This window comes from Gobius niger (genome assembly GCF_951799975.1).
Source record: "Gobius niger genome assembly, chromosome: 17".
Classification (NCBI taxonomy): Eukaryota; Metazoa; Chordata; class Actinopteri; order Gobiiformes; family Gobiidae; genus Gobius; species Gobius niger.
The window spans coordinates 11,074,215-11,196,407 of NC_136868.1; the positions used below are offsets into that span (position 1 = coordinate 11,074,215).

Below are 122,193 nucleotides of genomic sequence, written 5' to 3' on the forward strand. Positions count from 1 at the left end.
CGTCCGACAGGAGATCGACGGCCGCGCTCTGATGCTGCTGAGGAGCGACATGATCATGAAGTACATGGGCCTGAAGCTCGGGCCTGCGCTCAAACTCTGTCACCACATCGAAAGGCTCAAACAGGGCAAACTGTGACCGGCCGCGGGACGTCCTGTCGGCTGTAGACCACTGAGCAATAACCCCCTTCCCCCCCTCCGCGCGCCCCGCTGTGGCCTAGTGCAGGAACAGTGACCCACGCCACAGACAGGGGGCGCCGCGTGTTACTCCAGACTCCGATACGAGCGCTTTCAATCCTTGTTACGACTTCCAGAGCGGACACATTACCTCACCCTCCATCAGTGGATACAAGTTGTTCCAAGTCTAAAAAAAAAAAGAGGCACGGTAAACTCTGATGAAATCCCAAAGGAAAATAATCCCGTAGTGTTTACATTGCAGAGCACATGTGCACACGTGGACACATTTTTTTACTGATCCCACGTTCGGATCCCCAAAGATGGAGAATGTTTCTTCTTATACAAGGCGTATTGTTAATGTTGAATTTCCAGTTGAAAAAGAAGGGTCATGTACTGAAAAACCGTGTCATTTTAAGCTCTTTCAGCAGATTTGAATGCTACATGTGCTTTTAAGCTACTTCCTCTCCATTCAACTCTCCAAGTGTTGGTGCAGATTGTTTTATGACTTACACTAACTAACGTCTCTGATCAGGCAAAACATTATGACCACCTGTTAATGGGATGTCTGGCTGCAAGTGTGTAAAGGTGATATTTGTTTGTATTCGCTCTCAGTCATCCGGGACATTTCTACTGGGCCGAGCTGCTTGTGTTAAAGTTCTGCTTTTCATTTAAGAAGCTGCATCTAAAGCTCATCTTGGCTTGGTCAAGTCAAACAATCCCAGTCCAGTTGACATCTTTTAAAATTGAAGGATGACCAAGAGCTTACACTAGCAAATACTTGTATGATTAAAGTTGAAGCAAGTTTGAAACTGCAGCTCCTGTGGGCGGCAGGGTCAGTATCTGTCAGAATGGTCTAATGAGGGAACAGGGAAAAGAGATGGGCAACGTATCGTCCTCGAGATGATTTCAAAATGTTATTTGGAAAATATGCAGAACTACTACTTCAAATACATCGTCAGGGACAAGAAACCAATGAAAAAGTTGCAGAAAATGACGGTAAAAACTAAATATGTGTAATGTTTGCCTAAAGGGTATGACGTGATTTTTCTGCACTTTTGTAGTTTATTTAAAGTCCGGTCTGTTTTTCAGGACAGCTACAAGCACATTTCTGATGGTTTGCAAATCTCCTATTGCCATCTAGATACTGTGCTGTAAAGTAGACAACTACCCATTAGAAGTCGGAAGTTTATTCTTTGCTGTACCTCACTGGTGCATTGTATAAAAAGACATTATACAGTCACTAAGTACGTAATCAGCTCTCACCAGGTTCTGCATGTGACAAGCGAAAGTTGGCGCAAATGGTGCTTGATAGAAACAAGCCTGTGCGTAGGAGCAGACAGTTCTAGTGTTCTGCCTGATTAGATTATTTTTGAAAGTATTGATGCATTTGTTAACCTTAAGAATGGATAAAGTCCTTTTCCAGACGGACATGCTCCTCTGACACACGGTCAGGGGGATGGTTCATGTCGGAAAACGGACTAGACACTAGTTATCAGCTCCCTTTACACTTGAGTGGGCTTTCACTTTCCCTTTGTGCTTTTGCATAGTGGATGAGAATTGTATTACAAGGGGAAAACATGTGAAATACATGGAATAATCTCGTCCAAATCCGATTCCGGAAAAGTATTTTGCCGCATTCACATAGTTTTGAGTAATCCTGTTTACTTTGGTTGTGTCTTCTCCAAAAACAGAAAGCACTGTTTTTCCAATCAATTTATCATGTTTATTTTTAAAGACTGAGTGTTCTCTACATTATCAAATGTAAACCATCACTGGATGAGCTGTTCTGCACTCAATCTGTTTATCACAGCAACATTGATTTTTTTTAGCATGCAGTTTGCTAAAATGGTGGCTTGTACAGTATCTTGTTTTTATCATTTGTAATTGCCCCGGCTTCCAGCGAAGGGCGCTCCAACATCCCTAAAAGAGCCATCTTTACTCAAGTGTCTTTTCTTATTAATTTAAATTATAGTACGTGAGATATCGATGCTGATGTGCACAAAAGCTGGTTTTAAACCACATTTTCTCCTGATATGTCCACGTTCATTTTCGTGTCATAGCGAGTCCTAAGTTGCCTCCTATTGGTCTTCATGCAGTTCTAATTATTTGTACACCCGACTGAGAAAAGGCTGAGATCATTTCAATGGAAAGTTTCAGGAACTCTGTCAAGGGCTTTTTTAATCCTTGCCTTGATGTAACGTTTCCTGTATCCGTCATAATCATTTTCTGAGCTTTTGACCTTGCAATCACTGTTCGCAAAGACGTGTACAGTTTTATGGGTTTAACCATGAACTTCAGCGACCGAATGTACATTTTGTAGAAACTTTGATATTTTTAAGTAAATAATATACTTGCATTAGTAGTACAATAAGGGGGGATGAGGAGTTTGGGAAATGTTGAAAAGAGGGTTCATTTGTGCTTTGAAAAAACTTTAATGCAATGCTTTTAGTTTCAATACTCTGTAATAGACTTTGCCTTGCTTTACCTACGGCATTTCTCAGGATTATGTGAACTTTGTAGTACTTTTGTAGCATACTGTTTGTACTTACACATACCAGACTCTTCCTATTAATCCCTTATCGTCCTTGTGCCATATAATATTTATGACATCTGATAGTTGGACTCCTGCATCCTCTTTTAAAATACTTGAAATTACCGTATGTCTTGCAAAGTCACTTGTTCATAATGTCACAAACAAGATAAACGATGTGTTAAAAAAATATATTGTCTGTGTTTTGAATGCAATTTAAAGAAGAACTAAGTCACTTGTTTCACTTAACCTCTTAACTCCGACCTGAACCGAGCACATTTTCTCCAGTTTGGCTTTACTCAAATCTTAAAGCTTCTTGGAAAAAAGTGTCAAAATCGCAACAAAACCAGGAAGAAAACAAGGGTGAAAAAGCAACAAAAAAGTGGTGTATATATTACAAAAATGCAATACAAAAGCGATGGAAAAAAAATGAAAAATTGACAAAGAAAGTCACAAAAACACAGCAAAAAAGTGACAAAAATTTATCAAACCGAAAAAGCAACAAGAGTGGCAAAAAAGACGATCAAAAAGTGTCAACAGAGCAAAAATAAAAATCTATTTTGATCAGTTTTGTAGGTCTGAGCTTTCAAATGAGGTGTTAGGCTGGGCTCAAGATGTAAGCTTTTAGATTTGGGTGAAGTTGAACTGGAGAAAATGCACTTGGTTAATGGTGGGGGGGTAAGAGGTTAATAAATCCTTTTCGTAGTCCCTCTGGGGGTAATACAACTGCTAATGGGATGATAGGGGGTCTTTCATCTCCCCCTGATGTCTCTGGCCAGAAAACCACCCTTGCAACTTTCCCTGCCACTGAGGCGGGGGTGCAATACACACTAATAGAATCAGGAAGAAGAAGCTAACAGGCTAACGGGCAAAGCTAACTGTGGGCTAGCACCACTTAAACAGTATTTACAGCCAAGTTTGAGTGAAAAAAAATCTCTCCATTGTGTAATTGGATGAAAAATATCCCTCTGTCCCTTTGTCTTTTCTGTCAGCGTTGAATTTACACTCAGACAATTATTGAGTAAAAAACTCAACATGCTACGACACCTGCAGTGGTGCTTATGGCCTCTAGGGGCATGAGTTACTTAGTTCTGCTTTAAGGATTTGCCATAAATACTCAACAGCAGTCAGGGATCCAGAGTCAAGACTATCATTTTGGGTTTTTGCATCACTTCACCTACTTTTTCATTTAGGTTCACCAGGACATCCGACACCTCAGTGTATTTCAAGTCATATTGAATCATACATTTTCATAACAATAAATTATTTGTCAATAAACCAGTTAAATCGGCATACCATACAGTACAAAACTCGGTAACCATTTAATACAGTAAAAACTACAGTAAATAAATAGGCAAAGATTTGAGTTCATTCGTTGAAGTACTTTAGTTGAGCGCCATATAAAAAGCACAGACATTGTACAGTTAGTAAACACAGAACCAGCACATGTCCACTGGTCTTCCTTCACTCTCCATTCAAACGTCAAAAACACGTCCTGGAAAAAAACAGCACATTTTTCTTTGTCTTCATCATCTTGTACAGTATCCACACAGTTTGTATAAATAAAAGTTGTACAAAAAAATAAATTAATACTTCACCGCGGGGGATCTGGTGTGTGTTGTTAAAAGCACTGGAGATACGTGATATATTAATGTTTACAAACACACATGAAGCATTTCTGACAGTAATCTCTTTCAGTTTGAGAGAACTGTCTTGAAGTCTCTCCCATTTACTCCTATAAACTCGATTCGGAAAAGGTTGAGACACTGAAAACAATTACTGCAATAGGCTAATCCTCCAGGTAGGTACTCCAGAATCCTCACAGGGCACGGAAGACCGGGTCAAATGCTGGAGAACAATTTTCAGACTCTTATACAGGGGTGTCCAAACCTCTTCCATTGATGGCCACATATTGAAGGGACTAGATGCAAGTTGGTCATTTTTATACTCACTACTGCCACCTCAGGTCTTACGCTTCACTGCAGCTTCTATGTTAAGCTCGTGCATGACGGCACTTCAGACCCGAATTAACAACTTTTTGAGTGACAGTGCAGACTTTTAGAGGCAGTTGTGGTGAACAGGTCTGAGCTCATTCTACACCATTGCTGAAACATGTAGGGGGGGGGGAAAATACTTTGTTTTTACATTTTTAAACTCCGTATAGGCCCTTTAATATAAGAATGTAATGATCAAAAAGTCTCATAAAATGTGAATGTATGAGCAACTGTACTGTACTCTACTCTACTCTATTTGAAAAATATATATCAACAACTGAACAGCAAATAAGATACAAATGAAGTATATTTGACCTGCTGTAAAGTATCAGTGATTCAGTGATCTCAAAATGAAGTCACTCACTGATCAAGATATTTATAAAAAGTACTCCTGCTTGTGACAGTGATAGAGGATATTATGATGAAATGAGTGCTCGCATTGAACCGGGGCCTCCTGCTGCTTGCTGCGTGTGACACAAAATGACAAGTGTCGGTCACGTGACTTTTCTTAAAATGACACACACAGCTCGCTCAGACGTCGCTTTCTGTGCTTTCACACATGTGCCTCGACTCATTTCGCCCATCACGAGTCAATAAACACTCACACTGAAGTAAAAGCTGAGTTTGTTCAGTGAAATGTCCCACAGTACGGTGTTCATTATGAGTTTTGTGACACTTCACCCCTATTACATACGACAAACAAAGATGAAGTCAGAAAGGGCATCCTGCGTAAGAAGTATGTCTACCCCCGAGCCGTCTGAATGCCACAGTAGAGAATAAAAATCAGTTCATGAGATTTCATTTTTTTTCTTCCAGTGTCTCAACCCTTTCAACACATTGCGCAATTTATTGATCTTCCATCGCAAAAGAGGAAAATAAGAGTCAACCCTGTAGCTTTTTTTTTTTTTTTTGTTAAACTAAACTAAGACAAAGTGCACTCCGAGAGGATAAATAAACATCACATTCACATCTGGGATCGCCGTGGGACACATCAAAACACGCTTCACAAAAAACAATGAAATGACATCAGCCCCGCGTTTCGCCGAGCCTTTCTCCGGGACACACTGGCTTTTTCACTACAAACTAATCACACGCGCAATAAATACGTCTCACTCCAGCCAAAACACTACACCGTCAGAGATACTGCAGGTCACGGCGTCCTCAGTAAAATGTACACAACCTCAAACAGACGAGGCGCACGTCAATGAATGGAAACACTGTGGAAGAAGTGGCTGAACGCTTTGGGAAAAAAATTAAGATTACAACGATAATTAGATTTGCAATGTGTCTTTTAAAAGCTGAGATCACGCTGCACATTTTAATGATGTCCTGGGGCATCGACGAATTTAAAAAGGACTGAAGTCTGTTAATAATGAAGTCTACTGATAGATAGATGGCACATTGGATCAGTGAGAGGGGTCGAATCAAGTGAGTAAATTAATTATTATGAGCAAAATCCGCTATGTTCTTTGTGAGCAGCTAGCAATGTAGATTCACATTTGCCAAAACGGTAAAGGAAAAAAGTAAACAAGAGACCCATCTATTGAACATAGTGCGCTCTATTGTACATTTGAAAAGCTCAATGGGCTTATTATTATAGAACGCAGCAAAAATCCCCAACATGTGCAGTTTTATCACCAAACATAGGTTAATAATTTCATCCCAGTGAATTGGGGAGATTTAAATTGTATTTGGGCAAATATAATTTGATACAGATGTTTTTTATACACTTGATGGTTTGATTAGCGTGTGTATTATTTAAATAGCCTTGTTTTCCACATCGTTCTCAAACATTGGCATGTCCTGTAGGTCTCATCACAGTATTACGTCGAGGTAAACAGCAGTTTTCTTGTCATATACAACCAAAGCACTTGTTTTCTTCTAAACCTGAAAGTATAACATTGTGACCCGAAGCTGGCGCCAATATCCATTTAATGTCATCCTGGCTCTTATTTCTCTTACTTTAGCCTGCCGTCATCGAGCTGGACCCAGAGAGGAATCAAAAATGACTTCCGCAAATGACTGGTGAGTGTTTAACAGTCAGAGGCATATCCTGAAGCTACTCTCCTCCTCTGTCACTATGAAGCCAGGGACAAAGCTGCAGGTCAACTCCACCACACTGCCCTTGAGAATGTGGAAATAAACTATGGACTGCAATGGAAAAGTGGAACCTGCGGCTCTTTTTAATTACAAATGTCCTAAAGCATTACAGACCGAGCTTCAGCCGCAGAGCACAGAGCTGCTGCCAAACACTAAACAGTCCGCACTTGTTTTAGTTTAACGCTGGCTTTTAGTGCGTTAGGTCCAAAGGAAAAGCACTTTGCTGAGATTTTGACACTGTCAGACATTCACCAGCCCCAGATGTGATGAGGCTTTGACATGTGAGTTTGAATTCAGGACGTCCCGCATGTGTTTGGTATTACGTCCTCCAGGGGGGGCTGTCTCACTTCCGGGGCAGCAGCGCAGCAAGCCGTTGTTTCTTAATGGGGAGGAAGTGTATCTCCTGTGAGCTGACCTTCTTCAGTTTGATAGCTCTGTTTTTCTGGGTCTTTTTGAGAGGGTCATTAGGGTCGCGCTGTTCCCCTTGGGGCACCGGTTGCACCCCGTAGAGCTGCTGCAGGGACGTGCCCTGGGCAGCATCCCGTTTAATGGAGAAGTTCTTGGTGGAGACTCCTGAAAGGCCTTTAATCTTCCCACACAAAATGGCAGGGATAGCATCCTTCACCGAAACTATGACCTTGGCTGTCTGAGAGGCACTGACGATCTCAAGGTTCCCTGTCCCGCCAAGAGAGGCGTCCTGTCCTAGAGCGCTGGACCCTGGGGTGCTATCCACCACCCACTTGTGCTGTCGGCTGAACTCCACTGAGGCCAGGCTGCCCAAGAGTTTAGAGTCCAGTCTCTGGGAGCACTCCACCCCCACAGACAGAGCCGCACCCCCGCTGTCCTGGGACACCTTTCCTCTCCCACCAGGCACAGACAGGTCCAGCACACTGTCCTGCTGTGGCACACTGGGGAACTCCTGTTTGGGCTGAATGGGACATGTTCTGACTGAGAGGTCCAGCACCTGTCCCTCTTCCGGAGCAGAGGACACAGTGTGAGGGAGGTGGGCTCCTGAGGGCAGCGGGGCAGAGGTAGTGTCCTGTAAACTCGTCTGAGTACTTTTGCTCACAGTGCAAACAGATTTTGTCAGGTTCCCCTTGGAGTCCTCAGAGGGAATCGGGACAGGGATGGGCAGTGGGACAGGCAGAGGCACAGGCAGAGGCATGATAACCGGGTATGGGACAAGAAGTGTGGCCGGAGGGACCAGGGGGGTGAGAGGGGAGGTGTATGGAGGAGGAGGGGCAGAGAAGAAGGGAGAGCCTGGAGACTGACACCCGGGCGTCCCGTTCTGAGATGGGAACAGGTCCTGCAAGATGGCGGCGAAGGCGGGATTCTGCAGCAGAGACATGAGGTTGGTGTCAGGAGCCTGTCCCGCAGTCTTCTGCTCCCCTGCAGGGGACAGGGTGAAGGGGAGAGCGCCCTGACACAGGACACTGCTTTGAAGGGGCATAGGCGCGCAGCCGGGGCTCTGAGGGAGCACAGAGGCGCCCATGTGCTGCAGCTGCTCCAGGACCAGGGGCAGAGACATGGGATTCTGGCTGGTGATGAGGTACGGGGCGGCCCCCACCTGTCCTAGAGGTGCCCCTCCGTTCATCTGCAGGTGAATAGGAAGCATCAGAGAGCTGTCTCCTAAACACACCGGGTGCAGCACTGTGGTGGCCACCTTAAGGGCCACTCCTCCGGGGCCCTCTGCACTGGGACCCACCACTGAGGGGCCCTCAGGCAGATTAGAGACCCCTGTCTTTAGGTTGGACACTGCCTCCTCACAGGCCTCTGGGGCAGTGCTCTCTATTTTAGCAGCAGTCTGTTCCTGTCCCGTCTCAGTGCTGGCCTCTGTCTGCGTCTGGGCCATGTTTCCTGTGGCTCCGTCACTGGTCTCCATCTTTGCCCCTCTGTCACCGCTGACTGTTTCAGGGACGTCCCGTAATCATCACTACTCTGCACCGTCCTGCAACACACAATGGAAATGATAAATACTGATTCACCAACAATCTTCCCAATGATAAAAGCAAAGACATCAAACCCACATTTGGAAAGTTCCCATGTGTTTTCTTCTATGTAGATTCTATAATGACACTAAATCATGCTTTCATTGTTCTACAGCTCGTTTTCCTCCTGATTACAGACAAGCGCTTTGATCGGAGGCCCCTCCTCCGACTGAAGAGCCCAGCTGAAGAAGTTAAGCCTGGACTGATTAGCCCTGAGCAGCTGAGGAGGGGGAGGGTGCCTTTCATTTACCAAAACATATTGGACTCGTATCAGTTCATCTGCGTGACCTTTATGCTCATTGTGTTTCAATACACGACACCATCTACACGCATGTACAATCCCGACCCCGTCCACCGCCCGCCCTGATACAGAGTCCCAAAGGAGCGAGGTATAACGCCTCAGTGTCTGCGGCGCTGATCATTCACAACCAGACATGATGATCTTTAACAAACAAACACGTGTTGGGAAGAGAATGACTATTTCTTTTGTTTTGTGGGCATGTATCTTTGCGGATGATTAATATATTTTATTACTCAAGCTGTGGCATTTGGGCTTCATCTGCTCAATCTTTTACATTATTCATTTAGATAAGAGATAGTGTTTCGTTTATGTTTTTGTAATGCATTTCAATTGGATATTTTTTCCGGTTTAGAGGGTTTGGGTTTACGCCTTGTTTAGGAAGAATTTACTCCTTTATATTATTCATCCTTACTTTTTTAGGTGACAGTATTTTTGCCTTGCGTGTGCTTCCCGATGTGAGTTGTCCCTGATGCTGGAGTGGGACACAGCCGGGGCGAACCCTGGCTCTAATCTGGATAAGTCTAAACATAACATTAAAGACTCCGAGACCTTTTGAGCGCAAAACCCAATTAAAGCCACACATGCATTTCCAATTTCTGAGCACGGGCGTGACACTTTCCTCTTCTTCATGTGGTGTTGGGTTCCCTGCGCCCTGTATACCCCCGGGCTGCTCACATACTACACTCTCCCATACAGATGACATTGTAATAGGCGTCTGATGGATTACATGGAGAGACGCCAGACCATAGGATGCTAACTATGTCGCCATTTCAGCACATGGGATCTATAGCCAGGGTTAGTAAGAAGAGCTGTTTCCTCTTTGGTCAATATCAATATCAGGTGGAAAGCGTTTGTAGAAGTACGTACTGGTGCTACAATCGTTATAGTACTCAAACAGAAGCCAAATTATCCCATGAACTGAAATGATACTACTGCTTTTCTTCCAATATTATTCTCTCTAACTACTAGGAAACCACATTGGCACAACTACTTCTAAAACTACTGCTACCAATTAGTATTACAACTACTGATGATGAAGATATTTGGATTTATGCTTTAGTAATGCATTTATGTTATGTGGTTTTGTTATTAACACATTGAGTGCCGCGCTGTTTTGGGGATTTAGCCAACAATCCAGACCATTTGACAGGTTTGAAAGGGGAGAATCTAAGCTTTTCGTAGGGGAAAACAGTTTAATTCTACGTGCCTCAGTTCCTGAGAAATCTAAGCTAAACAGAGGCTAGTTTTGATCAAAATCACAGATTTTTTTCTAGAAGCAGAGATAACAGGGGTTTTATGCAACACTCTCCTTTATGATTAACTCCTCTCTCCAACTCTCTCCAACTCTCTCCTCCTCTCGTTATGGAAAGAGGCAAATGCCTAAATATCTCTGTTTCAACACTGTTGACATGTTTTCTCAGATTGAAGACTTTAACAGGATGTTTCTCAGTCGTGATTGGACCGATTTTGACCATTTCAAAACGTATTAAAAAATTATAAAATCTTGACTGTTTCGATCTGTCTATCTACGCTACTCCACGCCCCCTCAGACAAAAATAAAAGCAAAAGAAACGCAATAATATATATACAATGTTTTTGATCGTCATTTATTTCACTTCTGTTCATCACAGAGCTACCAAAATCACACATAAGGTGTATTAGAGTGACTAATTTCGCAAAAAAAAAGAAGATTTTCCCGTTAAAACATGCTCTACACCCAGTTTAGACAAATATTGTACAAGTAAGATGTATTTTAGACCCTTTTTAGACTTTTCTTCACAAATACTTGGTGGTACTTGTGAAAAGCTGAAAGTGAAAAAAGTGAAAAGTGCCTGACCAATAGGAGAAATGAATGGGGAAATGTGGACTGTCACAGGAATCATTCAAACAATTTTCATGGTCATATGTCGCTCAGCCTTAATATGAATAATACAAGAATCAAATAGGTTTCAGTCTTACGCTTCTATAGAGGTCTTAACTACAGGATAAACAGGTTTATACACAATAAGACGGCATATTTGGTTTGTTGCATCGTATAATACCCAATTTAGATTTTGATGCTACTCCTTTTACGATTCACAGCCATTCCAAACCCCACAGTGATTCTAAAAATAAGCGTCTATAGCCGTGAGGCGGATGTGCTCGGGCCCTGTCGTCCCAAACTGGAGTCAGCTGTAGTAAATGGGCCGCAAAGTGCAGTGTCAGTCTGAGTGATGGCCCTGCAGAGATGATGCATAGACAAGTTTAATGGAGCAGACACAGCTTTGTGCTCATGAAGATCATCTGGAAAGGCTGGGAAAGTCCATGTTTTACGCAAATTAAAACCTCGCTTGTGCATAGGCATTTACCAGTCTCTGTATTTCTCGATATTACTGTGTACAGGGGCTTGAGCAGATCGAATGTTTTACAATCTTGAAAACACTATGGCACCAAAAGAAAGGTTCTAAGCCGTACTCACTTTAAACACAGTAAAAGCCCAGTCGGGAGAAGCTTTTAGAGAGTGCTAGAGAATGACTGAAAAAGCATTTGTTTGACAGGTTAGTTCTTTTCATTTCACCAAAACATAGTCACAGAATTATATATTGTACCTAGTTATTTATGGGTTGACTCTTTGGTGATAAAGCTTCATACAGGGCAGTGTGTCCACGGAGAAGTTTATCAGATTTGTTTAAAGTTAAAACATGTAGCTTAAACAACATGGTAGGCTACATGTTTAAATAAAAAATACAATAAATAGTAGCCTAGCATATTCCCAGTGTCACTGTTTCCCATTAATAGAGGACATGGGTGAAAGTATAATAATAAGTAGGTCTGAGTAAATGTTTAGCCAAAATCCAAATGACATTTCATTCCAACATTGCATTTGGTCTTTTTAATATTTTTCTAATAAAAAGGATTGTTTGTTTCATCCTGGTGTGTGAGATGTGTCCCAGGCATAAGCATAAGACATTCCAATAATGGAGCAATTTGCAAACTTTACCACATTTGAGCCTTTCTATTGATTTTTAACGTCGAAATAAATATCGGCAAATATCGGATATCGGCCACAGCAGCGAGGCAAATATCGGATATCGATATCGGCAGCAAATTTTCATATCAAACCATCCCTATATTTTACCTCCTTAATGGACATGGGGAGAAGACTTGTCTTACGAAGGGGTAAGTACATGCCATGACAGTCACCGTGCAACCATACTGTACTATAAGGGCCATACTTCGGGTATAGAGTTCACGTTTAAAGGTGCACTAAGCAACTTTTTATGTAAACAAAAAAAGTTGATATTAATGTGTATTTTACCTTTCAGTGACCCAGCGGATGCTTGGGTGGTTAGCATAGCTCCAGTATCCATTGTTTTTCAGGTTTTCACTGTTGATTGAACCGCATCCATGGCTACATATACATTCCATTTCAAAAACCTACCGGAAATCCTAAAAAAACCTGAAATACAGAGCCGGTTCTTCCTATACGCAAACTACGCAAGGTGCGTAGGGCCCCCGCAGCCGCAAGGGCCCCGCATCTCAGTCAAACAACAGTGTTTTTTCACTGATTAATCAACACGTTGTTAGGGGGACAGGCTCTTCCAGTGCGTACTCACTCTCCGCCTACTTTTGCCACATATAACACCAAAATGGAGCAGTCTGCTGAAGTGAATGAGCAGGAGAGACATACCGCCTTCCCCCGTCACTTTCAAAGCGCGAGTGCTCGTCCGCTCGTGTCCCCGCTAGGCTGGCTGTCTCCCGGTGCTCGCTTCGCCGACCTGCTCCTCCGCGGCTGCACGTCACCCGTGTCCCGAGCGCTGCTCTCATGTTTTCTCTGCGCGGTCTCTGGGCTGCAATGGCCACACTCTCATTTAAACTCTCTTCTTATTGTGTCTGGTGAGTCTAGAGTATCAGGACAGTAGTTTGGCGAGTAGACGAGAGTAAAAAGCCGTTCTCCGTGGCCTTTTTGTGTAAAAGTGGAGTTGAATCCACAGGGTTCTCATGATCACAGTAACATACAGTAACTCTGGTTCTCTGAATGTGCACAGTCTATAACGAGTTGGGCGACTCACAGACTAATTCTCAGTGGTCAGACAGAAATAACCGTCAGGTGCAGGTTTCAGTTAGTTTTAAATCAGCGGTTGCCAAATTGTGGGTCAGGGACCAGAGGTGAGAGAATGACACAATTTGCTATTTACCATTTTAAAAAGTGGGGGAATTAGACTAGTAGTCGTCCTAAATACCAGTCTAACAGTGGTTTAGTGGTTAGTGGTTGTCACACACGGGGGCAGGGCCTCAATTGAGGTCTGTATGTTCCACTTCTGCCCTGCACTACTGCACAGTGGAACTGTTTTTGACCGTAAATGGATTCGCTCTTCGTCGAATAGCCATGGGACGCGCACTGTAGGGCCCCCGTGTGGATTTTTGCTTAGGGCCCCAGAAGGGCCAGCACCGGCTCTGCTGAAATAAAATTGATCCTGAAGCATCAAAGGAACCATTGGGAACCACCCATGCAGCCACTGGGTCACTGACCACACTAATCTGAACTATGCATAGTGCAGCTTTAAGGCCAACTTTTTTCCCCCTCCAACTTTTCTTCATAATAAAGAAGGATCATGTGTTCTTGGTTCTTTATAGTAGAGGTAGTTTTCATCATAAACATCCATTATTACAAACAACCTGGTGCAGACGATGACACAAACAACCTTTCGCGACTATGGCAAACTCTTGTACGACTGAGTAAATCTCCTCCCATCAAACAGTAAAGCAATTCTGAAAAATACCCCACCATGCTGTATGCCCTTTAAATATTGTAGAAATGCAGTGCTTTTCTACACTGCGTCTTTAAAAGCGCTACTATCCCCTTGGTCTGAGGCCACCGTTTTGGGGACATTCCGGGAAGTTCGAGACGAGACATTTCCTGCTTGATAACGCGGTCATGAGGTCCGTGACTCCATAAAGAGGTCTTTCTTGGTCGAGCAGTTTCCCCCGTCACTATCAGTAATGGTTTAGCCCAAAAGTGACCGCAGAGGCAGAATACTATACGGCTCTGTCCATTGGTATTAGACTATGGGTGTAAGGAGGCTCAGTTTGGGTCTGGAATACTTTAGTCCGTGTAGTTTTTGATCCAGGCTAAGATTTCCCCTGTTTTGGCCCTTCTTAGTTTAGTTTAGTCTTGAGGTACACAAAGTTTGACCACCTTTTTTGTTTCTTACTTTATCCTGTAGTTAGCTAGTTTTGTGAATCAAAACACTTGTGTCAAGAAATGTCCAGCTGTCTTGATTCACTGTTTATAGTTTTAAGTGTTAGTACAATTTATCAACGAGACTCCGCCATAATCCCCTAGTAATGGGAAACACTGGGTCGTCTGGCGTACGTCGGGGCCTTGGATCAGGTGACTGGATGATGCTAATCACAGCCACCACAGTGACATGAAGAGGGGCCGGCTCGCTGCACCTCCTCCTCCTCCTCTTTACCCAAATCATGTGAGGCCAAAGTCAAGCGCAACACAAAATCAAAGGGGAAGTTTAACCCGAGACAATCACACAGCAAGCTCTTTCTGGGCTCTTACAACCCAATAATAAGCAGGATTTAAATAGTTTATATGAAGGTAGAAGTAGCAAAGAGTCATGGTTAAAGGAGATCCAGTTAATGTTGATATTTTTTGTGGCAGATATTGAGAGATTAGAAATGTTTTTTGCCCAAATCATATTATACTATACAAGATATAAAGTCATTGTCCATATAAACGGAGCAGATTTTCTGGCATCACCCAAATAAAAAAAAGCGTCAAAATAACGACAAAAGAAGTGACAAAAACTATTTGAAAATGAGCCAACAATAACATGACAACAAGAGCAGTGAAAAAGCGTCAAACATGCGATGAAAACAAAAAGCCGCAAAAGAGCAAAAAAAAGGCGATGAAAACCAGGATGAAAATGCAAGAAAAAATGTCCGAAACCGTGGATGGAAACCGCGCCGGGCAAGCCACAAAAAGTGCCAACAGCACAGCGACAAAGCGAGAAAAAGATCAGTTTAGATATGTATTAGCTTTCCAATGAGGCACTGGCCCATAGGCTGTAAGAAGCTTTTAGATTTGGGTGAAGCCGAACTGGTGAAAATATGCTCGGTTAAAGGAACAGGCCACTGTTTTTACACACTGAGATATGTTCTTGCCTGAGCTTAGACGAGTTGATGCGTACCTGTCTGGTCTTTGTGTGTGCCCTCAGTCAGGCACAAAGACCAAAGATGTTGTTAGCATTTGGCCTCTCCCAATGTATTCCTATAGCTCCAAACGGAGGTGAAGTTAGAGGCTACCACGCTCTTCCACGGGCACAAAGACCAGACAGGTGCGCATCAACTCGTCTAAGCTCAGGACATATCTCAGTATGTAAAAACGGTGGCCTGTTCCTTTAAGGCGAGGGTTAAGAGGTTAATTAGTGAAAATAACATCTAAGTAAATGACTTTTTGGCATCGGCTACAGCCCTGTTTCAACACAATGTAACCACATCGAGTGCATTATATGACACAAAACAATGCAAATCAAGCTGCACATTCGCTTTCGTCACCCTGAACACACACAAACATATAGAGTTTCATATTAGCCTACACTTTCAGTAAGTAAATAAAGTAATCGTTTTCTCTCGGCCTCACCACTCTCTCCTGCGTGCAGATGGTGAGTACCAGTGCGATGTTTTATCTCACACTCAGCCTTGTCTTGTTTTCACAGACGCAAGGTCAAAAACAAGCTGTATCTGGACCCATAGACACTTCCAACTCTTTCGTGATTGAACTCGGTCTAGTCACGGTTTAGTCATGCCTGTGTTGCCCTTTTTTCCATCTGTACGGACAACAATGTGTTCATCTAGCTCCGGTTTACTCCAAATCAAGTCTTTTTTTTATATAGTATCCATGCTGCGAGTTTGGTTGTTTGTCATATTGTGCAGAAAAAAAAGACCAACAGGCTTCAATCCCTCATTTCCTTTTCGGCCAAACAATAATCTCTATATCGCTGTGAAGATTGCAGCCTTTGAGGGGAAATAGCGGCGGATTCTTGTGGTTTTCTCTAAGCGTTTGGTCATGTTGAAGGCATGTGCCAAACAAACCTGCCCATTCTGAACAGCAATCGAAAAAGCGAAAAAGAGGGAAGGAAAAGTACAACAACTTTAATTTCATCACTGAGAATCGAGAGGGACAGCTACTGCGAAGGGCCTTTCACTAAAACGACCTCCTTTGCCGTAACTGCTCCTTCCTTGTTACTACAACATACAAATACTCACTATAAATGAAGCTAACTATGGATGGTGCAACAAACATGGCTGATTTTACACATATTGAGCATTTTATGAGGCGTGATCTCACCTTTAATCTACCGCAATTAGTATATGAACAGAATAATCTCTCAATCCGACGTCAGATATCTTTTTTTCCCCCAGGTTAACAAACAAGTAAAAGATTTGCTTCTGTAAAAAAAAAAAGCTACAATAAGACTCAGCTCTCTGGTAACTTAGCATCATCTGTAAGAGGTTTGTGCACAACACCAGCAGTAATGGCTAATTAAGTAAATAGTCATGAAGAGCCCGAGCAGAGGGAGCCAAACCGAACCCTCTCCTGTCCCTTCTCACTAATGACTTCCACATTTCCATTTGCCTCGTTCGTGTGCGCCGCGCCAACTTGGAAAGAGCGAAAACAACAGCGCCAAGAAACAGCTGACTGCATTGTCCCTTATAGATCCCATAACCAAGCAGCGACGTGATTTCCCCCTTTGACGCCCGTCGTTTTCACTCCAAACTGAACCCTCAATGTCGAAGAGGAATTATAAACACATTTTACAGCTCGTGATCAACGCTCATTTGGCTTTTGTTGCCATTTTGTGACATCATCTATAAGACAATGGAATTTCCTTTGTTGTAAGTGTAAAGAGATGGATTTATAGAGTAGTGTGAGATTGGGCGAAGTGCTGTAGTTTGTAAATATCTACTGGGGTTGAACAATTAAAAAGCATCACATTTTTCTGATAGTGTAAGATTTGCGATTTAACCTTTAGCCTTATCAATCAAGCTCATTGTCTCAGCTTTACCCAAATCTAAAAGCTTCTCTACTTGAGAGTTTACAGCCTATAGGCCATAGTAACACCTCAATTGAAAGCGAAGACCACACTAGAAAAAAATACATCTTATTTTGAGAAGGTTTGGACTCATCTTGAAATAAGACTGCCTTTTGAACTAGACTGATTTTTCTTCACTTTTTTTGTCTTATTTTAAGCGAATTAATGCTTCTTCTATCGGCAATCTCATTCAAGATGAGTCAAAACCTACTCAAAATCAGCATTAAAAGTCTTATTTCAAGCCATTGTTCTAAGATAAGATGGCATTTTTTCCAGTGCAATGAAAAAACATCTAATATGTCGTCACTTTTTCATTGTTTTTTTGGTGCTATTTCACACCCTTTTCTCGCGTTGTGTCACGTTTATGCTGTGCTTTTGTTGCCTATTTTGTTCCTTTTTCATCACTTTTTCATTGCATATTCTGTTGCTCTTTTTGTTGTGTTGTTGCTGCTTTTCTTTATCACTTTTTTGTCGCATGTTTTGTTGCATTTTTGTCACTCTTTCACTGCTTTTTCTGCTGCGTTTTTATCTTCATTTACGTCACATTTTTGTTGCTATTTTTACGCTTTTTGCAAGAAGCTTTTAGATTTGGTTAAAGTCGAACTGGAGAAAACGTGCTCGGGGGTTAAGAGGTTAACACAAAGAACACAAGGATGTCAACCTCAAAGATAATACAAGCATGACACAATTTCACTGGGAAATAAATCAAGATCAGAAGCAGCGTGACAGCCTCAGTGTGTCTATCAGTGATATTAGTAACTAGACACCAATGATTTCCTTATGTGGCCAGCAGTAAGTAACATTTTAGTGGAACACACCACATTCTCTCTCCTTCTTTGACAACAGCCCACCCATTACACAAATTTACCTCCCATTCATTGCGTAATCCTTCTGTCGTGTTGCCATCTCTGAGTAAATCCGATAAATTCACAGTTTTCCACCGGGAAGACAAAAGCAGAGGGGATGCAAACGGAGCACGTCTGATAATCAAAAGGTCACCAGCCTCCACACCCCTCCGCTGCAGTCGCTCCGATAGCCAATTACATCTCATTACAGACGCACTGGCTCATCACCGGGCTGGACGTCCTGACAGAGGGGCACAAGCTGCTCCCAACATCAAGAGCCCGAATCAAGGCTTTATTCAACCAGCTGTCCCCCCGCGCTCCGCTCACCGCCACAGGGGGAGGCGCATTGATGAATAATTCACATTTCTAGGGTCAATACAATTAGAATAATGACTGGTTTAAGCAAAAGAGGAGAAATGGTGCATTGCGAGCTACATTTTGGGATTTACACAAAGCCAGTCTAAATTTGACAACATTAGGCTGAATTGAATTGAAGCAGTGTGCCTACTCTTTGTGCTGGTCCTAAGCATGGATAAATTGTTAAGTTTGAAATAGCTTGTTTATCCTTAGTTTTTTGGGACTTACTAGGCCTTATAGGATTGCTTTTATCATTTTGTGCCCTAAGCTCAGTGCTTAATTTGATCCCTCGTTTGGGGGAACTCATTCCCCCAATTCTCAGTTTTTCAGGGTAAAGGATCCGGGAAATATTCAGGTGGATCCGGCAAAAAATGTATCTGATACAATGGCGTTTAATGAGAGTGTTCCGGCAAATGTTTTGGCCTGTTCCCCCAGTCCATCACATCAGACATAAAGTGTTCCTGAAAATACTCATTTACAAATTAAGCACTGCCAAAGCTTAAGCCTATATAGGTCTAAAACGGTCCACTTTCTCACCCCAGTGTCATGTGTGCTATTGTCACTGATGCTCAAAGATTCTACAAACGGATATATCAGGCTGTGACGCTCCTTTGTTGTAAATACATAGATAGCCTGCTATTATAACGTTCCTGTTGTTGCCTCCTCTTTGACAAACAGAGAGGCCTGTGCATTCACAAGAAACTGCGCAGCTCACGGTACCTGCCTGCTGTTCGGACCCCCCGCTGCGCCGCTGCCCGGTTCACATGAGGTGAAACCACTGGCTCCTCTTGGTCCTTTTTTATCCGTGACATTTGTCCTTCCCCGGTGCGCCCCGAGGTCTCCAAACCTCCACAGACAGACGGACAGACCACAGCGGCGCACTGGGAGCACTGTCGCGGCTGTCTATAACCCCGGGTTCGCCACGAAAAGAAGCGCTCGGTGCCATTACGCGCGTCCTCCTCGGCATCTCCAGCGCACGATATTAACCGCGCGGTTGCCAAATACGCGCAAATACATACTGAAGGTGGCCATTGTGTAAGACCGCGCTCAACAATGTTTAATGTGTGTCCTGTGCGCGCTTGACAGACGGTATGTGCGCGCATCATTGGCCAAGCAGCTTTTCATGCTAGCTGTTTATTATTACAATAGGCTCGTGGTGGAAATATGAATTGGCTGGAGGTGGTTCGTGCCAAACAGCCAGCGAAACACAGTCCACGTGTGGGCATTTAAATGTACAAGCTCGCGAGTAAAAGACCGATTGGCTCAAGCCGTTTCATCTCTCTTCCTTTTAATCAGATTTCGGGGCATGTAATTTACTCTCGTTCGTACACAGACACAGAAAACCGCTCACCTCACGTAGACTCTCGCATCGGCAGCACCTCTGAAGACGTTGGCGTTGATGACGAACGGAATCCCCGGTGCCGTGTTTTAATAAATGTACAAGCCTGTTATTTCTGTGCTCATTGCGGTTCCGTCGCGGTGACTCCAGACTGTGGCTGCTGCGCACGCATCCGCCTCCCGGCCCTCCCCCTCCTCCTCCTCCTCCTCCTCCTCCTCCTCCTCCTCCTCCTCCTCCATCACAGGGAGAGATGTGTTGACGCAAGAAGGGGATAAAATTGGCTCAGATAATTGAGTTTAGAGCGAGCTTTGGAGAAATGTCTGGACGCGTAATGCAGCCTTTAGCAAATGTGGTAAAACGAGTCTCACTGTGCCAAGCAAGCAAACGAATAACAAATCCTGATCTTTGGAGACATTTTGACTGCTTTTGTATCTTATAAGAGAAAATAAGACTCAAACACAAACAATAAGACACGCGCAGACACTTTTGACTTCAAAAAATGTCACGAACTGAATGGGTACATGGGCCAATTCCTAACATGATTGTGTGCTGGGGGGCGTGCTCGCAGTGGGACTGTCCCGGAAAGAGGACGGTCCCTTGGGTTCCTGTATCAGTCCCTACCAGCCTCGGGCCCTGCCTCCGGCTCCTGGGCCTCTTCGATATTGTCCCGCTGGGAGGCAGTTTAATGCTTTATAATGAGACTTACCGCGCTCCCCGGTGGCCTGGTGGGGGCGCTGCTGCTTTTGGTGCGGTCCCTGCTCCATCTCTTACTATTAGTCACAGGTGCAGTTAAAGCTATTCCCACATAGGCTCTTACTTCAACTTTCAGTGTCTGTTGAAAACATTGCATTTTTTACTGTCACAAAAATGTCTTCCAGATGTGACTGTCCTCTCTATCCAGTGTAGTGTTCAGATCAAGTCCAGATTTCCCCGACTCAGTGAATGCATCAAACTCAGTGTAAGAAACTCAGGGCATTGGTTCTGAGCCCATATTGTGATCTTTATTCTTTGCACATAAAAACGATTATTACAGGCACTAAAGGAAGCAGTCAGAAAGCATCAACCCTATATCCCACGATCACTGCGTCACATTAAAGATGGGGTCAGTACAGTGTTCAGCGCAGGCCTGCTTGGGTCTAATTTAGAGCAAAGCGAAAGGATTGTTTGGTAACACTTTACATTACGGGCCGGTATGTTCATGGTACTTACAGTGGTAATTACTAGTAATGACAGTGGTACTTATTGTGGCACTAAAAGTGGTAATTACTAGTAATTGGGGTTAGGGTTAGGGAGTCACAGAGTTACCACTGTATCTCTCATTACTAAGAGATACAGGGGTAACTCTCAGTAATGAAGGTTGCACTTCTATTTACTATGGTACTTACTGGTAATTCAAGGATACTACAGCAGCAATTCATAAGTAGTAAATGAGGTACTTCTACAAACAGAAGTAATTTCTAGGATTGTGTGACTGTAAAACAACACAAAACAGCATTAGGGAAAACAAGAAGTACAACCTTCATTACTAAGAGTTACCACTGTTTCTAGAAGTATACCTTGTAATTCTCACAATAGTATCCTTTAAGTACCACAATAAGTACCTAGAATTACCACTGTAAGTACCACCATAAGCACCACTGTAAGTACCACAATAAGTACCTAGAAGTACCACTATTATTACTAGTATTTACCACTGTAAGTATCACCATAAGTATCTAGAATTACCACTGTAAGTACCAAGGACTTACCGGCCCGTAATGTAAAGTGTTACCGATTGGGGATGCAGCTATAATATGTTCCAAGGTCAAAAAGGAAAAAATAAATAAACAAAACCTCAATATTCCTGTATATTTTGAAAGGGCCCAACATCAGATTTTTTATTTGTTTTGTTTATAAAAAGGGAAGGTGTAAATGAATACTGATCCGGTGTTTCTGCACTTGGTCAGTTCCTGGTTCAGAAACACCATGAGCCCAAAGAATGAGATCACCTGAACATCTTGAATGACCAGGTTATTCCATTGATGTATTTCTTCTTCCCTGAGGGCACAGGCATATTCCAAGATGACACTGCCAGGATTCATCAGACTTACATTGTGAAAAAGTGGTTCAGGGAGTGTGAGACATCATTTTCACATATGGATTGGCCAGATCTTAAAAGAATAGTTCACAGTTTTTCCCATACTGAGATATGTTCTTATCTGAGCTTAGACGAGTTGGTGCGTACCTGTCTGGTCTTTGTGCGTGCCCTCAGTCACGCCATTTGGCCTCTCCCGGTATATTCCTATAGCTTCAAACGGGGGGTAAGTTAGAAGCAACCACGCTCTTCCACGAGTCCACACAAAGACCAGACAGGTACGTATCAACCAGTCTAAGCTCAGGTAAGAACATATCTCAGAATGGAAAAACGGTGAACTATTCCTTTAACCACACAGAAAATCTTTGGGTTGTGCTGGAGAAGGCTTTGACCAATGGTCACACTCTCCCATCATCAATACAAGATCTTGGTTGAATAATTAATGCAACACTGGATCTTTGGACATTGCAGAAGCTTATAGAAACAAAGCCATAGGGAATGTGAGCTGTACAGCTAAAGGTGGTCCAACAAAATATTGAAACGTGTGACCTTTTTTTTGTGGTGACTTTTTCTTAGTCAGGCGGTGTGTTTACCAACTTTCCAGACTCACTCAAAAATCCCAGTTCTTTACAGGGTTTAAAACAGTTTCACAACTTTTAGAGAGCTATACTGTCACGATAATGTGAACAGTAACAACAGAGACTGCAAGCTCCCAATCGATAAAAGGTTTAATACAGTGCACAAAGGTCTTTTTTGACAAATGTGCTTAAACAGTTTAAATTCCCCCACTAATACTACTACAACTAAAAAAAAAAAAAATCAAGAATAAGACCTTTATAAGACTTTTTTAATCTTAAATTTTCATTGATATTACATTAGCAAGGAAGTGTTGAGGTGTAAAAGGCTGCCCTCTGGTGTTCAAAGGCGATATAGGCCTGTACTGTACTTTTCCCCCATTGAACACAAGTTAAATGAATGAAACGATGAAGAAAGAGTCATTTATCAGTCACATTTATTAATCTCTTTAAACTGTACACTTTGCTCAGCGGCGCGTCGTGCTGTAGCGGTTGGCTTTGATAAGATTTACTATGGGGTTTCAACGCATACTAAAAATAAATACAGTACAAGGTGTTCCACAGCTCAGAAAAAAAATATATACAAAGGTTCAAATTAATGTAAACTTTGAGAAACGTTTTTTTTCTTTTTCGGCTTTTTTTTCTTTTCTTTTTTTTTACAATTCAACAAACTTTGTGACAAAAAAAAAAAAGACTTTCATATTTACACATTTGTACAAGAAAAGAGTCTGATGGTTACAGTCTGTTTGATGTGGATTGGATGAAATGTTAATAGTACCATGTCTTTGTCGTCAGCATTTGTTTTCAGTCAAGTAAATATGAGAAGAGACAAAACTAATGCCACTAATTACAAAACAGTGTACGTGTTTATAGACTTTGGCAAAAGCGAATAGTTCTGTGGTGGGGACAGTTATTGTTGACATGCTCTACTTTTACAGACTACACTAGTTCAAGTTTAGCACAGATTTAGTTCCTACTGGTCTCGGTTTAGGTCCGGTTGGCTCTGCTCTTCTTTTTTAAGACCCAGTTCAGTCTCACATGTTGTTTTTGAAAACAGTCCTCAGTTTATTATTTGTCCTTTGATCTCGCGCAGAGACGCTTTAGGCCACTTTATTTCACTGCAAAGCCAAGGATTTTCTGCGGTGCTTGGAGTGAATTTTGAGGATCTGTGTTTTACATACAAGGTCTGGCAAATTAATTCATGAGAAAAGATAAACAGCTTAGTGGATAGATATTTCCAGACATAGTTGAGATCAGTGCAACAACAATAAAAACAGCTGGAGTTTAAGGTTCACAGACGTCGCCAAACGTGCACCATGTCATTCACGGTTCTGTACAAAAGTCTTATTGATAAGTTCAAGTTAGGAAGTGGGTCGTGTAGCTGTGGTAAATTCAGCAAACATCCAATATTTTGTTGTTGTTGTTAAAGCAGTACAAAGTAGCTCGTGCCCCTTGAGGCCATAAGCGCCACTGCAGGTGTCGTAGCATGTTGCGTTTTTTTTTTTTTACTCATTATTGTCCGTGAGAGTAAATACTACGCTGACAGACAAGACAAAGGGAGAGAAGGATATTGTTCATCCAATTACACAATGGAGAGATTTGTTTTCACTGAATCTTGGCTGTAAACAGTGTTTAAGTGGTGCTAGCCCACAGTTAGCTTTGCCCGTTAGCCTGTTAGCTTCTTCTTCGTGATTCCATTAGTGTGTTTTGGGGCCTCCGGGTTGGAAAAGGGAAAGGTTGTGATTGTGGTTTTCTGGCCAGAGACACCAGGGGGAGATGAAAGACCCCCCAATCATCCCATTAACACTTATATTACCCCCAGAGGGACTACGGAGAGGTTTTATTAAGGTAAACAAGGTATTTAGTACTGCTTTAGATGGTTAGATGCAACAATAGAATGTGCAGGCAAAAGTACTTTTTCAATCTTCAGCTTTTGGGAAACAAGCAATTCTGTAGTGTTTTTTTTTTTTTCTTTATTTCACTGAATCAGCTTTCCTCTAGATATACTGTATATGGAAAGCTTTTACCTGAGGCTTCTTTTTTTCCACCTCCAAAATGCTTTTCCCCCTCACAATTCAGGGACAACATCTACGTTTTGGTGTAGATGCTACTTTAGTATCATCTACAGAATATGTTACCTTTTCAAACAGAAGTATTTGTAATATATATATATATGTATATATACAGTATATCATTGTTTGACTAATTTATCAAACTTTTAACCACCTAAAAACCAAGGCAAATTTCAATTTCAGTTTTTTTTTTTTTTTTTTACAGATTTTGTCAGAATTACATGTTTTTTTGGAATCTTATATGAAATGTAAATAAGACAATACGTTTAAACCTCTTTTCATATTTTTTTTCCACAAGTCACCTGCAGTGTCTCACCTTTTGTGGCATAATGAAAAAGCAATGGACCCTGAACTAAAAGACCATTCATATACAGTAAGACTTTGGCACAGTACTGTTTTTCAGCAATATCAAGTCAAAATATGGAATTTCATGCTTATCAACACCTGACTAACTTAGATAAATTTGTTTCTAACTTTAAAATCTTAACATATATGTGTGTAGCTTATAACTGATCAAACCATTTATTATAAAATGCTCTCCAGAACCAGTTGCTCTGTTAAAATCTGCTCTTAAAAAGCTGTTCTGTTTCAATGCATATTATTTCTATTAAATGATTTCCTTTTCAAACCAATTTTGTAATATGTCTAAATTGTCTATCAAGTTATAAAAATAAATATATATCTCGATTTAAGTGGTAGTACACCGATTATAAGAAGCCAGAGCAAGTTAGTATTCGGGAACATTTGGTACAAAACAAATGCCTGGTCAGTAAACCTCTGCGTTTCAATCGCTGACCGTATTACAATAGACTGGCTGTGTATAGTGTCAAAAATAAATCTCTCAAAATACCAAACTTGCAGCTGCCACTTCATGTGCAGACTCTTGTTAGTGGTTTTCAAGGCAAATTTGAACCCCCTGAACACTTTCCACTCGTCTCTCGTCGACTATTCGTGAACAAACCAAATCAGCAAAACCACAGATGACCATTTAAAAAAAAAAACACGTTTGACCTCCTTTTTCACGGCGCCTCACAATCTCACAACCGCACACTTTTGATTCACTTTCCGCTCTCCGTTCACCTTCAGATTGTCAAGTTAGTGCTTGGCTTTGACATGTACAAAACACTCAGAGATTATTATTATCGTTTAAATATTTCAGCTCGTTTTCAGTGCACGCGATTGTGCACCGATGCGTTTTTGAGGCTTCACATTGTTGCTCCGGCAGCGTCACACAGTGTTAGCCCTGATCTTTGTGGGTATCAAAATACTTGGACAAGAAATAGTGTCTTATTGCATAGGTATTCACAGAATACATAAAGGTAATACATAATTGATGTCAGAGGGGAGCGATACGGAGGCAACCAGTGAAAAGCTATACAATGTTTTTAATCAAATACAGCTATAAAGATTCAGTCTAAAGTGACTTGTTTTATCGACCGAGTGCTTTTTCTCCAGTTCAGCTTTACCCAAATCTGAAAGGTTACAGCCTATAGGCCAGTGTAACGCCTCAATTGAAAATTAAGGCCTACAAAACTCATTGTTGACTTTTTTGACATTTCTGTTGCTCTTTTGTGGCTTTTTTGTTGCATATTGATCACTTTTCAGTCACTTTTTCATTGCTTTTTTCTAATGCTAACAATAATAATAAGTCTCTTTTTCATAACTTTTTTATCACTTTTCTGTTATTCTGTGGTTGCTTTTTTGTTGTGTTTTTGTCGTTCCTTTGTGTTTTTTAAAATCATTTTTATTGCTATTTTGACACTTAATTAAGCTTTTAGATTTGGGTAAAGCCAAAGGTGGGGGTTAAGAGGTTAATTGTCGTCATAAAGCAGTGTTTCTCAACTGGTGTGGCCTCGGAGCCCACCATCACCCTAAGCCTACAAATCCCACCTATAAAACACTGTGGCCTTTTAAATATAACATAATATACTGTATTTCCCCACAGATTGTTGCTGATTCATGCACTTAAGGCTAAAATTATGATAAAAACTAATCACCAGTGTTTTTCTACTTTATCAGATGTTAAATATTGATATAAATGTTTCAGTAAAAACTACTTTCGGTCCCAGTTGAGAATTACTCAGTGAGGAAATACTGTATTTTGACACAGAAGTGGGTTAACATAGCTTTAATTTAATTTAATTTAATTCAAATAAAAAAAAATGTGTTAGAAGTTTTGAGCAACATTATTATATTTTCCTAAATTTTCCTAATTTTCTAAAAATTATAAATAAACTGGTTGCCTCTGAAAATGACGGTGCCTTTGTGTGTAAAATATTCCATATAATCTTGAAATGATACAATTATGAAGGGAAACTCTACTCCGTCGGTAAATATAGATTCCTATGTGTTTAAAAAACTAAAATATATATTTAAAATTTAACCGATTTAAGTTTATAAATTTGTTCCAGCTCATTTGAATCATTTTACCTTATGTGCTTTAGTCCAGTAGTTCATAATAGTTTTTACAGCGACCTCTATGATGATCGATCATCATGAGGACTACTGTCTGAGTTTTCCGTCTCGCCCTCAGAGATCGCTTGCATCGGGGCGGAGTAATGCCGCCTCATCCCGTACCGGCTGCTGCTGGCGGGAGGGGGTATCCTCGAGCGCCCCTGTCGGGATGCCCCCGAGGCGTGGAACGATTTGGGCGAAAACCCCTCGGCGTTCGCTTTGGGATACGGGCTGGAGACGGGCTGCTCGGCGTTTGACTGGTACTGCAGAGGCGATGCGGGTTCTTCGTGCGGTCTTGGCGAGTCGAATAGGAGCGAATCGTTCGGAGACTTGGGCGTGACGGGACTTTTGAGGATCTCCGTCGCCGACATGCGGTAACCGGAGTCCGAGCGGCTACCCTTCTTCAGGAGCAGCAGTTTGAACTCTTCGTTGGAGGTGCTGGACCGTTTGGCGTTCCTGTAGATCGGTCCTGGGGCTTTGTGGAGGCCGGCGGGCGGGGTTACGGCAGGGGGAGGGGACACAGCGGAGGTGGGGCTGGGGCTGGAGGCGGGGTTACAGGGGGAGGTGCTTCCTGAAGCGATGCTGAGGCGATTTCTGACTGGCGTCTCCGTCGAGTCTTTACGCCCCAAAACTTTCCTCTTGGACCTAAAAATACATGAACAAACTTACTAACACTGTTATGTGAAAATGTGGAGAGGAAGTGCATTGACACTCCTATGCAATTTACATGTGTTTTTTCTGTGTTGTCCTAAATAATTACTAAAACTGTTAATGGTTTTGGGTTCATTAAAGAGACTAGAAGCAAGTTGGTCATTTTATACTCACTACTGCCACCTCAGGTCTTACGTGTAACTGCAGTCTCTATATTAAGCTCGTGCATGGCGGCACTTCAGACCCGAAGTCACAACTTTTTGAGTGATGGTGCAGGATTTTAGAGGCGGTTGTGGTGAATAGGTCTGGGCTCATTCTACACATTGGGACATGGCTGGAACATGTAGGGGATGAAGATACTTAGTTTTAAGCTAAATTTTTAGACTCCCTATAGTCCCTTTAAATTGACTTGGATATCTATATTGCAGTGGTTCCCAAAGTGGAGTCCAGGGCCACCCAAAGCTTGTTTACAAAACAAGTACATTGAAAACAACACAGATTTTGAAAGGAAATGTACATTTATGTACCTCTTTAAATCAGTATGTAGCTATTGTAGATGACTTTCATATATTTTTTAGCTGTAAAACAATAACAAATTATTTCAAATAGTGTAAATTATTATCGTTGGGGGGCCCTGGGAGATTTTTGGAACAATAAGGGGGCCGCAATGTCCGGGACTTTGGGAATGGCTGCCATATTGGATATATATTGTTAATGTTTTCAATAAGCTGATTATTTATGTAAAAAAAAAAGTAAAAAAAAAAAGTGGTGTCCAAGAAATGTTGAGAAAACGAGCGCCTACCCTAAGATGTTAAAGGCCCTATAACTGATTTTTAACAATGAAAAAAGGAAAGGGGAAGCCAGTAAATTAAAATGTTACTTTCCAAACATATTTGTAGCATAGAATTCTTCACAGGGACAAGTTAATAGGCACGTTTCATAACTGGCAGGGCCACTTTTCAGGGTCACTGTCAAAGAAATGCTTGAAAACTAGCCTGGAAGTTCATCATATTGATACAAATACTATTTTGCCACAAAATATCTGAGTTTACTATTTACTAAAGGAGGACAAAACAACCTTTGTTCCTCTACGAGAAAAAAAAATCTGTTATGGTGCCTTTCAGTGGGAAAGTCTCTAAATTGACAACAGCATGAAAAAGGTGATTTGGGTGATCACTGCTGTGTGTGAGGGAATACTAGCTCGTGCCGACCTGTGGATCATGGCGAACAGGTCCTCGGTGGTGCGTGATTTTGTTGGAGACAGAAACACGCTGTCGTCCTCTGGTCTGGACTCATCGCTCAGAGGGGACACGGAGGGGTCACTGGGGGTGCTCTCTGCAAAGCATTATCCACACATATTAGATTAGATAATAAATCACCACTGTTTTGAAATCCAGACAGTATTTCCTAAACGCTACGAAGAACCACACCATAACCATCCCCAAAAGTTTACAAAGAATTCATATTAATACACTAAGACCTGGAATTATACTGTAACTTTCAAGACCAAGCAAGAAGACGCACTGCAGATTCTGATTAATGTCCGAGATCAAGCAATGGGAGACACTTACGAAAGAATACAACTATTTAATATTACTTACGTTATGTCAAATTGCAGACCTAGTACATTTTTAAAACATTTAAACTTACAGACTGATTATTTAAAGTAATAGGGCTTTGGTCACCCTTGAAAATGAGATGTTGCATCTCAAGGGGTTTTCCATTAATAAATTCAAATTATGATACCTCTGATGACGGTCAAATTTCTTTTGTATCATTTTAAACATGCCCTGAATAATGAACATCTGAGAGAAGACTGAAACATGAACTGTCAGAATCATGTTTGCAGACGTATAAATCCCAATTTAGACAGGATCATTTAATGTGTACATGGCCTAAATAAGTGAAGTCTTTGTGTTTTGTTTACTTTAGCCATTCAAAAATAGTCCAACATTGAAACATAGCTATTTCCCTTTCGAAAAGCTTGTGAAAATACATGGAAATACGCTGGTCTGTGTCCAAATGCAGTGTGAGTGGACAGGTGAGAAAAGCGCTGGAATACTGTGACACTAACACCAGTGCTAAGAGGTGACTTTATGAATAATTTGGCTAAAAGCACGTTACCTTTGCTGCAATAGTCTTCGTCTTTGCTGCTGAGGGAGCTTTCGGCCGATGCTCCTGAGGACTCCGGGTCTTCCACCTCTTTACTGTCCTCGATGTTCGTTAGCTGCACTGATATGTCCCCCTGATTATCCATAGACAGCGTATCATTGACGCTATTGAACTCCAAATCATCCTCATCCTCCACTATCTCCAGTCTCCTGGCAATGAAGCTTTCCGACTCTAGGGTGGATTCTCCAGAGAGGGCGAGTGTTTCTGATTCCCTGTTAACTTCGGTCCGCTCCGGTGCTGTCTCCTGATGTGCCATGCTGTCCAGTGAAGATGGAACCTCTCTGTCTTGGCTTTTTGTCTCGCAGGAGTCCGCCAGCTCCTCGTGGGAAGTGAACACCGACTCGCACGACTGTTTGGGAGAGGCTTCGGAGCTGGATAACACAGAGCTGCTCAGTTCGGTGGAAGTGGACAGTGCGCTTTTTAAGTTCACAGTGGAATCTGCATGAGTGGCATCTAGCGTCATGTCATCTAGACTCTCTTTGGCGTCCTTGTAAATGGATTTGAGCTGCACTGTATGAAGCACTGAAGGCGTGATGGCCATGGGATGCACATCGTACACCTCTCCTCTCGGTGGCACTGCTGCACTTTTCCCTGACAGCCGGTTTTGGTGGAGGATTTGAGTTCTATAAACGACAGCCTTGTTGTTGTTTTGAAGAGCTGCCAAATCCAGATGTGATGGTGGGATCACAGGTAGCTCCAGGTCCTTTTTAGATGCTCCGTGTTTGTAGGACTGTGATGTCAGTGAAGATTTGCGCTCCGGGACTTTGGGCTTTCTTTTCCTGTTGGCTGGAGACAAGGGCCCGGGGAAGAAGGCGGAGGGGATGGAGGAGGTGGGGGTTTCTGACTGACTGGAGTAGCCGCTGGATGGACTGGCTAACCCGACCAGCTTCTCTGGAGAGGTGAGTTTGTAGTCACCCTCCACTGAAGGCAGGGAGGGCGTGGTGGCTCTAGATCCTGACTGAGAGGTCTGGGACTCGGAGCTGTCCTGGTTCTTCTCGATGACTGTGGTGCCAGTGGCTGTGCTTGAATTAGAGAGAGACCTGTAGGGGTCATTAGACTTCAGGTCATTGAGGAGCCACAGGTCTGCGTAGTCCGACTGCACCACTCCCTCGTCCTTAAAGGAGTGAGCATCTGTGGAGCTGAAAACCCCAAGGTCAGGCAGGTCACTGCAGCCATCCCACACCTCCAGAGGCTCCAGAGGCTCCCGGGACACTGAGCGCTCCATGTGCCCTACAGAGCCAGTCAGGGCCAGCTGCAGCCTGCGCTCTTTACAGCTCAGTGAAGGCTGCTGCCCACAGCTGATCTTTGGTTCAGTGTGTTCAGAGAGATGGCCCTCGCTGCTGATTTTCCTGAGAGACGAGCTCCTTTGAGGTGGACTGGGCTTGGCCTTCTTCTTCCTCAGAGACAGGCAGCGCCGGCCCAGGGTCAAGTGGCCGCTGAGGTCAGAGAGGCTGTACTCAGATGATGCATAGCTGTTATAAGTGAAGCTCTTGCTGCCTTTGAGCCCACAGTCGAAGTGCATGGAGGTGTAGTAGCCCTCGGTGTCCACAGAGTAATGGGACACTGTGTCTGCCTTCTCAGAGGGAGGTTTGTCTGAGAAACTGCTCTCACATGTGGCCATGCTGGTGAAGCTGGGACAGTCCAGGCTGCTCTCTCTATTTGGCTCAGGGCTGAAGTCCGGTGGACAGGTGGCTTCTGTCTGAGGGTAGCCCCACTCGCTGCCCACCGGAGTTCCCACGCCCGCCTCCTCCAGGATGTCCATGGCAGTGGAGGAGAAGGAGCCGGCCCGCTGCGTCCTTAGGCCATGGTAGTGGTCCAGGGGGTCGTCTGTGTGGTGTGTGGGAGCGTTTAGAGAGAGCTCAGAGTCACAGTGGGAGGAGCCTGTGAGGGGGGGTGAGGCGGCATGAGGCAGAGTCTCTGAAGTTTGGGAGGGGCACGTGGAACTGCTGCCGCTCCAGTTTCCACTGGACGACTGGTGCTCGTCCTTGTGATCCATCTGCCCCACCAGCCCCGCGGCGGCTGAGTGCACTGGGCTGCTGAAGGTGTCCGAGCTGGACGAGATCTCACAGCTGCCCATGTCGCTCTGCTGAGGCAGCGCTGAGTGCGCCCGCTCCATCCAGCCTCGTTCTGGACTGTCCGATAACTGATTGTACTTCAGACTAGACAGGGACTGAGGGTCTGAGCTCCCACCCTCAGCGCTCAGTCTTAACTCTGCTGCTGTCGACATGAAGTCCTCCCCCTCAAAAGGAGACAGTTCCTCATCGCTGTCATGGTGCCCATTGTCCAGCAGGTGGCTGGGGTCCCGGGGTAAACTGCGGGTGCGCAGGTGAGCGGTCATAGACCCACCAAACATGTCGTCAGTGCGGTCGCGCAGAGAGGAGATGTTCCCTGCAGAGTAGGACAGGGACAGGGCCTGACCTCTTTGGGCTCTGATCCGCCTCCAGGATGGAGCTCCTGCTGAGATGAGGAAGTCTTCGGTCTGACAGCCCGAGTCGCGAGTGTTTAAGTCAATGGAGGGGGTGACGTCTGCACTGGCATGAACTATCACAGTCCGCTCTCGAGATCCCGGCGAGTCGTCCGAGTCGGCGGAGGAAAAGAACGCTGTGAGCAGAAGAGCACAGTCTTTTAGAGAGATGCCCTGAATAACTCCTGCGTCAAACACAACTTTATGATGACAAAGCAAACCGCAGCTGCACACTTTGAGCTGTGCGCTGCAGATTATGAAGTTGGTCCTTTTGAAAACAAGAATCAAGACGTAACTAACAAAAACATGAGCAGAATAATGGCTGCTTGGAAAAACAAAAATATCAATCATGCTCCATAGTTAGTATTTGTAACCTCGTCAAGCACTCTTAAGCAAAAATGTTAATAACAAAGCACCATTATATAATTTGAAGGCATGTGTTACTGGTGGTACATACCTAACTCTTGCTGCACCTGTCTGGGAATGCCGGCCACAGTCCTGCGTCTCCTCAGCTTCCTCCTCCGCTGAAGCACAGACTGAGAGTGAACCAGGGAGCAGCGCACACTGGCATCTCTGTCGAAGCCAACCCCTGCAACACACACAGCACAGATCTGAGAAATCTTTGTGTAGAAGCAACTGCAGCACTTCCCTCTCCTCCTTCACATCATATAAAAAATAAAACCTAGCCGCACTGCTTTAAGGATGTATAAATTTAGATATCGTGCAAAAATAGCATAAGAGAAATGGATCAGAGAACACAAATTGTCAAAGATGAGGTAAATGTTTTGACTTGCGAAGAAGTTGTGCTAAAGTAAAGGCCATGAATTTAAAATGCAATGATGCTAGTACAGTAGCTGCACTGTAACACCTTAAAGTTGTAAAAAGACCTTTTACTTGAGCTTTCTCCCTGCTTTGCTGCTTTCCCCTCCCTGCTCATGCTTTATGGCCATCATGTGATACCAGGTCAGGCTGTTCGGCACCATGGCAATCGCAGGGATTCGCTTGCAACGTGCATTTTCTAGTTTTTAACTGTCTTTGACCCGGCTAGCTTAGGCACCCAGCTCTCCAAATTCGAATCAATGAGGATAAATAACATTAGGCAGCTCCTTTCAAGAGCCTGGACACACTGCTCATTTGCATTCGAGTCACGGGGGCCTGCCTAGTCCTGAAGGAGATGGACCATCGGAGCGTGAGAAAGCAGGTTAACAGGGCAGAAAGCATGACTTGCAAATCTGGGGTGATTTTACACTGCAGTTTTTTAAAGTTATAATATGTGTATTCTAGAAGTAACACTTTAGCTAAGCCACGCATTACACTTTCACAAAGAGCTTGTTTTGTTTATAAGGACTTTTTGTTTTATATGCCGACCACAACCAGCTGCTTAGTATAGAGGCTGGAGACCATTATCACTACAACTGCAACTTTATAGAATATACTACTGTACACTATAGTCTGGAACACATTTAAGTTAAAGTGACTTATGTTTTTAAAGGTGCATTATGGAACTTTCTATGTGAAGTGCGTATTTGACCTTGTAGTAACTCAGCGGCTGTATGGGTGGTCAACATGGCGCCTTTTACAGTGGCCTCCAGTATCAATTGTTTTTAGAGTTTCTGGTAGGTTTTCACTGCTGACAGACCCTCTCGGCAGAAAACCTGCAAAACAATTGATCCTGGAGATTTGTAGAGGCCATCGTGATTGAAAGTAAAAGCGCCACGCTGACCACCCATACAACCATTGGGTCACAAAAAAGTCAAATAATCAATCAATCAAGATTTTTTTTTTTTTTTTCCACATAAAAAGTTCCATAATGCACCTTTAAACAGACTAGATCAGGGGTGTCCAAAGTGCGGCCCGGGGGCCAAATGCGGCCCTCAGACCAATTTTTGGTGGCCCTCTGCCTTCTTGCTGAATCGGGACACATCATCAGAGATAGTCCTTTTTATTTGAAATGTAATAATTCTACACAATTCTAACCAAACAACTAACCTTTTACTGTGAGACAGAGCTGGCATGAAGGTTTTGAGCATAAATAAAGGTGTGGGGTGCAATTTAAACCTCTGCTAGTCAAAGGTTTTGCAGCACTAACCACCGATCTATGGCCCTTCACCCTGTGTACGCTTCAGTATGCGCCCCCCCATGAAAAAAGTTTGGACACCCCTGGACTAGATGCAAGTTGGTCATTTTATACTCACTACTGCCACCTCAGGTCTTACGCGCAACTGCAATCTATATATCAAGCTTGTGCATGACGGCAATTCGGACCCGAAGTAACACCTTTTTGAGTGACAGTGCAGGATTTTAAAGGCAGTTGTGGTGAATAGGTCTGGGCTCATTCTACACATTAGGACACGGCCGGAACATGTAGGGGGATGAAAATACTATACCGTATAGTCCCTTTAACAAACTGAAATTTTAGTACCACTGGAAAATACTTCAGCTATTAAGCAAAGGGAAAATAATTGACATATAATATTCAAAAGCTTCACACTCACACATGCACTGGTTGAAGCTGGATTACATTTTGGATCTATGGTCAAATGCTCTAACCAATGAGCCCCCACTGCCTCCTCAATATATACATTAAAATATATATATACATATATAAATACTCAGTAATTACTTATAGCCTCTGCTACTGTTGTGAAATAGCCAGCATTGTAGTCTTGGGGCCCCAAATCAGAATATGTAAATGAGATCCTGCTGCATAAGTAAAAAATGCGCAAATGCTGCTTTTTCACTTTCGCACATGGTACTCGTTTTGTACATGAGCAAACACTTGGTAAATGACCCGCCAAGTGTTTTACTGTATTGAATCAAGTATTTAAGAACGATTTTATCCTGTGAGATCTGCAGCAGTGTCTCGATGAAGGAATCTCTCATTTACCAGTCACATTAATAGGTATGACGCATGAGGTGATGACTTGAGAGTTGGTTTTCATGCGCTCCTCCGGCGTGGGCAGCGGCAGGGCTCCAGTCCAGTTGGTCTGCTTGTCCAAAGTGGTGGGGATGTTAGGGATGGGGCACTTGGAGCGGTGACCCAGGGCGACCCCCTCAGTGTCGGGGTCAGGGGGCGTGGCCTGAAACAGATGGAGTTTTAAGGTTAGCGTGCGTTTCGTTGAATATAGAGAGCAGTGCAAACTCAGCTTCACAGAAGGCAATGTGGTAAAGACAGGGATTAGGAGCTGCTCTTGTGTTTGTTTGTATAACAGGGACAAGTGTAATAACTGGCTATGTGGCAATTGTTTTTAATTATTGCAATAAAATAAATATATTGGGATAAATACAGACATGTGTAATGATTGTGTCCTTGTTTAGTCTTTTTCTAACCTGGTTTAGGCTTAAGTAGCAATTTTTTGCTGAAGCCACAGTTTTGACCAGGGCATCCAAAGCTTTGTATATTTGTATAGAATTATGTGCCACAAGCATGCCACAAAATGTTGGCCTAAACCTTAGAAAATCAGCGTAGTATTGCAGGATGAAACAAAGCCTATTTTCCTTATATTGTGCAGCTCGTGTAGAGATTTTTTTTTTTTTGCTACAAAGCCAGAAGAATTGAGATGCTTGAGGCTAGCTGAGGGGAGATCGATGGTGTTTTTAATCTGAGGCGGACTCTGTGGTCAAAGATAAATCAATACTAAATGCCCTACAAGAAGCTGAGTTTCACACTCAATGTCAATCCGTTTAGTGGTGAGAGTACAACAGAGCATGCTTTGGAATGAATGAGAGGATAAAAGCGTGCAACGATGCTGCATGCAAACAAGAAAGAAGAAGGAGAAGAAGCTTTAGTTCGTGTCAGCACAGAAGAGTAGAGTAAGAGTAGTCAAGAACAGTGCCTTTACAACAAAATAATAACTACTACTGTACTAACCATGCAATTTAGCTAAAAATGATACATAGAGTGGTGTATATGTGTGGCCAAATGCTTCAAAATATTATCACTAGTTGTATGAGAACTATGATGCAAACCCTTTTGTCTCCAACAGTATGAGAAAATGTAACTCATTCCTATCCACCGCGGCATGCAGCCAACCAAAACAAACCAGACACCACTTCTTCAACTACGACAGGGGATCGTAATGTGACAACAGAAGCCTCTGTGGTCACGACGCGTCAGATCGGAAACGCTTGACTCACACTCCAATAATGTGCGGCTCAACATAATAAGCAAGAAAGCAGTCTCCGGAAATATTTGGCAGAGAGCACTCCCGCTCTTCCACATACTCAGACTCTGGAAAAGTTGGTCAAAGTTTGTTTTTTTTCCTCCATTGGCCCCGACGCTGCACTGTATCATTATACAAGCAACATCCGTGAATCTTACCTCGGGGAGTCCGGTCGGCGGGTGAGCGCGGGGCACATGTGAAACTGTCGATCCTGTTCTTAAGTTCCCACCTTCTTTCTATCCGGCACCACAGACGGGGCGACAACTAACCCACCCCCATTTTAAAAAACAGCCTTTGTGCTCCAAGTTCCCAGCCCCGTCCAATGAGACCCCGACGACGAGAGGGGAAAAAAAAAAAAAAACCCGGGGGCTCACAAAAGAGACCGGTTTCCGTGGTAACTTCGGGCCCGACTTGCGGAGAGGGAATCAAAGGCAGGGCATTTCACAGCTGATCTGTTTTTGCGGGGCATAAAAGAGGCGTCTGAAGAGGAGCCGCTGAGACCATTGGCTCATTGAACCAAGTCTGCATGAGCTGTGAAGGATTGGTGCTCGTTGTTTGTACACAAATTATAATCAGCGAGAACAACTTTGGGGCACGAGGGCTCTTTTAGAGGTTGTGGGCAATTGTTGGTTTGAAGATAAAAGGGAGTTGTCACTGAAGCGTCTAATGAAAAACTCTTGACATTTTTATTTCGATCGTTAAAATCATGGTTTCTTGGACATTATGCTTATTAGGGACTCGTAGTGTTCTATAGTTACTTTACTATTGTACTTACTCCTTTATAACCTACTGCTATTATCAGTATAAGTAAAGAGTAGACACCACTTCTTGATATATGTTACATACTCACAAATATTACATCTGTCCTACTATAAAAAGGCTGCGCTCCAGTTACTTCAGTTTGTGGGAAAAGTGTTTGAGCTTGCACACATTCAGAAATAGATATTGCATGCGAAAGTGAACAAAAGCAGGTGCAGTTGGGATATTCGTCTCTCATAAACACTAAAAGGCCACAGTACAAATCAAATTATACATCGGATTTGCATCACTAATAGTATAAAAGTTTCTAGCGATAAATCATTTGCAAAACACCCATTTTAAACTGTACAGTTTGCAATTTAGCACCTGGTTCAGTGAATCAAGCCCACGGATTAGTTTGTTTAATTCTATAATATATATTATTAGGTTGGCCTCTACTTCTATTGCAACTTACTAATCATCACCAATACTGACAAGATTCAGTAGTACTTTAATAAATATACAACTGATGAAGCCTTTACAAGTACAATTTTAACAGTCACTCACTATATTATACTACAATTACTACATTATCTACTACAATTTCTTAAGTTTATGGGAAAACAGTATATTTCAACTATTGTAGGTGGAAAGGTGCCAATAAACTGAGACCATTTTACCATCATAACGTGATATCTATGTACATGTTTTGATGTAAAAGTTGTTTTTCTGACAATACACTATACCAGTGTTGGAGTTACAAAAATACATACATTTCTTCAGTAACTAAGGAATATAACATACTACTTACACAAAATTGTGGAGTATATTAGTCATTACAATTCAAGTAACTGGAGCTACAAGTGCATTTAAAGCAGTACTAAGTAACTTGTTTACCTTATTAAATCCTTTTAGTCCCTCTGGGAGTAATACAAATGTTAATGGGATGATTGGGGGGTCTTTCATCTCCCCCTGGTGTCTCTGGTGTCTCACAATTGCAACTTCCCTGCCTACGTGTCGGAAGCCCCAATACACACTAATGGAATCACAAAGAAGAAGCTAACTGTGGGCTAGCGCCACTTAAACAGTATTTACAGTTTGAGTGAAAAACATTATCTTCATTGTGTAGCTGGATGTACAATATCCCTCTCTCCCTTTGTCTTTTCTGTCAGCGTAGTATTTACTCTCACGGACAATTAATGAGTAAAAAATCGCAACATGCTACGACACCTGCAGTGGCCAATGGAGGGCATGAGATACTTAATAGTACTGCTTTTAATGTATGAACGAAAAAATGCCAAACTCCCCCCAAATAACGGACACTGGTGTAAAAGATGTGCAGTTGTGTATAGCTAAAGTCGTCTCTACCACTAATATGTTCTGTATGTGTGTGTGTGTGCAATTACTACCACTTTTACTGCATTCAAACTACTCCTGCTACAGCTACAACTGGAACAGCGCGTTAGCCTCCGTCTGATAATTGCTTTTTGCACATACTTAATTCTAACAGCTTTGGGGCGAGACAGGAGCTCTTTTGGGGTTTTTCCGTGCAGCACTGAGGGATTGTGGGTAAGCTTAGGCACAGGTTTTGGAGCTGTGGACCCTGTCATTACAGAAACCAGTGACTGGAGCCGCAGCATTCTTGACATAGTGCAGGCCTTTGCATGAACTCTGCCATTGAGATGCCCAAAACGAGAAGAGCGGCCACGGCCAGTAATGAGAGTATTACAGGCATGCATTAGAAAAGAGGCTTCTGAATAAAGAAAGCTAGAAAAGAGTTGTGAAGCCCGGGGTCAGAGGGAGCACACAGCAGAAGAAACCCGCGGGACAGGCCGGTATAGGAAAGAGGAGGGAGGGGAAGGGCCGTTACCTTTCTGCTCCAGGGGGACAGGCGACAACATTCGGTGGGGGAGGAGGAGCGGGTGGAATCGAACTACACAACACAGGGCAATGTAAATGACAAAAACAATACGAGATGGAGAGGTCAACACCGGCGAATGTCAATAAATCAGAATAGTGTGGGGAGAGTGGAGGCATTTTAGTGGCTCAGTTCACTTTGAAATGATTAGAATTGGAAATGATTTCTTTTCTTTTTTATGAAATTTACTGCAAAATTAATCAACAAATAAGTAACATTTTCTTGAAAGGAGTTAAAGGTGCATTATGCAACTTTTTATGTGGAAAAAAGTTGATGTTTGTTGAAATTTGACCTTGTAGTGAACCAGTGGCTGTATGAGTGGTTACCATGGCAATTTTACTTCTGATCACAGTGGTCTCTCGGACGCTCCAGGTTCAATTGTTTGGACGGTTTTCACTGCAGACGGAGCCTCTCACCAGAAAACCTACAAAACAATTGATCCTGAAGCGCTGTAGAGGCCACTGTGATCAGAAGTAAAGTTGCCATGGTAACCGCTCATACAACCACTGGGTCACGACAAGGTCAAATATGCACAAATATCAACTTTTTTTTTGACATAAAAAGTTGCATAATGCACCTTGAATTTGCCCCTGTTTTGAGAAACACATTTCAAGAAGTTTGTCCATGAGGCAAGTTTTTATATTTAAATAAATAAAAAATAAAAAAACAACTGCAACAATCTTAGTTCAAATAAATTAAGAATATTTTTTATTAAATCTTAAGTTGAGTCACAGATTAATCAGGAAAAATCCTGCATACTGCCAAAACTTGCAAAAATATAGTTTATTTAATAAGGATATTATTAATTATCTTAATTTATTATAATGAGCTATAATGACCAGTGTGCAGGATCGCAATGAGAGTTTTTTTTTCTTAATTTAAGTGTAAATTTACTCATGGACAGATTTCTTGTAAATAGTTACCAAAATCAAGGGCAAATTTACTTATTTCAAGAAAATGTTATTTAATTCAAGTAATGTTGCCACAATAAATCATCTACGTCTAAGCTGAAGGAAACATTCTTGGCATTAGAAGTACATCAATTTCTTTCCATCATGCTACAACTCTTTTATTTATCTTACAGCAAAAGGCTGTCTAAAATGAATAATACTTTTCACCAAATCATTATCAGTCAAAGCTTTATACTTTTTGCCAATGAACCACAAATGAAAACTCATGTTGCCACAATATTTTAATTTAGTGACATGCGCCTTTACCTAGACAATAAAAGAGGCTTTAAATACATAATACAACGTAAAAACGTGTGTCCAGAGTGTCATAAATAACAGAATCACAAACAAGGAGTGGAGGATGAGATATTTACATCCATGCTGCAGCTGACTGACATTAAACATAAAGCAGTTTTACCTCCGTCTGGGTAAACTGTGTGGACGCATCTCTAACGCTTCTCTGTGTTTGCGAGGAAGAAAATGGCAAGTTTGTTTTAATGGCTCAAAGTTATGGCCTGTTTAAAGCCTTCAGATACACTATCATACTGTAGCAGCAAAGGTTTAAAAGTCGTCATCTGGACAGGGTTATTCCAGCTCTCACTCAGGAGCTTTTATTCACTCAAAACGTCTAGGGATGAAAAACGTAACTTTAACTTGATTTTGAGAAGCTTATATTGATGTGCTGTGATGGGGAGCCACATAAAAGCTTTCAACCTCTTACCCCCCACCTGGACTGAGCACATTTTCTCCAGTTAGGCTTTACCCAAATCTAAAAGCCTCAGAAAAAAAAGGATCAAAATAGCAAAAACGAGGATGAAACCACAACAAAGACAAAAAGCAATGAAAAAAGGAATGAAAAAGCACCAACATGACATAAAAGTGACAAAAAAGTGACAAAAAGGTGGTGAAAACATGACATGAAAGCAATAAAAAAGCAACAAAAAAGCCACAAAAAGTGACAAAAAAACGTGACAAAAAACCCCCATAAATGTGACAAAAAGTGATTAAAAAAAAACTGACAAAAACACTTTAAAAATGCGACAAAAATCTAACAAAAAAGCAACAAAAGAGCGACAAATATGTTACAAGAACTTGGCAAAAACCTGACAAAAAAGCAATGAAAAAAGCCACAAAAAACGTGCCAAAATCACTTACAAAATCTGCCAAAAACGCTGTTGCTCTGCATGTTGAGAAGCTTTTAGATTTGGGTAAAGCTGAACTGCAGAAAATGCGCTCAGTTAAGGTGGAGGTTAAGAGGTTAAATAAGCTAGTACAGATGACTACTGTTGAAAATCAGGACAATTTGGATCAAGAGTGGACTTTGGCTACTCATTTCCTCCAAACCCACTACGGTAGCAGCACTGGCCCCCTCCAGGAGATGGCGCCTTACACAACAGCACTTTTCAACCTGAACAAGTCCCTTCTGCTTCATTCTCTCTGTAAAAGTTTGATTTTCTTCTCCACAAACAAACAGGGGACGACTCTCACCGTGCTCAAACTGGATGGTTTGTTGTCGTGTTTCGGGGAGGGGTGCAGGGGCATCGGGGGCAGAGCGGAGATGGATATGGTCACCCTTCGCTCCCTGCTGTCGGCTCGCCTCTGCTCGTGATCTGGAAAACATACATAAACAAGAGCTTATGAAAGGATTCTACAAAGAAAGACACCACTACAAAGGTTTTCAAGGTCGTCAGCTGGACTGGATTGTATAAATTGAGCACGTTGGATTTTCAGAGTGAGAGATTTAAACCCCGAATTCAAACGACCCAGTCCCGTTGGAAACTTACTGAAGGCCTTTGACATATTATTTCACTAACTTGGTGCCACAGCAAAAGAATATACTTTCAACCAACTGCAAAAATCATCAGATCTTGGGCTGCAAATATATTGGCAAATGAATGTCATAATATTAACCTCTTAACCACCACTTTAACCGAGCACATTTTCTTCAGTTCGGCTTCTTGACGTGAGTTTACAGTGTTCCACTCCAGAGTAGCACCTGACATGAAAGACCTAAGACCTCTGATTCTGCCCTCAGTCAGGCAAAACGACTAAAGATGTTGTTAGCAATTGTCCTCTCCCAATGTATTCCTAAAGCTCCAAACGGGGTGAAGTTAGAAGCGACCAAGCTCACAACAGTTGCCAATTATTATACTAGCAACTTACTACAACCTTTACTTTAAAGGTCTGGACCTTTATTTTGAAATTTATATAAACAAATATGTTTGTATAAATTGCAAATATGACAATGTATGGATAATCTTCAATACCTTCTACATTGTTTACTGTAGTGGCACCAAATTTACACCAGCTACCAATGATTATACCAGCAAATTACTACAACCTTTACTTTTAAGGTCTGGACCTTTATTTTGAAATGTATGCAGAAATATGACCATTCATGGATAATCTTCAATACCTTCCACAGCTTTCACTGTAGTGGCACTAAGTTGGCACCAGTTATCAATTTTTAGATTAGCTTACTACAACCTTTATTTTTTGGATCTGGACATTTATTTTGAAATCCATACCAAAATATAACAATTAATGGATATTACTCTTCAATAGCTTCTACATTTTTCACTGTAGTGACGCTAAATTTACACCAGTTACCAATTATTATACTAAAAACTTACTACAACCTTCATTTTTAAGGTCTGGACCTTTATTTTGAAATGTATGTACAACAAATATGTTTATATAAATTTCAAATTTGACAATGAATGGATAATCTTCAATACCTTCTACAATTTTACAGTGGTGACACCAAATTTACACTTGTTACCAATTATCAGACTAGCAATTTACTACAACCTTTACTTTTAAGGTCTGGACTTTTATTTTGAAGCTCAGGTAAGAACATATCTCAATATGGAAAAACGGTGGCCTGTTCCTTTAATAATGTGCACAAGTTACATTTTATTCAGGATTTTTCCAACATAGCTACATTTTAGCCTTTTTTAGGGTCGTGATGCTTATTTGATTTACTAAAACACCACACACAATGATTCAGGAACATATTCTGACTGTTGTAATTCAAGACAAAGCTCTCCCCTTTTCAAGTGAGTGACATTCAGTTTGCAATTACAGTAAGTCACCACTAGAGGCCAGACTAACACCACTAAAGGCAGCAGCATTGACAAAGCCCTTAACTCAAAACTGGTTGTCTTGAGTATCAAATACCACCAGGGATTATTTGCACAGGAGAATGAAAACAAAGGCTAATTGTTGAGCAGATTAGGATTAGGACAGAGATTAGAAGTGTGTGTGTGGTCACCTCGGTGCAGGGCCCACAGGCTGAAGTTGGCTTGTCTGTGCAGCTCGATGATACATTCTGGACGCGTGTTCGGGTGGAAGACGTTTCGCTGCAGGTGCCACGGCGCCTGGTAGTGTGTCGTCAGCTTACTCTCCACATCCAGGTTAGACACGGCTGTAAAAGACAAAAAGGGAAAGTTAGACTTCATTATATTTCATTGTCTCATGAAGCAGAGGTGAAGGAAGTACAGTATAACGGGTAAACTCTTGGACTGGAGGGGAGAAAGTGCGGGGGAATTGGAGCTGTTTGCACAATGCTTTAACCCACGGCCTCACAATGGGCTTTAATGTAACACGAGTCGCCCCTGTGACTTTCATCCGCGAACCCTGACCAGTGTCCGGGGCGACTCCCTCCGGCCTCCTCTGGTCTCCTCATGTTTCACACGCCGCTCACTTTCGCCGTAATGTACTCTGTGTAATGTGGGGGGTCTGACAAACGCATGTGGGGAAATCTAATTTGTGAAAGAGGATGTTTAGCTTTCCAATTGTGGTTTCCTGAGAGGCAAATTGAAAGTGCAAATTGAATTAGGAAAATTAAATAAAGAAACTGTAGTTCTGAAAATTTTCACATGGAGAAATTTATACGGGCCTGGAGTATCACTACCAAACCAGCCATGAGGAACAGAACCAGTAAGGTGAAGGTAAACGGTGTATATAAACACTCATCATGAGGTTCTTGGGATGATTTCAGCTGGTGAAAGGTGAAACTGAATACTATTTAAATATGAATGCTTCTGTGCAGTAAATCGCTTGTGCAAATGTAGTGTGTGAGTGAGTGGTTGGTTATGGCCGCCTCGCCTCTGTCAGTCTATCGTGGGGCAGCTGTGGCTACACCACTGAGTGTGGAGTGAATGAATAATAGTGTGACACTTTGAGAAGCTTGTGAAAACCATAACTGCTAGGGCTGGGACAAAATACTGGATCGGATTTGGATCGCAATACTTTTTGCTGCAATACCAAGTATCGATACTATTGCAATACTTTCAATACTTGTGTTTGGAGGCAGTTTTATCATCTCCTCCTTTGTTTTCCAGTAACAGTTACACAGCACTTTTTGTGTTAATGCATTTTTCAATCTTAACACTTCAATAAATGTCAAATGTCATCTGAATTATAAACTTTGGACACATGACTTTTTACACACTTAAAGGCAAACATTGCTCATTAATACTTACATATCGGATCGGCCCCTGAGTATCGTGATACATGTCGGATTGTGACAAAAGTGGATCGTCCCAGCCCTAATAACTGATATATATTGTATGACTTATTGTATGATTTACAGAGGGGCAAAAAAGTATTTGGTTGAAATCCAATAGGAAGTATGGGGAACAAACCAAATACTTTTTTGCCCCACTTTGTATGCAGATTTTGAACATAAAACATATTTAAAATAAGAAACACTTTTAGGAGCCTGCTTTCTAAATAAAATAATAGTCACCAACACTCAGAGTGTGACACAGTGCGACACAAAGCTTAAGCTGCACCTGTACCTCAGATTGAGAACCCTTTGATTTCCTCTCATTGGTTTCATGCTCAGAAAGTCGAATAAGCACAAGGGCTTTGAATACGCCCGTTTTGGACCAAAGAACTAAAAATAGCTTAGCACATTAGGACACAAAGTTAAAGTAAATCTTCTCCCAGACACAGATTTGAGATTACATCTTGCAGGACACGCGCCGCTAAGCTTTTATCTAAACACACACAAACACGTCTGTTCTCTTTCCTTTCGCTCCGGGACCTTTCTGAGCTTGTACTTGACCCGAAGCGGCCTCAGTCGCTCTGTCTGACCTCTGTTTATGTCCGCTCCGGGGCACACTCGGTAGCTAGAGTCCAGCAGCTTTCTGGACATAGAAAACAACACTTTCCTTACATTAAAGAAGTTAAGATTAGTTAAGAGCACTGAAAACAGAAAATACTGTTGTGCAGATAAAATTCCCATGAGAAAAGAGTTTATCTGCTCTCAAAAAGGACCAGACTTTCTCCAAAAAACTCCCAGAGAGATCTTTCAGCGCTGAGAGGCGACCCGCTGACCTGCTCTGACAGGATCTGGACACTGTCTCAATCTCAAAGCAGGACCACCAGAAATGAGCTGAGTCAATCTTCCTTCTTACTCGACATGTTTCTGAAAGGAAATGATTTTGCTTTTCTGGATTAGTACTCATTGACTCATGAATGTAGAATACCAACTGACTTTCTACAGGTTTTCTTCACGTTAACTCGAGCTCAACCAAACTAATTATATCAGTTGAATTAACCTCTTAACCCCCACCTTAACCATGCACTTTTTCTCCGTTCAGCTTTACCCAAATGATGTTATCTTGACTGGAGCTTACAGCCTATAGGCCATTGCAACACCTCATTTGAAAGTTAAGACCTACCAAACTGATGTAAGATTCTTCCTCGCTTTTTTGTCACTGGTTTAGTTGCGTTTTTGATGCTTTTTCATACATTTTTTTGCCGACTATTTGGGTGTGTTTTTGTTGCTTTTTTGTTTTTGTCATTTTTTTAATAGCATTTTCATCCTCATTTACGTCTCATTTTTATCGCTATTGTGACACTTTCTCTTAACTCCCGCCTGAACCGAGAGGATCTTTTTCCTCACGTCATCAGATTTTTTTCCCATCGTTTTTTGTTGGGTATTCAACTCATTTTTGTAACTTTATTTTTCATTTTTTTTGCCATTTTTTTTGTCATTTTTTGTCACATTTTTGTCATTTTATCATAAATTTTTTATCACATTTTATCACATTTTTTTCATTTTTTTGTCACATTTTTTTCATTTTTTTCGTCATTTTTTCATAAAATTTTTGTCATTTTTTTGTCTTATTAATTGTCCGTGAGAGTAAATACTACGCTGACAGAAAAGACAGAGGGAGAGAGGGATATTACACATCCAATTACACAATGGAGATCATTTTTTTCCACTCAAACTTGGCTGTATATACTGTTTAAGTGGCACAAGCCCCCTGTTAGCTTCTTCTTTGTGATTCTATTAGTGTGTATTGGTGGCTCCGGTCCGGTGGCAGTCAACTTGCAAGTGTGGTTTTCTGGCCAGAGACACCAGGGGGAGATGAAAGACCCTCCAATCATCCCATTTACACTTATATTACCCCAGAGGGACCATGAAAAGGATTTATTAAGGTAAATTAGCATGTAAATATCCTGTTTAGACCCCTAAAGCTTCTAAACTATTGTATTAGTTTTGCTTTTCTCCAAAAAGCCCTGGAACATGTTGAAAGCGTGTGCACAGAGGACTAGATTTTAAAACATGAAACACAAAGCTTATCACAATTCGATGTTTTCCCCCAAATGTTGCTGCCCCACTATACATGTGGAGCACTTGTCTGACTCTTCTTCCTTTGCACCATTTGAAGCTACATCCCAATTTCTCACGAACGTTGGTTGACGTGTTTGTAGCTCATGAGCCTGTGACGTTGTTTACCCAGATCCAGCTTCATGTTCCTGCCCCGCTGAGATGTGAACCACTGCTGCCCCTCTTTTGACAAACTGGAAAGCCATGCGACATCAGCAATAACAAAGTAAGCTGCTCTACACGTTCACGTCTTTTAACCTACAGAGAGTTTGACAGTCGCTGAAAGGGAGGCTAATGGAGAGGTCTGTAAAAGGTTTGGAGTGAGGTTGTCATAGCGACGCAAATGGGGAGGCACTTTAGAAGAAGAGCAGGGGTCAACCGGTGCCCCAAACGGCCTAGAAAAACAAACACGTGTCAATCTTGCAGCTCAATGACCTCTCATCAACTTTCTCTTCTCCTCTCCAACAACACACTTTTCTCCAGGTGAGCTCATTTCAGATCTACTTTCTGTATCAATTTCTCTTTCTTATTTCAGGATCAACCCCCTCAAATCAGGCTGCGGTTCAGTGCCAGGAACGCTGCGAGGCACAAGTCGGGTCAAGCCAGAGTGGGAGAGAGAAGAAGAAGGATGAAAGCCCTCCTTCTCCAGACTGCAGCCACACAGCCTTATAATTTACTGTCACACCGGTCCAGACAGGATCCAGCCAGGTCCAAACCCTTTTTTTTCTTCTTCTTTACACCCACGAACAACACTCTCGCGTGCACACACCTACAATTTAGCAGCGCCCTGGGAAGCACAATTGCAGATGTCAGCCATTAGGTCACGCTTGGGTAAGACAGTGAGGAATGCCCTGACGACACAGGAGGGAAATGTATAATAGAGTCATATTAGCTACTGAGAGCAAATACTGTATGTTCTTTCATTTGGGGTTTTCTAGTATCGGGATGGCAAAGCAAAAAAAAAAAAAAGTCATGTCTTTTCGATACAGTTTTCAATTTCTACAAGCATGGGATTGGGAGTCTGTCAAACAATGAAAGAAGAAGCCAATAAAGTTTAATGGAGCAACTTTCAGGGAGCAAAGTTTGTTTGCTTGTTTATTTGTTTGGGACAGTGCTTGCAAATGAACTCACATGGGCCACAGGTATATAAACACGCCTCGTCATATTGTTGCCATGGACTAATTTCCATCCGTTGTCCCACAATCCCCAGGACCTTCTTGTTGTGAATAGGGCTGGGTACCGTTACATTTTTTCAATGCTGGTACCTTGACGATACTTGGATTCCGATACCTGTCATATAGAACCAAGAAACTTTCTTTCTACAAAAGGGTAGAAAAAGCACTTTCCACGTTTTTTTTTTTTTTTCCAAAATTTTAATCAGTTTCCTCACGGTTTCCCCCCCAAATTTTCCATATTTTTTCCACATTTTCCCCCTGAATTTGCCCTGTTTTTTGCCACATTTTCCCCAAATTTACCCCACTTTTCCCACTTGTTTTTCCCAATATTTTCCCATGTTTTCTACATTTTCTCCCTCATTTATTCAAAATTTTGATGACCAACAGCATCAAATTATATTTTTCAATACCTGCTTTCAATACTTTTGTTTTTTCAATACCAGTAGTGCCTAAAGCTTTATACCAGACTGGTATTGTTTAACGGAAGTTAAGTAAAGTTCTAACCGCTGCGCCACTGTGCCACCATGTGGTGATTTTTACAACTGCTAATGCTAATGCTAACAACAGCCAACTGTTAATGACAACAGAAGCCAAATAAGGATGATGATTGTCAAGACTGAATTATTATTTGTCATTGCACTCAGCTTTTCTCTTTCGAATAATAGATATAAAAAACCCTCATACCAGTGCCACTTATTTTTACAATCAGCAGAGCAGCACAAAGCATGTTTTTCCATAGAAGCGCTTTTATAACAGACATTGTAAAATACATCTGAGTCGACTTTACCTTGGGAGGAGAGGATAACACAGCTTCCCAACGCCATGGCAACAAACATCCACCTCGTATCCTCAGCCTCAGCTCAAGCCTGTGCCTGTGCCCAACATGTCCTCAATGGCTTTTACTGTCACACTGACCCACACATTCAAACATCTGCTCGCTCGCCCCACCTCCCCCAACCCCCCGTCCCATCCCCATGTCTGTCCCAAGTCCTACTGCCGCCCCCACCCGCCTTCCCGCCCAGCTCCACTCTCCATCCCAGTTACAGATGGTCCGACTAGACCCCTGTCCCAACCAAGTCTGCAATTAATCTGTTTATACGGTGCAATACAGGAGTCGTGTGTAGACTTGGGTAATCCCAACATTGACCTGACCGCTTAACCCACTACGAGGAGGATAGTGGAATGTGGAGACTGTGTAGTAAATCGAGTAAATAAACAGAGCTATGTATTCAATTCATATGGTCAAAATATGAGGTGGAGGAAGGTGGAGCCAGGAAGGGGATTTGGTATAAAAAACTAAACAGTAAACAAATCACAGAATGCTAAAAGCGACACCAGAAGATGAAGCCGAAATGAAAATAGTTCAAAACATTTGCCATTTTTTATTTTCAAAGCCACGAGTGAGAAAGCAAAAAACAACTCACCTCCTAATCCAATCAAAACACAGATTAAATCCGTCTAAAAACACACGGGACGCATACTGTTGTGTTCCCTGCCACTAAAAGTGTCAGGTCAAAATATGGGAATAGTCTCGGCCCATATTGAAAGTGACCGGTCCCAAAGAAAAGGTGAACCCAGTGCGGGAGAGTTGTGTGTCCTGCCGCTGACCGAGAAAGCTCCATCTGAGCGGTGATTAGAGGAGCACAAAGAGGAGAGAGGAGATGCAGCGCGCACAATAATACCAGTCTGTATTTAATCCGCTCTGAGCCCGCGACGCCGATGCGCCTGATGTGCAGCTCTGGACCCGAGGAAGCAGGTGGGGACAAAGACGGTGCAGAAGACACGTCCAGCAGTGGCTATTCCTTTTCTATCGATCAGTTAAGTTTGTCTCGTGGAATGGGATGATAGCAGGGGCGGACTGGGACTGAAAAACAGCCCTGGACTCGGACCAGCCTGGCCCAAATTTGCGTAATTGTGCACCTCCACAAATACATATTTTAACCTCCTACCACCCGCCCTAACAATAACGAGTGCATTTTCCCCAGTTCGGCTTTTTATTATTATTTTTTTTGATTGGTATCATCAGCAAAAAGAACGGGAAAGGTGGTCGCAGAAACAGAAGCAAAATCATTCATATAAATAATAAATAATAATGGTCCCAAAATTGAACCTTGTGGTACACCATACTCCACGGAATTCCTTTTAGATTCATGTTTTTTTATACTGGGCTTTACCCAAATCTAAAAGCTTCTCGACTGGAGAGCAACAATGTAACGCCTTATTTGAAAGCTAAGACCTACAAAAGTGACGGAAACTTTTCGTCACGTCGCCACATTTTTGTCATATTTTTGTTGTTTTATTAATGATTTTTTTCTATCATTTTTCGTTGTGTTTTTCTCACGTTTTTGTCGGGTTTTTTGTCCGTGTTTTCTCATGTTTTTGTTGACTTTTCATCCTCTTTTTCTCGCTATTTTGATGGTTTTCTTTTTAGCTTTTAGATTTGGGTAAAGCTCGGTTGAGGCGGGACTGGTGGCCCTAGAGCCAGTGGCCCTTCTGTGCTCTTCCAGAATGGACATATGGCCAGTCCGCCCCTGGATGATAGACGCAGGGACACCAAGAAATCAAAGGGGAGGGGCTAAAGGAAAGTGTGCTTCCAAATGGTGAGGAGCACATTTAGGGGGTTCATCCTGAGAGTGTTCCATTCTTTGACCATTTGCTGAGTGGCATCACAAATGTCGCCTCAGTCACTGGAAGGCGTCCTGTCCCCCTTCTACTTTCACCCTTGTTTAGTGAACAAACGCCACATTTTCAGATGTTACCCTTTCTCTATACGTACATGTACAATTGACTCTGTGCATAACTTCAAATCATAACAACGCCTCACAAGAAGTGACTTCCTGTTTCGATCCAGCACGCCAAAATAAAAGCACACAGCTCGTCTCATTGATTAGTTCAGCAGGAACTTGCAACATTACAAGAATATAATTAAATACACACATTTTAAGTGTTTTGTCTGTTAATAGTTAGGCTGAAAGAAAGTTGAACTAATGAATTGCTGAACTAATGAATAAGATGGTGCTTTTATTTTGGCGTGCTGGATCGAAACAGGAAGTCACTTTTTGGGCGGCGGTGTTATGATTTGAAGTTATGCACAGAATCAATTATCCCAGGAACTTAAATTTCTCAGACACTTCAATTACAGCCCGCAAGTTCCATGTGTAGGTACAGGTAACAAGAAAGTCATCACACATGTAAATACATAATAAAGGTGTACAACATAGGTGTAACACAGGTGTACAAGGTGTAATAAAAGTGTACATATAATAGCATCTCACTTAAGATTACAGCCCGCGCTGACATGTAGTTAAACATTAGGTGTATTTGCACATTAGTTATGCGGCCATTTCCCCGAAATAATGGAACTTGCTGGCCCATCTACATTAAACAAAAAAATTGATAAATGGCTTGAAATGTGCATTAAATAATTCCTGATTCTGAGCAGGTTGACAAAGGAATAAGTATTAAAGTGCTTATATTAAGACAAATTGACTTGACCTTGAAATGAGACAAAAAAGTCAAAGGTAAGAAAAATCCTTCATTGGCGATAAGACCAAATCTACTCAAAATGAACACAAATTCCAATAATTCAAGCACTTTTAAAGGAACAGGCCACCGTTTTTCCTTTAAGTAATTTTTTGTTAGACTTTGTACACTTTAATGCGTAATTACTTTCTTGGTTCCTTTACCTGCACATGTAAGTTGTGGGCAGTAATCTAGAGTGTTATCCTGAAATGAACATTTAATTGTTCGCCAAATAAATTACATAATTTTGAAACCAATTTGTAGGAGAAATTTTACATCTCTTTCTAAGTCGTTATTGCTGACTGTGGCAGTAAAACGCTGACTACGTTTCCTCTCGAATCCACTGCACATAGTGTTTCGTCAGCCACACCTCCTCCTGGGATGCCCCTCCCCCGCTGAGCTCACCTGGGGCTGCGGACGGCCCTGGCAGGTGTGTCCCGTGACCTCAGAGTGGAATGCTGGGAAACAGAGGCCCGGAGGGGGGGGCAGAGGAGCCGCCTGCAGGGCCCACTGCGCCACAGCAAAGACCTCCGCACTGTAATCACACCTTCAGCTTCCTCATCTGTCTGCAACGTGTTTAATCACTGGTGCAAAATGAGATATGGGTCGAGTTCGCTCACTGCTTTAGCCTCATGAAAACGTCAAGCGCCTAGTTCCTGTGTGGAAAAGGTCATATTTCACGACAAGGGGATATTTTTTAATTTCTTTTTCCGCTGCTTCAGAAGGTTCTCACGTTTTTATTTTAGAGACTACTAACTGATGCTTTTTCGGTTTAGTCTACTTAAGTGAAGGCTTAATACAAATTTTATACCTGGTTTGGACCTGATTCTGCCCACATTTTGACACATGATCCTGGTATATAGACCTGGTTTACAGCTAGTGACACTTACAGAGCCAAACGTTCCAAGTTATCCAGAGTGTTGCTGATTTCTGGAGATTTTTTATTATTATTTTTTTATTCATGCAGTCCCTATATTTGAAGAGTTTAGTGGTGCTAGGCTAGTGCACGTCTATGGTAACTAGAAGCCTGCATTAAAAACCTTCAAAATCATGGGGAAGTCCTCCAAACGTTGCCATGTCTGATTTGTAGAAAGCTCCTTTGTGAATTCCACATGTTGTAACACCGGCTGCAGGCTAAGAAATTACTGTAGATCCGGTAACCTAGCAGATCACTCCGCCGCTGCGTAGCTTACAACCAGGAAGCTGATGCTGCTGAAATATAAGTTATTTTAAATGCAAAATGGTTATATTAAAAAAAAAAAAATTCAGTCAACACAGACTTGGGTCAGACTATTTTTAATGCAGGCTACTAGTTACCATAGACATTCACTAGCCTAGCACTAGCCTAGCACCACTAAACTCTTCAAATATAAGGACTGTATGAATAAAAAAAAAGATAAATCTCCAGAAATCAACAACACTCTGGATAACTAGGAAATGAGGTCCTATGTCAAAAATCCTGAAATATCCCTTTAATATAGAAGCCCTTTAACCCCCGACTTTAACTGCAGTTTCCTCGCATCGTCGTCACTTTTTTGTTGTATTTTTGGTGCTTTTTTAAACCATTTTGTTGCTTTTTCATCACTTTTTAATCACATATCTTGTCACTTTTCATCACTTTTTTGTCGCCTGTTTTTGCTGCTCTTCTTCATCCTCATTTACATCTCAATTTTGTGACTACTTTGACACTTTTTTCGAGAAGCTTCTTGATTTATGTAAAGTCAAACTGGTTAAGATGGAGGTTAAGGGGTTAATACAGCTATTGTTATTGTTCACCCCATATTATGAGAAACCGGAAAAGAAATCGGTAAAGATCATAATTTCAACAAAAATCTTGAACAAAAAATAGTAAATGTATGTCGAGTGTATCATTGTATCAAAGTGGAACTAAAATGATCTAAAACGATTCAAAATGACTTGGAAAGGCCGTGTAGACTTGTGCTGCCGTTGCGTTTTGTGTGAGTGTGTAAAGTCATCTTTTTAATTGCAGTGCATTAAAAGTCTGGCTGAGTTTCCTGATTTGAGGTCACCGCGTCAGCTGGCGTTCGCCGAGACCAGGCCCACACACGAACGGGAGCGAATGTGGAAACAAACGGTCGACTGCAGAAGGAGGAGGAGGAGGAGACGTTTGGATAATTGGACGCGCGCCCGTCCTGCTCCGGGAGGTACAGCGCTGAGGAGAGTGAGGGGATGCCCATCAGATAGCACCGTGTTTACTTAATAAAGAAGAGACAATGCCACACAATGAGAGCTTTGTGTTTGAAGAGACAGATCTATGAGAGGAATGGGACTGATACGAGATTAAAGAGGACGGATCATTTATGACAACTTCCATATTGTAATATATCGTCCTTTTGGAAGAGAGAGACAGTAAAGCATGACTTCTTACTCCCACTTTAACCGAGTGCATTTCCTCTGATTCAGCTTTACCCAAATCTAAAAGCTTCTCGACAGGGGTTTACAGCCTATTGGCCAGAGTAACGCCTCATTTGAAAGCTAAGACCTACAAAAGTGAACGCATATTTTTTGTGGCCACATTTATGTCACATTTTTGAAGCGTTTTTGTCGCTTTTTCGCTGCTTTTTTGTTGCTCTTTTGTAGCTTTATTGTCATGTTTTTGTGGCTATTTTGTTGCTTTTTTTGTCATGTTTTTGTGACTTTTTTGTCATGTTTTTGTGGCTTTTTTGTCATGTTTTTGTGGCTTTTTTGTTGCTCTTTTGTCATGTTTTTGTGGCTCTTTTGTCATGTTTTTGTGGCTTTTTTGTCATGTTTTTGTGGCTATTTTGTGGCTTTTTTGTCATGTTTTTGTGGCTCTTTTGTCATGTTTTTGTGGCCTTTTTGTCATGTTTTTGTGGCTATTTTGTCATGTTTTTGTGGCTATTTTGTCATGTTTTTGTGGCTATTTTGTCATGTTTTTGTGACTTTTTTGTCATGTTTTTGTGGCTATTTTGTCATGTTTTTGTGGCTATTTTGTGGCCTTTTTGTCATGTTTTTGTGGCTATTTTGTGGCCTTTTTATCATGTTTTTGTGGCTCTTTTGTCATGTTTTTGTGGCTCTTTTGTCATGTTTTTGTGGCTATTTTGTCATGTTTTTGTGGCTATTTTGTCATGTTTTTGTGGCTATTTTGTGGCCTTTTTGTCATGTTTTTGTGGCTATTTTGTGGCCTTTTTGTCATGTTTTTGTGGCTCTTTTGTCATGTTTTTGTGGCTATTTTGTGGCCTTTTTGTCATGTTTTTGTGGCTCTTTTGTCATGTTTTTGTGGCTATTTTGTCATGTTTTTGTGGCTATTTTGTCATGTTTTTGTGGCTATTTTGTCATGTTTTTGTGACTTTTTTGTCATGTTTTTGTGGCTATTTTGTCATGTTTTTGTGGCTATTTTGTCATGTTTTTGTGGCTATTTTGTCATGTTTTTGTGACTTTTTTGTCATGTTTTTGTGGCTATTTTGTGGCCTTTTTGTCATGTTTTTGTGGCTCTTTTGTCATGTTTTTGTGGCTATTTTGTCATGTTTTTGTGGCTATTTTGTCATGTTTTTGTGGCCTTTTTGTCATGTTTTTGTGGCTATTTTGTGGCCTTTTTGTCATGTTTTTGTGGCTCTTTTGTCATGTTTTTGTGGCTATTTTGTCATGTTTTTGTGGCTATTTTGTCATGTTTTTGTGGCTATTTTGTCATGTTTTTGTGACTTTTTTGTCATGTTTTTGTGGCTATTTTGTGGCCTTTTTGTCATGTTTTTGTGGCTCTTTTGTCATGTTTTTGTGGCTATTATGTCATGTTTTTGTGGCTATTTTGTCATGTTTTTGTGGCTATTTTGTCATGTTTTTGTGGCTATTATGTTGCTTTTTTGTTATGTTTTTGTGGCTATTTTGTTGCTCTTTTGTCACTTTTTTGTGGCTTTTCATCCTTGTTCTCGTCACTATATTGATGCTTTTTTTCAAGAAGCTTTTAGATTTAAAACCAAACTGGGGAAAATGTGCTCGGTTCAGGACGGGGTTACAAGGTTAATGCCACTCTAAAAGGAATGTTTTAAACTTGAACTACAGAAAATAAAGCACTTTTTAGACAATAAAGGATCTTAATTTCAAACTGCCTGGAGTCTCTTCTGGAAATTTGTCATGAATGATGTTCTGTTATACTGTTATTTCAATGAGTGGTTTGGGGTTTGATGTCTGGAGCGTCTGTGGAAAGTCCGGGCTTTTATGTGACATTGTACTGTATGGATAGGGACATGAATCACTGGATTATAACTGTACAGCAAAATATATCGACTTGAAGTAGTTGTCGATAATTCAAACGTCTGAAAAAGTGACAAAGAGACCCGTCACTTTCCCCGTTTCCGTTCCGACTAAGCCGCACTAAGACACGCGCCACGCTCCAGACACATGAATCCCCCGCGAGGAGCGTTTCTCGGCCACAGCCTGCTTTCTCAGCTGCTTCGCATTACCACAACAAAGTCCCACACAGACTCGGAGTTGTCTTTGAATTACGTCCCATCTGAAAAACCTCCCCAGCGCAACAGATCGAGTGACAGGCGCATGCACGTTCCTCTCGCTGCAACAAGAGAGAGACGATTGATGAGGCGGGAGATAAACTGTATGTAGATGGAAAATAATGCAGATTTGGTCTAAATGTCAGTTTTAGTCTTTCTGTGTGGAGCGTGCTTGTTCTACCCTGATGTAACCCACGTAATGTAGCTGCCCAACATCCTGTGCCTTTATTGTGAAAGGCCAGTTTCCCGGAAGACCTCTCTCCCCGTCGTCACTTCCGCCTACTCTACTACACTTGCCTGCGGTTTCCTCTGACCTTTAACCTCTTACCACCCGCCTTATATTTAGTTCTATGGCCTGAACCAAATGCATATTCTCCACTTTGGCTATAGGCCAGAGTAATGCTTCATTTGAAAGCTAAGGCCAACAAAACGCATCTTTTTCCTTGCGTTGTTGTCTTTTTCATCTCTTTTTTTTTTTAGGCTTTTTTATTGCGTTTTTGTCACTTTTTGGCGGCACTTCAGTCATTATCATTTGTGGGGTTTTTGTCACTTTTTGGGGCTTTTTTGTTGTTTTCTTCTCGTTTTTGTCGCATTTTTGATGCTTTTTTTCGATCAACTTTTAGATTTGGGTAAAGCCAAGCTGGAAATGTGCTCGGTTCAGGTGGGGGTTGAGGTTTAAATCATGTACAACTTTTGGCCATACCGTAATACTGCCTTTGCTCTGCCTGATCCCTCCAGACATTGGAAGCTAAGCAGGGAAGGGCCTGATCGGTAGTTGGATGGGACACTGTTTGGGAAACACCAGGAAGCCTGGTGAATGGAGTGTGAGTGTGAGTGGCTGGTGGTGGTGATTGAAGGGGCCGATGGTGCAGACTGGTTGCCTTGCTTCCGTCAGTCTACCCTAGGGCAGCTGTGGCTACAATAGTAGCTTACCACCACCAAGTATGGAGTGAATGAATAATGCAATGTAAAGCGCCTTTGAGTGTCCAGAAAAGCGCTATATGAAACCGATGTATTATTATGATTATTATTATTACTTTTAGGCCCAGAACTCCTGGCTCGTAAAACGTGACATAAAACCTCTTTCAAAACATTATTATTCATTTTATTTACTCTTAATCTACACAATTTGGAGTCAGGAAATAAAGTGATATTTCTACTCTTTTGTGGTTTCATTCACTCTCTCAGCAGATTTATGGAGATTTAACGTCCGACTGTGAGACATTAACTCACTGAATGCAAAGTATAAACATTTCTGTCAAGTTAGTTTTCCTAAAAGGTTAAAAAAAAAAGGGCTAAAATGCCAGGTTCGCTCCCGTATACGTTCCCTTCGTGAAGCTCGAGGAATGTTCTTGGGAGTGTGCAGCATGTTTTATAGCGTTGTAATGAGCAGGCAGTTTTGTTCAGAGCTTCGTACCGCGTTTATAGTGACATGCTGCGGATGATTTAGGGCGGCTAAAGTGAAAACACATTCGGAGAAAGGTTTAATTCATCCGTGTGGGTAAGCGCATAGCATTACTTAGTACACGTGATCTCAAACTGCGGCCATTAGGGGCTAGTTTTTCTGCCTTTCTGGCCGGGCTTCACTCGTGTCTTCATAAGGACTGGCGGGGGAAAGATCCCATTGGCTCAAAACACACCTTGGCTGCATCAGCGTGTTTTTTTCTCCTCCATTTATTTTGCTGCCCTCAAGTGGTCAGATGAAAACCGTTATTACGCCGCTTAATGAGAGGCCTTATGATACAAAATGCTTTAGACTTGGCTTACGGGACAAATAGCAGAAAGGGAAACCAAGCAGACCTCGAACGTCTGTTAGTATAAGCCAACACTGTAAGCTCCTGTAATAATGTTTTTTATTGCTGTATAGACAAGAAGTGCTGTTTTTCATTCGCTATGGGAGTCTAGACACTTTACCATTTAAATGTCACTACAGTGAATCATTATCTTGATAGCCTGTTTGTAATAGGACCTTACTTAAGCACTGACCTTTATTGCTGAGGTATGAAGAAACTTACTGTTAGAATCCATTTCAAGTTGATTATCATTTTGCTTTTATTCCTTTTGAGCATTGTTTAGCAATTGTGACAGTGAAGCGGAAGCAGTACTAAGTAGCTCATGCCCCTAGAGGCCATAAGCGCCACTGCAGGTGTCACAGCATGTTACGTTTTTTTTTACACTTCTCATTATCCATGAGAGTAAATACTACGCTGACGGAAAAGACAAAGGGAGAGAGGGATATTGTACATCAAATTACACAATGGAAATATATTTTTTTCACTCAAACTTGGTTGTAAATACTGCTAAAGTGGCGCTAGCCCGCAGCTAGCTTTGCCTGCTAACCTGTTAGCTTCTTCTTCGTGATAAAATTAAATTGAATTGAATATTTTAGTCCAGATCGTTCAGGTATCGGTATCGAAAACCAAGTATCGTTAAAGTCCCAGTATCAAAAGAAAATGTAACAGTACCCAGGCCCTCTGGTGACAAATCTTAAAGTGCATATGACACATTAGACACAATTTTTGCTAAAACATAGTTAACACAATTATATTTAAGATTTTAGATAGATTTTGCTATAGGCCTAGTTGTAAAATTGTACACAATTTTTGTGATGTTTATTGTTTCACTTCCTTTTTGGACACTGACAGGAAGTGACATAGATGAAGGTAAACATTTTAAACTGTTGCCGTGACAACCATGTTAAGTCAATGGGAAATGAGTCAAACTGCTATAAAACTCAACCTTTATCTATGTCACTTCCTGTCTGTAGCTTAAAAAAAAAAAAAAAAACTTTTCTACCCAACATTTCTTCATTAAAACTGCTTTACTATATAGGCCAGGATGAATGATGTGTGTGAGTGAATGGTGGTGGTCAGAGGGTCCGTTGGCGCAGACGTGTGTAGTTGCGAAAGCGCTTCTGACAGTCTCCCCCAGGGGAAACTGAAGCTACAAACGTAGCTTTCCACCACCAAGTATGGAGTGAATGTACAACTGTCTCATGTAAAGCGCTTTGTGACTATATGTCTGTGAAAGGCGCTATATAAATAAAGATCTTCTTCTTCTTCTTCTTCTTCTTCTTACTGAAATAAAATGATAATTATGTAACTGATGAACTTGATGTCATCCTTGATGTCATATTTTCAAAAGTACTAAAACCTGTCATATGTAAGTCGTAAAAAGCTGCAATTTGTGCGCAATGAACCAGTCCATGCATAACCGTTCTTGTGTGAAGCTCTAAAGAGGTCAAGTGAGGGTTACAGTGCATATAAATAACAAACATTGCAACTTAATAATTGTTGCGTTGCATCCAGCCCATTGTGTATCACTGACGCAGTGCATTCCCACAATTCACTGGGGCAAATTGTCCTTTTGTGACACCAACAATTGCAACTTTAATGCCATTCCCCCAGAGTTCATTTCAGTTCACGTCAGACATTGTATCCCATATTGTCCTGCGTCTATGCCTTAAACGGCGCAAATACCGGCTCTGCCACTTCACAGAAACCAAATCTCACAGAGCTAACCGTGAAGCCTCAAAGCAAACAAACGCACAGTAAAATGAACACACCTCTGAGCTCCGGGCGCACAGTGGGAACACGGAGCTAACACAATAACGCTAACGCAGCGTCAAACCGAGCCGACGGGAAATCGGGGAGTTCCCAATGTCATTATGTTTCAATTAAAAGCTGATTTGTTTGTACAAGCCTCGATTTGATCCAAGTAACGGCTCTGTTCTGTGCCCTGAGTCCGGTAATTTGATAGGCACATGTTTTCAATCATCTTAACTAATGAGGAAAAGAAAAACATAGCGAGGCAGTTTCTGTGCCCATACAGTGACAAGCTAATTAAGTTGTGTCATTGATCATTGTACTGAAGCAACTATGGGCATGAGGCAGTGTATCTGTCAGGAGTTCAACGGGGGCAAGTCCAGACTGTTATCCTTTTACTATTATCCCACAGTGACACCAAGACTGGACCATGTTTTTTGGGCTTTAAGATAACTTCTAATTGAGAATTCTGTTGATCTTGCATTTAAAGCTTAAAGTGCATGACACAATTTTTGCTAAAACATTGTTAACATAATAATATTTAAGATTTCGTTAAAGGTTGTACCCAGCTTTCTTTAATTTGGCAATTTTTGAGATGTTTATAGTGTCACTTCCTGATTGGACATCGACAGGAAGTGACATAGAAGAAGGTAAACAATTTTAAAGTGTTACCGTGCCAACCATGATAAGTAAATGGGAAGTGAGTCAAACTGTTATGAAAGTTTACCTTTATCTCTGTCACTTCCTGTTAGCAGCTTAAAAATTCAAATAAAAACAAAATTTCTGCCCAATTTGTCTTCATTAAAACTGCTGCCTCACTGAAATAAAATGATAACTATGCAACTGATATTATCCTTCTAAATTCCGACAGATAAAGTCATATATACAAAAGTAGTCATATTCACTTAAAAGGCCCTATACCTGATTTTTTGGAAAACAAACTATGAAAGGCACTAAATCTAACTGTTAGTTGCGGTCCCCCTTTTCTAACATATTTGTGGCTTCCCAATTCTTCACAGAGATGGGATTATAGGCACATTTCATCACTTGCAGGGTCACTTTTCTGGGTCATTTTCACAGAAATGCTATAAAACTCTCCTGCAAGTTCATAAAATTGATACAAATGCAAATTATACGTGAAGGCACAGTGTTTTTCTCACAAATGCCTGAGTTAACAATACTAAATGAGGACAGCTATGCAAGTTTATTTGATCATCTATTGTAAGTAAAATTGAATTCAAAATATACACTGCCTGACTGCCCTCTAAAGACACTATGTGCCCAAAAGCAGTAGGCAGTATATTAGTAAACAATAAGTCGACGCACGCTCTGCTCTCTCATACTTTGTCCTGTTTACCAGTTTGTCCACTCTGCTGAGCAATGAAAACAGAGCGGCCATTGAGCCAAAGATACAAACGGGTCTGGTTCCCGGGCCACACGGGTGACGGAGCGCTTTGGGTTTTTTTTGAGCCTCGTTTGTGCAGCGTCAGCGAGGTCACTCAGGGTCAGCGTCTGAATTTGACAAACTTTAAACTTTGACCCCACCGACGCCTCGTTATTGGCTGAGCACACGGAGCTGGGGAGGTCGGCAAACATCAGTATATGCAGGATCGGATCACACTCGAACCTGGCAACCTTTCGTTTAAGTTACAGCAGGGTAGGATATGGAGTAGTTCAAGTAGAAACAGGCAATGGAAGGAGTTACTTATGCCACCTGTGAAATATATGAATAAACTTTTATAGTATTACTCTGGACAATGTTCAAAGGATGAGATATCAAGTAAACAAACGCCAAAACGGAATAAAACCTAGATTATCACCGATGGCACCACTAACCTTCAAGACCTCTATGGTTTTATGGAAATGCTGATATGTGAGAGTCCAGTCCATGGTTTAGAGCAGGGGTCTCAAACTCATTTGGACCGGGGGCCAAAAATGCGAACCCAGTGTTGGTCAGGGGCCGCAACAGACGAAGCCTTTTATATTAAGTCAATTATGATTTAGCAACTTTTTATTGTTTGCTATAATATAACTTAAAATAGACTGTACATTACCTATCTGCACATTTTTAAGCTTCCAGAGGTTTCCAATCAGCCAAACATTTGCTGAGCTTCTAGATTTGAAATTACAGACTTAGACAATTAGTTTTTTGTAATTAATCCCATTTTGGCTCTGGGCATCAGTGAATGATCTTTCAGGAGTCAGGTCCAGTTTCTGTCTGTGAGCCTTTTAAAGAAATGCAAAATGTACAAATGTCATTTTAATTTAATGTTGAAAAGCACAACCAGGGACTGGAGCTGATCATGAGCACCAGCAAAAGCATCAGCTTCAAACTTGTTTTGCTCTGTGTTAATTTTCACCCTGTCATATAATAAACACATCGATGAATGTGTGGACTTGGACACTTTTCCAGACTCTGGTGTGTCTGAGATCAGCTCAGTGAGATTCACCTCATGTAAATAATGTGGAGTCACTGACCTCTGACCTTTTTCTGACCGACAGTCAGAACTGATAGGGCTTATATTTTTTACTGTCAATGTTGCTGTCATTATTTGCAGTATTTTAATACATTTCCATATTCTCTATTTTTAATGTAACTATGGGTCATGTGTTCGCACATGTGTCCTTAATAAAGATTAAATTCATTGACCTGATAATGTAGCTCTGAGAGAGAGATGGAGAGAAAAGGCTCCTCACTTTACTGGTGTGACGCTTTTAAACACTATGCAATGCAATGTGTTCGCTTTGCAATGTCCTAATGCTGGGTTACACATAGACACGATGCGTTACGAATGCCACGAATCCACATTCGTGGTCCAGGATCACGAATGTGAGTGGAATTGGTAGAGGTTTCACGCGCCGCCACGAACTGTTGCTGCGTGTTGTGATTAATGGCACGAATTATTACGCACTGTCACGAATATGCCTCCTGCACTGCTGCGTGCGGTGGCGCGCTGCTGCGGGCTGTTGCGGGTTATTGGGAATTGTCGCGTTCTGTCAAAAAATCTGCCAAGAATTGGGCGAATGTGGACAAGATGGCCTGCCGCGCACACCGGGTTGGAGGCGGAGCAGGGACGTCTCGCTCCGCCGTGCTCTCCCTGACCCATTGGGCTCTCGCCAAATCGGGATAAACAAAAAGTGAATAGACCAGCTCAGCGTCGGGCTTGTCCATAAACTGAAGAATGGCAATAGTTTTTTCAGTCTATGGGACAGTCACACCAGTTCAACCCCGCTCCTGTCAATGTGTAACACGGGCAAACGCATCAACAAACGCACGCGCTTCATGTCAGATAAGTCCGTGCAACAGCCGCACATAAAGGGCTGACTTTGCTCCACAGAATAAACATAAAAACACTACACTCACTGTGCACTCGATCTCCTGAGGATCCGTCGTAGAACTCGCTGCTCTTAAACCTCTTTATCCATGATTCTCACTCGTCTGGTCAGTCATCAGCTCCAGTTGGAAAAACTTTATAATCCACAAACACAGGCCTGTCTTCACCTGCCCCGCGCCCATCGCCGCTTGTTTTACGTGTCTAAGGTTGTAAATAAGCCTTAACTTATCTGTGGTGTAGCTGCTGGAACCACGCGCTGTTGTTTTGGTCAGTGGAGGCAGCGTGGGAGATGCATTCAGGGACAGCGGCGCATCTCCCTTTCCCTGTCTGATGTTTACATTCTCGCGTCCGCAGCAGAGTTGGCGCTACCGCGCGGTGCCTCATGGGAAATGTAGTTCTAACGTTTAATGTGATTTACCGGCGGGCCGCATATAATATAAATAAGTAATTATCTCGCGGGCCGCAAAAAATTACCTCGCGGGCCGCATTTGGCCCGCGGGCCGCATGTCTGAGACGCCTGGTTTAGAGACTTTGCTGAGGAATGTCATTACAGTAAGTGCACTGGCTCACGCCCCCTAGTGGTCACATTAAGAGAAACTGGGCCAAACAAATCACCAAACAACACCAAACAAAGAGAAAGCCCCACTGCACCACAGTGATGACAAACGTCTGTACACGCCACAGAAACTTGTAGTGTCTCTCATGAAAACAACAACAGAAAACAGCTGATGTCGTTCCTTTGCTTAATATTGACTTTAATAGTAAGAACTGTTTACATGTAATAAACATTTATTACGACACTGACAATATCACATTAAAAAGCTTCCTGAAAACACCTCTAAGGTCCCTAATAGAGGCGTTAATGCTTAGACACATAACAAACCGCTATAAAACCTAAAACGACCCGCTCTCTTACGCGCACCTACAATTTGTGCAGCCCTTAAATCAGCGTGCGCCGCGTTTTTACGGCCCTGTCTTCCTGATTTGCTACTGGGGCCTGCGAGGCTCAATTCCGTCATTTAACGGTCTCTGGAGTCACAGCTGACTCCTATTGGGCTGTAATGGGTCTCCTGCTGCGTTTGACCCGGGCTCTCTGTTTTCGCTCAGGGCTTTTGAAGTGCACTGTGTGGGACGGTCCCGCGCTGGAGGCGAAGGACGGAGGGAGGAAGGGGGGAGGAGGGGGGAGGGTCCCAAATACACCTCCCCGGGTTTCCGGAGCCTGAAGATATAGGACCTGGCAATCAGTCTGGTTTGCTTGTTTTAGTTCTGGCATGGTTCTAGTCAAGGATGAGTTGATATGAAGTTTTCTTTTAAAAAGGACAAAATGCAGCTGGAGGAACAAGCCACAAAATGTTCAAGCCCAAGCGTTATTTTATTCTGAACTATAGCAACACTATGTGCCCAAAGAGTGAGATCTGAACATCCTGAATAACCAGGTTATTCCATCGATCCTCCCGGATGGCACGTGCAGAGTGGTCCAGGGGGGAGGGATTAGACATCCTTTTCACACATGGATTCGTTCACATCTTAACCTCTTGACCCCCGCCTTAACCAAGTGCATTTTCTCCAGTTTGGCTTTACCCAAATCTAAAAGCTTCTTGAAAAACGCAACAAAAAACAGATGAAAACACTACAAAAAAGTTACATAAAAGATGATGAAAAATGAACAAAAACGCAGACAATACAGAGACATTACACTGGCCTATAGGCTGTAAGCTCCAGTCAAGATAAAGTTTAGATTTGGTTAATGCCGAACTGGAGAAAACGTTAAGGCGGGGGTTAAAGCAGTACATAATACACCCTTATCGTAGTCCCTCTGGGGGTAATACGAGTGTTAATGGGATGATTGGGGGGGTCTTTCACCTCCCCCTGGTGTCTCTGACCAGAAAACCACAATTGCAACTTTCCTGCACCGGATTGGAAGCCCACACTAACACACTAAGCTAACAGGTTAACGTGCAAAGCTAACTGTGGGCCAACGCCACTTAAACAGTATTTACAGCCAAGTTTGAGTGAAAAAAAATATCTTCATTGTGTAATTGGATGTACAATATCCCTCTCTCCCTTTGTCTTTTCTGTCAGCGTAGTATTTACTCTCACGGACAATTAATGAGTAAAAAAAACGCCACATGCTACAACACCTGCAGTGGCTCTTATGGCCTCTAGGGGCATGAGTTAGTTAGTTCTGCTTTAAGAGGTTAACCCCATTGACAATCTTGAGAATCGTGCTGGAGAAGGCTTCAACAATACAAGATCTTGGTGAAAACTAAATGCAACACTGGATCTTTTGACATTGCAGAAGCTTATTGAAACAATGCCACAGAGAATGCGTGCTGTAATCAAAGCTAAAGGTGGCCCAGCAAAGTATTAGAGCTTGTGCTGCGACTTTTTTTGGTCAGGCATTTTGTTCCCTTCATACTTTAAACGTAAATGCTGCTGACAACTGGGGCCTGAGTTAAATGTCTGTGCACTGAAATGACAAACAATATTGGATCTTGAAACCGTTTGTAAATCAGGACTAAACTAAGATTATTACCCACTTGAACTGAACCAGCTAAACAAGACCTGTACAAAACTGGATGTGAAGGACACAAGACTAATCCATAAATATGTCTAATCAGGGGCATTACAAAGTTTAAAGCAGATCTAACTCCTTGTCTGCTTGCGATTCATGGGCGTGTTTTTTCACTCCTTGTCTCGCATATGGGGAATGCAAAAAAAAAAAAAAGAAGGAAAAAACGAATGAAAGAGAAACATTTCCGGACTTCTCTGGAATTACCTGCAGCGTTAACCACGAGTATAATAAAACAATTCGAAGGGGAAATGGTATTTGAGCGGCCTGCACGGTCAGCTCTGCTCGCGTTACGGGAACTGAGATTTACTTTATAAAAAGGTGCAACAAAAGAGTCATTCTGTGTGGCCAGACAGGACCAGTGGGTTTACCCTGTAGCCTACTGCCAGTTCTGAGCCAGCACCAACACACAAAGACAAGAGAAGAATGGAAGCGGCAATTAATCTGCCAACGAAAAGCTTAACTCCGAAACCAACACGCTTCATTCAGCTTTCAGTCCAGGAAATTTGCTCAAATTAAGTCTCTGATTGAAAGGTTTGCAAATATACACTTTTGTTAATGGCAGGGCAAAAAAAAACATTATATGAGGATATCCAAAACACTAAAGGAGAAAGCCTGTTTTTACTTATTCTGGCCTGTACAGTGAAAATGAAATGGGGTGAAGAAAGAGTGACAAGCAGCAAATCACCCGATAATATCAGTTTCAATTTAAAATGAAAAGCAGTTTATTTGTAGATGATGTCAAATACAAGGCATGTCCTCACAGAGCTTTGCTGGTACAAGCACTGAACATACGTAAAACTACGACTATTAAATCGAAACAATTCATTAACATTAAATTTTGGCAAAGACGTCAAGCCAAATAAAATACTTCTGTGTATTTTTGGTCCCGATCCATAAGTGGAAAACACGGCCCGGGGCTATTCTCACACACTATTAAAGAAATCTAAGAAGTTGGGGTTCCACTTTATTTTACACTACCCTAGCACATTGTTCCTAACTATTTAGTACAATGCTATCTGCTTTGTAGCAATCTGTAATAACTTCTACATATGTAGTACATAGACAATGGAAAAAGGTAAGTAAGTAAGTCAGTGCTTTATTTGTCATTGTTCAACTGTACAACGAAATTGTAGTTGGGCCAACCTGACCAGCAGTGTATTAGTACTTTGGAGGTACATGCTATAATAAGATGTAAGACCCTTGGGTTAGGGCTTAAGGTTAGGGTTAGAATTAGGGTCTTTTTACATTATGTACCTGCAAAGTACTAATACACATTATTCCATTGTGTATCTAACCCATAGGTACAAGAGCACACTACATTGTACTAAATTTGACAGGTACAATGTATCGAGGGTAGTGTTAAAGTGTTACCGAAGTTGACACTATTATTAGGCCTTAAATGAGCTAGCATCAAAATAATATTAGTAACTTTATGTCTTTTTGGGACAAGTGTAGGATCAACATTATCAGTTTGTCTGCCATTTATTTTGGCAGTGGAAGGCTTATTGGTTATAATTACCAATACATGGTCATTGCATGTAAAATGTAAAATCTGCTGTCAAAATAATCTTACATAATGCCATTGGTATTTATAAATTAAGTTTCCTGATATGGTGCTTCTAGACGTCTGAGTGAAGCACAAACACATAATAAAGTCTGACCTGCTTCATTCACAAATTCACAACGCGACATTTATCAAAGTCTCGTCACAGTGAACACATTCCTCGCCCCACACTGCTGAGGGATTATGAGGGAGAGACTTCTTTAGCGAAAACAGCACCATCCTGGGACAGTGGGGAGCGGTGGGAGCAGGCAAACAAAGGTATGTCCAGCGTCAGATTCAGCTGCCCATTTATCAAGTTCTAATTCGGCGTGTGACGGGCTCAGGGGTGACAGGTCAAAGCGCTGTACGACTCGGGTCACAGAAGGAGCTGCTGGGGTTATGGAAACACAGAGTGACGGATGTGATGAGGACCAACATGTGCTGCTACTGCACACGTGTCCAGGTAGAGTGATTATGATAGCTCTGTGCTACAGAACTATCGGGAGATTCATGTTTTAGTCCTGCATAAATCAGAAATATAGCCTTGTGGTTCCAGACTGTCAGACCACAAGTAGTCCCTTATTCATAAAGTAGTGACGTTATTCAAAATGTCTCCTATTTAAAAGAAAAACATTGTTCAAAGTGGTTTCACAATTTAATGCATTATGCATTCATTTCTACACACAAGAGGAGTAAGCTATGAACTCTTGCGCTGGGGTAGACTGACTGAAGTGAGCAATCTGTAAACATTTAACAAGAAAAATGTGGCTCTAAGTACCACCAGAACCAAACCAAACAAGGTCAAAAGACCGAATCAGGTTTACATAAAAACTAACCCAAATAGGGACAAATACATGATATAAACTGCCAGTAGACAGTTCAGGACACCTTCAGTCTGTTGAGGTCAGGTGTCAGTGGATGCTCACTTTCCCACATGTGATGTATAGCTAAGACATAAAGGGCCTGATATTCTGTCTGGTGCAACAACAGCATCGATCCAGACAAGTCATCTTTACCAGGGACTGGAGGCGTCGCCTGAGGCATGGTTTTCTGCAAGCAACACTGACTGTAACCTCTGTCCTGAGGAAACATCGGACATACAGTTTGGATGACTTTTAAATATATGTCTGTGCTAAATAAAGAATGAAACTAATGATAAAACTGCAGAAGAGGCTGTGTACTATGATTTACCTGTACCACAGTAACAGTGTTGTACAGCTCCATATAACAGCTTAGTCCATACAGAATGTAGACTTGGATCAAGCTTTAGCTCAGTTTAAGTCTGTGTTTTCACCAACTTTCTTATTTGTAGTACCTTTTGTCTGTGGTGGTGTTTAGTGTGAGAATAACTGTGCAGCTCTGAGAGCAGACTTCAGTTCTTCACCTCTTCTTTACTGTGGACCGGCCTGTCGGCTGTTACATAAGAGTCTGCGCTGTTTCATCACAAAGTTTCCTCTGAGTAAACAGCGGTCTGCGTGTGCTACAGTTTACTGGATCACTCGGCGCTCAGATTCAACACAATATTACCAGCAGACAGAGGGGAAAGGAAAACCAGACACGGGGGAAGAAAGAGCGGTTTGGAAGCAGACTAAAAGAGCACAGTCTGACTGCGATGGAAAGCTCTGTTTGACGAATCTGGTGAGGCTGAATGCACTGACACGGAGCTTGAACTGTGTGTGTCTGTGGGAAAAGCGTTCAGAGGGAGTGGCATCACACAATCAGAGCTCAACCGTGGCCTTCGCTCAACCATCATGTACACGAGAGGAAACACTTTGCAGCGGCAATTTTAAAACGTCTCCCTCCGAGTTCTATTCCAACATGCTCAAGTCTGTGCTGCAGAACTACACAAAATAAGTGTCAATCAGAAATAAGGCTGATGAAAGGTAATAAATCAGACTATGGTAAACTAACTCTACAGTGACGCTTTCAACAAAGTGAATCATATACTACATGACTCTGCTAAGACATTTTAAAGGAAATTACATTTATTTTTTGGAATACTTTAACAGACTTCTGATTTGTGTAAGGTTATTTCTCAAAATCATCTTCAGGGCCAGAGGTTCTATGCTGGAGAACCAGATTTGGCCCCCGAGCCTGACGTTGCCGACCACTGCTCTAAATCATGACTTAAAATTAGATTACTCCATAAAAGTAATCTAAAAAAATGGTTAAGGTTAAGGTCAAGGTTTACTTTATTGTCCCCGTGGGGAAATTTGTCCACTGCATTTGACCCATCCTTCGATGCTTCTGGGGCGACCCGTAAGGAGCAGTGGCCGGCGGCAGAACTGCAGATCTCCATGATGTGGAGTCGGGCTAATAGTCAGAATCACCTGGCTTGAGGATTCACCTATAATACATGTTTTAGTTACTAGTTTCTAGCTACTTCTTGATTACGTTATTTGACTACTGATCACTAGTTACTTTAGTTTTAAATACGGGTCAGTCCAGACTTTTAACGTCTCCCCCACTTAGTTTTTCGCTGTTGAGAATGTCTCGGATCCCATACAACCAACAATGGACGACAATATTCTTTCTTTAGATGACAGAAACTCAAAATGATGTCTGTATTTCCAGCTAAACTTTGTTGTTTTCGGATGTTTTTCTAAAATTCTGACATTTTGTGAGCAATAAGGCGTTTTCAGCCGTCAAAATATTATCATAATTATAAAAAAGTTTTGTAATTGTAATCCTGTTACATTGCTCCATTACTTAAGTACATAAGTTATCTAAGTAGTGGATTAATTTAATCATCCACTACTGATAACACCTTTAAGCATTTAACTAGAACAACACTGAGACTAAAGCAGTGTTGAATTTGGACGAAACCAAATTATTACTAAAACTGGATTTACACAACGAGTAAAGTCGGCATAAACTTTGTAAAACAAGTCATTAAAAACTTGGTCTCAAAATGGGCTTATTTGATTCGGACGTTGTTGACCCCAAGTAAACTTATCAGAAAGTTCTTCAAGTGCAAAATACTCCACAGAATCACCAGAGTTTGAGAACCACTGAGGGAGGAATGGCTGTGAACTGAGCAGCCTTTTCAAGGGTAACAAAGAGTGGGATCAGTCCACAGCGGACCCGCACGAGTTACTACTACACCCCAAAGTTATTAAAGAACTCTCAGCCAAGGAGATTAGGTTTGGGCAAGCGGCATACAGAGGAATGTCAGTACTGGGACGGGGCACAAGACATGCCTCTCCCACGGGACGCCCCAAAGATACGCTAAACCTTTCTATTGTTAGCCCTCAAAGTCAGCACAATCCGGGCGTGCGAGTCAACATTCACTGCAGGAGCGGGTACTGCGAGAGTGTTTTGCGATGTCACAGGGATAAAAATCATTAAAAAAGCATCAGTAATACACCACGCTGGCTCCTGATATCAAACATAGTGCCAGAAAAGAACAAAAAAGGGATCACTTTGTAAGTAGTGTCCCTATGGAAATGGCTACTTTGAGAAGGGCTAGCTTGTGTAAAATAGCTGCTTCTTCTGCCAAGATCAGCCCAGCAGTGAACCAGCGTTTCTGTGTCCAAGCGGCCATGGGAAAACGACTATAATAAAACACAATAATTACATTTCTGATAAGCCAAATGCACAAATTGTTTCCAGATGCCTTGCACAAATAGAAATTATGTTACTTACCTACAGATAAGGAGCCGGATGAGGAGAGAGCCAAAGGAAACATGGAAGGAAAACAAAACAGGCAAGAATTAGTCGATATTTTTGATCAATTACAAACATTGTACAGCTACTGTCACTTCTGGATTGTTACATTGAGTTTTCTCCCCCCCCCCCACACAAAAAGTAGGGATGCACCGATCGGATATCGGAGTCAAAACTGAAAAAAATACGATCTCGTGTATCGGCTACAAATATCCGATACTGAACCGATGCCAGTTTTGGCTCTCGCCGCTTTAAAAACACAACTTTTACCACCTAAATCTAAGTGAATATGGGCACGGAATGGAATATGCTGTGTGTCATTGTAAAGCTATGAACCTGGAGAAGTCAAACGCTGAGTTAGTTTTAACCTTCACAAATGTGTTTTTGATCGCTGCGCAAAATGCTGCAGTTAGCATCAGTATGCTAAAGCTAGCGGAAGCAGGCTAATGCTAACAAAAACTTATCAAAGCTGGGTCAGAAACTAACAACGGCGCAGATGGTAGAGCGGGTCGTCTCAGGATCGGAGGGTCGGGGGTTCGAATTCCGCCTCCTAAAGGAAGGTGCACACTGTCGTTGTGTCCTTGGGCAAGACACTTCACCCACCTTGCCTCCAGTGTCTGCGTACATTGGTGTATGAATGAGAGAGTGAATGGGTGAGTGGATCCTTGCTGTAAAGCGCTTTGAGTGCCCAATGTAGGTGGAAAAGCGCCTGTACCCGATAAGCTGAGACCATTTAACATAGAAATACCTAAAGTAGCCTAATAAAATAAAAATAACAACTGTGTTTGTATTTTAGTTCAAGAAATGACTGATCGAACATATTTGTAATGATCAGATCACTTCATGTTAGTTGGTTATATTAATGTAGCCTAAAGCCTGTCATATACCCAAATATATTTAGTGTAGAAAAGTCCAGTGATCCTTGTTACTTGTTTATCCAAGATAAATCAATAGATATAATTGATCTGTAACATCATGACAACAAAATATGACTTTATTGATCTTGAAATGGAGAAAAGAGTCAATTCCAGTTTTCACTCAGAGAAAGACACTTTTAAGAAAGTCTCTTGGTATCGGTAAATATCGGATATCGGCAGATAGTCAAACCCCAGTTTCGGTAGCAAATAAGCTGGCTCAGAGCATCTCTAAACTACAGGTGTTAGTATTTGCCCAATGTGCACCATGTCTAAGGCCCAGAGTCGCCAGAAAAGGATGGACCGAAGGTGAATCCAAATTATGATGGACGTCTTTAATTATCTGTTGATTGTCTGATAAAAGTTGAGCATAAACAGCAATATATTTGCAACATTGTAACCTACACATTTTACTCTACCATAAGCTAATTTCAGCATTTAAGTCATTTCTTAGAACCACAGTGAGAGTCAGTGTGAGCTCTGGCTTGTTATCGGGACAATTCTCTTGGGGCTAAATTATCTCAAAAGCAGCAGTGCCAGATTGTTTGTGTTTCTCTTTACTGCTCCACAGAGAAATGCCTATCTCGAACAGAACGTTTTGAGCCTGTCCCGGCCAGGAACCGAAACATCTTAGCCTCATTTTAGTCTTCACTTTTTTTCCCTCCCCCTTCCTCCCTCTCTCGTCGAGTGTTTCTTTCTGACAACAACAGCGTTACAAATGCCAGACTCGGGCCGCACTGACGGGGCACGGCTCGTGTGTCGGCAGCCGCGGCCCTGAAAAGGCTGGACGTCCCGCAGGAGTCTGACTGGAGGGACGAGCAAAGAAAAGGTCTCGCGCTGAAGGGTGAAGGGGGGAGAGAAACTAGGTCCAGCGGTTTGTATACAGCTGCTCCGGGGCTTGGTGCCGTGTAAATGGCAGGCTGCAGGAAGAGATGCCCATTCAAATCAGAGCTACAGGCTTCACGTTTTCTTTATTCTGCGGGGCTAAAGATCACCTATGCCCGGTAGAGTTGATATTTCATCTGTGGTATCTTATATAAGGCGACACTATATACTTTAAACATAACAAGTAGAGCATTAGGAATGTGTCCGGTATCATTCTTTATGTATTAAAGTTTATTCGTTTCTCGGGACGTTTGAAAGTAACTGACATTTTGAATTGTTATGACTTTATTTTAGTCTTTGATGCCAAATTGAAGTATTTCTCCCGCCTCAGCTCCTTGTTCCTGTTATACTGCATGTGCCTCTGCTGTTGCTGCTCTGATGTTGAATCAGAGGCTGTAGTCGGTGACATGGGCCCGTGACACAGTCTGCTGCGTGTGCTGACAGTTCTGCTCAAGTTCAGGGCCCACAAGAATGTGGGCCACTGTCCTCTCTCCCCGGACACTGAGAGCTCCCACAGTAAAAATAGCAAAAAGCAGTTTACAGTTTAGTGGCGACTAAAGTCACACACACAGGCTTTAGGTCTATGAATCTTTAAAAGTAAAAGGTTTAATAATGAATGCGGCTGAAAATAAAAGATTTTCTGCATGGGAAAGTGCACTAGGCACTTTCCCATGCAGAAAATCTTTTACCAGCGTCACTCTGGTGATGGAGGTACTTGTGGTAAGCTGAGTGTGCAACTTTTTGGAAGAAACAACTTTTAACTAAAATAAATACAAAAATATATAACAATGGTTAAAGGGACTAAGCATTTTCCTCCCCCTTCATGTTCCAGTCATGTCCTAATGTGTAGAATGAGCCCAGACCTGTTCACCACAACTGCCTCTAAAATCCTGAACTGTCACTCAAAAAGTTTTTACTTCGGGTCCGAAGTGCCGTCATGAACAAGCTTAATATAGAATGTGCAGTTACGCATAAGACCTGAGGTGGCAGTAGCGAGTGTAATAGTAATATGCATATGTATACTGATAACCTTGAGTAATTTCTGTTTTAAGTTTAGTATACACTAGAATTTAACATTTTTTTTAAAGGGACTAGATGGAATTTAAAAATGTTAATATTATGTATTTTCCACCCGCTACTTGCTCCTGCAATGAACTAATGTGTAGAATGAGCCCAGACCTGTTCACCACTACTGCCGCTAAAAGCCTGCACTGTCACACAACTATCTCTACCTCATGCACGAGCACACAGTGAGTAAAGAAATGACAACTTCCATCTTTTTCCCTTTAATCTGAGATAAAAAGTCTTCAGATCAGAGACATAACAACATTTCTCTGCAATTAATAATCTATTGTAATGAAGGCACAGGATCAAAACAAACATACTGAGTGTCACAGACGTTCTAGTAATTTGCTTTTATCTGCTGCAAAAAGGAACATGAACATGTGTGCCTGGTTACAACGACACCACAAGAGAGGTTTGGACGCTGCACGGAACGAACTGGAGGGTCAGAGATGCCAAAGCTGCGTCACTACAAATCGCAAGCGACAATCACTAATCACATGTTGGATGTTTCCAACTTGAGGTTTTCGAGGCTGAAACTTGAGGAAAGTTGTAACACAATAGCACGGATCCCACACACAAGGAGTACAAAAAAAAATCAATTACAAGAAGTGTAACTTGGAGCAGGAAAGCCAAATTGAGCTATGTTTCTGGTGTCTAACTACAGCTTTTGTTGGTGAGCATACTTTTTCTTAGTTGTAATTAGCACTAAGACCCAACACTCAAATCACAAAAACCTTCATTTTTGAGACAAAATTCAGACAGTGCACATGCAAAATCTTGAAACTAACACTACAATGTCACAACAAGCTTCAAGCCAAGGAAAATGAATACAAAGACTAAAGTAAATGAAAATGTCCACTCATCATTGTAAAAAGTCAACACGATGGACATGAGCAAACACACGGCTTTTACTACAGACACTTGGCAAACACGATTTAAAAGCTTTTCATAACACAGGCTGTCAAACGTCATCCTGTAGAATCTACGCACATGATTCACCTACACGAACTCCTACAGTCAGTACCAAAACACCTGCTTTGACCACGGCTGTTTTCATCACTTCTCTCTAAAACCTAAACTCACAAAACCCAAGTGTCGTTTGTTGATGGGGCCCGTCTCGCCTGGTGTCTTAGAGGTTATTTTTCTTTCCTGAACATTTTGGGTGTGTACCTGCACTCAGTTCGGACGCCTGCTGACATGTGGACCACCGGCGAACAGCGACAGTAAAGAGAGAGAGAGAGTCAAAAGGTGTCCAGGCGAGACATATGGTTGAAGACTCAGAGAGAGAATACAGGAGGAGGAGTTCAAAGTGATGAGATCTTTCCATGCAAATATGAAGTCTACTCGCCTTGAAATAGCTTTTGTTGCACTAGGCATAGAGACGAGACCCCCATGTATAGTCTATACCAGCTTAAAGTACATTGTCCAGCCAATAATGAAACAATAAATGACCCCTTTGTGCAGTGGACTAACGTAGTGTATTTCCTGTTATTTAATGCCTTCAATTTGACCCAAGAAAAAACAAAAAACTGACTCATTTTCAAGGGACATAGTCATAGCAAGCCGTTTCAACCCTTTCCCCTTAAAAAGCACCTGTGGGAGCTTGAGCAAAGTAATAAAAACACCAAGCTCTTAAATCTGCTCCAGGTCCTACCCCTCGAGAAAAAAAAAAAAGGCTCAAAAATACAACATGTGTTTGCGATACGCTGCTGCCATCAGTGCCCCGGGACTCGGTGGAATCTCTCTGAGAGGAGGATCCCGGGACCAGCTGAACAAATAGCACTTGCGACATTGAGTGGTTTGGGACGAGGGTGTGTCGGAGCGGGGAGAGGCCGCTCATGTGTGTGAATGCTGGGGTTAGAGCTCTCGTCTGGCCTCCCGCTGCATACCAGGATACACCATGCTGATAACATGGGGGAATTACAGCAGCCACAACTTCTGCTGTTGCAATGATATCAGTCACAGTCTCAAGTCTTTCGCTCTGTGTCAAGAAAAAACAGTAAGGATTGAGAGACCGGGTCAGAATTGGAATGGGCTTGAAGCAACGACTCATGACCCAAAGTAAAGCGAAACTTCTTGTCTATGTTGTACATTACGTGAGTCCTAACAGGAACTTGGAGAAAATTTCAAATCATCTGTTTGTATTTGGAGCATATTTGCAGAAATTTAACTGGAATTTGGTGTCTGTTATCTGCCAGAGGTTCAGTGTCAGAGAAACGGTTTTGGCACCGAGGCCTGACATTTCCTACCCCTGGATTATGGACTTGAAAAATGTGGAGGACAGTTTTGTGTTCCCTCTATGACGCAATAAATTCCAAGAAATACAAACTGAAACGCTTCAGCAGAGAAGAAAGAGAACCAAAGTGAACAGGATTACTCAAAACTGCTTGAATGAAGCGAAATACTACTCCAGATTAAGGGAATACGTATATCGTGTCTCCTAAATAAATGTAAGTACATTTCCAGTGAGTTGTGAGCCTTTGCCAAAGAACTTTTACTTTTTCTAATCTACTGGAAAAAGCACCAGTTCCTTTGATTGGTGATTATGGGTGTAATAGGTTTGGTCAATCCTTAAATTAAAGCAGTACTAAGTAACTTCTTTACCTTAATAAATCCTTTTCACAGTCCTTCTGAAGGTAATACAAGTGTTAATGGGATGATTCGGGTGTCTTTCATCTCCCACTGGTGTGTCTGTTCAGAAAACCACACTTGCAACTTTCCCTGCTCCGAGCCAGAGGCCCCAATACACACAAATGGAATCACAAGGAAGACGCTAACAGGCTAACGGGCAAAGCTAGTTTCAGTGAAAAAAATTATCTCTATTGTGTAATTGTACAATATCCCTCTCTCCCTTTGTCTTTTCTGTCAGCGTAGTATTTACTCTCATGGACAATTAATGAGTAAATAAAACACAACATGCTACGACACCTGCAGTGGCGCTTATGGCCTCTAAGGGCATGAGTTACATAGTTCTGCTTTAACAATAATATGATGGAAATTACTGTATTTTAACAGTTCCAAAGGGGTTCTGGCTTGGAATAAATATTGTGGTAATGGTGAGTCCCTATGCAGTTGAGAACCACTGAATTATAATAGAGTTAATTCATTATTTGAGTGTGTGTAGTGTAGTAACCGTATGAATGCACTGACGGAGAATCCACTCAAAAATAATTATAAGGAAAGTCGAAGCTTGTTTCTTGTGTAAACAATATAATAACAGTCGTTATGTGATTGAAAACAAGGGTCAGCTCTCCATGTATTATGCTGTCAGTACAGAACAATAACAGCACTGTCTGACCCGCGGCACTCACATGGGGCTCCTCTGGTCTGTAGATCTAATAAAGACAGAGCAGTCGTTTTGATCCACTGTAGACTACTGTGAAAGACTACTGTAACAAAAGTCAAATGACGTCGCAGTGTCTGTCCCGGGACATTAGAGAGGGGCCACCTGCTGCATTCTGATAAATCTTTCTGATATGAAAAGAGGCGAACAATGTGCAGCTCTAGACTTTAAACCTCTGTCATCAAATCCACCCATCACGACTGAATGAAACTGGAGTGAGCACCGAAGAGGGCTGCACAGTAACAGGCAGCCACTGTATTAGCTAAAGAAAGGCTGCAATTATATAATCTTGATTTTAGAGGCCCACAAGTCAGAACAATTACAGATATTTTTACACTCGTAATATTGACCTTGCTGCCTACTCTTCTACCTCTTTCTGCAGCGCCATAACTCGCAGTCTTCAGTGATTACATGTTAGTGGCAGTGGCCTCTGCAGAAGTTGCTGATCTTGCGTCTTTGGTCTGTGGTATGCGAGTTGTCAGTCCACTCCATCAGACGCAGAAACTGCATCTGCCAAAGCAACTGGGTTTCTCTTCAGCACGGGCCTCTGGCACATGGACCCGTCCCACAACGAGTTTGCCCGGCGGAGTCGTCCCTAAAGGCAGCGCACCCACCGGAGCAGCTGCATTGTGCCCCATACAGCCCGCAGATAGAGTTTCCACAGGGCCTATTCCCATCAGGCTTACGTTTCATTTGGACGATCCAATCCTGAGCTTTTGTTTATGGCTCGGAGAGTAAAGCCATGCACTCTAATCAAATGGAGAAGCCAGAGCTAAACAGAGGGACAGAGTTATGAACTATATGCCCATCAGACAGTTAAACTAGGGCTTTATGATATGAACAAATGCAATATTCTATAACTGTCTCAAATATGAATGTCTATTGAAATAACGGTGATGCAAGGCAAGTTTATTTGTAGAGCACACTTCGTACACAAGGCGATTCAAAGCAATAAACATTTCAATAAATGCAAAGAGTGCAGAAACATACTTTCAGGTGTCCAACGCACAGCTAAAAATAACTGTTTGTTTTCATCCTGTCACATCTCCTGATCAACTCAAACATAGCCTCATTGTGTTTAGTATGGACTCTGGGACCAGCAGGAGACCACCCCTGAGGTTCTAAGAGCTCGAAATGGTTATGGCTCTAACATGTCAGAGATGTGCTTTGCTGCTAGACTGTAAAGAGACTTGAACACAAGCAGAGCTGTTTTTAAGTCTATTCTCTGAGCGGCAGGAAGCCAACGCACAGACCTGAGGACTGGACTAATATGGTTGTATTTCCTTGTTATATTTAGCGTTCTGAATGTACAGCCTTAAGCCCAATTTATGCTCTACTTTCGCAACGTATACGGGGATGAATGGAGGTTTCTGTCCGTCTCCTGCGTGACTTTGTTTAAGTCAGCAACGGAGAGGTACATGAACTAACCGCTGGGGACACTACAGGTGAAGCGGAACGGGCAGCTAAACTTCTAAAAAGTGATTTGAACAATTTGCATCAACAAACCATCACTGCTTTACCTCATTTTCTTGTCTATTCTTCAGTAATTGTGGTGTGAAAAACGATATTGTTTACACTTCTTCTCCTTTTTTTTGCATTTTCTGAAGCACTACCAGCACCCTTTGGTGGTAAGTTTCGATAAAACAGTCTGGACGTTAGAACCGTGTGAAAGCATAAATGCAGTGATTGTCGCTACAACTGGAAAACACTGGCCAGTGAGCAGGCGGTTATTGTAGTCTAACCTACTGGAGACAAACACATTGATTAGTCTCTTTAACTCTGGTCAACACAATACTTTTGATCTTGGCAATGATTTTCAGATGGTAAAAAGCCAGTGATGTTTTTGGTTTAGTGATTGTTTAAGTTCAAAATGTATCTATAAATCTAAAACATTTTAACAAAAGCTACATTTGGCTTTTTTCAAACCAAGTATTGTATTGTTCACACTAATGAGCTTAAAAGCCGTTCCCTATGGGCTGATATAGTCGCTAACCCTCCCTGTCTGCTGCTGATGTATGAGCAGAAGTCGTCATTACAGCCATTATTTCAACAAGGTGTTAATTGGGCCAGCAGTAAAACGATACGGCCAAATAAACCCTCTGACCGGTGTGAGTGAGGATAAAGCTGGCCCTGTCAAAACTTATTGTGTTGTTTCTCATATGTGAGGCTTGAGCGATGCCACGCAAAGGTTAAGGTGCTCTGGGCAGGACGGCTTAGCGGCGTTTTCTTCTGCTTCATGCACCAAAAAGGCATCTGCGGCGGAGGATCAGTGCACATGAAAGGTGGGGCCTTGGACTCGTGTTTACGTTTCATTTTGGCCTTTATCTGCCAATCGGCTGCTCTGACCATGATCTGTCCTGCTTTTACCTTATATAGCCTAGGCTTGAGGCGAATGCAGAGAGGAGCTCCCTGGAGCCCTGGCTGTCCTTTCCCATAACACAGGCAGTGGGAGAAAATGAGGCGCTGGGGGCCCATAAAACCCCCTGCAAAAACAGCGGGATCAGCTGAGAGAGAGTGGGACTTTGACATCACTTTCTCCAGATTAGAAACTCAGGTGAAGCCACGTAACATAGCCCGATTCAGTGACTTTTGAGACTGTCACAGATTTGTTTAATAGACCACTTTCCTTTATATGACAAACTTTCTGATTTAAAGCAGTTCTAAGTAACTTGTTTACCTTAATAAATCCTTTTCGCAGTCCATCTGGGGGCAATACAAGTGTTAATGGGATGATTTCATCTCCCCCGGTGTCTCTGGCCAGAAAACCACGCTTGCAACTTTCCCTGCTCCGACCCAGAGGCCCCAACACACACTAATGGAATCACAAGGAAGAAGCTAACAGGCTAACGGGCAAAGCTAACTGTGGGCTAGCGCCACAAACAGTATTTACAGCCAAGTTTGAATGAAAAAAATGATCTCCATTGTGTAATTGGATGTACAATATCCCTCTCTCCCTTTGTCTTTTCTTTCAGCGTAGTTTTTACTCTCAAGGACAATTACTGAGTAAAAAAAAGCAACATGCTACAACACCTGCAGTGCCGCTTATGGCCTCTAGGGGCATGAGTTACTTAGTACTGCTTTAAGAGTTGTATAGTGCACTTCTTCTGTCAGATCCATAAAATGATGAAGTATTTCTGGTCAAGGAATGATATTTAAATACTATACCTATATTACTATACCTAATCTAATTTAGCCTGTTGTTGTTGCCAGTTTCTCGTGTAATTCATTCCTACACTTGTGAATGTGAAACGTCTTAACCTAAAGAACCTCGTCAAGGTGTCAAACTCTTTAAACTCTTTTCTACCACACCTTTCATGCTTTGGCTTCAGGATGTCTTTTCACATTCCCGTTGTGTGAAGCATTTCTGTTTGTGTGGTAGCTCTGTTAGCGTTCACACATTAGCCCAAATGTGCAAACCGCCACTTAGACCACTGTGGATTTACATGCCCAAACCACATGGCTTTCTGTTGACAAACAGCCCAATTCTCGTAAAACGCTAACAGTGTTGTAATAAATTCCTTGGCTTGAGCTTTAAAGAGGACTGGGCAGAGCCTGAGCCACTGACGGGTAGTGTGACCGCACGCAGCTACAGGGCAAACCCTCAATAAAAAACAACAACACAGCTTCTAAACTGGCCTATTTCTTCATCTATTCAAGGCAACTTCTTATGTCAAATGTCATTTCAGTTACAAGAACTGTATATTATACCTGGAGTGGGGCATGTGGATGAACTTAGACTCTTTATAGCCACATTAGGAGCTTTGGTAAGGTGTGAGCCACTGATCTTTGGGCCGATGTGTTAAGCCACTGTACCGCCAACACCACCAACTGCATCCTCCGTCAATACCCCTGGCTCTCTTCTGTCTCTGAGCCTCATTCAGTTTTGTCTGGATGCGCCCCTTTAACACATGGGTTTGATCCGCACCAGGCTGTTCCTGTGGAGCTCCCTGCGACCTCCTCCTTCTCCTCCGCCTGCTCCGCTTTGATCACACATGAATCCAGTTGTTGCTGAAGAGAGAAAACACCGGGGGCAGGAGCCAACACACTCAGTCTGCCCTGATGCATTATGTACAACAACACGTCAACGCGCGTCACCGCAGAGCCGGGCTGTTTACATGACGACGGCGGAGATGCCTGATTGAGTTAGTCCAACAGGCTTTTAAAGTGTAGAAGTGGGAAATCAGATTTGAACCCGACAGCGCAGCAAACGGCCAGTGGGAATCGTACGTTTCAAGACAGAAGAGGAAACTTGCAACCAAAAGGCCAGCAGAATTTATGGCACAAATCACAGAACGTAAAAGAGAGGAACTGTTTTGGATCTGCACTCAATATCAGCTGAATGTTGGGAGCTCGTCTCTACGGCAACGCCACACGAGCAAACACTCGCACAATATTTCAATGAGCATTTTATCTTGAGGAACATTCAGTCGCATTTTCAACATGTTGGCTAGCAAGGAGAATATGCTTACTCCTAAAAGACATACCAACAGCGGTATTTAGTTTTTATTCAGTTTTGAAAGTTCACTTTGTTACTTCCCGGTTTCTTCTTCTACTGTTGTAAAGCTCTGATCCGGACTTCTTGGATTATAATGCTTCATGGGAAAACACAAAACAGAATTAACATTTTTGAAGCCCATTCTCCATTGCTTTTGAGCAGGTCCGTGGTGCCATGAAGTTGCTCTTCACTTTGTTGGATGAATGTAAATGTGTTTACTAAGTCATTCGCCCTGCTGCTGGCGGGGGGAGCTCCAGGCAAGCTCCTCATCAATGCTGAAGCACCTAAAGTAATGTTCTTAAGCCTTGTATTCTTGACATCCCAGAGCATGTTTGTTAAAGTTAAAGAGGTTGCAGTCCTGTGGAAATATTGATACAATATAGAACTATCTCCACAGGAAATAAAAAGGAGAAATAACTGTAATTCGAGACCATTATTTCAATTCAATTCCAATAAACCTCTCAGCCCGATCAGAGTCAATTTGAAGTGCTGATTTACTGACATACCAAAGCAATGATCTCATACCATTGTTTACTGCAAGCTACGGCAGGTCTGAGCGTGAGCTGCAACCCTTTTGGGACAATAATAGGTCAACCAGAAACAAAAAGGAAACAGAAGCATGGTGACATACCGAGAATAGTACTTTTTACTCACAGCAAAGAGAATGGAGAAGCTTCTTTCCACCATTCAGACGTGCGTGTGTTTGATTTGTCACTTGATATTATACACATTGAATAAATCAGCCCCACAAACAACTGCCCACTGTGCACCTTCAGACTTCAGTTTTAAAGATAATGCATTTATGTTCTCTTGGTGACAAATAGTCTAGCAGTCCAGTAACCCACACTTCAAAGATTTCAACACTTGTCAAGACTTTATGGGATATTGCCTTTGATTTATATGTTTTTTAAACCATCAACACTTTCCACAGGGCTGATGTTCCAATGATTCCTTTCCATAATAAAATCTGTGTTAAACGCCTGGTTCGACCGCAGAGCAGAGGAGCAGCGAGGGGTCTGGAAACATCTGAAGTGCTTCCTTCCCTTTACACTTCCCACAGCGAACCCGTGCTCCTCTGTCACTGCTGCCTCTTTATTAGCAAAGGAGGAGATGTTTGGATTATCCAATGGAAACGGTGGTGATCTTACTCTTACTGTGTTTTATTTACTTCCTGGACACCTTGGCCTTGGTATTTCTCATTTAACAGATTCAAATGTAGCATGTATGGCTGTGCAATAACCACTATTTAGTCAAAATCACAATCTCAACTTTGGAAGGTTATTGTCAGAGTTGAATCTTCCTTTTTGGAGGAGTAAATGAAAGATATTATGTGTTGCTCCAAGCTGTGGAAAGCTTGACTTCTGAACTCAAGTTGATCTTATCTGTGCTCATGAAACATACTAGTAAATGCTTTATTTTGTGTTTTAATGCAACAACAAAAAAAGGATTCAATCAAGACAATATGTGAGGGTAAAAAAGATGATCATCCAGCTCTAATGTGGAAAAATAGAAAAGGATTTTAGCTCAATGACAGGTGCATTTTCTCCTGAAATTGAGGATCTTATGCCTTGGTAGAAGTATGTGCTTTCCATCTACACTCATTAGATCATTTGTAAGTAATACACATTTATTATTCAACAGTCACGACTTCTTTTGAGAATGAGTGGAGTAGATGGTGCCAGCTGACGTTACATGATCAAACACAAACATATTACTTCATTCTGGTAAGTGCGAACAGTTCATCTGATAAAAATCTGTAGCTTACGTCAACTTTCTGCAGCACCTCCAGGCCTAAATAAACTATGGCTGAACCTTACTAAAAGTCTTCTTGTTATGGATTAGGCGCCTCGATGAACACAGTGAGAATACTATGACAAACATGTTCATTAAACGTGCGTTTTTCCTCAGCAGGGTGTAATATTTCCAAAAAAACCCCTCCAAATTTTTTCTTCAGAAGTGTCGGACACGCTGAGCCAAGAGTATGAAGTCACTAATGCAGGCCTAGCCCTGTCTGTATCGTTATGTAACTGAGCGCCGGAGTAGTCACATGACATCAGAGAGGTTTACCTTTAAAAAACAACCCAGGGATTGATGTCTGTGAAGCTGAGATGTCAAAAGGTTATCAGGAGGAAGCCATTATCTCTTCAAATGATCATTATTCACTGTTTTTCTTAAACTGTGGGGCAGGTGCTGATGATGTGCAGGTGTATTTTACTCTAAAGTTCTTGTTTTAGTTTGGGTGAGGCCTAATGGCTATGTCCTCTTTGACTGTGCTTTAGTTCTGAATTAGTTTGGTCATAGTCTTGTTCTCTTGCCTTGTTCAGTTCAAGATTCAACTCATTAGTTCACTACAATAGCCAAATAGTTTCAACAGTGGTTCTTGGTGAAAAATCTTGAAATGTCTTGACCAACAATGCATCTAAAACTACATTAACCCCAATTTAAAGCCATTTTCTGGGCAGCGTGGCTGTTATATTACCAGGCTTATTTAACCAAAACCACACTGATTATACTCACAATGCGGTCGGCTCTTACTGGCTGCTGCTCCCGGTTCAAATAAAGCACATTGTGAATCTGTAATCTCGCTCTCTCTCTCTCTCTCCCTTTCTGGTCCAAATCCACTACTACAGCCACGGCGCGCTCCCATTGGCCAGAAGTGCGTGGTCCTTCATCCAATCCCGTGGCGCTGCATTGTTACCGTGTGTGTTCAATCAGTGGGGTGCGCACGGGTCACGGCTCAAAACACTGTCGACCTCAATAATGTGACAAACCAAGATGACCTTATTGTCAGTGTCTTGTTTGCTTCCTCTCATTTAGGAGCGTCATAATTTGCAAAGTAAACAGGTCCTATATAAGGGGACATCGCAGGAGCACACCCATCGAAAAACACAACTTAAAAACGCAATCAAAGCATTTTTCTTGGAGCGCGTTTCGGCAAAAAGCAAGATCGAGCAGTTGCCATGTTTCAAATTCATCACAATGACTTCCAGTATAAATGCAAGCAGGCAGATTAAGCTCAACTTGCCTGGCAACACATCACGTCCATCCACTCACATTGAAGCAACATAAGCAGCGCTCCGTTCCAGTCACCCCAGGGATCCGCACCGCAGTTTGCTGCTCTCCCGGTGCCTTTGAAAATCCTCAGCAACTTCACTATAAGCAAAGCTCACAGACTGGATATGAAGACAGGTTTAATGCACACGTGGATTGGAGTGAGTACAATTACACCTTCATGACCAGAGGAGCGTTTTGTTAAAAGCCAGAAGGTCCTGTTTAGTCTAAAGTTCTATGTTTGTGTATGGCTTAATCTGAATTTGAATGAATTATGGGACAGTCAATCCACAATTTCTCCAGATTAAACCCTGCTATTTTTAAATTGCACACACAAATGGCTGTCAGTGTTATGAAACTCGACAACAGATGCAACCACCGGCCACCCAGGCCTGATGCCCTGCATGTTTAGATTCTCTCATGATAAATATTTAAATGGCAGAGAGAGAAATGTTGCACTTTTAACACTGGCTTGAAGATCCCAAAATAACATACAACAAAACATTTACGAGGCTTTGTATGTAGCATTATTGCTGTCACGATAGTAACATTTAAAATTCAATTCCCATACAAAGAAATAACTTAATATACACTGAGTTCCTGCCCATTTTCTTAAACTCATAATTGTAGACAGTAGTTTAGAAAGTGTTCTTTTTAGCAAAATGCCTTGTTTCTCATTTGACCATTTAAGACATTATTGATTCATACTCGGATATCGATTACTTTGACAACCATATGGGATACTCATGGGATCATTTATAAACAACGAGTGCAAGCTGGAAAATAATGTATAACTATTTGTGGACAAGTTGCACGAAACTTACAATTTGAAGTTTCCTGTATTGCAGTATCTCAAATCTCATAAGCAAATTAGACAATGCTTCGTGAGTACAAAATAACTGCTGCTGGTCCTCTTTTGCAAGTGCTACTCTACACTTAATATATGACCCCTTACTGTTTTTAATGGCACTATATAACAATGAAGACAAGCTGGATTGCATTAGCCTGTCAAAAAATGTCAGTTCCATGCCGACTGATTTTAGTGAGAGAAAATCTGGCAACCCAAAGCATGGGGCTCTGTGAGCTTTCTGACAGCAAGTGTTAAGAACCACAACAAACTTTGACGTTTATAACTGTGAATGAACCAATGTTATAATTGTAATCAGTGGGTAATTCATTTGAACATGCAGGGGTATAGAAAAGATATAACAAAAACAAAAACTCACAAACTCCTCCTTTAGTATAGTTCAGAAATGTTTTTAAGGACATGCAAAACAAACAATAACCAGCACAATAGAAATCAGTGCTGTCCAGTGTGGCTTGGCATATCCCACAGATTTCAACTTTAGCATGCCCTCCTCCCGAATAAATATTTTTGTTTTATGCTCTGGTTTGGAATAAAAGCACGTTTGATCATATTTATGCCACAAAATATTGCCATGTGATGAATGAATGCACTTATGCCAAAACATTGATGAGTTATGCCTCTGGCCCTGTGCACGTTGATCCTGTTTAGACACTGTGTGCCAGGAATGTTAAAAATGGTTTTGTTTATCATTTGTTTATCATGCTTTAATAAATGTAGCATCCAGGCACTCAGAAGCTGGCACAGACTTCAAAGCAAAGATGGAAATACTTCATTGGGCTGTCTAACAGTTCTGATACAGTGACAAAACATAGCAAGAAATATGTTTTATCCAAAATCCACATGGAGATCGTTGTGACGGGTTTTTGTTGGCAGTCCTGGGCAAATGGACTTAAAATTTCCATTCTTACTGTATTTGTGGTTTGGCTGAGGGTTGTAGCTGATCCACTGTGTCGCTACAAAGTCTGGGGTATAAGGGGTGAGACCATAGGGTTTTGGCTGCATTCTGATGGAGGTCTGTGCATAGGCAAAGTGACAGTGTGTGTGTGGTAGAAATGACGGGGGAGGGGGAAGTCCAAAAAATGTCCATTCTCCACATGTGAAAGACCCCAAATTCAGCAATGCGTGACCACTGCCCCTCTGTTCCTCCCTGTCCTGAGACGAGTTTTGATCTGTGGAGGGGGGGACACGCTTGACCGTTTCTGTGGTCACATTCATCTTTCACAATGTCTTTGGCGCTTTGCTAATCGCTCGCTGCAAACGGACCATCCTTAAAGCCGCATAACTGGGGGTGGGCTCGGTTAGCGCGACGTTCTGTGCGGTATTGGGACACGACAAAGAAGGAGTACGATCTGGACTTTCCCATTCAGAACTGTAACAACATCTGTCTTTGGTCTAAGTGGCTTTGGTCAACTAAAACATCTAAAGACATGTCTGTAATAGCAGGAATTATCATGAAAAGACCAGTCAATTAAAACCACACTGTGTCACAAAACCACCTACAGCAGTGCTAGGCAATGTCAAGCCAACACACATCCTCTGGCCACAAAGTTCATTCATAAGAGTGAAACGTCATACATATAGCAGTCAGCTTAACTCTGACCCTGCCCTAGCCACTAACCTGGATTGGGCTGGTGCCTAATCTTAATACATCTATGTCCCCCCACTTGTATTGACGGGGAAACATAGGTACCAGGGAACATAGGTATCGGGGAACATAGGGCTGACCCCAAAAAAAGTCCTTGGGGAGGACCCTCAGATCGCTCAGTTTATCTCTACAATGAATAACACTAATATCTGAAGAAAATGGAGCTTGAGTATGGGCCAACGTGGGAAAGCAAATGATAATACAGTCTGTTTGGAGTATTTACTGGTCTTAGTCACAAAGCTGCGAGCACCAAAGCCAAACCAAAATGAAATGTTCAAGTAAACAAACAAAAAAAAAACCTGAATTGAAAAGACATTGTATATTTGTTAGTGGCAGCTCATGTCGCCACTAGATTGTTGTAAAAAGCTTAAATTCAACAAGCAACTACTATCTTTACAGCTACCCTTCAACTACACTTTGACTCTTCATTCTTTAAACCTCGCAAATTTGATGTTACATTGCACAATCCCACTACAATACCGTCATTCTGTGCTTCCTTCGGTCTGGTTTCCGCACAGTTTGCCCAAATTCAAGCAGGGAATAACAGAGCGCCCAGTAAATATTTGATGTAGCCTCTCCTCCCTCTCCTCCGCTGCCTGCTCGCCGCGCTGCCGTCTCCTTGTGTGGTCAGGGCTGCGGGAATGCCAGGAAGAGCCAGCCAATAATGCTTTTCTAGAGGGTTCCCAATGTTGTACACAAGTCGTCTGCCCTTGTTCCTGCTGTTTTCCTTTGTAAAGCAGGACGTCCCCTTCCAGAAGACGCACAAAGAGAAAAGATGTTTAATTGGTGCCGCGGTCCACAGACGCCCACAAGAGTCGGGTCGAGGGGCAGGAAGAGGAAATAAAAGTAAAAAAGGTTTTGGCAAAATGAAGTTTAATCGGCCTCATTGTAATCAGTTTCATGTAATTACCTCAACTCTGAATACAACACTGGGATAGGCTTAACTCTGCAAAGGTGGTGAAGGAAGACCATTGAGTCCCATTTTAAGAATACAGTTCAACCGACCTAAAGTGGACACATGGATAGTTGGAGCTTTTGGGCTCCTCAGTATACTGGAAGAGAGATTTTATCAGAGGGGTTGGTCTTTATCTTGTGGGAACTATCAATATTTAGGATTGTACAGTAATTAATGATGCCATAATAAGCACAGTTTGAGTGCAGAACGGCTGAGAACGGGTCTATGGTTTCAAGAACTGTTCTAGATGCCTACACGCAACAAAGTACAAGGACTACAGATCTGAGCGCTTCGGCACCAGAAGAAGAAACCACTAAAGTGACTAAAACTGTGTTGATGATGCAAAATATTGTACTACAGCAGCGTAATGGATGAGCAGATATTAAAGCTGAAAGAAGAGTTTGAAAAAGTCCCCCAATTCCTGAGTTGACAAGAACAAATTCTTGTCATTATTAAACCCCATCAGCTTTGCGGCTGACTGTAGGTGCAGCTATGGAAATACTATATCACAGACAATATTGTTTATCTTATTACTTTCCCCTAAAAGCAGAACTGAGTAACTTTTTTTTTTGCCATAATAAATTCTTTTCATAGTCCCTCTACAAGTGTTAATGAGATGATTGGAGGGTCTTTCATCTCCACCTGGTGTCTCCGGCCAGAAAACCACACTTGCAACGTTCCCGGCCTCCGACCCGACAGCCCCAATACACACAAATGGAAAACATCTCCCATGCTCTCAGTTGACAGGGAAGTCCTGACGGTTTTCTATCTACAGCTTTCGTTTTGTGGATGGTTTATCACAATCAGAAGAAGCTAACAGGCTAACGGGCAAAGCTAACTGTGGGCTAGCCCCACTTTAGCAGTATTTACAGCCAAGTTTGTTTATTTGGAGGTATACTGTGGTCAATTAGTTTCCCTTGTTGATCAAAGCCTAAGCCTAATAACTCTAAATAAAGAGCTAAAGCTAACGTCTTCTGTTTATATTGTCACAAACTCGATGCTTTAGCTCCTCACAAGCCCTCACTAAACCTAGAGAAGTAGGGTGCAGACTGGAGGCTTGGCAACTGATTCAATGAACAAAGAATGCAATCGAAACAAGAGTTGGGTCGAGAGAAAAGCTGAGGCAACAAACGTAACGGGAGCAAAATTAGGTGCAATATCCGTTTTCCACTTCTCTGGAGATGAAGGGAAGACTATCCCAGGTTTCGGAAATTACTGGCGAGTGTGGGAATGATCCGGGATGTGGCTGCGATTAGTTTGGCTCCACTGGGCATGATATGACAGCACAGTGAACCTGAGGCTGGCTTCATGGGAGAGAGGAGAGAGAAACTAGTATGAGCTGCAAACCAACTTTTGTGTAGACTGCTCTATTGAAAAATCAGATTTTGCCTGGAGAGCCTTCTTCTTGCAGAATAATTTAGAATCAAATGAAAAACAAGAACCACTGCCATTTGAGTGCTGTCCTTATCGCAATGGTTCTGGTGAATGCCGAAGACACTTTCAGGCTCCATCCATTATGCAAGAAAATCCATGAAACACAAACAATCTAGCTATTTACGAGAAGAAGGAAAGCCTGCATGAATTGAGCAAAAATACTCTACAACCAAAACATTTTGCAGTTTGACTCTAACGTACAGTATCTCTAGTGTACAGAACCGCCAGTGGAGAACGGTTTGAGCAGAAGATGGAAAGAGAGGAAGAGAGAAGAAGTGAGTAAGTATGAGCGTGGTAATTTGGTGTCTACAGCCTGACAGTGATTTCCAGGATGGTAATCACATCAACTGTAGCCGGGGCTGAATGACATCACTGCCAGAGAGCGGAGCTTATCCCGCGCCTTGGCATGTCCCGCAGGAGATCAGAATCCAAGTCCCTGCACTGTACGCCGCCTAATCACCCGGAGCCATGCGAGAGGGGATTGTATATAGCTTCCAAGTAAGACCCGAGTAGTGAGAGTGCAGGCTGCTTAAGAGCTAAGGATCTGATACCACGCAGTTGTGTTGAGTCAAGCGAGCGCCACTTTGGGAAATTATAGCTTTATAATATTAGATTGATCCTATACTGTATGCATAATAGACTGGGCGCAGGCTATTACAGTCTCTAAAGGCCCATCATTACAACTGCAAACGGACTGCTGATACCACTAAATAAGTACTTCCTCTCAATCTCGCCCAAACTACTACTTCAACTTCTACCTCTGCTGTAGTACAATGCACCAAAACCACTATAAAACAAGACAGTCAAGGGGCAACCCACTACTGGTTATAAATGATAATAGGAATTGAATTGAATGAGCAAATAGCCTACTAGCTAAATATCAGTCACGTTATGTAAACAGTAGTAGTAGCTGCAAAATTCATTAACTACAACTTCTGTGTGTCCTTATCCTCACATGCAAAAGGGTGTATGACAATAAATAATTCAATAAATAAACAGTAAATAGTGCAAACTTGAATAAATAAATAAATAACAACTTTTAGTATAGAAGGTATGCATCGTTTTTTATTATAAACAAAATCCTCAAAGCTACAGACAGAGAATAATAATATTAAAGTAGAAATGACACTCATTTGGCTGCTCTGCTGCAACATCATCTGCATACCCTCCATATAGCTTTCTGCTTCTAAAAGTGAAAGAGTGAAGTGAGGAGTGAAATAGTGACTTTCTAACGTCAGATCCGTCCCACTTTGCACCTCTGCAAAAGGCATCAACGTCACTGGAGTCCCTTAATGCATTGTGCTTTTAGCTTCCCGTTTAAATGCCCCATGAATATTCGGCGGCAGACGTGGAGGGGATAAACCCGCCTCGTCGTGTGTGTCTGACTCCGCAGTTATTTGAATAAAAACACACGTGATTAAACGGCAGCTTAGGCCGCGCCGCGCCACACAACAGATGTCAGCCGGCGGGTGTGTGGGCGGGGCCTGTGATTGATGCTCGCATGTTAATGAAAGGGAAAAGGGGCGCTACTCCACATGGTACGTCTATGCCCCCAAAGAGGGTCACCAGCCGGGCCAGCGGACTTGACAGGAGCGAAAGTGTGCCCCCCTTTTCACCGCCAGATTAGGGGCGTCCCAGATTGGGACAGATCCGTGAGAGGTCAGGTGCATTTGTACGGGTTTGTTTGCTGACAAGAAAGAAAAGAGAAAATAGAAAAAAGAACAAGGCATGTTTTCTACAGAGCTGCAGGTGTTGTAGAAAGACAAAGAGTTGGTGGTAACACTATTCACTCACTACATTTGGGCCACACAATTATACACAACCAAATCAAAATTGCTATCTGAATGAAGGCAATAAGAGCGTCAGAAAACTCTGGGTATATGTAAATGTCCACACAGATTCTGTGCTAAAAAACAGACGGCAAGTTTATCGTCTATGTTTGTCGTCTTTCCCGGAATAAATGACACTGTGAGATCAATAAAACAGGACAGCACATTTACATTGCCTCATGTGGTAATGAAAATATCAATATATGGCGCCAGACTATTGACAAATCCCTTTGCAAATGGAGGTAATATTATACTTCTCTTAAAGGATACAAAGGTCATATTTAACACTATACTAAACACTCCCACTTGTATAACAAGAGGTTATAGTAACATAAAATAATTAATTGGATGCTACCAGAAGCACATTCTGTTAAGTGCTGTACTTGAGTGTAGTTTCTGAGGTAGCATTTTGTTTTATAAGGAAGTAGGTACGTCCTCATCATGCTGAGGACTTTTGAGCCCAACCTTCATGTATTTGAAGCCTCAAAAACATGCTTTCTACTTCAGTACTTTTTCTACTTCAGTACTTTAACTTATATAATTTGCCTGAATAACTACCTATTGCAGTGATATCTGACCAGGAGCATCTTTACTTTTTTACTGTGTGCTAAAGTGAGAGATCCTCAGAAGAAAATAGTCACATGAAGACGACAAATGTTAATACTCAGATAGAGGGTAAGCTTATAAATTATTCAAGTATAAACTCCCTATACAGTTGTCAGACGTAAGCACTGAGCACCAGAGACAAACCTGTTTAATTCACTTGCTACAGCATCGCTCTATCGATTACATTTTCAACCTTCCCACCCACACACCATGCAGGCAATATATTTTTAACATTAAGATATTGCAGCCAATGTTGCTCGTATTAAACTCGGTGGTGTGTTGTTGTCAGCGTAATAAAATAGAGTAAGTACGAAAATGAGCATGACAAAATGCTAAATAGAGGGTACATTGTTCACATCTTAATTGCTAAGCTCTCTAAAGAACTTGTTTACTTGAGTCATTTGATTTCAACTCTTGCTCAACACCCATTTCATAAGTATTTTGTGAACTTTCACCAGAAATTCTTCCTAAATCTGATGCAGGAAATAGTCATTATTCAGTCTTGGCTAACCCGGTCTTTTCTTGCGTAACTCCCGACACAAGGCCCTCATCTGATAAGTGTTGTTTTGTTTGCACATGGATTTCACGTGCGCTTCCCGACAATGAGTGACTGTGGTCCAGACCTTAACCCTCCCGAGACTTTCGGAGGTTTGTTTACGTTTTTAACTCAGGTCTGTCCGGGCTTGTCAGTCACTTTGGTGGAGCTACGCCAGATTTGACGCCTGATATTTGACAAGAAACACGGACCAAAACAACACTTAGGTACACCCCCAATGTTTCCGCCCTCGTGCCGCTCCGGCCCCGGTGAATGCAGGAGTGCAGACGGGACAGAGGTCACATCTGCTCCGCTACACCCCCGGGGCTTTGGGAAACTTGGGACGGCCGTGCATGACCAATACCAACCATGTGGAGCTAGTTATGTTTGCAAAAGTGGAATAAAAGCTTTAAAGTGCACGGTTGAGGCTTAAAACAGGAGTTTGTGTACAACAGCATGGATGTTTTAACTTTTGAAATAATGGGCATATAAAGAAAAAGGATTCAACTTTGTCCTCTGCAGAAAGAAGTGAAATCAAACTTGAACCTAACGGCATGCTAACAAATCCATGGTACAGCGATGAACACACATTGAGACCAGGACGGATCTGGAGATGGATAATGGGCCTTAAAACATGTCTTGTCTTCTTCTGTGATGCAATAAAATCCAGAAAGTACAGATTTGTGTGCTTCAGCAGCGGAAGAAGAAACAACCAAAGTGAACCATTAGATTCTTGAAAAATGTGTGAATGAAGCAAATACCACTCAATTTTTATTTATTTTTTTGTTGATAGATCACCATTAGAAAACAACACTACTGTACTGTTAGTCAAAAAATATGCAGCAATACAACAAAGCAATGGCTGGTTTAATGAAATGTAGAAGTTTTTTTTTTTTTTTTTCATTGCAATACAACTGCATTTCGCTGTAGAAAATATTATGCAGGCACCACCTTCGGGTAAAAACAAGTGGGATTAGGATTAGTCAATATTTTCTGGGCGTGGCAAAAACCCAAACACCCCTCAAGCTACTAATTTGGATGAACCCCAAAGCGTCATGAAAACAGATTAAACATTTTAAATCCCTATAAGGATCAGGGGCAGTTCACGTTCATAATTGTATCGAGTCATGCAGCTTGCTCCCCTGACGCTCCTCTCCTCGTAGATTCACACTGGTCTCACGTTTTTTCTGAACTCTGCGGATTCCTGACCTCGGATTTTGACACTTTATCATAACTTTTCGGTTCACTCAAAGGCCCTTTGTGTTGAGCTGGAGTGGCTTTCAGTTCTTCCTCTTGTCAACACACAGCGGTAGATAAAGTTACTCTGTACCTTTCTGTTTCAATCAAGCATTGCAATTGCGATTAGATTTGTTTAATGTATATATAAAAGATGGGGTATTATGCTTTTTGCAGGTATTTGGCAACAAACTCAAGCACATGTTTATCACTATCTTGCACTTTGTGGTTAGAAAATATAATATTGAAGCTGAAACAGAATATCCAGTATTTTCACTTCCTGATTTTCAAGGGATTGCCACATAAGCCCCTTCCATGCCACTCCTCTTGCTCCTCTTCGCTGCACAGCTGTTTCAAAAAATCTAAATAAAACGGACCAGTGCCCCATGTGGCTGTAATGAAGCTAAACCAAGTCTTTTACTCTGAGAGGATTAAGCCTAGAAAGAGACCGAGAGGTGAGGAAGCGTTTCGGAGCTGGTGCCGCTGCTAAGAACAGCCTCCGTTTTAGAAGCAAAGAAAACTCAAAGAAGTGCAAGAGGCTCGAAAACACAACTCCAGTTATGTTTTCGAGATCTAGTTCACTGTACACAATTTAAACATGTCCAGGAACATTACGATTTGAAAGAAGACTTAAATATGAACTACTAAACTAATACAAGAATCCCATGCATTTCAGAACAAGCTTGTAAAGGTCTAATCTGCAGTTAGCAGGTTTTAGACATAATAAAGCCCAAATATTTTGATGTTTGAAAAGACATACTGCCTAAAGGTCTTTGCGACTGGTAACCGGTTACAACCATTTTGACCTGGCTTCATTTGTGATTATTTGTGCAGCATCACATGCAGTAGTACATGTTTTTGTTTGCAACCCAACACTGTCAACACAAATAGCATGATTACAACTCTACACAGCAACCTTACACATTGTCAACGCTCTCAAATTACACACCCGCTAAACACTAATTAGCACTTCTTGGTTTTGTTACATCCGTCAACACGTGTCCACAAAACGATCACAACAGAAAACTTCACCCAGACGCTATGAATCACGCTGCATCTGACGACCAGACGGGTTTTATTTGGATTTATAGGTGCTTTTCTCCAACTGTACCTCCGCCCACTCGACTCATATGAATCTGGAGTGAATAAAATGTCCTAGGTGTGACCCTCGGAAAGCTTTGTAAACTTTGTGTCTAACTGGAAACACTGCAGCCTTGGCAACGGCCAAACTCAGACACCACTGGACCTCTGAGCCTGACCCGGCGTTTTCACGAGGACGTAAAAGTGGCACACAACGGAGAACTTTGGCACCTCATTCATCCTATACACAAGACACTTATCCATAGAAATGTCAATGCCATACGAAAGACGTTTATCCTCTGCATTTCACACTTCTGTCAATGGGGCTGGTTTAGTCATGACTTATGAGTACCGAGCTGGAGGGTTATCCTAATGTACATGTTTAAGGCTGTCGGAGGTGCACTCTGAGGAAACCCAACCAGCACAGTTAACCACTTGGTAACTTTGCTTCCTCGAACTGTACACAATAAATCTCACTAATGATTACCTATTTATATGATGCTTAACTCAAGCTGAAATCGAAACTCTACTGGCTAACCAATAAAAGCAATTTATGGCAAATGACCTCCAGTTAAAGATTACAGTTACAGACGGATTTCATCGGGTTACTCATAGATTGTCACTCACCTTGTTCAACACCAGGCTGGGTGAGACCTTTACCTGTGGACAGGGCTGGGTTGTTGTTAACCTGATACTACCAGATACTTGATTTACGATACCAATACCTGAACGGTGCCTTTGATGCCTCTGCAAAAATATTGGTAATTTATAACCACAAATCAGAACAATAATTACTCAAATGCACTGCTTGTTCTTGCCTTCCAGTGCACAATTACAAATCAAAACAGAAAACATTGTGTGAGTCAAATGTGCGTTACAACATGTCTTGGTGGAAAAACCAAGGAAGACTAAAACTGCCGACATCCTTCAAGATAAGACTATACGGTGAAAGGTGGCAATCAACTCTTCGAAACATCTGAAAGGTGTTGATGCAGAGGCAGTGCTTGATTACTGAAAAGACTTGTGGAAAATGAGCAGGCCCTGGTCTATACAGCAGCAGAATGACAGGGTCTGAGCAGCCAGAATCAAAACACAGACAGACACACCTACGGCTCGTCTCCACACACACAAACACCAAGGCTTTTGTTGATGCCACTTATCTTTCAACTTCCTCCTCGACACCCAAACATTTCCACTCGAGTGCTCCTGGCGGAGTCTGCAGGGCGACACCTGGCCCACACTGAGCGGAGGGCAGGTATCACGGTTACACTCAAAGGAACGCTCCACTTGCAGGGAATAAAGTTATTGGAATTTGACTTGAGTATTATATAAGAAAAAAACTTGAATCAACCTTTTTTTTGCCAATGCTCCAATTTGCTTTTTTGAAAAGTGTTGCGAAATTAAAAAACAGAACAGTTCTAATACTAATAGTGAATCAGTTTTATAAAGCGCTTTTCTAGACATTCAAAGACTCTTTGCTTTGATTTATTCACTCCACTGGTGGTGGTAAGATACTATTCTCGCCATCGGGCCCTCAGCTCGGACCACTCACTCACTCACTCACACTCCCTCCACATTCGAGGTGAAGTGGGTGAACTATCTTGCCCAAGGACACAACGACAGTCTGCGCCTGAGGAAGACAACCTTCTGTCTATAAGATAACCCGCTCTACAAGCCATTATACAAAAGTAAGACTCAAGATCAGATAAAATGTCACACTATTGAAAGTTGTTCAGATCGTTCCATTTTCAAACGCACAATTAACTTTGCAGTATCTTGTTCTCGTTGCATGTCGGGACGGCACGCAGTCAACCCTGGCCTCCCGCTATTATATGCCCGCCCATAATGGGATTTCTTGCGCCCTTCGACCCGGGTCACTTCCATTGCCGAAGAGCAACAAAGGCAAAGAGCTGAACGCACACATTTCACAGATGGAGGACGAGGAAGCAGCTGCCCAGTGCATTTCAAAGAGTCAAGTCCACACAGCTCTCACTTATGGCTTGACCGCCTTTCGCTGACATCACCCCATAGGCACGTTCCTTATGTACCGCTATTAGGGGAGCATTGTTGTCTGCCAAGAAAGAGTGTGATGCCCCAAGTCAAGAGCCTGACAGGCGCGGCGTTATGCTGGAGGAGACACTGAAGGAAGACTGACAGACTGAGAGACTCTTGTGGGAGATGTCTGGGAATCGAGACAAGGCGAATTGCAGTTTCGACTTATGTAATAAAAGAAAACTACACAATTGCCAATGAACATAGTTTTCTATTAAGGGAATAAGGATGACATTGATAAATTACCTGCAATCAAATCATAGACAGGCGCAACATGTGGAATTGTCTGACAAGGCACTATGAAGAGCAGCTTGTAAATTCAGAAAGAATTCAGGAATTTCGATAATCAGCAACTGTGTTATGTGAACTTGCGTGAGAAACATGCGAGTTCTCATAGACACATAAGAACTATTTTACTTTCATACAGTTTCAGTTTTCAGACAAGGAAGGGAATCTTGTTTGTATAGTTTTGTATTGAACGAGACTCCAAAATGATAATATAGCATTTTGTTGGTTGGGAAAGATGTGTTTTTGATTCACAATTTGCAACAATTCAAACAACTGTGCAGCCTTACTTCTTCTAAGTGCACAAAACATGTCAACTCCCATCTATTGTTTTAGTTTCAGACTCTCATGATGCAATCCCGTATTATCAACATACATTCGATTGATTCAAGTCTCCAGTCTCCATCCCGTCTTGTTTCAATTATGTGACCCTCTTGAACTTTGGGGATTCTGCGACGATCATTAAAACAAGCCCGTACATAATTCAGTCTGAAAAACGATGTATCGAGTTATAGATTTAATTAGAAAAGCTCTTATGTCATTCCGATTTTTAAAAAAAACTAGCCCCGAGATATTTCCCAGGAATGTGCGACTCCCAATCCGTAAATTCCCAAGGCGCTTCACGCTTAAGGAGAGGTAAATCACTCTGAGATATACCTCTGCTCTGGATCATTCCCAAACAGCTCCGGTTTCTCCGGGAGGCGGGGGTCCGGGAAACAAAGGCGCTGGGAAAAGAAACCAGTCGGCCCATTGTTGTGCAATAACTCAATACTCAAACACACAGAGGCGGGATGTGCGCTCTGTGATCACCTTAATGGAGGGAGATCCATCACACTTGGCCTTTCATTTTGTCCTATTACGCATGATGAAGGGAGCAGGTGTGGGCCATGATGGACAGGTCAGTCTGGAAAATGCTGGGACAAGCTTCACTCAAGTGGAGAATAAAGTCGATTGAATAATTAGAAAAATCGCAAGGCACAACAGAAAAACAACATGTCAAAGTATAGTCCCAGTTTACTTACCTTGTGTGAAACGTGGGCCTGTTTTATTTGAACATGAAGCTGATACTCTTGCAGGAATTGAAGAAAGAAAGACAGGTGAAAGGCGGGTGATCAAGTGGAACTGGATAATCTTTCAAGGCACATCTGAGGATCTGTCACGGCACACGGGAAGACTGCAGTGGAGTGACGCTGAGGATACTGTATATGAGTGGATGATATTGCGCTCAAGTAGCTTCAACGTTCCTCACTCTCAAACAAAAGAGTCTTTTAGAGCCTCTTAGGCCAAGCTCTGGGAGTCTTTGTGGACTTTTGACTTTAACTCAAACCATTCAAAAAACATGAACGGAATTTGAACTGAAATTTACATAATGAAAGTGAGAGTGAATTGTTGTCTGCCTCTCTGTATTAACTGCTGTTTGTTCAAAAGTGCAAATTCTCCAAGCAAGAAGACAATAAACCATGGCTTACGATAGCGATAATCTCACGATACGCGATGATCGGATATATTGCACAAAAATAACCTATGATACATCACAATAAAAAAAAAAAAAACATGCAACCTTTATTTTAAGATACTACATATAATTCATCATTTACATTTCTTTCTTTACACACTGAAGATGGGTCTATAGATCTCTGGGGCAACTCTTCATTTACATTTAAATAAACTAGAAACCACAGTCCTATTTCAAAAGGAATAAATAAACCCCAAATTAAAGCAGTACTAAGTAACTCTTCCCCCTAGAGGCCATACCCAACTGCAGGTGTAGTAGCAAGTTACGATTTTTTAACTTATTAATTGTCTTGGAGAGTAAATACTACGCTGACAGAAAAGGCGAAGGGAGAGAGGGTTACTGTGCATCCAATTATACAATGGAAATATTTTTTTTCACTCAAACTTTGCTGTAAATACTGTTTAAAGTGACGTTAGCCCGCAGTTAGCTTTGCCCGTTAGCATGTTAGCTTCTTCTTCGTGATTCTATTAGTGTGTATTGCTTTCTCCGGACCGGTGGCAGTCATGTTGCAAACATGGTTTTCTGGTCAGAGACACCACCAATCATCCCATAAACACTTGTATTGCCCCCACAGGGACTACGAAAAGGATTTATTAAGGTAAACACGTTACTTAGTACTGCTTTAATCTTGTTTTATTCATAATTATGAACATTATTGACAGCACTACTGAATTGTTGATCATTATTGGCCTCTATTGACGTGAAAACAGTGGAGCACTGCTGCCTCATTAATTTGCATGACATTGCTCATTAATATGCATGAAAGTTTAAAAATATCGATATCGGAATAACAAGTATCGGTATATATCGCGATATATCATAAAATCGATATATATTATTGTCACACTCCAAGGTATCAGACGCCAAACTCGCCCCAAAAGTCTCTGAAACCCCGTTCAAAGTTACTAGTTTCAGTGCCCCTGCGCTCCTCCGATGATCCGGACCAGCCCCATAGTCTCTTTTACACATAAAGAGCAGCACTGATGGCCTTGATGGATGGATTTAGTGTTAACAATTATGCATATCCAAATCTCAAAACGTATTGACTGGAGAGCTTATAGCCTATATGCCACGGTGGTACCTCATTTGAAAGCCAAGACCTTCTAGTTTCTTAAAATATGTGTGAGTGAAACACAGCTTACACCACATTTTCCGTTCCTGACCCTAATCATAACTCTAATCCCTGACCCTAAACCCCCTGATCATTGGGGACGGCAAGTAATAGGTTAAATTTGAGGGAGTTGTCGTGAATACCATATTTGACATAAAAACAGTACTTCAAAACCTGCAGACAGTTTATTTCCTCACACGGAAACACTCAAAAAGCCACCCAATTCTGTGGGAAAACCTGGCAGGCAACCATTCAATGAACACAGGGCAATGGCTTAGTATAGATTACACTGTGCATCAACAAAGAGGGCACTTCTTTAATAATATCAGGTTGACTTCCGTGTCCATCCCCTGGGAAATGAGAACAGAAGGTGCGCACTTAATATCAAACCCTATTACCTCACTCTACTCAGGTTAATCATTGTACTTGACTTTGAATAAAGGAGTCGCATTTCTCGGTAAAGACTGTCACAAAGAGGTCTTGAAGTCTCCGTTAATTCCCTCTCATATTAGATCCGATCAAAGAAAAGGTAACGACTTCCTTCCCCTGGAGAATGCTGCAACTGTCTGCTGTGCCAAGTTACTGAGGCTCTGAGCGGCGCAGAGTTGAACAAACAGACTCGTTCTTTCCTTGGCCCCGCACCAATATCAACAACAATCAAGCAATAAGGAAAACCAAATAGGGTGTGGGAATGTGTGAGCCAGCGGTCAGATGCGGAGATGGGAAGTTAAATAAGAAAGAGAGGGAAGATGTTTGGATGAGGATTATGGACAGACGGAACTAGAGTGTAATGTATTGGGTTTGACTCGCAAAGAAGACAGACATTTAGACTTTATGGAGCCACATCTCGAGGGACAAGATAAAACAATTGATGACTCATTATTAATTGACCATAAAAGTTCAAAAAGTACCTTTGATTTTATTGTTTCTGCATATTGATCTTTGTCCCCATGTTTTTACAACACAGTTAACTGTATAGGGCCCGATGTTGTGTTTCTAAACGCAGACTATAGCACACTTTGAGATCTTGCAGCTCTGAGACACGAACATGGTTTAGCTCACAATAGGGTTAGTAAAGTTTTTAGTTTGCCCTGTGAGAGCCTATAATGCTGAAGGAAGAACACAATGAATGAGAGGCTGCCATCACCACTCTCAGTGCTGCTTGTAATAAACCACACCTCAGTTGACCTCGTCTCTTTTCATAAGTGACGCTCTCTTGCAAGGTGCACAGGCACATAGCGCAACAGCAGCGTCACTTAGATAGACATCGAGTTGGAGTTTGCGCTGTCCTTGCGCCATGCACAAGATCTGGCCCACTTCTAAAACTCCAAACTCCACTTGTCCTCTGCCACATTTACGCTCAAGCCATTTCTGCAGTCTGTTTTAGAAAACCTGAAGAAAGAAGGAGATCTGAGGCACTCGATTTATAAAAATCTTGCCTCTGATCTCCTCCTTTTACATTTTCTTCCGGTGTTGAAATATCATCTTGTCCTTTAAATAGATACTCCAGTATTATCAATGCATGAGTTGCTCTCTTTTAATTTTGTACAAATATTTTCACAGGATGAAACAGACTACCCAGGCCAAGTCTCATTCATGAAAGAGCAGTAAATATATATAAAACAGGAGAACCTTTAAACTAAGGGAAACTGTTGTGTTTCCAAGTTCTTTCAACAGATAAAACAATATTAGTGTGATATCCTTAGTGTGACAAAGCGCTGGCCCCTCCCTGCGCCGTGCCCTCCTCAGACTGCCCTAAACCGCAAGATCAGACGCTAGTAATCTCCATTGTCCCGGGACAGGTCATCTACCGGGTTCCTAAACATGGCCCACTTTACCCACATTCGCCCATCTGCACGCCGCCCCATATGGTCACACAGGTTCCCATGACACCATTTACTTGCATTTACCTTCTGCATTTCAGACAGGCAAAGATAAGCTCCCGTTTCTGCTTTCGGCAACACGTCCTGATCCACTAAGACATGTACTTTATTATATTTTAGTCTGTGATAACAACATTGCGACTTTTTCACATGATATCTTCACCTTGATCGGAAAACGTCTCCACCCCGGATTTTCGGAAACACATGCTTTTTATTACAAGGTGTTTTTCTGAGGTTGAGGCACTCTTTGATCCACCTCTATGCACTGCAGTCGGCGAGGCAGCGCTCCAAAAACCTCTAAATCCGCCTGGCTCAACCCAACAAGATGTCTAACAAGAAAATACAGTATGTTTCACGTTTGGCTGCCCTCTCTTTTGGTCAGAGGTCACCACACAAAACCAGTTGCACAGATTTTCACACGGTTCTCTGCACAGGATAATTTATCACCTGAATGACTGCAGCATTGGCTAATAGTTAACATTCAAATTGCAATTCTACTTCGATTTTGTTGCCCTTTGCACTTGTGCGTCCCCTGTGAGGTCTAACAGGAATCCCAAAAGAAAAGCCGCGTGTTTATGGCTTAGAGTTAATAGAAGTCAAAATGGTGATAAACTGCCATTTTTTTTGGTCACACACTGGTGCCACCGCGACATTTCATTTGAGCAAGAACAAACACGGAGGGCAATAAAACTGGAGACGCACTCCAGGGACACATGTAGTGAAAGAAGGCGAATCAATAGCCGCCGCTACGACCGATTCAGCCGGGACATTGCTGTCTTAGGGCCGTGTGCTGCCAAGGTAACTGGGAGAGTCAGAGAGGGGAGTGTACTGCTGTTTAGGCAGGTCACGTGACTGGAATGAGAGCCTCTGATTGGCTGCTGGGAGTCCAGACAGCATGGCGGGCCTACACTTGACCCGTGTAAAAGGTGAAGAATGCTGACCACAGAAGTTTGGGTTTTTATGGAGACACTTCTTGGCAGGTTCATGTCAGGGGAACCGTGTTGGATAGTAACTGAATACATGGATTTAGGATGCTCATTTTAGGTAACTGTATACAGGTATATTTATTACCTGGCCTGCCAAACTACATGCTTTTTCAAAGATATGGAGTCTGGGAGCGTGTGCGATCTCAACGATTTCCCAATGGGTGTGATCGACACACGGCATCAACCAATAAGAAAAATGCTGCATTTGTCTCAGGAACGGCAGGAAGCCTTTTCAAAAACGTCCATTCTCACGAGGAATTTTCTTGGTCCGGACAAAAGAGAAGAAGAAAACAGTGTATCAGTCGCCGTGCTGTCATCTTTAATGTTGTGCAACTAAATACAATTTCAAAATATTCTCCCCAGCACTGCAGGGAAGTGATGGCGAATTACTTAAAGGGGCTAGATGCAAGTTCGCTATTTTATACTCACTACTGCCAACTCAGGTCACATGTGTAACTGCACTTTTTATATTAAGTCGGACCTGAAGTTACACCGTTTTGAGTGACAGTGCAGGATTTTAGAGGCAGTTGTGGTGAACAGGTCTGGGCTCATTCTACACATTGGGACATTGTTAGAACATGTATGGGGAGGAAAATACATAATTTTAACATTTTTAAACAGTTACTAGAAAGGAAACGTTATTTACTTTCACATTTATTCTAATAGGTAGTAGTCTTAATTCATATAGAGTAAATTGTACCATCTGTGTGGGGTTAGTCTTTTTTCCACATCCTTGTGTAGCTCCTGTTTAATTATTGTGCTAAACTGAAAGCAGGAGTGAAAGAAAAGGAGGTGAAAAATAAGGAATTCAACTTGAAAAGAAACATGTTCTTGCTTCACAAGTGGCAGGACCATGTGTGTGGGACATTTCTGCAAGATGATTGTCTAAAACTGCCTAATGACTAACTCACTACTTCCCATCAGGCGAGCAGCTGGCATCCACACAGTCAGCACAATGTCACCGCGGACCCGACGCTACACTACAGCCTCATTTGTGCAGCAGATTTTCAGTCCACCCCCTCTGTCAGCTCACGTGGGTGTGTCTCTCGGTCCGGCCTATACCTCCACTGGCGTCCCGTTAGCTGCCCTGCCCTTCACTCTGGGGACCGCCCTGCTCCTCTCCTCCAGCTGGACGTCCTGAACCCTGCATTGTTCCGAGTGCAGATGATTTCCTCCCACAGATGTCCCGGTTTGTACCTGATCACATTACATTGTTGTCCGATGCTTTGCTTAAGTCTCTCCGGGGCGACTGAGTAAATGCCACAGATGCCACAGTGAGTTTGGCTTTAAGCTCGAGCGCCTTCCAGTTTACACAAGAGCCCAGAGTTTAGTTTAATTCCCCATTCCAAGCTGTAGTTTCTCACTGTCCTCGAGCAAAGCCATGGGGTTTAGGGGAGGGCGGTAACTCGTAACTTCTCATGTATTTTAGGGAAACTACCTTGCATTAGAGATGCACCGATTCAACTTTCTTGCTTCCGATACCGATACTGGGGTTCTGAGTATCTGCCAATATCCGTTATGAACCAATATTAAGAGACTTTCTGGTCCGCTTTTTTCCAGTGTGAGATCAATAAAGTCTCATTTCATCTTGCAAACAGTAATGACAAAACAATAACAAGACTAACTGGACTTTTCTACATTAAAGATATGACTGGCTATTTAGGTTACATAAATATGAACAACTCACATGAATTGATATGATCATTACAACTTGTGCATAACAAATATGTTTGGTTAGTTTTTCCTTAAAGGTACATTATGCAACTTTTTATGCGAGGAAAAAAAGTTGATATTTGCCATATTTGACCTCGTAGTGACCCAGCAGCTGTATGAGCAAGGCACCTTTACTTTCCATCACTGTGGTCTATACGATGCTCCAGGATCAGTTGTTTGTGATCCCGGAGGATTGTAAAGACTACCGTGATGGAAAGTAAAGGCGCCGTGCTGACCACTCATACAGCCGGTCACTACAAGGTCAAACACAGAATAAGCAACTTTATTTTTTTCCACATAAAAAGTTGCATAATGCACCTTTAACAACATTTCATTCAAAAACACTGATTTTATTTTATTAGGCTACTTAAGTAATCAAATCACACTTTCTGTCCCAGTCTTAATTAGTTCATGTTAGCATTAGCATGTTGCAGCTAGCTTTAGCATATTGTTGCTAGCCTCTGCATTTTGCAAGCCGATCAAAAATACATTTGAAGATAATAAAACTAACTCAGTTGAATTCTCCAGGTTCTAAGCTTCAAAATGACATGACATTGTCCATATTCATTCTTAGATTTAGTCTGTAAAAGTTGTGAGTTTAAAGCGGTGAGAGCCAAAACTGGTATCGGTTCAGTATCGGATTTGTAGCCGATACCCGATATCGTATGTTTTTCTGGTATCAGCTCTGATACCCAATTCCAGTATCGGATGGGGGCATCCCTACCTTGCATATTTTGAGTATTTAGCTTACTATTCACTTATTCATGATTGAAAAACGTCTTTGCATTAGTAGAGACCAAGTATCGATATTACACAACTTTCTCCCCCCCAAAAAAGTACCTTAACTAAAAACTTTAAGTTGTGCTTGAATTATGTTTGTTATGAAGTATTTTGGACAGCCTGCTTCTCTTGATTCATCACACTCTCCATTCATCTTCAGCCAATTTCAAATGCATCTGGGAAACTTCCTCTTCTCAGTGGCTTCAAAATCCCTCAAACTCCCACGTCTTAGATATGCAGCTATGCGCACACTTTTCAAGGTCATTTTTGTGAAGACTGCTTATGTTTTCATCAGCAGAGGTCAATTCTAATCTCAGGTAACGCTGAACACATGCGGGAAAAACAATTGGTCGCACTACATTTTTTTTACACACTCGGAGACAAACGTGAGAGCATAGTTTGAATTCCACAGCGTCCTCCCTGAATACCTCGCAATGTCAAATATGCTGCCAAAGAGCTACAGCCTTTTCACATTTTTGTGAATGATTTATGAAGACAAGCGGGGACATTTAAAGGGCCTTTTGTCATTTTCACCTCAGCTAAACCTGGAGTACATTTGTGTAAACTTTGAGTCACAGAGGCGCCTTCAGAGACAACTACACTACTTTACCACTACCACCAGTTACTCATACCATTACTCAATACCATGCATAGTAGTAAAAGTGAAGCCATGTGTGCGTTTACGAGTCTTAAAGCATTTGGAGATTTCATGTAAAGTAGATGTGAATTTTTAAACCAACCCTATGGTCACATGCAGGTCATTTTATAGTCCTGTACAGTACACATGCTCAGACCATTTCCCACAGACAGTTTCAGATACCAATCACTGCCGCGACGAAACATGACCTTAATTCAATTCTGCATTGTATATTATCTCCGGTTACAATCGGAAAACCAGAAAGTCAGCTCCATCTGTACCTGCCAAACTCCCCATGTGATCTGAAGTGGAAAAAAGTGAAATTCAAGCTTAGTTAAGAAGCTGGTATGATCATACTCTTAAGATTATGCAATGTTCTGAAATGGAACATTTGTATAGTCTTATCTTCTCTGTCCTCGTTGGAAAGTTTGTCCTTTTTGACTCCTTCATCCATCGAGGGCCCATCTCCAGATCTTGAGCTATCCACTCCAATCCAATATATTTGTACAGCACATTTCCACAGTGGTACAGATAACTAAATGTAGTGCCAGGATTACATTGGAGAACCGAATGGCCAGAGAAAATCCACTCAAATACAATATCACTCACACTATTATGTATATATTGTACAAAAGTTTGAAAAAACATATTGCACTGCTGCTATCCTTCCCTAGTACACGTGCTACTACCATTTCCAAAACCAATCCCACATTATGACTTCTCCTAATATGGAATCTGAAGCACATACACAACAGAGGAGCAGAGTTACAGAGAAAGCCAATTGGTTTAACAACACACACCTTTAGAGTTGTGGTCTGCCGGGCCGACATCCAACACATGTAGCTGCTTAGTCCATAGACACTCCTAAAACCCACCCAGGACCAGGGCCTGTAGGTACTTTCCTTCATGCAGAGAGGCCCAGCTAATATTTCAACAAAAGGCTTTAAGGGAGTGCTGTTTTGGGTTAGACTGATGTGTCCACCACGATGACCCTTTATCAATCCCGTGATGCAACAGCGCGCTCAACAGCCCGCGCAGTTCCCTCGAATTTCCCAACTCCGACTCGTCATCGGGACACACTTCCAGGAATATTTTCTCTCTGACGGAAAACCGCAGCTAAAAAAAGGCAGCGTGGTTTCATTCAGGCGTGGGATCAGATTCACTGACGCAGCTCAGAGAGGAGGCCATGGATACGGTACGCAGCAAAAAGTTTAAGTGATATGTGGAAAACAGCAACTACTCATTTAAAATGCTGGTGGAAAAGAAAGAAGAAGAATCGGAAAGGTCAGCAATGGGTCAAAATGAAGTACGGCGTTTTTTATGACATCGATCTTAAACTAATTTAGAGTCAGGACTTAAGGGAATACTATCTCAATAAACTAGAGAGGATTGTTTTAACACAAGCAACAAATTCACCGATCCAATACCACCATGCTGTATTTTTGCCATGACATTTCTGCAGATGTAATTCAGCGCTAACTTTGTTTCGCTGATGCTAGCGCTAACACCCAAAGCAGCTCAAACACAAAACTCAAAGAATCACAGAAAAAAGATTCATGTTACCACTTTATTGCCACCCTTTAGTCTTTAGAGTGGAAGCAGTGCTTGGACTGAAATTTGCTAGACAAGTAGCCATGTGCACTTGGGCTCTGGAAGTTCACTGCTGTAATGAACTTTCCATTGAAGCTTGTTTGTCCCTCTTTAAATGATTATTGAACACAGACTCTTCATCGCTGATCTCCACGTATTTGTATTTACACGAGCAACATTGTCCAATTTTTTATTTCTTATTTTGCCATGTGCTAAATAGGAACTGGCTGCAAAAAACCCAGCCCAATTGCTAGCATGAACGAGCTTCAGGTCGCCCTCACTTAGTCCAACAATTCTACAGTCTATAATAGAACTTATATAGCACTTTTCTACCTTCATCAGGCCCAAGGCGCTTTGCAGCAAGGAACCACTCACCCATTCGCACTCTCATTCATACACCAATGTACGCAGACACTGGAGGCAAGGTGGGTGAAGTGTCTTGCCCAAGGACACCACGACAGTGTGTTCAGGAGCTGGGATTCGAATCCCCAACCTTCCGATCATGAGACGACCCGCTCTACCAACTGCACCACTGTTGCCCCTGAATATGAATAATAATAAAGTTGTAAAGCAATCATGAGCATCTGGAAAAACCTTTGATTTGGGCCCAATACTACCATTGCCTCAGCAGTGGTTTATGGTTCTACAGTAATTGTTTTCATCCATTCTTTCAGCTATTTCTTAATGCTTTGTGACATTGATACACCCTTCTTTGTCCATGGCCTCATTCGTAAAGCTTTTGCACAGTGCTGCATGCAAAACTTTTAGTATCATTATGTAACAGCTTCAAAAGAAGAAATCCCAGAGAAGCTAAATCCATTTTGAAAAGCCTTGTACTTTCTGTCACCCTGATAATAACCTTACACCATTACCTCCCATTCTTTAGCTTTGTTGTGGCTTGCTGCTCGAACTGTCAAACAATCTGGCGCTTCCCTCAGACCGTCTTTACGGCTGTTTACGGAGGTCTGTTTACTTTGCGTAAGTAGACACTGGAAACCGCGCAGCGTAAACAACAGGTGGAGCTAGCGGTGTCTATGGGCCTATTGTTGGCGGTGACGAAACAAAACCTGCCCATTCAGTTCATAGTTGTAGTGCTCAGGTGTCAATGGAAGTTCCCTGGCTTTTTGGGGTTTGAGTACAGCCAAGTAGTACCGTAGTAGCCGAGAAGTTAGAAATAATAGAAGTCGTAGTAATAGAAATAGCAAGACCAAAAGAGACGTTTCACTGCTCACCTCCAAAGACAATACCAATGAAAACACAACAATATATAGGCCTACTATGAGATTTTGTATCTCAGATTTTAGGAAAAACATCTGCTGTAAAGCTATACAAAGTCATTATGTAGATCTCACTGTATCATAAAGACTGTCTATTGCTATTTACATGAGTTGCTGCCCGATGTGAAAGTCCAATTGCACAAAAATCTGACGCAGCATGAGCCTAGTAATAATATAGCATCAAGAAGCGCAACGGGATTTACTTGGAAAGCGAAATGACCACTTTGAAGAACTGCCAACGGAGCATCCAATTACACATGAACTACTTAGTCACAAACCTATAGTTCCTGACCAACCCAATAAAATTCGACACGACACTCCCTATTGCTTAACTTTACAACTCCGTGATTTATGCGTTAAATATTAAAGCCTTCAATTGCGAGGGTTGAAGCCTGAGCCCATTTGCGGTCACTAAATGTGTTGAGTGGCACATTATGAAGACTAGGTCGACCCTTTATTCGTGGCAAAGCAGGCAGTACTTCAGAGCTGTAGCCGGCTGGTCTCCTTTAGCCAGTGGGACGTCTAGAAGCAGGACTGGCCCGGTCCCAAAATAAGAAAACTGGGGTAGAGATGAGCGGTGGAAAGAGAGTCAGCGCATGTGTGTGTGTGAAGCGCCTGGGGCAGAGCGAAGGCACAGAAATGAGTGAGAAGAATAAAAGATGAATCGTGGCGGTGTGGAAGTGTCCCGGGGGGAGGAGGGTGAAAGGAGGGGCGGACAAAAGGCATGGAGCGGGGTCAGTGCACAGCGGGACAGAGCAGATGAGCGGCCTCGCTGACCTGTCCACTCACACCAATCTTAAAGAAGAAGTCACGGTATGAGAGGGATGTCATGCAACTATGCAGCAACTGACTTTGATTTTATTATTGAACTCAAAGCCTCATAGATCTTTCTGTCTGGGTTTTAACAACGACTCATGACTTTCTATGGCTCTACAAGGAAATAACTTATCATGCTGTAACTTTAAGATGGATCTTTCGAGCTCAATAGTCTTTCTAAACACTCGCTCCTATTGAAAGGTTAAATACATACTTCAGAAACATAAGGATTTAAAGACACTATAACGAAGGCTAATCAGCCATATGGTAAAGTGACCACCATGGCCTCATTATTTAAATTTTCACATTGAAACTTAAGGGAACAGCTTTAATGACTTTGTTTAATCACATTTCAGATAAATATGGTGATTAAAATGGTGTGTTTTAAGCTCATCAGTTACCACAGCAAATTGGCTTCTGTCATAAAGTCATAATGATATATAATTATAATTTTTTTGAAAGTCTATGGGATTTTCAACACCGGCACTGGAGTACATTTTGAGGTGGGGAAAACAGTTGAACTCCATTAGGTTTAGCTATGACAAGCAATCATTCTTGCCAATATGATTTGCCATATAAATCCAATATGCAACGCTCCCTATACAACTGCTTACAAAAGAACGACCTCGTGAAACTCCACTGTGAGGGAAACCATGTTACAAAAGAGGATGTAGCTTTATCTAAATCATTGAAAGGAAAGTTTATTCTCTCCTGACGCAGCCTGAGTCACCGCGGCCCTGAAGTTTATTGGACTGAAGTGACGAGGAACAGGACTCGCCTAAACCTCTGCATCCCGCTCTTTCACTCACACTCCCCTCTCTCTGTCCTGGTGTAAGTCAGAGCGACACGTGAAGCCCCACAGGACGGGCCCACGGCAGGAGCAGATAAGTCCACACAGGGGGGAAGGTGTCCCGGGATGATGGCAGGAAACTATATTAGATGAGTCACTAATGAGGTAGACCTGTGCTTAAAGTGAACCAAGTGGCGAGTCACATTAGCGTGGAGATCTTCAGCACAACATGGGAGGAAGGTTAGATTCCTACAAGCCAAATGACAGTGAATGGGAGTATGCAAGTTGTTTTCAGCTGTTTGCCATGATCAGACACATCCATGAGTGAGTTGATGTCATGGATACAAAGTGATTGGTTGTCTATGTAGAGCCACACAGAGCCACATATTTGATCCATCTAAAGATTTATGATCACACAATCTATACAGAAGTCAAAACTTGGGAGTAACTATAGTTTGCTATCCCTTTACTAGTAGCGCCATCTACAATTCTATAAAGGCTTGGAATCAAATTTGATAACTTACTTGGTGAAACAGCTCATATGCATTTATGGATGCAATTTCTGTCTTTGTGAAACGTATTAGTTAATAATGCCTTACACTTGTAATGCACTTTAAAGGGGATAGATGCAAGTTAGCCATTTTATACTCACTACTGCCACCCCAGGTCATACGTGTAACTGCAGCTTCTGTATTAAGCTCGTGCATGACGGCACTTCGGACCCGAATGAACACCTTTTTGAGTGACAGTGCAGGATTTTAGAGGCAGTTGTGGTGAACAGGTCTGGGCTCATTCTACACCTTAGGACATTGTTGGAACATACTTGGAAAATACTTAATTCTAACATTTTTAAACTCTGTATAGTCCCTTTAAAGCCTGTATTACCAAGTTTCTCAAAGCGCTACACAGTCGTTATTATTCATTCACTTCATACTCGGAGGTGGTCAGCTACGGTTGTAGCCACAGCTGCCCTGGGGTAGACTGACGGAAGCGAGGCTACCACTGCCAACCACTCGCTCACTACATTCACCCCAGGCTTCCTAGTGTTTCCAAACTGTCTCCCATCCAAGTACCGACCAGGCCCTTCCCTACTTAGCTTCCAAGATCTGACGGGGTCGGGCAGAGCAAAGGCGGCATGGCCAGTTGAGTAATGAACAAGCTGAAAATAATCTAAACACATTTAGGTAAATAAAGCATTAAGACAGTACTAAATCAATTTTCTATTTTTCTTTCATAACATTTTCTTGGCTTCAAAGTGCTCAGAGTTTACTCCACCAAAGTCCCATTAACTCAAAACTTGAAATCCCCAAAGTAAAAGTAGCTCTATGCTGTTTTAAGAAAGTGTCTGAGTGTAAAAGGTTTGAGACTCTAGATCTACTACAAATTCCTTCTTCCTGAGAATGCCACGTATGATATAAGGTCACAATAGACAGACTTCACATCTACATCCAAAACCTCTCCAGGTCTGTCCAGCAGGTGCTTGACATCTGACAGTAATGAAAGATTAAAGAACACATACGCCCCATATTTAAACAGTAAAGACCCGGCCCAGTCTGACTTCTCCTATAGGACGAGCTTTCATCACGTCCCGCTGAGTCTCATCCCATCACCGCACATGTCCCCGGGACCCACAGGTGCCTCTTCTGTGCGGGACGGGGAGGAGGCAGATGAAAAGACATGTGCGCTTTCGACACATTTGACCTGTGTGATCCCGCGCCTCGTACCCCAACGCCGGAGAGGTGAAGAGGGTTCAAATTCTTGTCCGGGCCAAGTCTAAACACCTGCACGAAAACAATACAGCTCCCATGTGGTCGCTCCTGTTAAAATACCACTTAGTCTTTACCGCAGTGGCCGTGATTTAAGTGGTTAAAGATGATTCTGTCAAGGACTGGGGGTTTCTAAAATTCTCAACAGCTGAGCAGCTTTTGCAGTCAAGTAAAAGTGACCATGAAAACTACGCAAACCAGTCAAAGAGTTGAAAGAAGGGACTGATTTGTAAAACACATTGTTAAATTTAAAGCAGAATCAATGTATCAGCTATTTTTCCAAAGCTTACCATTTTTTTAAAGTCTAAAGAACTTTGCAATGAGCAATGGGACTCACCTGCAAAAAAACACTCACTGGGGCTCTATTTAACAGACCCAGGGACTCGCCTCCAGGGCATCTAGAAAGGTGATCCCATTTGTTTTGGTCAAATCTTGAAAGATTTCAACAATTATTACTGCTTGAAAGAAGCATCATTAAAGGGATATATCAGGATTTTTGACATAGGGCCTCATTTCCTAGTTATCCAGAGGGTTTACTTCCTGCAGTCCTGATATTTGAAGAGATTAGTGGCGCTAGGCTAGTGCTAGGCTAGTGCATGTCTATGGTAACTAGTCTGACCCAAGCACAGTGCACCTGAGGCAAATCACTTATAACACCACACTACCAATATAAATGTCTGTGTTGACTGAATAGTTCTTGAAATATAACCATTTTGCATTTAAAAGAACTTATATTTGAGCAGCATCAGCTTCCTGGTTGTAAGCTACGAAGCGGCGGAGTGATCTGCTAGGTTACTGGATCTACAGTAGTTTGTTTGCCTGCGGCCGGCGTTACTACACGTGGAATTCACAAAGGAGCTTTCTACAAATCAGATATGGCAATGTTTGGAGGACTACCCCACGATTCTGAAGAGGTTTTTAATACAGGCTACTAGTTACCATAGACATGCACTAGCCTAGCACCACTAAACTCTTCAAATATAAGGACTGCATGAATTTAGAAAAAATATATATATACCTCCAGAAATCAACAACACTCTGGATAACTAGGAAATGAGGCCCTGTGTGAAAAGTCCTGAAATATCTCGCCACTACAACTTTTTTGACAAAATTAAGATCTGTCTCATAATCATGTAGGGATTTTTCCAAAAGGCACGCAGCTCTTAAATCTCTAAGGACTGCACTATTATTATACAAATGCTCCAACTTCTTTTGCCGAGAGACGTTTCTTGTCACTTTCCACTAATCTGAGTGTGCAGATAATGAGCCAACTTTTCACAAAAGGATTTTTCCCCCCCCTTCCAGTTACATAACATTTAAGTCTTCACAGCTCACTGCAGGTGAAGACAAAAACAAGAAGGGAGAAGTGAGGAGATACTACATTGTCAAACTCTCTCTGATTAAGTATTTTGCAACAGCTGCCGAACATTATTTGCATCTATCGCTATGACCAAAATGCTGCCTTTATCACCATGTTCTCTAAGCTGCACAAAACAATAATGATGTTTCTATTTCAAAAATCCCCCTCTCAAACCCTTTCATACTATTATAATGTACGTGGCTATACAAGCACAGGTGGCCTCAGATGCCTCTGGGTAATTCAGTCCAGACAAAGCAGTGCCGACAATGCTTTTATAACCTCATAAATGGTCAATATTTCTCCAGGTTACTACGGAAAAGAATGTGCTAACTTCGCAGTGCCACAATGCGCTAAAGAGGCCTGAATTTGTTTAAACATGGAGGAAAATCCGCGGGTCTTAAGCTGCAGTTTTAATAATAACATCAAAACGGTGCGTCAGACGGGGGCCAGATGTTTTGAGGCAGGGACAGCAGAGAAGGAATAACTCTCAGAAAGTTGAATAAATAGACACAGCTTAGGTCCATTACAAGCCAGACTTAAGCAGAGCGTCTTTGGCGGAGGTCAGCGTTTCAGAGAGATTTCACTAAGCTCTGTGGCATTGAACATGAAGTCAAGAAAGTGAGGTTGAATTGGACAAATCGTGCGTGATTGAGATTTCAAAACAGTCTCTTGGGCACCTCTGTGTTGATGTTTTATGTTTAAAATTCCTAAATATCAATATCATGAGCTGGTCAGACTTTTGACATGGCCTGGAGCGCTCTCTGAAGGCAGCGGTGGGAATGGCACATTTTAGAACTGTGAAAATAAGCTTTTACTTTCAGCTCACGGCATGTTGGCACAATGATGGCGCTGTGATAAACACACTTCAGATTCAGGTTCTGGTTTAAAAATGTGGAGGACAGTTTCATGTTCCCTTTATAACACAATCACATCCTGGCGATATAGATCTGAGCACTTCAGTGTTGCTCAAAACTGCATGGATGAAGCAAAATACTATTCCAGCTGTGTTTTTGACGAGGGAAAAACGTTGCAACTAGGGCTTTTGTATTTTCCCCCATTTTTCTAAAGTGATACATTATTTTTTACCCAAAGTAAGTTGTGTTTATTGTGGGATATTTTAAGATTAAAGTACGTTTCAAACAAAGCTTTACAGTCATTTTCAAGCTTTTGTTAGTTTCTGTGACATGAAAAGGTTTTCAATAATATCGTTTATCGCAACATTTTCCAGCCTCAATATATCGAACTTCAAATTTTGTTACTGGGACGGGTATAGTTGGCTAAAAGCTACAAGAAAATGTTGATTATGCACATTTTGTCTGCTTTAAAACTAGTTCTGAATCTGAACGGATTAAAGAATCACCCTGTTTGTTTGAGGCAGCGTTTGTAACATTAGCTGAGAAAAACGGAGTGCTGCAAATCAGGGTGAGCTGAGTCAAACCCCCAACCATCACAGGTTTGGTAGTAAACCTTTCCATTTAGATGTACTTCCATATCCAGCACATTTATGTAAGTAACAGTACTTTTACTTACTAACAACTACCACCTGTAGTTTGGTGGCTTAGGGGCGTCGCCTTTAATCAAGTACATATCATCAAAACAAATTGCATAAACATTCCTTAAACGCAACCCCCTTGTGTTTTATGACCTTTTTTGTCTTTTCTTTTTACGGCCCTCATCGTCGTTGGGCTGCGCTGCTTTTGATGGATGTTGTTGGCTTAATCGCCCCGTCCTCCTCCCGGGTTTGCTGCTCCGCTGACCTGTGTCCATTCACTATCATGTCAGATGTTAAAGTCTCTCTAATTGGCCGCTTAAGTCTTTACAAACTGATTGATAAGCAAAGATGGAGGCGGTCCTGTTTGTCCTTTTGTGTTGTGAGAGCGGGGCGTGTCGGACGGGGGTTGGGAGGTCGCGCTCTGGGTCAGGGGGACATGACTTTGGGCCCCTACCTCCGCGGGATTCAATTGCCCCAATGGAGCCGTAAGTTCTGGAGTCCATAAAGAGCACGGACTAAAAGGGAATCCTTTCTGAAAAGGTTTTTGGGGCCGTGCCATTTCCAACGATGTTTTGTGACTCACCAAAAGAACAAAAGAAGATATTTAGACTTTTTGAAATTGTTTAAAGGTTGTATTTCTCATTCCCAAAGAAATAAATATTTACTCCAGAATGCTGAGTTTGAAGACAGGAATGGGCACTATCATTTTATTGCTATTCTTGCTATTGCTATTCATTTTATAATTTATAACTTGTAGGCAACATTTACGGTAATGAAAACTATACCTTACTACCGCTTAATGTCAAATACTTACTGAAGTCAAAACATCTTTGAGAAAAGCAGTTTCCTCAATAAAAAAATACTTAGAAAGTATACAGTTCTTCTGAAAAGTTATTTTATTAGATTTACTTTGGAAACTACACACATATCTCAACTTTAGTCCTGATTTTACAGGAAAGAAAAAACTCCTTTCAACAACAAACTTGAGCTAAGCTTCCGCAACAGGAATCTATTTAAAACAATACCATTCAACACGGGAATTTTTCACTGCCATACATTCCTTTAGCTCCAAAAACATACACGGCAAATCCACCTGTGAATATACCAAGGATTTCTTGTGACCCATCGAGCAGAAGCTCTTGCTCCGCCACAGGAATGCAAAGTGTAATCACTCTCACATTTTTACCCCAAAGCAAAGCAATGAAAAACGTAACCCTAATTTCACCTAAACGTCGCCTTTCATGAACAAACAGCCTCGGTCGGCCCTGAGCACTGCAGTCCTCCCGTCTAATTCGGGGGGGTGCGTGTGAGGTGTCCCGGGCCTGTGAGATGCAGGAGGGAGCTGCGGTTTCCTGGTCATTGGCTTTTGGGAATGCTTGACTTGACAGAATGCTTCAAGAGAAACCACTTCACTCGCAGCAGGCCAGGAGGTCCGACATGGGCTGAGGTATCACACACGTGGAGGGGAACAGAGTTAAGTGCTCGGGGCTGTGTGCAATGCAGTTTTTCTCAGGTTATTACATGTGCTAACTATATTCCAAAGCAAAAGTAATAATCCAAATAATATCAAGACCGTTATCAAATACTGCTTTTTTTTTCTCATATTGTGCAGCCCTTCTAGTCCTAGTTTAGAACTGGCCAAAAACTATAGTACTTGACTATAAAGTAAAGTCTATAATACTGACTTAGACTCTACTTTAAAGCTTAACTATGCAACTGCAGGTGTCATAGCATGTTATGGGAGAACCCAGAGAGATTGTAGGGAGAGATTGTACATCCAATTACACAGTGGAGATCATTTTTTTTCACTCAAACTTGGCTGTAAATACTGTTTAAGTGGCGCTAGCCCGCGGTTAGCTTTGCCCGTTAGCCTGTTAGCTTCTTCCTCATGATTCCATTAGTGTGTATTGGGGCTGCGGGTCGGAGGCAGCAAAGTTGCAATTGTGGTTTTCTGGCCAGAGACACCAGGGGGAGATGAAAGGCCCCCCAATCCTCCCATTAACACTTGTATTACACCCCAGAGAGACTACGAAAAGGATTTATTATGGTAAACAAGTTACTTAGTTCTTCTTTAATGTCTGGACTGAAAGTAACATATCTATTTATTAGTGTGACAAGGTGAGAAATAGGCCAACTTTATATTTCAAGATAAAGTCCTGTACAGCATTTCCTAAACTGAGGCAAATGTATGTACTAATTTACCCATTCAGTCAGCAACTTCTTCAAGTATCGTAGCCTCTACTTAATGGATTGCTCTTCAAAGGAACTATTTTGTTACATTCTGGCACGGAGAGAGCAGAAATCCCTGTGCTCAGACTCAGCTAAATGTCACTTTTGACCTTGCATGAAAATACAGCGTCCAATTTGTAACTTTATCTTTCATTGCTCTCCATAAAAAGTCTATTATTCAGTTATTAATCAGAAAAGTCGTGATTCAAGTTTGTAATAAAGGGTGTAATGGTACCTAGTTAAAACTGCTGACTCGAGATTACTGGCTGGCTGGATATTGCCGCCTGCGTGAAAGCTGTCTATTCTCTGTCTGTCTGGGTCCTGGGGCTGAGCAGGTCTTTGAAAGCGGCTCTATAATTAGACTGGGCCTATATCAATAACAGGTGTCCGGACCTGCCAACTATGCGCATGCTGCCGATCTTCAAAGACGCAGCTCACAGGTATGGCCAATGTAACCCGAAAATGTGATTTTTTTTTTAATTAGGCACAATTGAATGGAATGTTCTCTCTTCTTCTATTCAGTCCCTCCAGAGAACTTTATGTGTAATGTAGCCTGTATTAACACGGTTCTACTTCCTGCAGTGTAAGTACAGCATTGATTGATACGTGAGGAGGGTGGAGTAGTGCGGATCGACTTGTTGGTTCTGCCTCACTTAGTAAATCAAAGTCACACTAATGGCTGGAGCCGGTCAATAAAACTCTTTAGGGAGGTCCTGTCTATTGGATTACATGCCTCTCTGGCCGCTCCACTACTATCACTACAGCTACTCCAACTATTACAACTATGTCTAACAGTATAAATGATGTGTTGATTCCAGGCCAGTGGAGCTTGGTCCTGGCTGAGCTGCAGAGGCCAGACTCGTGAGCGTAAAGGCGGCGGTGGATCTCACTCCAGGGGCAGTTTTAAAAAAAGAAGTGGAAAAACGACACACAGTTTGGAGCACCAAGCATTACTCTTCTCTCAGCGACGGGTTCTGGTGTTTGGTGTTATGTAACAAGGAGGAGGCCACGCAACATCCACAGACTTGGTAGCAATGTCCGTATCACAAAGTACAGCTTGATTCTTCCTCATATTTGGAGATTTGCAATGTAAACAGCAGCATATTGCACTTGTCCCAACGTCTGAGGCTACTATACCCCCTGAGGTTCCCAAATTACGCCTAAAATTGCTTCAACAGCTACTACTGTACAGCTTTTCTTCAACGTATAGAACAGCATGAGCACAGACAAGAAGTCTCTATTCCAGTTATTTCCACCTTTGTGTCTTTACAGCAGTGTTATCTGATGAAGCCTATAGCCTGACCCTAATTACTGCTAATGGTGTTTTTCATATTAATGGTTTGGTGCATGGTTAAACAACACTGCCCCCTTTATCTGAATCACAATGAGTGTAAATGTCCCGCTGCGTGGGGATGGGCCTTTTATGACCAGAGTCTGTCCATAGGATCCCACTGTATAGGCCGCAGCAGGTTTTCCACATAAGATAATACTCATAGTTACTTATTTGACCGGCAGATAAGCTATCAGCGTCCATGCACATGCAACAAAGGCTTATGTTCAGGGAAGGGGCATCCAAAGCTAGCACAGATAAGTACAATAATTTTTAACCTCTTAACCTCTGCCTTTTTTGGCGCCAGTTTTGTTGCGTTTTGTTGCTCTTTTGATGCTTTTTTTTTTTTGCTGCGTATTGGTCGTCATTTATGTCTCGTTTCTGAAGCTTTTTTCAAGATGCTTTTAGGTTTGGGTGAAGTCTGTTTACGTCAAAATAACTTGAAAGCTGTACTTCACACTAACTAGTTATAATAATGTAATACCATGTTCATCGTCATCAAAAGTTCAAATCTGGCTGGAGAACAGAGGATGCTCAGTGAACAAATACATGGCCGTGTGAAACCTCACACTGTGCCAAATGTGGCCCAGGGTCCACACTTTGGACATATCAGTTAGAGTTAGGGTCATCTGTTTGGGTTGAGGCATTGACTGGTAAATGTGGCTGTCATTTGTTGTATTTGAGTATGTTCAAAGCAGAGGGGTGACAGATTGGGGACAGGCAATTTCACTTTTGATCTATTTTATTAAATTCTATTTTAACGGTAGCTTTGACCAAGCACGACTTTGCGTATCATTTGAGGGAGTGTTGAGATGCTGCTGTGGCCCTTTGATAAATGGCAAGGGAGTATTAACCTCAACATTAAAAAAAAAATAGAAAAATGGGAAAAGTGATGCTGTTGTGAAGCATACATTATCTTTGTGGGGGGGTTCTCTCTCCCCGTGCACTCACATCGGCGCCTGGCATGTGTCTCCTGGTTGGGCGGCTCATTTGTGACACCCAATCAACATCCAAAGCCAGGGCAGTGTAACGTAGTCCGAGAGTAAAGTGACGTTGGTTTTAAGTTACACAGATTTGAGTGGAGGGGGGTGGTGGTAATGCCGCTGCTTGTTGCTTGTGTGGTAATAGTATTTTGAGAGCACATGGCTGGCAGTTTACTGCATTCCTGCATCGGGCCACACCAGAGACGTCCCGCAAAACCAAAACAGATTAGAGGAAAAGTGGTGGGGTAAAATACATGGGATTATTCAGACGGCTAGTCGGAGAGGAGAAAAACATGCAGCACAATATACCAGTGATTCTGATGCTTTAGCTGTACATCTATTGCAAAATAGTCAATTATTTAGCTCATTCTCTGGAAATAGTCAATTTCATCTTTTGGGTGGTCTTAACTCTACAAACATGTTCTGAAATACATGGGATTCCTCTATCAGTTTAGCACTTCATATTTCAGACTTCTCTTGTTATTTAATAATACTTGTCAGTTAAAAAAAAAAAACAACAACAATAAAATACTTAAAAAAAAATTGTGCAGCCCTGGACAAGACCAGAAAACAGGATTTAACAAAAGCGGACAAATGTGGGGAAAAAACGGCACTAAACCAGATCAAACGAAAATAGGACCTAACATAACCTAACATAAGTCTGATCTATGCCTAATTGGACCAAATCCAAGTCAAAGGTATCTCCATTGCAGCAATCCAAGTCTACAGCAACACTTAAGTGCCTATGTGAATCTTTTTACTTGCCCTGAAATTTGAGAATCCCTGATCATTTATATCTGCAGTGGCATATCAATCTGAAACCAAAAGTGAAATGCAAAAGGATGGGAAGATCCCAGAGAATCCATGCTAAAAGCACATTAGTAAATTAATAACGTTTATGGCTGACATGTGGCATCAGACTGGGACAACAGGCTCGTTGGACCCCCCTGAAGTTCCTCACAGACTTGTCCAGATGATACTTTAGAGCCACCTCATTGTGGGACCACAGAAAGCATGGTCTGTGGGGACATGCAACAACACGCAAAGCCTGGACTAAAAAAACAAGGGTAAATCCACTCAGGTGCGCCCTGGGCCATTCAAACATCTTATCAGAGGCGAACGAAGGGAAGCGCCGCTCTCCAGAGGCGCGACTGTGGAAAGTGCCCCTATGTGCGCACACTTCGCTATCACAACACCTCTGTTAGCCAAAGGGGGGTTAACTGCGAGATTAAAAGCACACAGGCGATGGCCACATGCTGGGTTATCGGGGCAATGAGTCCCCTCTGTCAGACACACATGAAACAGGACAACAACAGGGGAACATCAATGCATTTAGCCTTTTTTTTTTTTTTTTACGCACGCACAATTCAATCCTATGAACTTTACGCACTCATTCATTCGTATTTAAACCGGATACGCAGGCTAAATAAATCCCACACAAGAGCAGCGCCCTCCTTTTAACCCCGTTTTACTAACATGTTTTGTTGCTCCATGAATATAAGAGGATTATGGCAGGGTTATAAATGCATCGGCATAGCAAGAACTCAAGGAACACACGCCCCCGAGCGAGGCAGCGTGGATGTAAAACGCAAATGAAAAACCTTGATATTCTTTTGGCAAATACAACCCCTGGCAAATATGCGATAACGTCATCAATCACAGAGAAGCCTGCGCGCAAAACACATGGCCAACTCGCAATTCCATTTAGTAAAAAGTGTAAATATCAAGTTAAGTTGTTCAAACTCAAACTCAAACTCATTGTAACAAGCCAGTAGTAAGCCACGCGCCCCTTCCACTCCTGGCAGCGCGGGGAGATGAAAAGAGTGAGTGAGAGTTACTTACGCACTGCCTCCTGTTTGGGGTCCAGCTCGGCACATGTCTGCTGAAGTAGGTTGATTTTACCATGGAGTCTCCTCACGCGCTGGTTCGTGGACGTGAGGTCGTTCTCCAGCTCCTGAAAAATGGAGCACGCGTGTCTGGCGAGGTCCGACAGCTGCCGTAAGGTCCGCGATAGAGCCACATTGTTGATGGTAACCAGGTCCTCGTAAAGGAGCCCGTCCTGGTTCGGGATGTAGTGCCTGCAAAGTAACTGGGGTTCCACGAGTCGTTTGGCAAATGGCATGTTGTTGATCCGGACCGGGGACTAAATCCAGCGAAAGTGTCCCAAAGTCCGCTCTCTCCCCTCGGTCCGTGCTCCGCTGTCCTGGGTTCAGCCGCTGATGCCCCCCATCCTTTCATTTGTCTCTCTGGGACAGGACTGGAGTGCGCCTCGCTGCTGCGCCGGTCGGTCGGTCATCTGCTGCCCCTGACGCTGCACTGTTTTCCCTGCTCCGAAGAAAGTCGAGGTGGATTTTAAAAAGGGGAGGGGGCAAAACCCGGCGCGGATCAGAATAGTTTACTGGATCCGGACTGCGGCGCTGACGTGCGCTGCCTGTGAGCTGAGCTGTTGATAAGAAGACCATGGCCATAATGATGAAGGCATCTAAATTATATCATAATTCAGATTGCAGGCAGAAGAAAAAAGCAGTTAAGTGTGCAATTTATTTTATCCATGATAATATCAACGATTATCTTGTAATCATTGATATTATACTTTTCATTTTCCTATTCGCATTCCATTTCAGTTCTCTTATTAATATTGTAAAAAAAAATGTCTTACATTACTTTTGCGCTTTACAAGCCTGAGTTGACAAGTTTCTCAAAGTGCTACAGTGTAGTAATTCATAATAGTCTGCCTAAACCTATGAGCACCATCGGCTCCTCCTCCGACCACCACCACAACCAGATGTTTACATACACTTTATAAAAAGACAAATATGCAAACTTTTCTCAGTGTCTGACATGAAACCAGAATTAACATTTACTTTTTTAGGTCAATTAGAATAAAAAAAACAAAAAAATCTATTTGACAAATGCCAGAGAAAGGAGAGATAGATGTTTTTTTGTTACTTTCTACAAAGTCAGAAGTTTACTAAGATTACTATACCATTAGACAATTTGGGAAAGCCCAGATTAGATGTAATGTCCTTGGAAGAACAAGTCTGGTTCATCCTTGGGTGCAATTTCAATATGCCTGAAGGTGCCAGGTTCATTGGGAAATGACCAGTCATCATACAGATCAGAAAGATGGCGGGTTCGATGTCTCAGAGATGAACATGCTGTGATTGGAAATGTCAATATCAACCCAAGAGCAAATGCAGACCTGGTGAAGATGCTGAACCTGGTAAGAGTTTGTCA

The 122,193-nt window shown here is 42.1% G+C and overlaps 3 protein-coding genes across 6 annotated transcripts in view; 1 reads left to right on the forward strand and 2 right to left on the reverse strand.

Annotated features, from left to right (window-relative positions):
• Positions 1-1,191, forward strand: part of LOC306976588 (sex comb on midleg-like protein 2) — a 9,787-nt gene extending 8,596 nt beyond the window's left edge. For both annotated transcript variants that reach the window (XM_079574566.1, XM_079574567.1), the window contains exon 15: positions 11-1,191. In XM_079574566.1, the coding sequence (XP_079430692.1) occupies positions 11-136 (126 nt within the window). In that variant the 3' untranslated portion in view covers positions 137-1,191. The remainder of the gene's footprint in view (positions 1-10) is intronic.
• Positions 1,192-6,221: 5,030 nt separating this feature from the next.
• rai2 (retinoic acid induced 2) lies at positions 6,222-19,888 on the reverse strand. Its single transcript, XM_079574769.1, has 2 exons — positions 19,728-19,888; positions 6,222-8,746 (listed from the first exon to the last, which is right to left on the reverse strand). The coding sequence occupies exon 2, from the start codon at positions 8,678-8,680 to the stop codon at positions 7,142-7,144; it is 1,539 nt and encodes a 512-aa protein (XP_079430895.1). The 5' UTR covers positions 8,681-8,746; positions 19,728-19,888; the 3' UTR covers positions 6,222-7,141.
• A 6,780-nt stretch (positions 19,889-26,668) lies between these two features.
• Positions 26,669-121,256, reverse strand: nhsa (Nance-Horan syndrome a (congenital cataracts and dental anomalies)). 3 transcript variants are annotated; one of them, XM_079574852.1, is made up of 9 exons: positions 120,799-121,256; positions 43,221-43,373; positions 41,435-41,556; positions 38,949-39,011; positions 35,065-35,257; positions 32,635-32,766; positions 29,666-32,314; positions 28,753-28,876; positions 26,669-27,535 (listed from the first exon to the last, which is right to left on the reverse strand). In XM_079574852.1, exons 1-9 carry the CDS (start codon positions 121,076-121,078, stop codon positions 26,914-26,916), a joined length of 4,338 nt encoding a protein of 1,445 aa, XP_079430978.1. In that variant the 5' UTR covers positions 121,079-121,256; the 3' UTR covers positions 26,669-26,913. The 3 variants fall into 3 exon arrangements, with proteins under 3 accessions (XP_079430978.1, XP_079430979.1, XP_079430980.1); XM_079574853.1 differs by lacking the exon at positions 38,949-39,011 and adding an exon at positions 40,365-40,406; XM_079574854.1 differs by lacking the exons at positions 38,949-39,011; positions 41,435-41,556; positions 43,221-43,373; positions 120,799-121,256 and adding an exon at positions 36,499-36,693.
• Between the last annotated feature and the right edge of the window lie 937 nt (positions 121,257-122,193).

Bases quoted from the DNA above. Each gene is read 5' to 3' on its own strand.
- nhsa (XM_079574852.1), bottom strand. From the start codon at position 121,078: ATGCCATTTGCCAAACGACTCGTGGAACCCCAGTTACTTTGCAGGCAC. The intron at 32,767-35,064 runs GTAAATGAGAGA...TGTGTGTTGCAG, and splicing joins CATACCTATTAATGTGACTG to GGGTTGGCTTCGACAGAGAT. The intron at 28,877-29,665 runs GTAACGTGCTTT...AATGCTTTGCAG, and splicing joins CGAAGACTATTGCAGCAAAG to AGAGCACCCCCAGTGACCCC.
- rai2 (XM_079574769.1), bottom strand. From the start codon at position 8,680: ATGGAGACCAGTGACGGAGCCACAGGAAACATGGCCCAGACGCAGACA.